General features: G+C 52.7%; 3 protein-coding genes and 1 long non-coding RNA gene across 21 annotated transcripts in view; all 4 read left to right on the forward strand.

Annotated features, from left to right (window-relative positions):
* The first annotated feature begins 1977 nt into the window (after window positions 1-1977).
* CACNG3 (calcium voltage-gated channel auxiliary subunit gamma 3) lies at window positions 1978-28119 on the forward strand. Of its 3 annotated transcripts, none has more exons than XM_068207334.1 (5): window positions 1978-2270; window positions 3380-3573; window positions 23754-23837; window positions 25431-25571; window positions 26687-28119. In XM_068207334.1, exons 2-5 carry the CDS (start codon window positions 3390-3392, stop codon window positions 27196-27198), a joined length of 921 nt encoding a protein of 306 aa, XP_068063435.1. In that variant the 5' UTR covers window positions 1978-2270; window positions 3380-3389; the 3' UTR covers window positions 27199-28119. The 3 variants fall into 3 exon arrangements, with proteins under 3 accessions (XP_068063435.1, XP_068063436.1, XP_068063434.1); XM_068207335.1 differs by lacking the exon at window positions 1978-2270 and having other exon boundaries at window positions 3122-3573; window positions 26687-26933; window positions 27057-28119; XM_068207333.1 differs by lacking the exon at window positions 1978-2270 and having other exon boundaries at window positions 3130-3573.
* A 16544-nt stretch (window positions 28120-44663) lies between these two features.
* RBBP6 (RB binding protein 6, ubiquitin ligase) lies at window positions 44664-72970 on the forward strand. Of its 6 annotated transcripts, XM_068207350.1 has the most exons (18): window positions 44664-45065; window positions 50569-50668; window positions 52541-52579; window positions 53203-53239; window positions 57778-57822; window positions 60174-60262; window positions 60381-60477; window positions 61025-61164; window positions 62018-62190; window positions 63031-63134; window positions 63568-63920; window positions 64795-64888; window positions 64969-65047; window positions 65137-65182; window positions 66305-66667; window positions 67014-67115; window positions 68522-70267; window positions 70959-72970. In XM_068207350.1, the coding sequence occupies exons 1-18, from the start codon at window positions 44900-44902 to the stop codon at window positions 72547-72549; spliced, it is 5364 nt and encodes a 1787-aa protein (XP_068063451.1). In that variant the 5' UTR covers window positions 44664-44899; the 3' UTR covers window positions 72550-72970. The 6 variants fall into 6 exon arrangements, with proteins under 6 accessions (XP_068063451.1, XP_068063453.1, XP_068063454.1 ...); XM_068207352.1 differs by lacking the exon at window positions 67014-67115; XM_068207353.1 differs by lacking the exon at window positions 66305-66667 and having other exon boundaries at window positions 44665-45065.
* LOC137483900 (uncharacterized) lies at window positions 45077-45961 on the forward strand. The gene is made up of 2 exons (XR_011004669.1): window positions 45077-45594; window positions 45699-45961. It is a non-coding gene; the product is annotated as an uncharacterized lncRNA (long non-coding RNA).
* Window positions 72971-104198: 31228 nt separating the features above from the next.
* TNRC6A (trinucleotide repeat containing adaptor 6A) overlaps window positions 104199-137978 on the forward strand; it is a 42773-nt gene continuing 8993 nt past the window's right edge. For 2 of the 11 annotated variants that reach the window (XM_068207338.1, XM_068207339.1), the window contains exons 1-19: window positions 104199-104361; window positions 105097-105144; window positions 107363-107398; window positions 113068-113158; window positions 115094-115115; window positions 122068-122400; window positions 126878-126925; window positions 129350-131938; window positions 132756-132920; window positions 133066-133241; window positions 133401-133481; window positions 133917-133968; window positions 135460-135602; window positions 135924-136070; window positions 136242-136379; window positions 136600-136728; window positions 136811-136888; window positions 137124-137334; window positions 137870-137902. In XM_068207338.1, coding sequence (XP_068063439.1) covers window positions 104357-104361; window positions 105097-105144; window positions 107363-107398; window positions 113068-113158; window positions 115094-115115; window positions 122068-122400; window positions 126878-126925; window positions 129350-131938; window positions 132756-132920; window positions 133066-133241; window positions 133401-133481; window positions 133917-133968; window positions 135460-135602; window positions 135924-136070; window positions 136242-136379; window positions 136600-136728; window positions 136811-136888; window positions 137124-137334; window positions 137870-137902 — 4525 coding nt within the window. In that variant the 5' untranslated portion in view covers window positions 104199-104356. Of the gene's footprint in view, window positions 104362-105052; window positions 105145-107362; window positions 107399-113067; window positions 113159-115093; window positions 115116-122067; window positions 122401-126877; window positions 126926-129349; window positions 131939-132755; window positions 132921-133065; window positions 133242-133400; window positions 133482-133916; window positions 133969-135459; window positions 135603-135923; window positions 136071-136241; window positions 136380-136599; window positions 136729-136810; window positions 136889-137123; window positions 137335-137869; window positions 137903-137978 lie in introns of those variants that run through there. The other 9 variants (XM_068207342.1, XM_068207343.1, XM_068207341.1 and 6 more) reach the window with 9 other exon arrangements.

Below are 137978 nucleotides of genomic sequence, written 5' to 3' on the forward strand. Positions count from 1 at the left end.
AGGGAATTGCACCAGCTTGCACCGAGCCAGCCAGCTCGAGCCATGGGCCTTGCTGCTGTGGCACGTGTGGCATCGCTGGCACCCCCGGCAGCTCAGCACACAGGGACAGCCCAGCCTCACCACTGGAGTCCTGCTGGAGCCAGGGGATTGCAGCCAGCGCTTCCAAAGTGGTGCAGATATAAATAATCCCCTCGTAGGAGTGGGGAAGGATGAACACATGTGCCAAAGGCTCTGGAGTCCTTATCCCCTCGCAGCCCCCGGGAGCAGGAAAATGAAGCGAAGGCTAGGCAGGGCTGGAGCATCTTCCTGCATCGCTAATGACCCAAACTCGCCTTGTAGCAGCCTCTCTTCCTTCAAGGAAAAACCTAATCCAGCTAGGGATTATTTCTGACTACTTACTTCCTGTCACTTTGCCAATTTAAATGCAGCAGAGCTTTCATCACTGGATTTGGGAGGACAAAGCCTAACAGATCTTGGGTTAGGACATTTTTGCCTGCAAGAACAGCTTTTTTCTTGCAGGAGTTGTACAATCTTTGCAGCGTGGGCTGGATTTTTTTATTTGTTTCTACTTTGCCCAGTGCAGTAGGGCCCAGGTCCAGGAGCAGGAAGATGAGGATGGACAGGGCAGGGAACAGGAAGAGGTGATGGAGCTGGAGCTGGAGCTGGAGCTGGAGCTGGAGCTGGAGCTGGAGGAGCCCAGGCCGTCCTGGTCAGGGTGCCAGGCTGTGACCCTGCAGTTTGAGTTGCAGAGCAGAATACCAAGGTCACCAAATTCTCATTGGTCCCAAATCTTAGTGAACCCCTGGGGAGGCCAGAGCTCCGAGCTCGCTCCTGGAGCTGACACCCCATTCATGGAGCAGTGAGAGGGGTGCAGGGGTGTCCCCACCTCCAGCCCCACAGGGGCCAACACGATCTGACATGGACTTTGCTTCTGTTTGAGCTCGCTTTGTTCAAAGCCTAGGAAACGGTACATGTGCACTCTGCTCACACCTACACACGCTGTGTTAAAATAACACAATTAAGGCTGCAAAATCCCCCACTCACAACGCAATTTGCAGCCCCTCAGCTGTGGGTGGGAGATATCTTTGCTGCCTCTGCGCAGGCCGGGGGCCGGGCAGGGTGCTGGCGTCAGGCGCTGCCCCACGCGCGGTGACAGGCGAGGGGACGGGCAGGGCTGGCAGGGCTGGCAGCATCAGGGGCGTCGTGAGGCAGATGTCCCACAGAAACTTGGCCTTTCCCCGCGCCGTGCTCCGAGCCACCTTCATGGTGCCCACGGGATTGCTCAGCACCAGCGGCTTAGGAAAACCACGAAGAGCAACTTCTTACACAGGCAGGTAGTGGCAGGACAAGAGGGAACGGTGGTAAATTAAAAGAGGGCAGATTCATATTGGATATCAGGAGGAAGTTCTTCCCTGTGAGGGTGGCACAGGGTGCCCAGAGCAGCTGGAAGTGTCCATGGCCAGGCTGGATGGGGCTTGGAGCAGCCTGGGGCAGTGGAAAATGTCCCTGGCCATGGTGGGGTGGGACTGGATGGGCTTTAGGATTCCTTCCAGCCCAAACCATTCCGGGTTGTGTGATTCTATGACCAGTGTCCCAGTGCAGCCATGCCCCGGGCTCATCCCAGTGTCCAGTCTGTGACACCAAGGTGTGACCTGGGAACCAACGTGTTCCTCTGCCAATGCCACTCCCCAAAACTGAGAAGCGATAACCCCTCCTCAAAAAATGCCCAGGAAGACCCCTGTGATGCAGGGTGGGTGGGTGAGTGCTGCTGACCCCAACCCCTGCGTCCCCATCCTCGCACTCCTCAGAGGGCTGTGTCCCCTCCCAGCTCACCGAGCTCTGCCACTCTCCAGATGGAAGCGCTGGGAAGCAGGAGCTGGTGCTGTGCGCCCAGAGAGCCTGGGCAGAGCTGCACCGCCTCCAGCCTGAGCTGGGAACCAGGCACGGGGCCCGTGGGGAAGCAGGGAATGAACCAGGGTGATCCACAGCCAGGAGCCAGCGGGAGGCTGGGGAGGGAGCGCGGCAGGGCAGCAATCAGCGCGCCCTGCCTGGGGAGCAGCACAAACGGTGATTGCAGGTTGAGGAGCTACTTAATTTTCGCATTCTTAATTTCTCAGTACCTTCATAATTCTCTGTTTGCCTTTTTGGAGTAAATAACTAGTATTTCCGTGTGAGTGCATGCAGATGAGGGCTGGGGAAGCACACGGCACCGTGTAAATCATTCGCTTTCCCGTCTCACCGTGGCCCTTACAGGACCGTGAATTCCAGAGGTAAGTGTATTCTAGGGCTTGTTGGAAAGGTCGCATGAGTCATGGGCTCATCCAGACGGCTGAGGGATGTTTCAGGGAGATGAGGAGACTACGGAGAGGGAGAGGGCAGGGGGGTTAACTGCTGGGAATGGTGCAGGAGTGGCTTGTGGGTACGAGGGGTGTTCAGGCTGAGCCAGCTCCTGCGCAGGGGATAAACACCGGGTTGCCGGGGCAGCTCCATGTCAGCGTGAGCAGGCGCTGTGCCCTCCCTGGGGTCCGCTGTGTGGGTGTGTGGCCCCCAGCCCCTTGTCCCAGCGCCACCGGTGCCCGGTAGCGGTGCAGCAGCTCAGGCACCGAACAGACTGAGCTGGGGGGACTCAGGGAACCGAGCGGCCCCATGCCGGGGCTGGTGCGGGTGGGTGACTGTCCCTGGGCGCTACCGGCACTTGGAGGGGACTTCCACCCGCTCCATGTCCCAGGACAGCCCCGGTCCGGTCCCAGAATCCCGATGATCCCCGGGGCGGTCTCGGTCCCCCGGTCCCCGCTCAGTCCCGGCACCCAGCGGAGGGATCCCCCCGCCCAGTCCGAGTTTTCTTGTAGGGTCTCTCTCCCCTTCTCCCGGGGCAGTCCCGATCCCAGCATCCCGGGGTGGGGTTCCCGGGGCAGTCACGGTCCCGGTCCCCGCCCAGTCCCGGCACCCCGGGGTGGGTTTCCCGTCCCGGTCCCCGTCCCCCCGGTGCCGGTCGCTGTCCCCGCCGCCGGCCGGTGGGAGCGGGCGGGGGGCGGTGTCCCGGCGGCGCAGCCCCCCGCGGGTCCCGCCCCCCGCTGCCCCCCGCCCCCGCCGCCCCCCGCCGCTGCCTTGGCCGGGCGGCGCGGGGGAGGCGCCGGGAGAGGCGGCGGGAGCGCACGGCGGAGCCGCTCCGCCGGGCTGGGCTGCTGCGCTCCGCGGGCTGCGCTCGGGCCATGCCTGCCGGGCTCCCCGGGGCCGGGCCGCCCCGCTCCGCGCCGCCGCGGGGGCCCGGCTCTCCGCCGGCCGCGGGGGCATGAGGCGGCGGGCGGCGGGCGGCGGCGCCGGCCCTTCCCCTGCGAGCCGCCGCCGGAGGATGAAGCAGCATGAGGATGTGTGACAGAGGCGTCCAGATGCTCGTCACCACGGTGGGAGCCTTCGCAGCCTTCAGCCTGATGACCATCGCCGTGGGCACTGACTACTGGCTCTACTCGCGCGGCGTGTGCAGGACTAAGTCCATGAGCGACAACGACACGAGCCGCAAGAACGAGGAGGTGATGACCCATTCGGGGCTCTGGAGGACGTGCTGCCTGGAAGGTACCGACCCCCGCGGCCCCAAAACTTCGGGGGAAGGGTTGCATCGCGGGACCCCCCACCCCAGATCCGGGCCCCCGGCGAGCGGCGAATCCCCCGGCCATCCGAGCATCCCCCGGCCCGGCGGCCCCGCCGCTCCCCGCTGCCGCCTTCCGCACCCCTCCCCGGGCACTCGCGGCGGCACCGAGGTGGAACCTCGGGGGGGCCGCTCCTGGCGGGGCGCGGGGGCCGCGGGGAGCGGGTCTGCGGCTCCCCCCGTGCTGGGGACCGGCGCTAGCGGCGGCAGACGCGCTGTGTCCTCCCGGGGAGCTCCGGGCTGAGGGGCCACAGGTCCCTCTCCTGATCAGGGATGCGGGAGTGAGAGGCCCGCGGCTGCTGCCGCTCTCCGAGGCTCCCGCGTCCCTGTCACCGGGGGGCACCCACCGCACCTGGCGGTTTCATCACCGAGCCCCGGCTCCAGCGCCAGCCCTTTCCCTGCGAGCAGCACAGCGGGGCAGGGTGGGCTGCCGCTGCCCCGGCGCAGCTCGTCCCCACGGCTGGGCAGTCCCACAGCGGGGCTGCCCCACCACGGCTGCCCCACGGCCGAGCTCCTGCCTGCCCGGCCTCGCCGCTTCGCCCCGCTGCTTCCCTCCCGCAGCAGCGCCTGCCTGGCGAGGCCCCAGCAGCTGCCGCCCTCCTGCAGCACAGGCCACAATTTGGGGCAGGTTTGCCCCAGAGCTGCTGGTCGAGGTGTCTCTGAGCACCCACAGGCTGTGGTTAAAGATGAGCTTTAACAGAGCCAGGTGCTGGTACCTGCGCAGCTAAAAATGGCCGATGGCATCACCCTGGGCCCTAACTTTGGCAGTGAGTGGCAGCAGCGGGTGTCCTGTGTGCTCAGGAGAACCTGCCCCACTTCCCTGTGGGGCCCTGGCGGTGTCAGACCGCCCCAGCCCCGGAGCGACCCCTCCAGTGGTGGGGGCAGGCGAGCCACGGCGCTGAGCTGCTCCTCCACGTTGGAAAGTTCTCGGTGAGTCACGGCCACGGATGCAGAAATACCCTGTCTGCTCCTGGTGCTCGGTCCTAAACCCCGTGAAGTCAGTCAGAGCTTTCTTATTGATTCAAGGAGGGTTTGGATCATGCTCTAATTCCATAATAAATAATTTGAGATAATCTGTCTCCCCTCTTGGGCTGAGGAAGCCAAGGAGCCAGGGATGTGAAAGATGGGATCACTGGAGGCATGAGTAATATCCAAAATTCTTTGGTTTGCTACCTGTATTTTTTTTTCCAGCCAATGTTTTATGTTTCCCTCACTGTGATCAATCACTGCTTTGGAAGGAGCCAGAGAGGCCCCGCTGCCCTGGGCACAGCTCACTCGGGAAAGGGCCTGGCAGTGCCATGGCAGAGCTCAGAGCTGGATCCCAGCCCTCCGCCCTGAGCCTGGGCACGGGGCTGGGAGCAGCAGGGCACGGGCTCGCCGTGGGCTCAGCACTCCCTGTTCCACGTCCTACCCCGCGGTGGTGCTCTGAGAGCCGTGGCAGTGGGGGTGGGGGTGGGAGTGGAGCCGTGCGGGGCTCGGTCCCTCGTGTGGGGCACGGGCTCCGTCATCCCTGCGGGGCTGCGGGGGGCAGCGGGGCTGCGGGGGGCAGCGGGGCTGCGGCGCCCCGCCGGGGACAGGGAGGGTCCCAGTCAGTGCCCGGGGGGAGCATATGGGGCTGTGATGGTGCTGAGGGACGTGCTGGGGCTGCTTATCACCTTCCTGAATTCTGCAGGAGAAGGCGCCTGGCAGGCTGTTAACCAGTGCGGTGCTGGCAAGGGAAAACTTCCCCCAGCCGAGCTGCGCAGGGCTCAGGAGCCGGTGCGGGGGAAGGACCGTGCTGGGGCGGGGGCTGAGCAGCCCCGCAGCCGGGGCAGCGCTGGGGGCAGAGCCCCGGACCTGTTCCGTGGCAGGTGCAGCGTGATTCCTGCTGCAGGGCCTTGCTGCCCGCTGGTTTCCGTGCGCTCGCTGTGTCGGGCTTGAAGCGGGGACAGAGGCTTCATCCCCGCGCCGGGACCGAGCACGGTCTGTCGCAGGGGCCGCTTCGCCTGCCGTGCACAAATGCTCTCAGCACCCAGCAGAGCTCCCTGCCCCTCGGGAGCCGCCCCAGCCGTGCACTTTCCGCCGCCAGCGGGGGCTGGACGCGTGTGACGAGGGAGGAATCGCGCGTGGAGCCCCCGTGGCTCCGGCCGGGGCGCGGGGCTCGGCGCGGAGCCGCCCGACGTGAGCGCCGGCTCCGAGCATCCCCGGCGCAGCGCCTGCGTGGGAGCCACGCGCCACGTGAGCGTCACAAGCCCTTCGGCGAGAGCGGATAAATGCTGAATGGAGCCGCCGCAGACCCGTGGAGAGCCACCCACACTGGGAAACACAAATTAGCGGTTGACTCAATAGCTGGAGCCCAGGCAGGTGTTTCCAGCCTGCTGGGCCGCGAGAGTCTGCTTGGAATCGCAGCCTTTGGATCCTGGTTACCGCCTTCACAACATGTGAACGCTCGGCAGGTGTCCCCTGTGTGTCCAGCTCAGGTGTGACCGGCGCTGGTCGGTGTGTGTCCCCTGTGGCCGTTCCAATGTCGCTCGTTGTCCCGTGTGCCTGCTGTGTCGGTTCAGAAGGGAGGGAAGCACGCGGCACTTTGGGGAGAGAGCTGAAGTTGAGAAATAGCTGCCTAGGCTAGTGGTGTTTTCAAGAAAGTAACAGAACTTTGGTTTTCATCAAACTTAATTAAATTCAGCATCATTAAATGCAGCATCATTAAATGCAGGGAGGCTCCGTGTCCTCCCTGCTGCGTGGCGTAGATTGGGACTGGCTCCATGGCATCATGCGGATCTGAAACAGGCAGAAGGAGCAGGAGGATCTGGCCAAGGCTGCTCAAAATACCATCTTTTAAGGCGATGTGGTACTTTTCCTTTCCTCCTTCATTTTCCTCATCAGAATAAAGTGCTCTGTCATTTCTGGAGGAGGCCAAGCGTTGCTCTGCCTGCCTCCCTCACAGAGGACGCTCAGCATCCTGCATTCCTCTGGGGTGGCGTGTGGGGCGTTTTGCAGGGGACACAGACATCTTATGTCCCAGAACTCTCCTTCTTCAGCTGAGCTGTCCCCCTTGGGCCCATCCTGGCCCCTCCAGTGTCCCCCACAGCAGCTCCAGCACAGCCTTTGCCAGCCAGCAGTTCCTCCCTGCGGAGCCTGGGGAGCTTTCAGGGCTGCTCTTTTGGGATGATCCCGTCTGGATTTACCCACAACATTGCACATACCACCAGCTGGCCCCACAGCCGTCAGGACCCTGCCCAGTCCTTTCTGCACCTGACCTGCAGCTCCTGCAGCTCAGTGGTGGGTGGATGGTCACTCCTGGAGGCTGCACCCATCACGAGGGTGATCAGATCAGCCGTGTCCCTGGGCCGGGGGTTCCACTGGAGAGCTCATGAGCTCTCCCAGCTCCCCTTGAACACAAGAAATAATCTCTGCTACCTGGGTCTCCTGTAGCCACGTGGGCTGTCTGTCCATGATCCACCTGCTGTGAGTCCGGCTGCACACTGAGGTTGCTGAGCCCCTCACAGGGCGTCCCCAGGGTGGTGGGACCCCCAGCCCATCCGGTGGGACTGAGCAGCATCTCCTACCTGCAGCTGGAACTTGTTCTCCTGGTTCCTCACTCCTAATCCTTGGAGCTGGCTCTATGGAGATGGCCATGGCCGAATGAGCCCAAGGTACCGAGCTGCCCAAATCTGCCTGACCCACCTCCCTCATTCCTCAATATTCCCATCACTCCTTTCTCTGCCATTTCCCTGGTTTACTCCCAATTATTTCATGTTTTATTCAGTACTCTCAATAAAGCTGTTGCTGTAGCTCAGCGCTGTCCTCGTAGCAGGCGATCCCATGCAGGAGCATCCCTTGGATGAAGGGACTGTCCCCGTGAGCCCCCAGCCCCGTTCATAAAGCGCTCTTGGTTCTGCATAATACGGGTCTTTAGCTTCTTCAGGAGAGCTAAATCAAATACCCTGTGGAACTCCTAAATGTATTATGTTACTGACTTCCTGTATCAACTGAATTTGTAACTATATCAGGAAAAATGTATGGAGTTTGGTACATCTGTTTTCCACGAGGCTGTTTGACATTTGCCTCCTCCTCCATTCCCACCTCTGCTAACCCATGGGCAGTGCTGGGGACACAGCTCCTGCCACTGCCCGTTGCATCGTTCCTGGCATTAAAGCAGCTTCTCCCTTCTAGAAATTCAACAGAATGCCAAGGTTTATTGAAATCCATTTTAGATCTTCAGAAGCCTTCTCAGCCCATTCTCAGAATGCTCCAGGGAGGAAGTTCTCTAGTCCTCCCCACTCCATGTTTACACTTTGCAGTCGCTGTTCAGCATCCCCCCAGCTCCTGCCAGAATCCAGGAGCCTGTTTGTCTCCAAGTACAGAACAGAAGTATCTGATGAATAAATAAGCGTGTGTCACTTCTGCTCCGTGACTGACAGCTACACTGTCATGATCCAGTCATGGTTTACACCGTCAGGGAAGCTCCTTCCAACACAATGACAGAAATCCTCCTTGTTTTGCCTTGACCTTTCAGTTGCAGATTTATTTTAACTGATCCCATCAGCTTCTCCCATCAGCCACTTGTGTGGCCTGCCACTTCCCATATCAAAGTCCCCAGTTTTTAGTTTTTTAATTCAGTTTCCCATTCCCCCTTTCCAGTGGGCCCAGCAGGGGTGTGAGGTGCAGAAAAGCACCTGCCCTTGCTCCTGACTTTCCATTTTCCCTGTTGGTCTTGTCCGTGGCTGGTTTTGGCTCTGCTGAGCTGAGCTGGGTCACAGTGAAGGCATTAAATTGGGCTGGAAGGCGCTGCCCTGGCTGGGCACCCGCTCTTCCCCCGCCTCCAGCTCCTCTCAGCCCTCTGAGTGAGGCCAAGCAGAGAATTTCCCCAAGGTGACAGCAAGATTGTTTCTGTTAGAAAGTTATTATCTTTAATTTTTAAAAGCGCCAAGCAAATGTCCCTGAGATTGCAATCACCCATGATGGAGCACTTTTTCTCGCTACTCATTACAGGCAGGTATTTAAGGAGCTGCTCATCCTGTTCCTCTGTCTGGTCAGTGTCTGTGATAGATTCTCCTCACCACCCCAACGTGCCACTTCTCAGCAGTGCCCGGTCCAGCTCGGTGCCAGTGCTGGTGATGGTGTGGTGGGGCTGCCAGGCTGCCCCACGACCACGCTGACCACGCTGACCACGCTGACCACCCTGCCCAGCAGCCCAGCACCCCTGGCATGGCTCCCCACAATGACACCAGCCATGGCTCTGCCCGGGGGTGCCACAAGGAGACCCCAGGGATGGCAGCTGTGGGGCAGGGGTGCACAGATGGGGACTGTCAGCGTAGGCTGGGGGGATGGAGAGGGGCAGGGCTGCTCTGTGCAGCCAGGCAGGTTTGGGGGTGGTGGGAAGGCGTGTTTGCTCTTTGGTTCCTGGGGGCTGGGACGTGCTGAGTTTTCCTGTGCGATGGAGATAAAGGATGTGATGGAGGCACCTAAGGAGAGATGAGGGATGAAGGTGGACAGGGACAGTTACCTGTTTGAGACTACCTGATGGGATTACCAGCGAGACTTTCCATCAGGACAGCCTGGAGCAGGGACAGCCCAGCCCTGGCACTGCTGTCACACAGCCCTGGGCACGGGGCTCTGCGAGGGGTCACGTCCAACACCCAGGCACAGCCTTTTGGGTTCAGGGAATCCCTGAGCCTCGCCTTGGTGGAGGATGTATTGGATAAAAGTGAATTACTGTCCTCTAATGGAGATGGAAATGAGGCTGGCTGGACCCTCAGGCTGCTCCAGACCCATGTTCTTGTGGCACATGGCCAAATGCCACGAGTCATAAGAATCCTTCTGGGCACAGAGGGTCTCGTGCCCCTGCCAGCTGGCACCGTGGCTCCGAGGAGCCGTGCCTGGAGCTCCACGGCTGGCTGGAGAGTGTCCCGGGAGGAGCTGTGCCTCAGCTCGCTGCCGCCAGCTCTGCTTCGAGCAGAGGGTGCAAAATTCGCCCTCCTGGGATGCTGCGGTGTTTTCTGGGCAAAAATCCTGACTTGTGGGGCGGGTTAAAGAGCCGGTTCCCTCACTGCCTGCGAGCAGCACGTGATGAGTAAAACGCTGTGAACAGCTCAGAAACAGGCATTTTACTGCTGCATAGGCGTGGTGCAGAGCCTGTCATCTCCGGAGCTGTTCCCGTGTAATAGAGGTGGAAGGCTGAATTTGAATGAGCTCAAGTGGTTTTTTTCCCATGCAAGGTCACTGGCTCCACGCCGGCTGTAAATAATTAGGGATGGCTGCCGAAGGCTGCGAGCCCCGGCGCTGGGGGCAGCTGTGGTGTGGGGAGGGTGCCCCACGGACGGCTGCGGGATCCTCGCCTTCCCAGCGAGGTGGGGACTGGCCGGGAGGCGCCTGCGATGACGTTTGCTGGAGCAGCCAGGGAGCGATGCCCGGCTCCACTGCCAAGAGCTGCGTGGCCTTTGGTAAATCCCCTCTCTCAGCACGAGTTTTGCCTTTTGAAAGGTGAAGCCAGGTGGATTCAGCAGTGCCCGCCTCCCACGGCTTCGGGGAAGTCCCCCCGCAGCGTGCACGCTGGCCCGCAGGGTGATGCCCGCCCGTGCCCCCTGGCACAGCCCCCAGGCACTGCTCAGGGGACAGGCCAGGTGTGGGGACAGACCCTCTGCTGTCTGGCATGAGCTGAGGTGAGGCAGGCGAGCATTAATCTTGCTCAGTGCTCCTCTCCTCTCCCTGGTTCCTGTTCACATGGGTTTCACCATGGATTTTTAATGAACACAGTGTGCACTTCAGAAATAGACAGTAACCTCGTTTTTCGGGAAAATCAAAAATGCTCCGAAGCGTATATAAATGCACTAATCCGTAGGTGTGGGGCGTTGCTGGGTGGCTGCCGAGGGGTGCCGCTCGGCAGGGGCTCTCCGTGCCTCACCTGCTGACAGGAGCGGCTGGCAGCTGCCAGGCATCCGCTGCCATCAACAGCGGCGCCGGCTGCGGCTGCGGCTGCGGCTGGGGCAGCTCAAGGGGAAAGGTGCCCCCCGTGCCTGAGCGCCTGCAAAGTGCCCGCAGGGAGGGGGGGAGGACGTGAGGAGGGGTCCTGCCCACTGCCCACTCCCTTTCCAGAAGGGCTGCCCAGCTTTCCGGCTGGGCTCCAGCACCTCCAGCCCGCTGCAGTCTTTGGAGTGGCCCTCGGAAGGAGATCCCCTGGAGCTGCTGGACGCATTTTGGGTCAGTGCTCGGTGTGGAGAGGTGGAAGGTTTCACGCCTCTCCTGAGGGTTCCCGGCTGGGTTTGCTGCGGCCGATGGGCTCCGCTCCGGGAGTTTTGGGAAGCTCTCCTCCGGATGAGGAGCCGGGAGCCGCTCGCTCTGCGGAGTCCCACGCGGGCCGTGAGGAGCCGCGGCTCGCTGGGGGAGTGCAGCAGCTCCAGATAAGGGCTCTGATTAAGAAGACATCGGCTGTGACAAGGATTGACAGTGCCGGGGTGACAACGGGTGGCTGTCCCTCGGCGTGTGCGTGCTGACAGCTCTGCGGCGGGGAGGAGGCTCCGCGGGCTGTGCGGGGAGGGGCAGGGGCTGCGTCCCGCACCGGGACCTGTTACACAAGCCCTGGGGAGCACCGCCTGGCCCGGCTCTGGGCCAGCCCGGGGCTGCTGCGGAACGCTCTCATTCCACACTGCTGGGATTTCCCAGCCTTCCACCTGCAAACAGGTATCGAAGTGTCTTCGGGATGAATCGTCCAGGCCAGGGTATGCTGCGTGCTTTGAGCTGTCCTGTGTCTTTGGGTCCCTTCCGAGCAACTCAGGGGTCCTAGGATCCTGTGATCCCTTGCCCAGAGGAGGAGAAGTGGAGGGTCCTCTTGCAGAAGGCTCTTGGTCCCTTTTGGATGTGTCAGGACTCCTGGGCTCGCTGAACCCCTGAGCATTGCAGGGATCCCTCACTCACTGGTGAGTGGCTGAGCACATCAGGGTTTTTCAGCCATGGCAGGAGGAGGCATCGTGCCTGTTGAGCAGGCGATAGGGTGTGATGATTTCCTCAGATAGCGCCTGTTTCTTATCTCCTGACACCACAGTGTAAAGACAAATCTCGAGCTGCTGGGCAGCAGAGGGAGGCTGAGCTGTTCCTGTGCCAGGTCCCTGGGAATGGTGCTGTTTAATCATACGGCCCTGTGGGAATGCCAGGGCGGCAGGAAGGGCAGCGGGCAGGTTTGGGAGCAGGTCAGTCCCTGGTGCCATCCTGTCACCCTCCCTGGGGCTCTGTGTGTTTGCTGCTTGCCAAGTGCTTTGTATTGAAGGAGGAGAATTGAGGTGGCCAGGAGCCAGGGTGTGGTGACAGGGACAAGGGGGGACATGTGACCTCCCAGCCTTTCTGGGGGATGCTGGGCACTCATGGGGATGTTGGCGCTGGTGATACATCCTTAAGGACTTGGGCAGTAGTGAGCAGTGATAAAGGTGGTGTCTGAGGTTGACATTTGTGTTCGTGCCTGTCGAATGGTCACATTTCCAGTTTCACTGGTGTTTTGGTAATTGTCCCCTAATTATACCTTTAATCTCAGTTTGTGCCTGGAATAACAAGGGAAGGGGAGAGCACCCCAGAGAGACTACCGACAAGCAATGGCCCTTTTGAGGTGTGCCTGATTTAATTTACTAAAATCAGCCTTGGCTTGTGCTGCTGGCATTGTCATCAAGAAGCTCGTGTCCTGAACTTGCCTGGTCCCAGAGATGGCACCTTCATCCCTCTGGAGAGGCTGGGCTCCTTCCTTACATGGAACAGGAACACCTCAGGCCAGGCCAGGCCAGGCTGGGTGTTGAACACCAGCTTCTTGCAGCTGAGTGTGACACCTCAGCATCCCCGAGCGCATCACACAGCGCCATCGCAGAGCATTGCGAGGGGCTGCGCCTTCCCTGGGCTGCTGCCTGCCTGGGAAAGGTCACTGTCACCAGCCGAGGCACACTGTGACCTCCCGGCAGCTGTCCCCGCTGCCAGCCCGGCTGTGTGTCCCGGCCAGCTGGGACAGTCGTTCCTGCCGGGATGCTCGGCATCCGTGCCAAATCCTCCATTTGCCGGAGCAGCCTGGCTCAGCCCCGCAGCCTTATCGCGGCGCAGCAGCTGTGCCCCCCGGCCGGGCCGCTCCAGATGGGCACGGGCTGATCCCCCTGCCCGCCCCGCCTGCTCCGGGGGCTGCGAGCCTCTGGCGGCCCAGGGGCTCCTTCTCCCGTGCTGGGAGAATCTCTTGTCTCTCCTCAGCACGCTCCAGCCAAGGATGAACGTGCTCCCTGCGCATCAGTCTCCGGCCTTCTGTCCAACGCGAGAGGCTGAAGGATCGGAGCGATCGCGCTCGCATAGGAAGCAGGAGAGCTGCAGGGGGGTGAGAGGCCTCAGCCGCGGAGGAGCGGGAGCCGGGGCTGCTGCTTCTGTCCCCCGTCAGCGGGACAGGGATCCTGCGAGGGCAGCGGGGCTGGGGGAGGTGGTGTGCGCATGGAAACAACTGCGTATGATAACATTAAATATACTGTCTCTTCCCCCAGCCTGCCCCAGTTCCCACTGCTGCCGCCCCCCATGAGCCTGCAGCAGCTCCCGGGAGCTCAGCCCGTCCCCGCGGGGCCGGTGCCGCCGGCTGAGCTCCGGTGCATCCCCGCGGCCGGGGCCGTGCGGCTGCGCTGCCAGCCCCGGCTCATCGCGGCTGAGGTGCGAGACAGCCGCGCCTCCGCCTCCCCCCGGAGCCCCGTCTGCCGGCACCGCGCTCGGCGGGGCCCCGGGGGACAGCGGGCTGGGGGACTGCGGTGACGGAACGGCCCCGGCGCCCGCTGCAGCGTGCGGGGCCGCGGTCGTGGTGCCGTCGGGTCTGCGGGAGCCGCTGTCCCTCGTGACACCGTCCGTGCCGCCCGCTGAGGGCCTCAGGGACAGCTCTGTGCCTTAGGCAGGGGCTGCTCAGGGCACACGAGCTCAGTCACTCTTTAGAGATCACTTGCGACGTCAGTTCGAGCAGATCTCCCCTTCGGGATGAAGGGAAGTCTTCCACGGAGCAGGAGGAGCAGAACGTCCCAGCAGCAGGCAGGAGCGGCTCTGGGCGGGGGCTCAGCCCCGCTGTGACAGCAGCGTCACCTCCCGCGCAGAGCCTGTTCCAGGGCTGTGAAATCCCCGGCTCCAGCTGAGCACCCAAAGCGAGCAGATGCTCGTGATCTGCATCTCTCCAGTGCTCCCCTACCCGTCTGTAAGTTGGGGAGAGCAGAATCATGGAACTGTGGAATGGTTTGGGTTGGAAGGGACCTTCAAGATAGTCAGTGCCACCCCCTACCATGGCAGGGACACCTTCCACCATCCCAGGCTGCTCCAAGCCCTGTCCAGCCTGGCCTTGTACACTCCAGGGATCCAGGGGCAGCCACAGCTGCTCTGGGCACCCTGTGCCAAGGCCCACCCTCCCAGGGAAGGATTTTTTCCATAAATCTAATCTAAGCCTCCCCTCTGTCAGTGTGAAACCATTCCCCCTGCCCTGTCATTCCTTGCCCTTGTCCACAGTCCCTCTCCAGCTCTCTTCAGGGCTGCTCTCCATCCATCCATCCATCCATCCATCCATCCATGGAATTCTCCAGCTGCTGGAGCATCATCCCGAGAGCAGGTGGGTGCCCTCAGTGATAACCAGGTGGAGCTGCTGGGCTGCAGCTGGGGCAGAGCCATCAAGGGCTGCTGCAGGCACAGCCCTCCCTGCAGGGGTGTGTGCTGTGGGCTGAGGGCAATACCGCGGACCCTGGGCATGATCCAGAGCTGGAAATAGGGGAGCAAAGCCACAGGGGCAGCCCCAGGTAAGTGCCAGGACCGGTGGAACTCCTGCTGTCCTTGGAACTGATGGCAGAGCAGCATCTGGCTGCAGAGCAGTGGGATGGGCTCTCGCTGTGATTTAATGCAGAAGAGGAGGATGGAAAGCCTTGGGTGAGTGCCCCCATCTCGGGGGCTTTCACATCTTCCTCCTCTTCCCCTCAGAGCTCTCGTTGGCTCCTGAAGGGCAGAGCCATGGGGAGCTGGGGCTGTTTGGTGTTTGGAACGGCAGGGCCAGATGGATGTGGGCTTGTTTAAAAGCTCAAATTTTTTTCTAGCAAAGGATTTTGTGCTTTGAGGTTTGGGAAGCTGGGGAAGGTGAGGCTCTTTAATGGCCAAGGTGATGGTGTCAGTGGCTCAGGGACCACAAAGCAGCTTTGCCCAGCTCTGACCCGAGTGGAGCAGCTTTGCAGCCAGGAGCGAGGTCCTGCTGCCTGGGCCGGAGGGTGCAGCGTGGGCAGGGACATCACAGCCTCAGACAGAGGAGTCCCATGGGCTGCCTGAGGCAGGGCGGTGTTTCAGGGGCCTGGAGCAGCTGGCTGCTGTGTGCTGGGGGCTTTTGGTGCTCTGAAATCCCAAGGTGGTGTGTGAGGGATGAGGTGCACCCTCCCCTGTCACTGCCCAGCAGGGAGCCTGCTGCCAGTGCAGGAGTGCCAAGGTGTTCCCAAACAGGGCAGAGAGAATATGGAACGCCATGGGAGCGGCTCTGGATCTCTGGGCAGCTCAAAAGGGCAGCTTTTATTTCTTGGATGGGGAAGATGAGGTTGGTGTCGCTCACTGGTTCACCAGCAAAGTTCTGTCCTGATGCTCCGTCTGCAGGAGAGTTCCTTCTTGTTCTCCAAAAAAAGCCAAGAGTGAAACTATGGTGCTACTCCTGAATATCGCTTTCCCCATCTGGGGCGTTGGAGCCGCTCCCCGGGGCTGCTTCCCTCCCGCAGATGGTGAGGAGGCGGCGCTGCCTCCGGCAGGCAGGAGCTAAATCCGGCCGGGCTGGCTGCGTTCGGAGCCGGCGAGGCCGGACCGGACCCGCAGCCCCGGCCAGGGGAGCCTGGAGAGCGGGCGGAGGGCGGGGAGCTGTGGGATGCCAGCACCTCCCTCCCACACGGGCAGCACAATGCCCGCTGCATTCCCTGCAATAAATAGGCTGTGATGGATCGAGGCCCTTTTAACACATCCGCTGAAAACTTCAAATATTTATACCAGGAAGATGTGACAGAAGTATAGATATATTTTAAAAAAGGCAGGTGCTAGAGTGGCAGTCGAGTATTTGAACTTCAAATACTTGCCTTCAAATCTATGCTATAAAAGAGGAAGAACGTAATAAATTTAATATCACTTTTTCAGGGAAAACAACCTGCCGAGCCTCCTCCCAGGCTAAATGTGCTTTAAAGATTGACTGTGCAGCTGTAATAACTATTGATGAACTGTAAACATGAAAAGATCTCCCTGCTCCCGGCCTGTCAGGAGCATTAGGGTGGAAATGCTCTGTGCTCCACTCTGGCATGACTCACCGAGGCCTCGGCAAATGTGTTTATTTGTAAAGATCCTTATTTCAGAAATAGTGACCTTTTTAATGCCTCGTGCAGCGAGCTCAGAAATTCCAAATTGCCTTCTGGCGACTGGCTCATCTCGCTGCAGCTCTGACAGTGCTTTTCATGGCCATTTACATATTTTTAGCCTGGATATTCTGCACTGTGGGGCTCCTTTGCAGAAGGATTTTCTCTTTGCAGGCCTGGGTCTGCAGTGCTGGGCTGAGGTCAGGCTGTGCTGAGGGCATGGAGGGGCTCACTGCCCACCGGGGTCCTCCAGCACCTCCCAAGCCTCTGCTCAGAGCCCTCTCTCTATGGGATGGAGTTGGTAACATCTCCTTCAAACATGGACTGTGGTGTTGATCGTAAATTTAAGCAGCTGCTTCGCCTTGAAATAGGGAATATTAAGGGTGGGCAGGCCCTGGCACAGCGTGCCCAGAGCAGCTGTGGCTGCCCCTGGATCCCTGGCAGTGCCAAGGCCAGGCTGGACAGAGCTTGGAGCAGCCTGGGACGGTGGAAGTTGTCCCTGCCATGGCAGGGGTGGCACTGGAGGGGCTTTGAGGTCCCTTCTAGCCCAGGCCACTCTGGAATCCTGTGATGATTCCATGAATACGGCAGTTTTTCCAGGCTGCTGTACACCAGGATGTCCCTGCTGGCCCTCGCTCTGGCCGTCACCTGCCGGGCTCTGTGCCGCCACTGGCACTGCCCCAGCCTGGCCGCACCAAAGCCAGTGTGACCAGTGACCGTGTCGCCCTGTGCCAGTGGCCTGTCCCCTTGTTCCGAGTCCCTGCTTGTGCCACCAGTGCCAGCCCAAGGGGCTGCAGGGTGGGCAGAGCGGCGCCTCAGCCCCTCCGCCCTTCCCAGAGCAGCATTCCATTCCACACGGCTGGGACCGCTCAGCCCGCCCCGTGCCCGGGATGAGAGTGTGCTGCGTGCGAAACGCCGTGCTGTGATCAGTTATTTAACATTTCTGGGGCCTGTGACTAACGCTGCCGCGTTGTTTGGCGGCGGGCGGTGGCACTGCTCCTTTCTGCTGCTGCTGCTCATCCCAGTGCGCTGGGGAAGGACGTTCTGAGGCTTTTCCGCTGCTTCTTCGAGCCTTTATCGGCGCCCTACAGTTCCAACTTGCTGATTTATATTCAGAGTTATGAATATCCCATTTCTTCTCTTTGTTGGGCCTGTTTTTCTTTTTATAGCTGTTTGCTTATTAGCCAGGCAGTTCCTAAACCAATGCAAACTCCCGTCATGGTGATGAGTTTTCGGGCAAAACACTCTTAAATCATTCTCTGTACACAGTTGTGCTTTTGTGCTTAAATCCATTCTCCTAAGTGATTTGGCTTATAATTGTTTTCTGCTCTGTGAACTGACCTCTCAAAGCACCAGGAGTCCGTGCTGTTGCCTCGGACTTGCCTCTGTGTGCCCATAAGAAGCATAATCAAGCCATGATTGCTTGGACTTGAGCAGCAACTAGTTTTTAATTCTGTGATCCATTCCCCTTCAGCTGTCAACACGGAGTCGAAAATAGCACTCCCCTGTGCTGGATGCCACGCTTCACAGCTATGAAATTGTCATTTATAGGTTTTTAGAAATTCAGAGGACATTTTAATACCGGTGAAGTGAAACCTCCAGCTCCCCATCATACTGCAGCTTCTCTCCTCCTTGGTATAAATAGGTGCTTAAGCAGCCTGGGGATGATCGGGCCTCTGCCGAGCTCGAGCTCAGGGTGCGAGCAGACACCCGAGCCCCCACACCCACAGATTCTCTTTGTCTGGATTTCTGGCAGCTTGTTTCACCAGAGGATCCCAGGTTTTACACTCCTGACTCTTGGTTTTCCCCCTGGTCCTGGCTGGGCAGATTTTGTCCCCAGTGTTCTGGACGTGAAACTTGTGCGGCGAACTCACTCCCACAAATGAGTGTCTGGATCTGTCTGTTGATTATCCAGCTGGATAATGGGATCATGGGATCATGGAATGGTTTGGGTTGGAAGACACCCTAAAGACCAGGCACTCATACCCGGGTTGGGCTGGGAGCTTTTTCCAGCTCGAGCCAGCCCTTGGAGGATGGAAAGGGGAGGAGAGGGATGAGCCCAAGCCCCCTTTGCCAAATGGGCACAGAGCTCCCACCCTGCAGGACAGACCCCCTTCCCCACACCCTGCTAGAGAAGGATGTGGGATCAGGAATCTCCCAGAGCTGAGCTGGCCATGCCTGTTACCTTCAGCCAGAGGGGAGGTTGGAAGGCAAACCCTTCCCAGAATTCATCCATTAACCCAAGTAAATCTAAAATGTTCATTAAACAGGGAGAGCGGGATCTGGCTCTGGCTGCACGGGGGGAGGTCCTGGTGCCCCGGGCTCTGGGAGGCTCAGCTGGGCCAGGCCTCCTGCCCTGCCCCATCTCTTACCATCAATGTCTCCAAGCAGGCAAACAAACCAAAGATTTTTTTTTTTTAATAATTGCCAGAATTGTATTAATTTAAACAGATAAACTCAATCAGTGAAGCTCATTAATTTCTAGCACACGGCTTATTTACGCCAATTCCGGCTGCTCCAGCGCTCATTGCGCTCTCATAGGAATGTCAATTACCTTTTAAAATAAAAATCAATGTTTATCCACTGTTAAAGATAAAACATTAAATGATTTCCTTAGACATGCTGATGAGTGCTCTCCTCCCCAGCATGATCCCAGCGCTCCTGGCATTGGCAGCTGCTGCCCATTGCCACGTGCCACGGGGGGGGCAGCAGAGAAGGGGCCACCAGAAGCCCTGCACTCACCTCAGCCCCTGCTCCTGCCTACCCCACCCCAGCATCTTCCCAGGAGCGTGGTGTTTTCCTGCCATGAGCTCCAGCAATGTGGAAGGACAGAGGGAGGAAGGTTGGGAGGATGCAGGGAGGAAGGAAGCTCAGGAGAGCGTGGGGGGAGCCCCTGGAAGCAGCTCCAGAGTGTTACCTGATTACTTTTCTAATGAGGAAAAATGAGAAAACCCTCAGAGCAAAGGGCTGGAAATTACCCATCAGCTGCAAACTTTTTTTCCCTCCTCTATTATTCAGAATTGTTTTGCTTTTCTGAACTGCCTTGTGTAGGTTGCACCAACCCCACAGATTCCAGAATGGGAGATGATGAGTCACTGTCAAAATGTAGATTTTTTTTTTTTCCCCTTTTTTTTCCCGTTTAGCACTGCTGAGGGAGTGAAGTCCCTGTGCCACGCGCCGATCGCTGGCACCTCGCGGGCTGGCGCTGGCAGGAGCTCCCAGCCCACCCGTGGTGTGAGTGCCAAGCTGCGCTCGCCGTGTCCCCCGTGGGGATGCCCATCCCGGGCATCTCCTGCTCCCCACACCCCACCAGCCCCGGGGGTGCTCAGGCTCTGTCCCCCTGCCAGGTGTGTGCTCGCGCTGGCCTCCGCTCGCTCGGCCGCCGCAGCCACCTCTGCTGCCTCCTCGCTCCCGCATTCCTTTCATCTGACGTGGGTTTTTTCCACTGGTGGGGGTTTTTTTAATACATAAAACCAGGAAAAATGTCCTTCGGAACAGGCGTATCTGTGTAGGTGCCTCTGCTCAGGCAGAAGCCACCACCGCAGAGAGGGGGAGAGGGTGTGAAATGCAGACGGAGCCAGATCCCACCCGAACCGCCGGGGGAGCTGGTGTGGGGCTGCTGGGCCGACGGGATGTGCTGCGGGACAGCTCAGTCCTGCCGAGGAGGAGGAGGATTCCTCCCACTGCCAGGTGTTGAGGAGCCCAGCACCCACCCCAGCAGCAGCGGGGCTGGGGGCTCGCGGGTCCTGCCTTCCTTCGGCCGCTCTCCGCGGGCTCGGGGCAGCACGTGTACGTGAGGTGGCGGTGGCACTAACGGTCTGAGGGGTCACAGAGCTGCTGGGATGGCAAGGACAGGTCCCCTGGCTCCCCAGGGCTTCCCTGGCCTGGTGGAGAACAGCCCCGGTCCTCGGCTCCAGCAGCAGCTCCAGGGGGGCTGCTCAGTACTGCGGATCAGGGGCTGTAGCCACCCCACCAGCCTTCTCTGATGCTCTTCTAAGCTGCTGTGTGTCTTTGAACTCAGTGTTGAAAATTTGGTGATGCAGGAGGCAAACAATGTGCTGGGGGGTGGCTGAGACCCCCCCACAGCCTTCCCCAGGGCCACAGGAGCTGCTCGGTGCCACCCACTGAGCCCTGTGCAGTGGCCACTGAGTGCTGGCCATGGCTAACACAGACCCAAAACCCCGGAGCTCTGCAGTCTCACACCAGGGACCTTGTGCAAAGAGCCTCAGGATGCCTTGCAGAGCCTGGAGCTGGGGAAGGGAAGGAATATGGATGAATTTCTCTCCATCTCTCCAAGCATCTGGGAGGTGGGTGGGAGGTAAAAAAAGATGAGCCCTGAAGTTTTAATTCCTCGGAGATATTTAGGTATCTTGCTCTTGTTACTCAGGGAGTGCAGAGCCTGAGCATCTCTGGGATTGTGCAGCAGGCTCCTTCCTACCCCAGCACTCCCCAGCTCAGCACCGACCTCGGGTTCTCCAAAATATTAATTTTCAGAGAACTTAGACCATAATGACCCGTCGCTGCCCTCAGATGGATTCAGTGTAACACAGTGTCTTTAGGAAGGCCATTACTGGAAACCACAACCTGGGAGATAACTCACTTGGATTTATCAGGGGGAGCAGAGAGCTGAGGGCTGGAATGTGACCTTGGCTCCTGGCTGAGCCACTACGAGGGGAGCAAGGAATTTTGGTCTAATTTAAAAGTGGTCTCAGTTCATCCTCCTCAGCCTGAGCTTTCCTTTGCACACACCAGTAGCACCCAGAATGGTCCCTGGAAAACCATTCCACCGGATGAAAAGTAATGAGATTTTAACACCCTAACTGGAGCTCTTTAGACTTCTGGCTCGTCGGGCTGGGATCGATATTCTTGGCTGCATTTTCACCACCGCAACCGTATTTCCCTCACAGCCCCCTCCCCGTCCCCTCAGCCCTCCCTGGGGAGAGGGGCTCTGAGAGCAAAACAGCCTGAGGTCAAATCAATTAATTGCCTCTGCGTGTGCCGATAAAGGCGGTGCGGGAGCTCAGAGCCCTGCCCGGGGCTGGGGGCTGCTCTGCGGGGCAGGGAGAGCAGAGCCCTGCCCGGGGCTGGGGGCTGCTCTGCGGGGCAGGGAGAGCAGAGCCCTGCCCGGGCTGGGGGCTGCTCTGCGGGGCAGGGAGAGCAGAGCCCTGCCCGGGGCTGGGGGCTGCTCTGCGGGGCTCTCCCAGCAGCCGGCGCGGGGCAGGGAGAGCAGAGCCCTGCCCGGGGCTGGGGGCTGCTCTGCGGGGCAGGGAGAGCAGAGCCCTGCCCGGGGCTGGGGGCTGCTCTGCGGGGCAGGGAGAGCAGAGCCCTGCCCGGGGCTGGGGGCTGCTCTGCGGGGCTCTCCCAGCAGCCGGCGCGGGGCAGGGAGAGCAGAGCCCTGCCCGGGCTGGGGGCTGCTCTGCGGGGCAGGGAGAGCAGAGCCCTGCCCGGGCTGGGGGCTGCTCTGCGGGGCAGGGAGAGCAGAGCCCTGCCCGGGCTGGGGGCTGCTCTGCGGGGCAGGGAGAGCAGAGCCCTGCCCGGGGCTGGGGGCTGCTCTGCGGGGCAGGGAGAGCAGAGCCCTGCCCGGGCTGGGGGCTGCTCTGCGGGGCTCTCCCAGCAGCCGGCGCGGGGCTGAGCGGATCGAGGGAGCGCGGGGTGCGAGCGGCCCTGCGGGAGGGGAGGGAGGGCAGGGCAGGGGTGCCCGCACGGACCTGCGGCCGCTGAGTGTGGAGTACGAGCTCATCGCTGCCAAATGAAGTCCCGTGTCACCCAGCCAAAGGCAGGGCTCGCTGCGCAGCCTGGGGCCGCGGGGCAGGGACAGGGACAGCGCCGGGCAGGGACAGCCTGCAGGGGACCCTGCCCCATTGCTGCGAGCCACAGAAAGCCCTGGAAGGTTTCCCAGCTGGAGGGGATTCCCTGGATTGAGTGAGACCATCACATGCAGAGTTTGAGCTGCAGTTGGGTGAGGCTGGGGCAGAGCGTGGCTGGACCTGCTCTGCTCCTGCCGGGGTGTGCGGCAGGGCGGAGGGTGACCAGGGAGTGACCAGGGAGTGACCAGGGAGGTGGCACCTGCCTGATGGCACCCACTGGTGGCAGAGCTGGGGCTGCTGACGCTGACCCCTCCTGCTGAAGGAGGGGACAGGCAGGTCTGGTTCCTCCCTGCTGCCCTGGGGGGCTCAGGGTCGGCTCTTGGGGCTCCCAGCACAGCCCCGCTGCCCAGAGCCAGCTGCTGCCAGGCTGGGCTCCGGCAGGGAGCTGTGGCCATGAGCCAAGCTGGCTAACTGGGATTCACACTAATAGGGAGAGGAAATTACTGAGATCCACCACCGAGACAGCCAGCGGGGAGCGGGTACCGCGGCAGCGCCGCCTGCGCTGGGGCTCAGCGGCCGCAGATGAGCCGAGCCTGGGGCTGTGACTCAGGCTCCCAGCACGCAGCCAGGCGCGGGCACGGCCAGCGGCTGGGAGAGGGCTCGGGAGGAGGCTGCGATGCGCTGGAAGCAGCAGCCTGGCCTTCTCCGGGCCGGGGAGGAGCCCGAGTGCGGCAGCAGCCCCCAGCCCAGCCTGTCCGCAGAGCACGGGCCTCGCCGGGCCGTGCCCGGGGCTGTGCCAGCTCTCGGTGCCCAGCCGGGTGCTGGGGAGGCGTTAGCAGGGACTGCGAGTGCCCAGAGCCAGGGCACAGCGCCGAGACACATCCCGCTGTCCCTTACCCAGGCCCGGCGGTAACGCGGAGCTGCACCGTCCCCGGGGGGACGGGGACCTGGTGGCTGAGGATGTGACACGTGGCTGTGTCCCAGCCAGGACTCTGAGCAGCTGCCTCATCCGTCCCTGGAGCCATTTCCAGCCGCAGCTCCCGGGGGCAGGGCTCCCTCCCTGGGGAGCTCCTTGGAGGTCAGAGGGGCCTTTTTGGCATTGCAGCCCTGTTGTGGTGTGTGCTTGGAGGCTGAAGTTGTGTGTCAGGTGGCTCAGCATTGCCATGACGACGAGCATCAGCTGGTGAACAGAGGGAGTAAAGGAGACAAAATAAATGTCAGAGAGTGAGTAGGTGCTGTGGGGCCGGGCTGCCCCGGGCAGCGGGCGTGTTGCTCTGCCCGTGCCTGCTCAGCCCGGGGCTCCATCGCTGCAGCCCCGCTCTGGCAGTGCCTGCTGGCTGCAGAGCAAAGGGACACGCAGGGGGCAGCTCTGGGGAGCGTGGGGCAGAGCCTGCTGGCTCTGGGCACTGGGAGCAGGTGGGTGGAAGCCCAGAGCTGGGAGGAGGAGGAGGAGGAGGAGGCTGGGGCTGTGCTGTGGAGCTGGTGTCCTCACCGTGCCCAGTGCATCCCCTTCTCCCACAGTTCCCAAAGCAACGGGAGCAGGCGATTGTCCCTCGGATGCTGTGTCTCCCTCTCGATGACAGCTTGCCTCCTCCAGAGCTTCATCTTCAGGCTTTAGCTGATGCCTGTCGTGCTGCTCAGCTCCCCAGAGCGCAGCCTGGGAGCGTGCAGGACACCCTGAGGGTTGGCTTGTGTTGTCTGGAGCCCTGGTCCCTGGTGACATGTCCTCCAGGTCCCATGGCAGAGGGGACACAGCCAGCGTGACCTGAGCACGTGCTCTAGAGCCAGGATGCTGAGGGGGCTGCCCTTCTTCTGGGGAGATGCTGCAGTTCCTGCCACCCCTCCCTGCCCCTTGCTGCTCCAGAGCAGTCCCACACTGTGCCTCAGTGTCCCCATTTAGAGCACAAAGGCCCCTGGGCTGCTGCACACCCTGGCCAGCACAGGCTTCTGAGCATTTCCTGGCTTGTGTCTCCCCAGGAACCTTCCGAGGAGTGTGCAAGAAAATCGACCACTTCCCTGAGGATGCAGACTACGAGCAAGACACGGCCGAGTATCTCCTCCGTGAGTCTGCTCCCCTGTGGCACGCATCCCCTGGGCCCCTCACCCAGCAGGGCAGCCCCTCCCTGTCCCCTGGCATCACCCAGCAGGAGGCTGAGGGCTCACGGCCCCCCAGGCTCCCCGTGCAGCCTCAGGGACCTCTGGGTTACCCGAGCACGGCCATGCCACGCCGCAGTGCTCGTGGCACGCTGGCCTGGCTCTCGCTGTTCCCGTGGCCGGTCCCAGCAGCTGCTGCCCAGCCTGAGTGTCCTGGTGCCCCCGTGGGGGACTGGGAGCCCACAGGTCCCAGGTGCAGCCCCACAGGGACACGTCTCCATGTCCGTGCTGGTGTCCCTCTCCCCAAGCCTCCAGCCAGGCCGGGCTTGCTGGGAGAGCACACGGAGCGGGTGCCAGGTGCTCTGCCCTGGTAGCCAAGCACAGGGACACAGAGGGAGCTGAACTGGCAGATTTCCTGGGAAGACTGTGTCCTCCTGTCTCAGGGGCCAGCAGCGCTCCGGGGCAGAACTACAGGCTTTCACACAGCATCCCAGAATGGCCCAGGTTGGAAGGGACCTTAAAGCCCAGCCCAATTCACTTTCCTACATGGATCAGCTTCCAAAATGACAGTAGAGAGTAATGAATGCAGCAGATCACTACCTGCTGCACCAAAAATACACTGTGCCTTGGCTTGGGCTCTCATCCCTCAAATAGGGCCGTTATTAAAGCAGAGGAATACAGAGAAGCTCCATTAAAATTCCACTCCTGGGGGCTTTAAAATAGACTTTTTACTTTAAATGTGAGAGGGGGTGGGAGAACTTCAGCACTAATCTACTAAAACTGCAAAGCCATTTCATTAACTCGCTCTCCTCTCCACTGGGTGAGCAGAGATGTGGAAACGTGAGAGTGCAGAGCAACAGCTGGAGGAGCAGCAGCTGGGTCAGTCGAGGGGCTGGGGCTGAGCACCAGGCCATGGGCCCAGGGCCCTTCTCCCAGGATTCCTTCCAGCCCCAGCAGCTCAGGGAACGCCCAGGGCTGCTGCGTGCCCCTGCTGCCTCTGCTGCTGTTTGGAAATGCAGAGCTTGGGGTGAGCCCTCAGCAGGCTGGCACACACGTGTGGCTCTGCATGTCGGGGGTGTCATTTGTGTCCGGCCTCTGTCACGGTGCCTGGCACATGCTCACGCTGAGGGGACAGTGTCCCTTGTCTGCAGGGCCACCCTCACCCAGCCTTGGGACTGCCCATGCTTTCCTTGAAAGAGGGGAGATTTAGGTGAGGTATACAGAAGGAATCCTTCCCTGGGACAGGTTCCTAGAGAAGCTGTGGCTGCCCCTGGATCCCTGGAAATGTCCGAGGCCAGGCTGGATGGGTCTTGGATCAAGCTGGGATAGCGGGAGGTGTCCCTGACCATGGCAGGAGGTGGGACTGACTGGATGGTTTGAAGGTCCTTTCCAACCCAAACCATTCCAGAGTTCCATGACAAGCAGAGGATGCCTGGTGGGGACCAGTGCTGGGTCTCGCCATCCATCCTGGCAGCACAAGGGTGCCCTTGCACGGATCCTTCCCAGGTGCTGGTGCAGGGGGTGCCGGGGGCTGATGCTGCCCCTCTCCCGGTCCCACAGGTGCGGTGAGAGCGTCCAGCATCTTCCCCATCCTCAGCGTGGGGCTGCTGTTCTTCGGGGGCCTGTGCGTGGCCGCCAGCGAGTTCTACAAGAGCAAACACAACGTCATCCTCAGTGCCGGCATCTTCTTCGTCTCTGCAGGTAGGAGCTGCCTGGGGGGTTCCTCCAGCCTGGGGGCACACGGGGGAGCAGGGCTGGGGTGTGGGTCCTCCCAGGCTGCCAGCACAGAGAGATTCTGAGGTTTGAGAGCTGTTCCAGCCCTGTGGGAAAACCCCCACAGAAGGGAAAAACCATCCGGGGTTTCTGGCCATGGTCCCTGTGCCAGACAGGGCTTCAAGTGCCCTCCTGCCCTGCCTCGAGCAGAGCCCATGTGGGGGCACAGCCCAGGATGGCTCCCCAAGTGCAGCCATTCCCCTGGGGGTTACCAGACCCTGGGACAGAGACTGGGGGCTCTGCCCTCCATCCTGGACAGTCAGTGGGCACTGTGCCAGCAGCAGCAGGACCAGGCAGAGGGGCTGCCACATGGAAATCACTCTCTGGAGAGTCTGTTCCTGCTGGATTACTCATTTCTCTGTGCTGTTCCCCAACGCTTCCCCCGATTATCGCGTGACAATGTCTTTGTCTCAAGGAACCGCTCTATTTTGTGTTTTTCTTCTCCCCACAAAAAGACAAATGACTCTTCCTCCTTGGCTGGCAGGAGCTGCTGATGCAGATGAGAAAACAGCAGAGAGAACATAATCTATTCATTAAGTAAATCTGGGAATGCACCAGCCTCTCCCCAGCCTGCAGCACAGCCCCACTGGCTGCTGGCAGGGCACAGGCTGCCCCTGTCCCAAACAAAGCCTCAGAACTCCACCAGAAATGGAAAGAGACAGAGCCATTCCAGCTTTTCTGTGCTCCCAGGGCCATTGCAACCTGACTTCATGCTGGGGGGATCCCCCTGTACCCCTCGGGCTGGCTCTGCTGCTGCATGACACCAGCCAGGCTCCTGCATTCACTGCTCAGCAAAGCACAGCACAACCAGCTCCCGAAATGTCCCTCTTCTAGAGAAAACAGTGGTTATTCCTCCTTCCTGGGAATATACAGGAATAAGGGAATGTGTGAGGGAATATAAAGGTGTCCTGGGAGATCAGCAGAGGTCTGCAAGGGGATTTGGTCCAGGTGTGCTGGCAGAGGGTTGGTGCCCCGTGGGGACACGTCCCCCCATCCACTCCTGCCACTCAGGTGAGCGCCTGTCCCGCTTGTCCCCCCTGCAGGTCTCAGCAACATCATCGGGATCATAGTCTACATCTCAGCCAACGCGGGGGACCCGGGGCAGAGCGACTCCAAGAAGAGCTACTCCTACGGCTGGTCCTTCTACTTCGGGGCACTGTCCTTCATCATCGCCGAGATGGTGGGGGTGATCGCCGTGCACATGTACATCGAGAAGCACCGCCAGATCCGCGCCAGGTCCCACTCGGAGCTGCTGAAGAGGTCGGCCTTCACCCGCCTGCCCCCCTACAGGTACCGCTTCCGCCGGCGGTCCAGCTCCCGCTCCACCGAGCCCCGCTCCCGGGACATGTCGCCCATCAGCAAAGGGTTCAGCACCATCCCCTCCACCGACATCTCCATGTTCACCCTCTCCAGGGATCCCTCCAAGGTTACCATGGGGACGCTGCTCAACTCGGAGCGGGACCACGGTTTTTTACAGGTCCATAACTCCATCCCCAAAGAGTTCAAGGAGTCTTTGCACAACAACCCGGCCAACAGACGAACCACGCCGGTCTGAGGCGGGCTGGACCGTGGGCAGGCTGCATGGCATCACCCTCGTGACGGTGTAACCTGTGAAACCCCGTTTTTAAGGACAAACCCGGAGGCTCCCCATGCCCCTGCCCGTGGGGCTGGTTTTTCACTCCTGAAATGCCACTGGCCGGGCCAGGCCGCTGTGCCTGCGGTGGGAGCGGGACCCCCGGCGGGGAGGGGACAGGGCCGTGCTGGGACCCTGGCCCCGGCGCCCTGCGGACTGAGCGGGCTCCAACCCCCCGGGACAGCGGCTTCCCGAGGTCTCCATCGTTCGTGTGATCATAACCGCAGTGTTCCCATAGCTGTGTGTCCATGGAAATGCTGGCGATAGCCCTGTCCGTGAGAACCCTTAACCCGGTAGTTACATTTCGGTGGAATCGCCTGGAAGTCCGGAGCTGGAAGCACTGAGCTAGTGCCGGAGCGATGCTTGTGTTCCGAACCCCTTTCCCTGTCGTGCTGGATGGAGTGCTCGGGCTGGGTTCCTCTATGGCGTTTCGTGCATGCATTAAATAGCTTGGAATTCAATTTTGTCATGTCGGGTTGGAAGAAACATCCTTTTGCAATTTTCTGTGGTCTCGAAAGGGCTTATTTCCTTCCCCCCTTCCCCCCTTCCCCCCTTCCCTCCCTCCCTCCCTCCTTCCTTCGAAAGGACTCAGGAGCAGAATTACTCCAGTGACTGGTAGCAAGTATCCAGCATTCAATTCACCTCTAACGTTGCAAGACAATGAATTACTTCCCTGCAGTTGGTACACACGCAGTCAGAGATGACTGTCTGGGCACAGCCAAGGGGCAACGCGCGACCGTGGTGCTGCGGGAGCGGCTGCAGCCGCATGCGGATGGGGTGTGATTCCCTAATGGCTGGGAGATCCATGAGAAAAACAATAAAATTGTCCAGTTTGGCAAGTTCCTTGGCTGAGTAGGTCACACTGACCCTGCAGTGGGCACTGGAGAGCGGCGCAGCGTGGCCGGCAGGGAGGAGGGAGGTCAGGCTGGGAGCAGGCGAGGGCTCGGCTCTGGACTCTCCCACTGGAGCAGAGCTCCTCTAAGTGGAGGCAGTTTTGAAGCAGTTGGTCCGCGGTGATGTGTCACTTAATTGAAATCTTATTTAACCTTCTGACGGAAGTGGCAGATTCCCACAGGGTCCCCGGGGCTGCTCTGGGGCCGGCGGGGCTCTCATTCACTCGGCTCTTGCGGAAGGGGAACATCTGGTGTGCTGAGTGTGAGCCTGAACAGCCTCGCCCTGGGTCTGCTGCACAAAGTCAGCACATCCTAATCCTTCCTGGGAATAATGGACAGGCCGCTGGGAAACCTGGCACAGGAGCTCTGCTGGAGTGAAATCCTCCCCACAAACAGCCTCAGCTAGGGCTGCACTTTCTTCACAGAATCACAGAATGCTTTGGGGTGGAAGGGACCTTAAAGCTCATATCATTCCATGGGCAGAGGCACCTTCCACCATCCCAGGCTGCTCCAAGCCCCGTCCAGCCTGCCCTTGGGCACTGCCAGGGATCCAGGGGCAGCCACAGCTGCTCTGGGCACCCTGTGCCAGGGCCTGCCCACCCTGCCAGGGAGAATTTCAACTCCCTCGCCCTTATTTGCTACTGTTGCAAAGGGGGTTTGTTCGAGAAAGCTGATTCAGATGCTAATTAAGCCTCTTAATTGCCTTAGTTGCTGATTGCATGTGTTAAAAACAGTCAAAGGAGAGTTGCACCCCCATCTTAGGGCAATATTTAAAAGCAAAGCAGTGAAAGGGCTGGCAGTGCTAAACACGGAGTAGACTGGAGTGGAATAGCTCCCTTGGAAGGGACCTACAATGGCCATCTCCAACTGCCCGAGCAATGGGTTTTGATGGTGGCTGACCAAAAGCTAAACCAGGGCCCAAATCCCCTTTCAGCCCTGTCGGGCGTGGGGCACCGAGCCCAGCCCGGGGGCTCTGGGGGCGCAGGAACGCTGCGGTGCCGCGCCCGAGCCGCAGTGCCGGGCCGCTTGTTTGCGTTGACGGAGGCAGGGCGGGCAGTGATTGAAGGTGTTTACTGCCACGTGTAATATCTTCCCTTTGTGCCGATGTCTTTCCCCTGGAAGAGAAAATCAATACCCAGGCTAAATGTGGAGGCTTCAATACTTCTCAGAGAAGTGCAAATCAATATGGATTTCTTAACAAGTTTAATTTCAATACCTGAAAGTGCACATTCTACCCATTTCCTGACCTTTCCAATCCCCGGGGGAGGAGGATTAAAAAGATTTGTTCAAATTCAACGAATTGAATCAGCAAATGCCCCATTAGCTTGTTTTCTTTCCGCCAGACCTTGATAAACAGTTTGATAGCCCATCGTCTACGCGTGGCTGCCAGCGCCGCTCCGACGCCGACCCGCCGGGCATGGCAGTGCCCGTGGTCACCTCCACCGCGGGCAGAGCAGCCCAGGGTGGTGACAAAGGGGCCGGGTGTCCCGTGGAGAGGCACCCACTCCCCCTTCTCCGAGTGCCAGCGGACCCACATCCCACCGAGAGCCCGATCCCGCCGTGCTGCCGAGCCGGCTGATTTATGGTGCTGCAGTGCTCTATATTTATCCTACAATGGCTTTGTGCAGCGTTAGATCATCGTGGGAGCCCTGTAAACATTGCCAAACGAGGCGAGCGGGCGGGCTCGGCCGGCCGGAGCGGGAGACTCGCCGTGACTCGGTCTTTGCCCTTGGAATGATCCCACGGGCCGGAGAGGCAGCAGCACGCATCCCCAGGGACAGCTCGGGCAGCCTGTGGTGTCGGTGCCTGTCATCGGGGTCACTCGCAGCCCCCCGCAGGTGGAACAGGGCCGGGCACGCTGGGCGCTCGGGGCCGGTGCAGCCCTGCAGACACGGAGGGCTCCGGCTGCGGGGTCCGGGGATGGCTCCGAGTCCCGGCCGAGCGCTGCTGTGCCGGTCCCGGCGCTGACGTTCCCGTTTGCCTCCCAAGGGAGGGTTTAATTGCTCTGTTGGTGCTGTGATGACAAAGCCGGCGGCGAGGCGCTGTCAGCCTGCGGGAGCTGCTGCTGGCACGGAGCCCGCGCAGGGGAAATGGCAGCTGGGTCCTGGCTGCAGCACAGAGCTTTGCGTTTCACCCTCTTTTCCCAAATTCCACATCCACATCAGGACAAATGCACTGCCCTCTCTGCTGTTTGCTGCAAGGGAAGCTCCCTAGTCCCTATTCCTGCAGGCTGTTCCTTCCTCAAAAGCATCCTTTGTCCTTCCTGGGTTTGAGTTTTTTTGGGATTTTTACTGTTTGCCATAGCTCATGAGAGTCTGGGTAAGGCCAAACCGTTTATATCGTGTGTTGATTATTTACTTGATGGACAGTAATGGTTTCTGTGGTGCCATTACCACCTGTCATCTAAATCCAAACGCTGAGGTGCTGTAAAGGGCAGCCTTTCACTGCGGGCTGGAATAGCTTCTCCAGCATCGTTATCCTGCACATCAGTAAATCTCCGGCCGGCCACAGCCGCTAAACACAGCTCTCAAAAGTTCCCCAGAAAATTTTCAACAAATAAGACTTTCACCTGCTCTTTAGTAATAAACTCCTGTCCCTCTGCCATTATCCTCCCTCCAGCCACTAGAGGAGAAACTCCTCCTCCAGCACCTGAGCTGGTGTTGGAGAAGGTCAGCAGGAGCTGGGGGTGTTTGGGGACGGGAGCTCTGTGCCTGCAGCTCTGGGGCTGCTCCACATTGGGGAACACTGACAGGTGCCCTGGGAACACCAAGGGAAACATGATACAGGTAAATGCAATTAGGAGTTAATTACCTCAGCTTCTCATTGCCTGCTCCTGGTGTTCCAGTACCCAAAGGGAGCCTACAGGAAAGATGGAGGGAGACTATTTAGCAGAGCAGGTAGTGACAGGACAGGGAGGAATGGCTTCACACTGTCAGAGAGTAGGTTGAGACTAGATATTGGGAAAAAGCTCTTCCTCGGGGTGCTGAGGCCCTGGCATAGGCTGCCCAGAGAAGCTGTGGCTGCCACATCCCTGGCAGTGTCCTAGGCCAGTCTTGGAGCAGCCTGAGATAGTGGAAGGTGTCCCTGCCTGTGGCAGGGAGTTGGATGAGGTGTTGCTCTCACTTTGCTGAATTAAAGTTTCAGCTTCTTTAATAACCTGCAGGTCCACTGGAAAATTGTGACGAGTGGCATCAAGAAGCAACTTGGTAAGTTTATTTTGATGAAATACAATAATTATCATGCTTAGCAGCTGTTGCTATTTAAAATAAGAAAAAACGGGGCTTGCATTGAAAATGTTTTGTAAACCATGTGCACCAACAATCTGTTCCAATGAAACCAGCCATTATGGAAACGGTATAATAGCAGGAGCTCATTATGGAAAGTTAAATTGCAAATCATATTTTGTTTCAAATGAGCTGGATGAATGCATAATTTGCCTCAAAGAAATAGTTTTGTAGTTCTGATCCTCCTGCCAAGAGCTGAAGCTCTTGGGCTGCAGCTGCTGGGGCAGCCTGATTGTCCATTTCAAACTGCAGGAAGTTTGGGTTTCAAAGGAAGATTTGAAAAGAGAAAAGGGGAAAAAAAAGTGAAGGAATAAAAGGCAGAGCAATGGGAGCTCTCAGTTGGTTCCCTGTGTGAGATTCTGGTGGTGCAGGGTGGGTTTCAAATACACCAAGGGCCTGTGTGGGGCTGATCACAGTCCCTGTGCTGGAGCCAGACCCCACACCCTGGGCAGAGCCGGTTCCCCAGAGCCACGGTGACAGCCACGGTGACAGCCACGGTGACAGCCGTGCCTGGGCAGGGCAGCACGTGCGGTGCCACTCAGGCTGGGGGCTGGCAGCTGAACACACGTGCCAGAGCATGGTCCTGGGGCCACGCCGAGCCCCGCCATGGCACAGCACTGAGATGTGCAGATGTTCCCTGAGCTCTGCCAGCTCTGCCTTCAGCCAGGCTGTCACTGGAGAAGCCACAGAGCCACCGCCCAGGTGACAAGCCCCCGGCCCCGCAGGACCTGCTGCCGTGGCCGCAGCTCTGGTGGCTTCAGTGCTGCAGGGCTAACACGTGGTGCCCCGTGCCCAGAGACCTGACCCACAAGTGGTGGCACGTGAGGTGCCACATGCACAGCTAATGGCATTTCCTCGTCGCAGGGTGGCTCTGGGGACGGGCAGCGGTGGCACAGGGGACACAGAGCCTGTGCTCGTGGCTGACGGGAAGCGATGGGCACGTGGCCACGGCAGGGCCCTCTGCCATGGGGGCCAAGCCCAGAAACTGCCCGGAGCCGCCCTGCAGCCGCTGGGTGGGGTTCGCTCACCACAGGTGGCTCTGTCCCTTTTGGCAGGGCACAAGTCACAGCTGCTGAGCTCCGAGCACGAGGCCCTTGTGCCAGGGTCACCCCCAGCGGTGGTGGCTTTGCCCCTCTCCTGCACCCCAGCCGGTCTCACTCCAGGCACTCTTGGGGTGCTCCAGTGTCCCCCAGCCCCGCTGCTGCATCCAGCCCAGCCCAGAGGCAGTTTCATTAAATATTAAATCCAGCAGCTGCTGGCAGTGTTGGGGGGTGGGTAAAGACAGCAGAAGCAATTTGCAATTAAAATGTGTTTATCTTAGGAAAGAAGTCCCGGAAACTTGTAATTGAAATGTTTATACCAAGGGCAGGATTTCACAGCCTGAACCTTCAGAAATCGTAGTGAAGCAGCAGTGGCACAGGTGAGGCTGGCACAGGGCAAATGGGAGCTGAGATCCAGGCAGTGCTGGGCACCGGGGATGGTGGGAACCATGTCCAGCATGCCTGGAGCAGCCCCACGAGCTTTGTAGAACAAAAGAAAGCCCCCACCCAGACTGTGCCCAGAGGATGCAGGGGGGCAGCAGTGGATGCAGGAGGGCAGCAGCAGTGGATGGAGGAGGGCAGCAGCAGCAGCAGTGGATGCAGGAGAGCAGCAGCAGTGGATGCAGGAGGGCGGCAGCAGCACCAGTGGATGCAGGAGGGCACCAGTGGATGCAGGAGAGCAGCAGTGGATGCAGGAGGGCAGCAGCAGCAGCAGTGGATGCAGGAGGGCAGCAGTGGATGCAGGAGAGCAGCAGCAGCAGCAGTGGATGCAGGAGGGCAGCAGCAGCAGCAGCAGTGGATGCAGGAGGGCAGCAGTGGATGCAGGAGGGCAGCAGCAGCAGCAGCAGTGGATGCAGGAGGGCAGCAGCAGCAGCAGCAGTGGATGCAGGAGGGCAGCAGCAGCAGCAGTGGATGCAGGAGAGCAGCAGCAACAGTGGATGCAGGAGGGCAGCAGCAGCAGCAGCAGTGGATGCAGGAGAGCAGCAGCAGCAGCAGCAGTGGATGCAGGAGGGCAGCAGTGGATGCAGGAGAGCAGCAGCAGCAGCAGTGGATGCAGGAGGGCAGCAGCAGCAGCAGCAGTGGATGCAGGAGGGCAGCAGTGGATGCAGGAGGGCAGCAGCAGCAGCAGCAGTGGATGCAGGAGGGCAGCAGCAGCAGCAGTGGATGCAGGAGGGCAGCAGTGGATGCAGGAGGGCAGCAGCAGCAGCAGTGGATGCAGGAGGGCAGCAGTGGATGCAGGAGGGCAGCAGCAGCAGCAGCAGTGGATGCAGGAGGGCAGCAGTAGATGCAGGAGGGCAGCAGCAGCAGCAGTGGATGCAGGAGGGCAGCAGCAGCAGCAGTGGATGCAGGAGGGATGCAGGAGAGCAGCAGCAGCAGCAGCAGTGGATGCAGGAGGGCGGCAGCAGCAGCAGCAGTGGATGCAGGAGGGCGGCAGCAGCAGCAGTGGATGCAGCTCCTCTCCTGGTGATGCTTGGCCACATCACTGCCAGGCACAACCAGGGTGGCTCCTGGCAAGTACCTGTTGGTCTCCTGCCTTCCCCAGCACCCCCCAGTCCTCTAGGGGTGTTTTTGTGCATTTCCAAGCTTGTTTTTCCTCCAGTTACGGCAGGTAGAAACTTCCCATGTAGAGCAGGCGTTATAAAAACATCTGCTGATTTGGCAGTTGTACAATCACAACCCCAAGCTCCCCCTTTGCTGGTCCTGCAGCAGCAAAGTCTGGGTTGTGAGTCTGAATTTAGATCCTCTTCATAACTATTTCACAGTGATAAGAAAAATAAATAGAAGTAGAAGAAGGGCATTGAGCTGGCTCTGTGTGAGTGGAGAAGCCATAAATCACTCTCAGAGTGAGTCCCAGAGGCTCTCACCTTGGTTAATAGGTGCCTTTTAACCTGCCAGATCATGGAAACCCTGCAGACAGTGCTGTTGGGCTCCAAAGGAAGCCTTTGGGGCAGTTTATCTCAGCTGAGCTGCCCCTCTCCCAGCCAGCCCCTTCAGCAGCCTCAGCTGCAGCCTCTCCTGGCTCTTCTCCCATTGCTCCCTCCTGATCCAGCTGGCAGGGAACTCTCTGGAGTGCTGGAGCTGCCCCTGCCCTGGGTTAACTGAGACTGCCAGAATGCCAGGCCATAAAACCCAGAACAGAGAAAATGATATCAAACAACTGTGAAAGAAATCATTTCTTTCCATATTGTCTGTGTTTTGGACTGAAGGAAAGAGCCCATGACTTTTCCTGCCAAACCACGAAGTGGCAGGTGGTTGGTTAGCTTGGATCATCACTGCTCAGAATGTAATCATCTTTAAAATGAACAAAAATGTAAACCCCACTGATCAGAGGCTGCCGAGGGCTCTACACGTTCAGCATTCCCCTCCGGTGATCCCTGGTGTGCCCAGCCGGGGGCATTATGGGGTAAGGCCTCCTGCCTGGGTGCTGGGGACACCACCGTCCCCGAGCAGACCTGTCCTGGTGTCCCGACCCTTCCCCTGTCCTGGTGTCCCGACCCTTCCCCTGCCTTCTCCTGCTCTACAGAGCAGCAGCTGGAAGCTGGAGCCTTTCCTTGTAGCACAGCATTGCACTGGGAGCTGAAGGAGCAGTCACTGCCCGGTTTTCGCAGGGTCTTCAGAGAAAGAATCAGAGAATCCCAAACCTATTTGTGTTGCAGGGGACCTCAAAGACCATCTCATTCCACCCCCTGCCATGGCAGGGACATCTTCCACTGTCCTGAGTGGCTCCAAGCCCTGTCCAACCTGGCCTGGGGCACTTCCAGGGATCCAGGGGCAGCCACAGCTGCTCTGGGCACCCTGTGCCAGTGAAGTGTTGGTCAAGAGCATCGGTGAGTGCCAAAGGCACAGGGTGAGCCAGGTGCTGGACCCTCCTGGTCTCAGCAGTGGTGTGACCCCATGATGGGGCCCACAGGGAGCCCACAGGCTGGGCTGAGCATGCCAGGAGAGGCTGTGGCCATGGGATGGAAAGGTCTGGATGGAGGGGAGAGCACAGCACAGCACCCACAAAGCTGCAAGTCTAGCACTGCCCTGCACCCACTCCGAGCTCCTTAGTGCATCCCATGAGATCCGGTGCTGAAGCACGGAGGGAAAGGAGTGTGAATTCAAGGAGTGTGCAATCTGCCTGCAGGGCTGGCCAGAGCTGCTGGGCACGGCCACTGGGACAGGCCTCGGAGGGGGCTCTGGCAGGAGCTGCCAGGCTCTGCCAGGCTTTCGTTGAATATTCATCTGTAGGAAATGGTTATTCATGAGCACAAGGACGATGATCGTTCTGAATTCCGAACTACTCGGCCCAGCTCCCGTTTGATGTGGTGAGGCTCTCGCAGTGCATTTGCATTAGAGAAAGCATTACTACTTTTGATGAGGAGAAGGATTACAGGAGAAATCTGCATACATTTATTGGTAAATGTCATTTAGCATGTGTCCAAGTGTAATTCATCACAGGGCTGTAGTGCAGCCCGGTGACTCATACAGGGCTGGGGTTTTTCAATAGACAGATAAATGACCCTTGGGACAAAATTACCTCATTGATATTAAATCACTGTAGTTGAAGGTGAGCAGAGCCTGCTTGGGACAAGCTCCTCGGGGAATGCCAGTCCCAGGGGGATGAGTGATGGGAAATGCCAGTCCTGGGGGTGCTCGCTGCTCTTCCTGTGCCTGCTGAGCCTCACCCAGTTCTGCTTGTGTGCCACCAGCCTGCCCAGCCCCACAGCCCTCTTCATCTGCCTCCCGCCTCCCTGCTCCTCCCGGCACAGGAACGTGCTGAGGACTTTCCCAGCTGCTGCTCCAGCTGCCAGGGACATCCCTGCGCTCCTGGCTTCCCTCCTGGCAGCCCCCACAAGCCCAGCCACTGCCAGGGGCACTGAGGGACCTGCAGCAACCTCCCCGGGAAGGGCTTCCTTGCAAATCACCAGCTGGGTGCCCACTCCAGGCTGTGTCGGGGTTCACTCCACAGCTGCAGGGGTTGTTGTGTCCTTGATGAGCTCTCCCAAGGGAAGTGCTTATCCACAGCGTGTGTCCAGCTGCCTCGCTTTGATCTCCTGGGATTTCCCGAGTGATGTAAGGGCGTTGTACAAGCTGCCTCTGCCAGGGTGAGGACTTCTGACAGCCAGCACCTGCCACGGCGTCTGTGACGAGCTCAGAGCGGGTCTGCCAAACCAGAATGTCAGTCCCAGAGCTCAGCTGGAGCTGGATGTCCTTGCCCATCCCCACAGACACCAGTGCCCATCCCCACAGTTCCAGTGTGGTTTTAGTCATGATTCCAGCCTGGCAGAGGGTAAGGTCACTACGGCAACTTCATGGAATGGGATAAACATGATGGCATTGTGTCTCCTACCCCATGTCCTTCTTGCCACCTGCTGCTCTCCAGAGGAGGAACATCCCAGGGGTTTTGGGAGAGCAGCTCTGGGCAGGGATCAGGGAGCTGTCTCTTAAGAACCAACCAGTCACTGGCTTTTTTTAAATTGAATTTTCCATAAATGCAACAAGGCACACCCAAACTCCCTGAGCTGGGGAGGAGGGAGCAGGCACATCTGCATCACACCTGCCCTGTGGCTCAGGTGCCCTTGGCAGCGGTCCTTCCTGAGGAAGCCAGCCTGAGCACTGGCAGTTCCAGCCTGCTCTGAGCTCCAGCCCTGGCAAGGCTGGAGCCTGAATCCAAACCTCAGTGCCCCCAGCCCAGGAGCCTCTCCCTGCTGTGGGACACCCATGTCTGCAGCGATTTCTGCTTCCACACATCTCTCCAAGCAAGCAAACTCCTGCTGCTTCCTCACTGCCTGATACGCCTTATCGTCGTGTTAGCAATTAATATTAGCATGGTAGAAATTGCTAATTTGCGATATACAATAATTAGAATTCAATTTAATTGCTCTCAAACTCTGCATACAAATGTGGCTTCCACTCCTTGGGTTAGGGAGAACAGCAGAGGAGAACATCATCCCTGGTGACACGGGTGAGGCCAGCGCAGCAGGGTGTCCCACCCTGTGGGTGGGTGGAAAAGCTGGGAAGAGCAGAGCAGCGTTGCTGGGTGCTGAGCTCACTGCCAGGGTGGGTTCTGTGGGAGTGTAGGTGGGCTGGATCAGGGCAGGCAGCACCCAACGCTCACCTGTGCCTCATTGCAGGAGAGGATGGGGCCTTTCCTCCTGCTCCTGGGGCTTAGGTGAGGCTGGGAACAGGGATGCTGCTTCTGGAAACAGCAGAGGCTTCATGAATCACTGCAGGTACCAAAAGGAAATAAAAAAGTGAGACTCAAAGAGGGTTTCCCAGGGGTTGATGCCCCTCAGAGCCATGCTGGGCCCTGCCTTGTGGGCTGACATGTCAGTGGGTGCAGCAGAGGGTGAGGGCATGGCCAGGAAAGAGCAGGGGCAAAGGAGAGCACATCCCAGAGATGGGGAACACTGGACAGGCTCGAGGGACGGGGTAGGTACCAGCACACACGAGCCCAGCGGGATGATGTGGCTCATGCTGCTCTGGGGTATCCACAGGGAAATGCAAAAGCAAGTGTCAGAGAGGAAGTTTTCCCTGCACAGCACCAGTCAGACCAGTAACGTCCTGGGGGCAGTGCCGGGATCTCTGCTCCCAGCAGGGCTGAGAAGCTGCAGAGTCCTGGCAGGAGCTGTGAGAGCTGCTTGAGGGCTGGAAATCTGCCATGGGTTGAAAGATTAAAGAAGTGAGTCAAGGGGGTTAAAGATCACTCAATTGTGGTCTCCACTTGCCATGTGGGAAGTTTCTGTGATGGATGGCACAAGCAGTTGTGTAACTGAGAGAGGTTTAAGCTGGGATAAAACATTTTAACAAAGGGAGAAATTAAAGTAGCAACCATTTACCGACAGGCACAAAGAAGGTGTTAGAATGAAGGACACAAATGATGCTGGATTTCAGCTCACCCTTGCTGAGGGAGGTGTACCAGGCACAGGAGGGTCCTGCTGGTCCTGCTGCTGGGGGTGCAGAGCGGTGCTGGGGAACGGAGGGGGCCTTGGAGGAGAGGAGGAACAGGCGGTGTTTACCCACGGGGTGAATGGTTCTGGGAAGGCAGGAGCCCCCAGGGCTGCTGAGCAGGAGCGGCTGAGAGCCCTGGCTCTGGGGAGGCTGGCTCCCAAGGTGGCACGGAGCTGGCATGACAAGCCACCCCACAAGTGTGTCCTGGAGTGCTCCCACCGCAACCTCGGCTCACACGGATTTATTGCTGTTTTGAAGAGCAGGCAGAGGCAGCAGTACCTGCGTGGAGAGAGCTGGATGAGGCCGTTATCTCCAAGGGATTAGCGGCGGCTGTGACTCACGGCGAAGATGACTCAAAGACAGTCAGGATGCAGGGATAAAGTCAACCATGGTCCCATCACCAGCCAATTCCACAAACTCAGCACCGTCTGCTGAGCGATGAGCGCAGCCACGCAGGGAGCTGCAGAGGAGCTGTGCCCGGGTTTGGCCCTCCCTCTCCTGATCCTCGGCATCTGCAGCCGGTGATAGCGGCTGTGTGCAGCCAGCCGGGCATGGCCGGGCTGGGAAGGGAAGGGAGGGCTCCAGGGGACAGCGAGAAGGGCCCTTTGATCCCTCTAATTAATTCTGCTTTAAAACCAGAGGAGCAGAGTTCAAAATTGAGGAGTTAAGAATGAGGAGGGAAGCTGGGGCTGCTTTGATGCGTGTGAGTGGATGGATGCAGACAAGAGGCTGCACAGAGGGCAGAGATTCGGGAAGCAGGAAAGGCTGGAGGCAAGGAGCTCGGGCAGAAGGGGTGAGAGTGCTGACAGGGATGGACACACTGGTGCTGCCACAGGAGCTGGTGGCACTGGGAGCAGCGCAGGAGCTGCCAAGCGCCCTGTCAGTGGTGCCCTGTGGTGCCCAGAAGTGTTTGCTCTCTGCAGAGGGCTCGGACACCACGGCACGGCCCCGGCTGCTCCGTGCCCGTGGGAGCCAGGACACTGGGACCAGCCACGTGTGTGGGGCTGTGCTGGGCATGAACCACTGCTGATCTTGCTCCTGGACATGACTGAGTTGTATGTCCATGACTGGACATTTCCTGCCCTTCTGAACAGAAATAACCACGCAAAACAGGCACCAGATTTTCTTTTAGCTGTAATGTTGTTCAGCCTGGGGAAGTCCCTCTTGCCCAAAGGGACTCCAAGAGAGCTGAAAAGGACTTTTTACATGACAAGGGGGAATGGCTCCAAACTTAGATTAGATATTAAGAAAAAATTCCTCTTTGTGAGGGTGGGGAAGCCTGGCACAGGGTGCTCAGAGCAGCTGTGGCTGCCCCTGGATCCCTGGCAGTGCCCAAGGCCAGGCTGGACGGGGCTTGGAGCAGCCCGGGACAGTGGAAGGTGTCCCTGGCCAGGGCAGGAGCCGCCGCCGCCGGTCCCTATCCCGGTGCTCAAATGACCTCTAGTGGCAGGCGGGGACGGGGGCGGCGGCTTCGCTTGCCTTGGGAAAAAAAACCCTAAGCTAAAATAAAAAGCAAATTGCGTCGGGCTCCTTCTCTCCCGAGATAGCAATGGTCACTTAATTTTCTCTTTTCTTTCGCCGAGCAGCTTAATTAGTGATTCGAAATTAATCAAGCAACAAGGTCACCCTGGTGCTCTCCCAGCGGGGGCGATCAGGTCGGGAGGTGATGCCCGGCAGTGTCGGTGACGGCGAGATAACGAGCCGGCTCTTCCCAGAGCCTCTGGATTCCCGGGAGGAAGGCGAGATGTGCCCAGCAGCAGCGTAATCCCCCGGTGTGCCCACAACTCGGGCACAGGAAGCGGCAGGAGAGGGATGCTGTGGGCTCTGCTCCCAGTGCCAGCCCTCCCTGCCCGGGCACAGGGCTCCGTGGGCAGTGCCAGACCAGAGCTGAGCTCATCTCCTGGCATCCTGCGGGGGTGGCAGCAAAGGAAAGCCCTCTGCAGAGGAGATCTTGCTCTACTGTGGGGTCACCACCCAGGGAGGGCACTGGCCCCAAGAGGATGGCTTCACTGTGGGGTGCTGGAGCCGGGATCCTCAGGTGGGAGCAGCCCTGCTCTGGCACGGGCTCCTTGGGGACGCTGCTGGAGCTCTCTGGGTGGCTTTTAGGGCTTCCCGACTAAATTAGCTCTGATTATCACGGAAGAAGTTCCTTTTCTCTGATAGTAACTCCTGTGCTGTTCACACAGGGAGGAGTTTATACCTCTCCTGGTTCATTCTGTGATGAGGACCGAGCTCTCATCATCTTTCTGACTCATTGACATGGTAAATCTTCTCCTTAGTCCAGAGGGTATTAAAGGCAGGCTGCAGTGGGGCTGTCCAGGGTTGGGACCCTCTGAAAACGGGGTCAGCACCTTCCAGCAGCCCACACGGGTGAGCAGGGCAGTGGTGTGCTGGAGCGTGTAAGCAAAGCCAAGGAGGGAGCAGCTCCTTGCACTCTGGGTAATTACAGACTGGGTTTGCTTGTTTGCTTCCTTGTTTGTTCCTTACCTGTGACCTAAAAGCAGGCTTCAGGATTTGTTTCAGCACAACTCTTTCAGTTTCCCTCAATTCCGAGTCCCTTGAGCCTCAGGGAGCTGGCAAACATTCATGGATTGCAAACTGGTAGGAAGTCTGGGAAGCCATCCGTCACTCTTAACTAAAGCTTAGCTTTAGCCAGTGCCTGCCCCAGGAGCCGGGGTGGAGTGATGACACGGCTGGGGCTGAGGGAGCAGTGTGGGTGTTCCAGCAGAACTGGCCCCGTGGGCTCAGCCTCGGCAGGTCCTGAGCTGGGCTGGGATCTTGGGTCACCCAAGCCCCGAGTGCCCCGAGCAAGGTGAGTTCCTCTCCTCTCGCAGAGCTCACAGCTGAAGTCACAAAATGAAAACAAGCATTGCTGCGGACAGAACAAACTGGAGAAGGAAACACAATTCCACACCCTGCCACCTCGTCAGCCTGCTCGTCCAGGAGAGCTGCCCCTGTGGCTGGGAAGGTGCCAGACCCGATTTGTCCTGCTCGGCTTTGAAGTTCTGTTTGTTCCTCTTTGTACTGTTCAGTTGTACAACAGGGACAGTTCTGTGTCAGCCCCAGTCCAAGGCTTGAGAACGAATGTCACAGCCTTAGATGGCCAGAGGGCAGGGATGGATGGGATTTTGGGCAGGAATTGTTCCCTGGGACGGTGGGCAGGCCCTGGCACAGGGTGCCCAGTGCAGCTGTGGCTGCCCCTGGATCCCTGGAATTGTCCAAGGTCAACCAGAATGGGGCTTGCAGCACCCTGGGGTAGTGGAAGGTGTCCCTGCCCATAGCAGGGGGTGAGAAAGGGTGAGTTTTAAGGTCCTTTCCCAACCAAACATCCTATTCTCCTGTGATTCTACAATTCAAGCACTTGTGTATTTGACAATTAAACCAGCAAAGACCAAATCTCAGCTGAAGGTGCTCTGAAGAGCAGAACTCTGCTCAGATAAAACTGCTTATAAATCAGCAAAGTACTAAATGAGATGAAGTTCCCACACAGCTCCCAATAATCCATCATGGTAAACACTGAAACTCCATGTTACAGCAAATAGTTTCTGTTTATTGCTCTTTTTTTTAACTAATGTGTGAGCATGACCTAAAAAGTGCCAACACATTTTATGTTGTTTTGCAGAACTTAGAGAACAGTTTACTGCTGAATGTATTTGAAGTGAAAGAGTTCAAAGTTTCAGAACTAATTTAAAGCTACAAGAACAGCCCTGGTGCCCACAGGTGTGCAGAGACCACCAAGCTTCAACACTGCTCTGGTGTTTAATGGCTTTCAGAGTAAGCCAGCCCCTCCGGAAGCCACGGGGTATTTCCTTGCCTCATCGGGAAGTTCACATTTTGTTTGTTAACGTTGTGAATGTGGGTGCCTGAGAACACTTGATGTGACACGAGCATTTCTGTCGCGTGCAGGAAACAGCCTGGAACAGGCACATCAGGCCTTTCCTCCGGCTCTGACAGGTTTGTCCAGGGCATGGCAGCATTCCCTGAACCAGGAGCTGGTGACACATCCTGGAGTCATGGAATGCTTTGGGTGGGAAGGGACCTTAAAGGACATCCATCCCCTGCCACGGCAGGGACACCTTCCACCGTCCCAGGCTGCTCCAAGCCCCGTCCAGCCTGGCCTTGGGCACTGCCAGGGATCCAGGGGCAGCCACAGCCGCTCTGGGCACCTGTGCCAGGGCCTGCCCACCCTCCCAGGGAAGGATTTCTCCCCAGTATCCCATCCAGCCCTGCCCTCTGGCAGTGGGAACTCCCCACCCTCCTGGCCAAGGCTCCTACTCTGATCTCGCAGCTCAGCTGCTCATGGGAGCACCCCTCGTCCGGCTGTGTCCCAAGGCCCTGTCTGTCCATGTCCTAAGCTCCTGTCTGTCCATGTCTAAAGTCTCTGTCCAGCCGTGTCCCCAGCCGCTGTCTGTCCATGTCCCAGCCCCTGTCTGTCCCTGTCCCTGTCCCAGGCCCTGTCTGTCCCTGTCCCAGCCCCTGTCTGTCCCTGTCCCTGTCCCTGTCTGTCCCTGTCCCTGTCCTGGCCCCTGTCTGTCCCTGTCCCAGCCCCTGTCTGTCCCTGTCCCGGCCCCTGTCTGTCCCTGTCCCTGCCCCTGTCCCTGTCCCAGCCACTGTCTGTCCCTGTCCCTATCCCAGCCCCTGTCTGTCCCTGTCCTGGCCCCTGTCTGTCCCTGTCCCAGTCCCTGTCTGTCCCTGTCCCTGTCCCCTGTCCCTGTCCCAGTCCCTGTCTGTCCCTGTCCCAGCCCCTGTCTGTCCTGGCCCCTGTCTGTCCCTGTCCCAGCCCCTGTCTGTCCCTGTCCCTGTCCCAGCCCCTGTCTGTCCCTGTCCCTGTCCTGGCCCCTGTCTGTCCCTGTCCCAGCCCCTGTCTGTCCCTGTCCCTGTCCCAGCCCCTGTCTGTCCCTGTCCCGGCCCCTGTCTGTCCCTGTCCCTGTCCCGGCCCCTGTCTGTCCCTGTCCCGGCCCCTGTCTGTCCCTGTCCGGGCCCCTGTCTGTCCCTGTCCCGGCCCCTGTCTGTCCCTGTCCCGGCCCCTGTCTGTCCCTGTCCCGGCCCCTGTCTGTCCCTGTCCCTGTCCCAGCCCCTGTCTGTCCCTGTCCCCAGCCGCGGCCGGGCCCCACAGCCCAGGCCGAGATCAGCCCATTGGGGCGCTGTGGGCTGAAGTGTCCCGGGAGCAGCCGGGCAGGTTCGGCTGGGCCCCGCGGCCGGGCCACCACAGGGATCCGCGATCGCAGGCTTACACTAAAGCTGTACATGAGAAGAGTTTATTCCAGGGCCTCACTATTTTCATTGGAAAAACTAACTTACTTTGGATTGATTTCCTTGAGACAGCCACGCGGCCGCTGGTGGGCAAAAGGCCTCCTGTGTAAAGATTCGTGAATTAGAAAACATACACTGGTAAAGTGGAAGACTGCTGTCAGCAATTTCACTAGGCGGGCTGAACGCGACAGCAGCGCCTCAGCTGCCAGAGGCAGGGGCTGGAGCACGGCACGGCGGCGAAGGGAAGCCCGGGGGCCGGCCGGCGGCCCCGCAGGGCCGTGAGGCGGACCGCCCCGCGGGGCCGTGAGGAGAACGGCCCCGCTGGGCCGTGAGGAGAACCGCCCCGCTGGGCCGTGAGGCGAACGGCCCCGCGGGGCCGTGAGGCGAACGGCCCCGCTGGGCCGTGAGGCGGACCGCCCCGCGGGGCCGTGAGGAGGACCGCCCCGCGGGGCCGTGAGGCGGACCGCCCCGCTGCTCTGCTCTGCTCTGCTCTGCTCCGCTCCGCTCCTCCCGCGCTCCCTGAGGGCGCGGCCGCGCGCTCCGCCGGGGGGCGCCCGCCGCAGGGGCGGGGCCGCCGCGCCCACGTGACGGCGTGTCACGCGCGGCGCCGGGTCACGTGCGGCGTGGCGGACGCGCTTCCTCTGCGCATGCTCGCGCGGCCCGTGCGGTGTCGGCCGGGAAACCCCTCGGCGCAGCGCTGAGGGCAGGGGCGGCCGCGGGAGCCGCCATCGGGGCCGAGCCGGGCCGGGCCGGGCCGAGCGCGGCCGATCCCGAAGCGAGCGGGGCCGATCCCGAAGCGAGCGGGGCCGCTCCGGGCCGAGCGGGCCCCAGCCCGAACCCGAACCCGAACCGAGCAGGACCGGGCGGAGCCGAGCGGGGCCGAGTCCTAGTCGAGCCCGAACCGAGCGAGGCCGAAGCCGAGCCCGAACCGAGCGCGGCCCAGCCCGGGTCGAGCGGGGCCGAGAGCAGGAGCCGGGCGGGCGCGCCGCGGTCGTTGCGGGGCGGGGGCCGCGGGCTCGCCACGATGGAGACCTGAGGCCTCCCCAGCCCCGAGCGCTGAGGCCGCGGCCCGGCCATGGCGCAGCGCCGCGGGCTCTGAGCGCCGCTCGCCGCCCCAGCGCCGCCGCCCCGGCCCCCGCGGGCCCTGCCCGGCCCCCGCGGGCCCTGCCCGACCCCCGCGGCCCCGCCGCGCCAGAGCGGGCGCCGCCCGCGCCCCGCCATGTCGTGCGTGCATTACAAGTTCTCCTCCAAGCTCAACTATGACACGGTCACCTTCGACGGGCTGCACATCTCCCTGAGTGACCTCAAGCGCCAGATCATGGGCCGGGAGAAGCTGAAGGCGGCCGACTGCGACCTGCAGATCACCAACGCGCAGACCAAAGAAGGTGCGTGGGGTTCGGGGGCAGCGGTGATGGAGCCGTGGCTGCTGTGGGCTCAGAGCTGTTCCTTTGTGGCTGCTGCTCTCACGGCACGGCCCGAGCAGCTCTGCGTGCGGAGCACGGGTTCGTGTGCGGCGGTGCTACAAAAGTTTGGGTTTTTCCTGGATTTGTAGGTAAAATGGGGGAGGTGGGGGGCAGGATGTCTGACCGTAACAAACCTGCCAGCTTTCTTTGAAGTCTGGCAGAGAAATGTGAAGGTGATGGGAATATAGCACATGGCTAATTTGCGGGGGAAAAAAAGTGTGTTTGATGACTGAACTTTGTCGTCAATTTATTTTGGCCCCTGTTCATTGGAAGGTGCTTTGCTGCTTTTTTACCCGCCTTTCATTGAAAGCAAGTGCCCCTTGCAGTAACTGCTTAAAAGCAACAATTTGTATTGAGTGTATCACTGAGTTTAAATTTCTGCAGACCCTCAAAGCCTCTTGCACAATCAGCGTTCTGTGTAGCAAAATTACTCTTGGGAATTCCTGTTAATGTAAGTTTTCCAAACAAAAGACACAGTAGTTTGGGTACTGCTGAGCATCATTTCATCATTCTTGTCTAATTTTTTTTTTCTTTTTTTTCTTTCCTGGCACTTAGTGTTTGCTGTATCAGGGCAGTCCTGAAGTTTTATGGCAGAATATTTACAGTGAATATATGTAAAAAATGTTCTTCGGGGAGTCATAAATTCGCTTAAATCTAATAAATAGTGTTTGATTCTGTGGTGTGAAAATGGGTTTGTGTCACTATGATGCTTCAATTTGGTAATCTGCCATTCCTATAAGTTTGAATGTGATTAAAGACTTCGGAGTGTGACTTTTCAGAAATAAAAAGAATTGTATTTTCATTCCTGCAACGTTAAACCTATTTCTTTTTCCCCCCTGTGGTTCTGTGTCTCAGTAGTTCTTTTCTTTAAAATGTGCACTGGTGGGTTTTTTTTTTTTTCAGTGTTATGTTGAAGTTTGAACAGAATGCTCTGTAACTTCAGCCCGGGCCTTCAGAGGGGTTGGATTTAAAGCATCTGTTTATCTACAGATATTTAAATTATTTCCAGGAGAGTGTGAAGTGACTTCCCAGCACAGCATTAGGGGTGCAGGGGATGCTGTTGTGTTGCATGACAAACACGGGTGGAGACGCAGCTCAGAAGTCTTGGGTTTTCTAACAGTATTGAACAAAGCTGTGGAAAGCGTTTGAACGCTGGGTTGTGGTTGCCGGAGGGCTGTGCTGAGGAGGTCCCTGCGCTGTGTCCGGAGTTCCGGGCCCCTTTGGGCTCCCCGAAGCAGGGGCCGGTGTCGCTCGGGCTGGGCTGGGCTGGAGCCCACCGCAACAGCTGCTTTGAAACACACCAAACACACGGAGTTTGTTGTAGCAAAGCTGTAAGAGGAAAAAGGTGCTCCTAAATGTCACCTCATAAAGGATTACTGCAGCATCCGTGGTGCCAGATTTACCAGGGTGTTACTTTGTTTTCATATGTAACCAGGGAAGGAAAGGGGTTTGCCTCGCTAGAAGCTGGTGCTGCCTCAAGGTGAAATTAAAAAGGGATTGTCCTGGTTCTCTAGGCAGGTTGTGTTGCGCTTTAACCTCTGTAAAATGACTCAAATAATAAATATATAACTATGTAAAATACATAATTTTAAATTCTATATTAGTGACAACAGTGCTTATTGAAGCTTTCCTGAGGGCGTTTTCCATTTGAAAAGGCAAAAATCCTCCCGTGGTTTGCAGAGCATAGCTAGAAAATGTATTTCCAAAATCTATGTCTGTCAAATCTTTGGTTCATGTGCATAAATGTGAATTTCAGTTTTTATTAATCAGACGTAGATGCTTAAATTAACCTGCAGAAATTAAAATGACTAGACTGGGATATTCTACCTAAGTGGGATGTTAGGTAGGAATTCTTATGTGTGCACATACATATTGGGTTTTTATAACTTTGTCTGTTCAGGAGTCCTGAGTAAATGTTCAAATGATCTTTGGAAAGAACAAAGTGAGCCGTGAGTGGAGATGCACTGCGTATTCACATTGGTCCAAGATCCTGGAAGCTTTTACAGTTCTGGAGCTGTTACTTTTCCTAATGGAAAGCTAGTAATAGGAGAACTGCTATTGTAGGCCAAAAGTACACAGGATTTTAAATATTGGGTGGGAAAAAGGATCTGATGTACTATGTAGGATTCTGGGAATGCAAAGTGAGTGAGTGGGACCTGTTGTATGTAGGGGGCTCTTCTTCCATACTTGCTATCAAGGCACCTTCTCTAAAGTCTGTGCTCAAGAGCGGTGCTTTTAAACTTGCCTCCATGTCATTGGATCTGGATTTTTTTACCTGTCTTCTATAACAGGTATTCATAGAATATTGTGGAAGAGTTGCAAGTTGCACAGCTGAGGTTTCTTGAGTGGTCTTTCCTGTGCTGTGACATTCTGAAACAGAACACTTGGAAAATGTGCCATACTTACAGGGCAAAATACCAAGAAAATAAATCCAAAGCTTTGCTCTGAACTGGTGTGGGGTGGCTGAATGGTTTTAAGGCAGAATAGGACTCTGGCACTTCAGCCCCACGCTGACACCACACCAGAGCCAAGAGGACCTTAAAGCAGGGGCCGGGTGGTGTAATGCGATTAGTGATTGGGAGTTGGGTGGATGCGATTGACTCATCCCTTCAGAGCAGGGCAGGGGCTCTTGTGGGGCACAGTGCCGTGTGGAAGCAGTGCCGTGGAGATTCCCTGGGCTGGTTGACCTCCTGAGCCGGCTTGTTCCAGATCAGGGATTCCTGTTCTGGGGGAAGCAGGAAATCCAACAGGACTGGCCCAGTCTGTTACTTGGAAGTTTCAAGGCTGCTTTCATAGCCAGCTGCAGCAATGGCTTGTCCCAGAGTGAGCAAGTGGTGGTGATGAGAACACAGTTAAACCCTGTCTAGGGAGCAAATGTGGTCCAGGGCATTCCCTGTGTTCTGACATGTGGGCAGGCGTTGCAGCTCTGATCTGCACATCCTTCCCCCAGCAGCTGCTTAGCAAGGCTTTTCCCTGCCCTGGCACACCTTGGCTTGCTTTCCAAGGACTCCTGGTGAGTTCTGTACTTCACTGAGTGAAAAACCTCTCAGAGTGCTGAGTTGCTTGGGCAATGCTGGCAGATGAAACTGTGGATGAAAGCAGGCCAGAAAATAACATGACAACTTTTGTCAGTAACTTGTTTATAGCATACATAAACACAAATTATTAAAACTAGCAGAAATGCTTGTAATAGGTAAATTAAAAAGTGAATGTTTTAAATTGCTCATTCAATGTGAAGCAGCCTAAACTTGCCAGCAAATCTTAGCTGTAAGAAGGTTGTGGACACTAATGCAGTAGTTGATGTCAGATTTCGGTGTCAGTGTGAGGCAGCAGTCAGCTGACTAACTAGTTTGCCTTCATTCATGCCTTGAAATACTTCTTTCTCTGGACTCTTTCAAGCTACTATTTTCTTGTAGGATAAACAACAAGTTTTAGACTGCTGTGTCTCTTCTTCTCTAACCTTTAATATCCAGATCTTTCTTTGTTTTTACAGGCATTTTGGGTTAGTTGGGTACTTTTAATCACAGCTCAAGATTGAGAAAATCCAGTAGCCGCTTCCCGGCCATCACTGCTGGTAAAACAAGTTTGTGCTATATGGGAGTGGGAATGAACAATGTTGCTACCTCTAGCTTTGAGCGTTTCTGTTGGAGCTCTGCTTGGACGAGTGTGAGCAGTAGGTGTGTGGAGTTGGCCTCACTACTCACCTTGAGGTGTGGAGTCAGGGAGAGACAGTGACAGGCCCAAGTAGAAACAGCTGCTCTGGGCTTCTAGAACTGCAGCTGGCACCATCTCCCAGGTGTTTGTCTGGGCCTGAGCACTGCTTGAGCTCCTTCTCCATCAGAAAGTCCCGGTGTGGCCTCTTTGACAGGTGGCTGTGTGAGGAGCAGAGATGCAGGGCTTGTGTCAGGATGTGACTTCTGTAAGAGCTGCTGTTTCTGTCATTGCTAGTCCTTTCACCCACAGCTTTAAGCTGCTCTGCAGTCCAGAGGAGTCTGGCTGTTTGCTTCCCTGGGGGGACGATCAGGAATTAGTTTCAGCTAAATGATTTCTCAGTTTTCTGAAGAAATGTTCTGTTAGTTGGAAATAGAAGTAAAATTTTAATTTCATGGTTGAAGTGATGTCTTCTGCTAGGTATGTTTTGGTCTAAGGGAGGTTCCTGCCTGTAGGAATAATATACTGAAAAATGGAGCATAAATTGTGAGATATTTGTATTTTGTGTGTGATCACTGAGCAAACTCATCCTGACAAAGCTTGACTAGATGCATAACAGCTCTGGGTTTCAGACCAGTGCTCTGATTCAGTCTGCAAAAGTAAGGGATTGGAATAACTAACACTGCAGGCACATCACAGGGAAGGACTTCTCATGGTGCTTTACAATATTTAGTCATATCCAGCTTGTGTCAGTTCCATATAAAAACCATTCTTATGGAGAGGACTTCGCATTTTAAGTTTATTCAAAGCGTGTCTGAGAATTGGATTTTTGTTTGGGCCTTATGTAAAAGGTCAGGAGGCTTTTCTTCTTTTCAGACAACCAGCACAGTACAGGCCAAGGCAGAGCAGGGATGGCTCCAGGCACAAGCTATTTTCCAAAGGCTTTTCAAGGCTGCCTTCAGAAGTCATTTCATTTGAGTCTCTCTTCTCTACAGAAACTGAGTGGAAAGAACTTGTATCCCTTTGGTTAATTCAGACTGGACTGTGAGCTTAAGGGGGGAGGTACCTCTTTAGTTTGAGCCACTTCTGTTCTACTTGTGAAAGCAGGCTCAGAAACCCCCTCCCCCGATTTTGTGCTCCAAACTCCAGTGCTGTCAGTTTCAGTTGCATTTCTCTGTCAGGCCCTGAGCAGCTGCCCAGCCTGCTTGGGGATGGTGCAGCTCCAAGCACAGAGCTGGTGGCTCTGCTGTTCTGCCAGGCCTGAGCAGGGCAGCAGAGGGGAGTCAGGTGTACTTAACACGCTGAAAGCACTGCTGCAGAGGTTCCCTGCTTTAGCTGGTGCCTGGTTTGTTCAGGACAAGCAGTCACAGACTTTAGAATCTGTTTTATGCAGGTGAGGCTTGGCTTTGGTTTGGTTTTCTCCAGAGAGCTCTTGGTTTCATAGCCAGACAGAAGCAAAACAAGCTTAAAACAGATCAGGGGGGAACCTCATGCATTAACAGACTCTGCTTTAGTGTAATTTGAAACCATTTTGCTCCTGGCATTCAAACTAACTTTAAAAACTGAAAATGATTGTGCTGCTTGTGCTTGATAATCAAACCTGAAGATTCCTTGACAGGTGCTGCTGGTGTGTTGAGAGGATGAAAGCCTGATGTTATGTACAAAATTTTGCTTTTAGATCTGTGAAGGGATTCTCAAAAGTGCTCTGTAATTACATATTAAATACATTCTTCCAATTTGACTAATGTTTTTTCTGTATTGATGTTGTTTCCAGAATACACCGATGATAGTGCTCTGATTCCCAAGAACTCATCGGTGATTGTGAGGAGAATCCCCATTGGAGGAGTTAAAGCTACCAGCAAAACATACGTTATGTAAGTACTGCAAGCATTCTCTTTTTGGGAGGGTCATGTGCCCACCTTGTTACTGACAGCACTTGCAGAGGCACTCGGGTTGTAACTTGCTTGTTAAAACTGCTGCTGGTGTTTGTTGTCATGGGGTAGATTTCAGCGTGTCTCTCCCAAAGGAGACTTAGCTTTTGGTGTTCAGATACCAACAGTGGTAACTTTCAAGATGATTCTTTTGAGTTTGGTTTGGAGTTGATTTTTCTGAGATTCAAATTTTCTGAGATTCCCGTTTCCTCTACATGGGGAGATTCCTTACAATATGTGTCTGCCTTTTTAACAAAGACAGGTACACATTGTAGTGTGAACTTAGCATTTGTTCATGTCTCAGAAGGGCTTCATTCTGGGTGTTGGACTTTGCCTGCTTTTGGGGGAGGTGGGGCAGGATATGACAGGTAATCTGCCTCAGAGCTGGGGGGGTTGTATAGTAGTTGTAGAGGAAAGACCAAGGGTTGCCAGCTGGTCAGCTATGCAAACAAGGAGTTTCATTCCTAAGCGATTCCTGTGCGTTTCCTAAACACACAGTATCTGTTTAAAGCAAGAGAAAAAGAACCATACCCTAAAGGGTACTGGCTTTTGTGCAAGTACCATGAAGAAACAGTTCATCCTGTCCAAACTCAAATCTCAGAAGCAATTTAGCACATTACCAAACGTACTGGTTACCTTTCTGAATCTGTCTATACCCAAGCTGGGATCTGTGCTCCATGTTTTAATTCTGTATTTCTACAGTTGACACCATCTCTGTCCTCAGTGTTGATTAAAATCACAGATACTCAAATGCAGTCCTGACTACAAGATTATGGCTGCATTGATGTTTTCATACAGTGCAGATCTATAATAGTTACATCAGCTCCGTTGGAATGGGCATGTTTTTCAACCTCCTTAAAGCCATGCCTCTTCACCAGCAGGAGATATTATTAGCTTGTGGTTTTGCCATGTCTTTCTAATGTTGGTTCTCACTAAAGTACCCTGAGGAGTTACGGTGTGTCTTGAACAAACAATACTGCAACATCCTGGTACCCATGAACCATTTGCAAGCAAAAACCCCCAATGGATGTGGCTCTGCATATAACCTTGGGGCATGCTACTGCAGGAGTTGGTGCAGTGCTTCCTGGCTCTTGCTCGGGATGCTCGGGATTCCGCACCCACAGCTTTGTGCCTGTAAACACAGCCTTGCTCTGGGGCTCATTTCAGCTGAGTGCTGTCCTGCCAGTGCACCTCACCCGGTGCTGTAAAGCCCTCCAGAGAATCAAAGCTGGCATCAAAAATTCTGTCAGTACTGGTGTGGGGGGATCAGGAAAGAACAGCACTGCTGTGGTAGAGCTGAAAATTAACCAGGCAGACGAGCCTTCTGTTCCCCAGCTGCAAACACTCCAGAAAACACTGGTAGGGTGGTTCATGTTTGGGGATGGGGAATGTCTGCTGGAATGGTGAGAGGCCTTCAGAAAGGCATTACTCACCTTGCAGTAAATGGCTGAAGCAACTATTGTGTGGTAATCCAAAGTATTTCCATGCACTTCCTCATCTTCAGGAGGTATAATTGGGAGCCTGGGGGTGTTTAGCAGTGGCAGGAAGCTGAGCCTCTCCATTGGCATGCAAATTGCCCAGCAGCCTTTGCATTGCTTCTGCTCTTGGGACTCTTTGGATGATGCTGGATTGTTTGTTAGCTCTCTCAGTGGCTGCATGGATGGTCCATGATGAGGAGCATGCAGGTCCAGACCACCAAGTATGTGGAATCTCAGCAAGTTTTCAAATGTAATACATATTTCCTAAAATATTGTAACGTATTCAAGATTATCTTATAGCAAATTCTGGCAATTAAGACCTTTTTTTTTGTCACAGGACTCCTAAATCGCACAAAATCCTAGAAACTACTTTCAGGTGACATTTCTACTACTACTTTTAGTCAATATAGCATATGTAACATGTTTAATATTTTGGCACTTTGATGGCTAAATATAGTAGATCTCTGAACACAGTGCTTGGGCTTCCACAAAGAAACACTGTTCTAGCACTGTTCAGTGCTGCTGACACTGTTATGTTGCCCCTTTGTCACGTGACTGTGTTTTTCACTTGTAGATTATCACTGTTCTTTCACAGAAACTGAAGCCCTGTGCCTGGTACCTGTGTGCCATACCAGGGATGTACATGTTGGCCAAAGCTGCCCCATGCTTTGGTGATTGATTATTTGAGAACGCAGAACTCTAGTATAGACTTCATGGATTTGATACTTAGAGAGCAGAGACAAAATGTCTCATGACTTCCTCTTGCACTGTTGTGTTCTAGATCTGTAAGTCTTGACTAATTTGTGACAATGTAGAAATGTGATTTTGGGGAGTTTTTTATTTGCACTGAATGTACCAAGAGAGAGCAGTTTATGTTACAAATAAATGTCTATGTTCAGTAGAGTATTGGAGCATAATGTGATGTTCAGGTTCTGGAATCTTTGTGTCGGGTACAAGTGATTTGTTTTAAATTCTGATCACCTTTATTTCTTCTTCTAGAAGTCGAAGTGAGCCAGTGAGTGGAACATCAAAAGCAGTATGTAAAAACACAATCTCACACTTTTTTCCTACACACTGCACTTAGTTCTAAACAATGCAGCCTTTTATTAATTTGCCAAACGTTAACTTAATATATTTTCCAGTAAAACCTAGTGTATGTTGTAAATACATTGTATTTGATTCAGCATAGTAAAAACTGGGTAATGCCATAATTTGCAGAGTTCTAATGTGAATATTGGTATTTGTGCCTAGTAATGCATTGTATTTCATATTGAATATGCCAGAATCTCTCCTGTATGACTCTGTGTTGTACAGATAATGTATGATCGTTTCCAGATCCTGTAGGCTCGAGGTTTGCACACTGAACATGGTGCCATGTTCTACATCTGTCTGTCTATAGCTAGTGATATGTATGTTTGTATAGGTTGTTGTGTGCTTTTTGTTTCTTGCAATAAAAACTGTTTGGAGTGTATTTTTTGCCATTTTCACATTGTATCACTTAGCTTTTGTTTTTAAATACCCTTTTTTTTTTGCCTAATGGTTTTTGAAAATGTTATCAAAAACCACTGAGAAATCATTATTGTGAAACTTGGTGCTGTTCCTTACTTTTGACTTGGGGGTTTAAACAAATACCAAACCCAGCATATCCCAGGTGTTTTCAGGACAGTTCTGTGCAGCTAAATGATTCCTTCTTGTGTCCTTAAATATTTGGGTATTTGTTCCTGAAACTGTGTAATTGAAGTGATATTGTTTGGGCCCCCCTGAGTACAGAAATGTCTTTAACAGCCTGACATGAATTTCAGTATCGCTGCTACACAGAGTGGTATTCTAAAGTTCTGCATTTGATCTCTCCCCTTTATGTGGTAAAGCAGTTTAGTTCAACAGTTTGTCTGCAAATGACAATATGTAACATAAATTTTGGCACCAAGTGAGAGCCTGGGGCATTTGGGAGTGAAATCCCTGTCACTTTTCTTCTGCCTGCAGCGCATTTTTGGGTCTGGGTGACTCCAGGGTTGGCTACTGCTGTAATTCCCAAAGCTTAAGCCTTTCTTTAGTATACCACCACTTGGAATTCACATTTGGAAAAGGAGCAGCATTTTCTTTCAGGTTTGCAAACACTTATACTGCTGCTAACATATAACCCCACATGGAAACCCGTGCCTGGTGATGGGCTAGATCTTGGTGTGCCACTTGGGTCAGTACTGTGTGCAACTGTGCTTTTCCAATAGTCCTTAGAATATCAAAATACTATTTGGTGGGTTTGTTTTTTATCTTTACTTTAAGTATAACTGCTTCTCCTTCACTAGACTGGTGTGAGGCATTACACTAACCCTGGATCATTGGTTTTGATCACTTGATCAACTATTAGGATAACTTAATCTAGAAATTCCTGAACTCTGGGGCTGTGTTCTGGGAAGAATACAGCCTCTGGTTCCCATGGAAACAGTCAACTTCAAATTGCAAATTTACTGTGTGTAGGTCTAAAACCACTAAATGTAACATCCATAATTCTGTTGCTGATTGATTGCAATTCCTTTTGGAGATGAATGCCTCTCATTGTGAGTTGGAGTTAGTTGCACTGGCCCAGTGACCCTAGCAGTTAATGTAATGCATTTATGTAAACCACGTTTATAGTATTTGATCTAATTCAGATGGGTTTTTATTTCTTGAAAACAGTTCTTTTTTCTTTTTGTTTACTAGCATGTGTATAAACACAAACCACATGTTCATAAATAAAGTTAACATTCTTTTAGCCTCGTGTGTTCCCTGGCATGTCTGTATTACATTGCTCAGTAGCATCTTACCATAAGCTAATGTAGATGTGTCAAAAAGAAGAAATCCCAGAGTGGGAGGGAAAACAGTGTGAGTGAGAGCTAACAGCAGGAGAGGAAAAGCAAAGCCATGCCCTGGTATGGGAGGGTGGAAGTCTTGCATCGCTCTGTACAGGCCCTCTCTCACTAGAAAAGCCCTGCAGCCTCAGCAGTTTCTGGGGCTAGAGACACAAATAGTTTATTCTTAAAGCTAACTCAGGTCTTGGTGTGGGGGGATTGTTTGCCCCTTTTTTTTTTTTTTAACACAAATATTTCTGTATGTATTTCAGAGCAGAAGCTGGGTCTTGTGAGGTTGGAGTAAATCACTAGGAATCTTGTCAGTTATTGATGGAGAGTAAAGCTGCAAAATTAAGATCGGTTTTCTTTTTTAAAAGGATGCACAAAAGCTTATTCTTTGTAGTATTTTTTTTTCATTGTCATACTGTTGTGCCAGCTGCCATCCCAGCCTTGGCCCAGCCAAAGCCGGGCCGTGGGGCCTTTCTGCTTTAGAGTCGGTGTCGGTGCCCTGGGGCTCCTTGGAGGCTGTGGAAGGGCCGTGGGCACAGCTGGAGCCTCCCTGGCTGACCCTTCTGTGTAGCCAAGCTCCAGGTTTGGGGAAAGCCCTGTCATTTTAGTGTAGCACTCCAGCAGTGAGATCAGCCTTTTCCTCCTTTTTTCTGTCCTCTTGCCCACTTGGCTTCCTGTCAGTTTCTGTTCAGTCTGCTGCACGACATGGGAGTTAAAACATTGGCTGTTGAGTTTAGGGTTTGGGGTTTACTTTTTCTGGGTTGTGTTTTGGATAATTTTACAATACTTCTGCAGTGTTATCTTAGGGTTGCCTGCAAATTCATGGAGATGTTGTTTCTACTTGACTGTTTTGAGGGACTGCGAGGAAATACTTCAGTAGAAATCTGAAAGGAAAAATATTGGCAAAAATGTAGAATGGTTGAAGGATGGCCATGGGCAAATGTACTGAAGAGTGCATTAATTATCTGTTTGCTGCTTTTGGTAGCTGTTGAGTATCACCTCCTTTAAGAAATTAGACTGTTGCCTGCAGGCTGTATAATAGCAGCTTCCTGAAAAAAATAGAGGGAAGAATTAATAGTTTATTAACTGTCTGTGTTTCAGTTCCTGGTCACTGGTAGACCATTTAACATTAGAGCTTTCCTAATTTCTTATTTGTTTCTGAAAAAACACAAAATTATAGCTGTGCTTGCCCTGAGAGAACACTGGTCTGCTTTTTCATGTGTAAAAGAGTGGCATATGGAGCATGAAGCTTCAAAATGCTTGTGCAGACCTCCTTTTGAACAGAGATAGGTACAAAGCATTCTGGAAGGAAGGAGAGGTGAACCTTGTGGTATGACTTGCAGTGGAATGAAGGTCTTTTTGTCTAGATCTCTGTGTTCCTCTTCAAAGACACTTTAGTCTCAAAGCCTCAAGAGCTCTTTAGTCAGCAGTGCAGGAATGCTGTGTGTACTTTCCTGAAAACACAGAAGAGGAACAACTTAGTGGTGTGAGGAATCATCTTGTGCATGGGAATATTTTTTCCCAGTCTGCTAAAACTGTTCCATCGAATTCTCCACTACATTAGGGAGTAAAGGACCAGACCTTTCTTAAGGAAAGGTTTTAATCTCTTTGCTGACCTGTTTAGTGACTTCTTGGAGAGCTGTTCAGTTCATATTGTGAAATTTTATTCTACATTTTTGAGCAAATTAGATGTAATAAGCAGTGATTCAGGTATCTTCCTGGTACTGTTGTGCTAGCTCAAGTGCTGCTCATGGCATGATAAAATTCAATATACTGCAGAAGGAACTAGATTGAGTTAACCTTTATACTTGCGGCAAAACTGCTCTTCAGCACTAGTTCTCTGGCTTCTAGCCTAAGGACGTCATTCCTGAGAGCTGTTCCATAGGCAGCTGGGAGGAGAAAAATGGAGACAAAAATTCCAGGCTTGTGCTCTGAATCCATGTTTTTATCATCAAGAGTATGCTTTGCACTTTCCTTTGTTCATTTAGCACTGGGCTGCTATGAAAGATCAGGTTTGGTCTGATTGCAAGGAATAATCTAAATTCTCCCTGATTTGGGTGGTAGGACCTGTGGTCTAGTAATGTACAAGAAATCAGTTTTTCAATTTTTTTTATAGTCTACTCTGTCATTACAAACACTTTTATATAAATTATTTAAGCAGTTGGGTTTTCTCCAGACCAAGTGGCAGGTTGTGGCGGCTGTTGTAGGTTGGCCTTTATTTGGGTTTATTTGGGTACTGACAGGAGGGGCAGAGTGTGTGTTTCGGGGCTGCTGGGGATGGCCTTTATTCTGTCAGGCAGATGTGGGTTCACAAAATCATCACTGTGTGCATATAGAAATGATGAGACATTCACTGATTCATTTGCAAACTACACTATGTTACCTGGAGTGATACTTCTTCCTCAATTAAACTTAAATATTTTTAATCCTTTCTAGCTGAAAATTGACAGCTTCCCATTACCCTTTTGAAAGATTGTCCCTCTCTGAGATATTCTGAGCAATAAGTAGATCTCCATTGGGGTTGGTTATTTTAATTTCTTCTCATAAGCACGTAGATACTCTTAAGCCATCATAGATTTGGACTTTGTTTTGAATAAACACAAATTACACTGGGTTGGGATTTCCTTTGGGTGACACTCAGGGGGATGTAGTGCAGGCATTCAGACTATAGTAGAGGTTAACTGTTGTTGTGTTTTGACTGTAGAACTTGAATATGTGTTTAATTTTTTGTGAACAGATTGATGACTCTTCTGCATCTATTTCTCTGGCCCAGCTTACTAAGGTATATATATATATATATATTCTTGTCAAATACTTGAAAAGTGTTTGCTTCCTATTTTTAAATTGACACCGTGATCTATAGGTGAATAACTATTGTAATTGGAAAGCCCCCTTTAATTTTTATTAACTTAAAGTATTTATTTTAACTTTAAAATGTGTGTATATTTTGATACTATCCTGTAAAGAGTAGTTCCCAGTTTGGGAAGATAGAAGGGGAGTACCTTATCAGCCTCAGCATAATGTTGCAGTATTACTCATCCTCAAGACACAAAGAAGAAGCTCTTCAGAAGCTGCTTTACCGTTTTTCATACGTTTCATTAATTTTGCGTTGGAAACTAACCCAGTTTGTGCAGAAGAATTTAATTGGCTGTAAGTTACGGACATTCCGGGGGGGTGTGACCAGCCACAAGAGAAGCGGTTCTGTACCATGGACAATTGCATGGCTGTTTTTGAATCCCTAGTCATAGTTACAGACCCATTCTCTGAATACTGCACAATTCCATAAATTGTGGGATCTATACAGTGGACAACCCGATCTAATTTGTTTGAACGCAGACTGTGTAAGTTGTGTAAATGTACCTCATTGTTTATAGGAATATACCAATGTGTATGTGTGGCATCTGAGCAGCTGTGACCTTTTGAAACTGTTGTAATGCCATGTTTTGCTCGGGAACTGCTTGCATTTTTGCTCACCAATGTGTAATTTGTCTGGGAAAGCACTAGTGACTGCACTGTGTGGACAGCCGAGTGCTCAACCACCAGTCCCTAAAGCTACAGGCAGTAGAGTAGGCAGGGCCTGAGGCAGAGCAGCTAGTTCTTTGTCATCAAGATTAAGGCTGGAGTTCATTTCTGATAAAAAGAAATCTCTTCCCACTGATAACTTTTCCCCTCTTCACTACAGAAATTAAATTGTATACATTTGGCCAAAAAAACCCCCGTTATATTTATAAATATCTGTAGTTTTGAAGGTAGCCACCCAAAGAATTGGTCCCCATTAGTGCTGTCCCTAAATGTGTCCTCGGGTCTGTAACCTCATGTGAAGTTTTACTCTAAAGTGTGCAAAGCTGTCCAAGGGGTGGGAGTACACATTTAAGCTTTTGAGGATATTTAAGTAGCTCAGAAAAATGCAGGAAGATGACACCAAGTGGCTCAGCACTGTTACTCCCTCTAATGGCTGTAGTGCAGCCCGGCGGCAATGTGTTAACAGTTCTCTGGTGATTATTACTATGTATGAAATGCCATATTTGAATTTTGGTCTATTCCTACTAATGTTTTGTGGATTTTGGATGTGTTTTGTAAACCGTTTGGGTTCAAACAAATTAGTCAAGTACTATCTGTAAAACTTTCTGTAACTGTTAATGGAAATGATTTCATAGCTGGCGATCCGGATTCTGTTACTGTGGAGAAACTGTGTATATGAAACAACCATTTAATAAAATGTTGAAACTAGTTGGTTGCTTTTGTGAATGAATGCATACAAAACCAAACCATGAGTGCTTGAGCTGAGTGATAGGTGCTTGAAGGCCCAAGTCATTTACAGTCACTCCCTTAGACCCTGCTTGTATCTGGACTAGTGTGTAATAAAAACATTTGAACAAATACGACTTAAAAATCAGCTGACTTCAGTAATTTGAAGGTCTAGTTGTGCAGAAGGTTTATATTACAATTTGTGTGTTAAAAGGACATAGTCAACTGAAAAAAAACCTGATATAGTCTTTGTAGTTAACTCACTTCACAGGAAGGAGTTGGGAGGGGGAACATGCAGTTTGCACTGCCTGCAGCTCGTGCTGGGCAAATCTCTGCTGAAAAGAATTTTGCCTTGCTGAGGTCCTTTTAATTTTTTTGTGTCTGAAGCTGAGTTTCAGCAAACAAACCTAACTGCCCCACCTCTGCAGTTCTGTGTCCTTTTAATACTGCAAAATGTAAATAATGCTGCTTGTATCCATCTTAATTCCTTGTCCAGTGGAGAGCTTCTCCTGCATGTAGTCTGGAGCTTAAAAATCAGCGTAAAAATACTGGATATTGTTGTTTATCTACACATAGCTTCAGTCCTCTGAAGGAAATTGGATTGGTTACACAAGTCTTGCTGCAAGGTACAAACAGAGCCTAAGGTTTGAGTGCCCAAGAGTGCTCTTTTCTAGTAGGTTCTCAGGCACATAAACATCATGTCATGGCATAAGGACTCCCCAGACCATCTTCAGCACAAATCTGTTTGGTATAAGCAGCTGCTCTCATGCAAGCTCAGCTAGTGTAGTGCTGCTCTTTACAGGATTGGATGAGTGGTGTTGTCTTGGGCTGCGTGGGCTTAAATGTGTTTCTAATGTGTGTGTCAAATAATTACCTGTTGCACAGACTGCCAATCTGGCTGAAGCCAATGCTTCCGAGGAGGATAAAATAAAAGCTATGATGACACAGTCTGGCCATGAATATGATCCAGTCAAGTAAGTGTTGCTAACGTGAAACTTGTTCTTTGAAGTTGATGTAAAAATTGTAGAGACGGTTTGTTTTAAACGAGAGACACATGAATCTCTTTTCCTTTTTCTCCCCAAAAACTTGTAGTTACATGAAGAAACCCGTGGGGCCACCTCCACCCTCCTACACCTGTTTTCGCTGTGGCAAACCTGGGCACTACATAAAGAACTGTCCAACGAATGGGGTAAGACCTGGGGGACTTGGGAGGGCCTCAGTTTTTAATTTTTATCTGGAGAGTTACATAACAAACGTGAATACTCACAGTAAGAATTGTGTCTTTTGGTGTGAAATACAGAGGTTGCACGGCAGTGTTGTAAAACCCTTTGGATTCAAGAAAAACCTGAAATTGTAAAATTGTCTTTTTGCTAGGTCAGAGGCACTAAATATTCCCATAGATCTTTCTCTGTGGACCCCTGTGCTTGATATATCTCAAAATAAGTTTCTCCAAGCCCTGAGTCCAGCTGTCTCTAAACTGCCCTTTGGAGTAGGAAGTGGTTTGGTGTATTTCACCCTTAAGGAATCTGTAGTTAAGCCAAAGAATGTCAGTGAGTTCAAAACATTGCTCCAGCCTCTGGAACACCCTGCCTGCATTCGTTTAGGGAAAAGAGTGTTTTAGTCCCACAGTCCTTACACTAGGTAAGAGGAGAGAGTTAAAGATTATTGTGCTTAAAATAGTCACCAAAATCTCATTTTCAGTATGGGTCTTGAGATACATCTGCATTTCTTAACAGGACAAAAATTTCGAGTCTGTTCCCAGAATTAAAAAAAGCACAGGAATTCCAAGAAGTTTTATGATGGAGGTGAAGGACCCCAACACAAAGGGTGCCATGCTGACCAACACTGGGAAATATGCAATTCCAACCATAGATGCGTAAGTGTGGGGTTGGTTGGACTGATCCCAAAAGGGAATGAGAGAAACCAGGCAGAAAGGCGCGTGTGGCGGTGCGGCCACATTGGCCAGCATCTGGGATTGTGGGGAGGAAGCATTGGCACTGGATCTCAACTTTAAAATCCATGCTGCTGCCTAACATTAAAGTAGGGGTCCTGCTGCTCACGTTTCCTGGGAGCCGGTTAAACGTGGTGTGTGCTGAGACTATTTCTGCAGAACATTTCAGCAGCATTTGTAATTGGGATTGTTCTCTCTGGGAGCTCCTTTTGCTTCTAGTTTGTCTTTCAAAGGTTTCATGAAAAATGTAATAAAGCAGCTGTTGGATTGTGACTCCCTCCCTCAGATGTGAAGCAGGCTTAAGTTTTCCTGTTGCTATAAACTAGGAAAACACTTGTGTGTGCTGAGCACAGTGGCTCTTGGTAGCCTTTCTGATTTTGTCTCCTGGATGTCCTTTTTTGGAAGCTGTAACACAGACTTCTTTCAGTTGGAAAACATCATTACTGGGAGACCAGCTTTATCCTGAGCCTCCAATTTACATTTAGGCTCTGGCAAAGGAGAGCTGGGATTCCTGTCACCTGATATGAGCTGTCAAATGTTTTTCTAGTCTAAACTGATTTCGTAGCTGATCCAATGAACTGGATAGTTCTGCAGGAGAATTCCTCCCTCCCTCTTCTTCTGTTAGGGCTATGGAAGAGTAGTTCAAACTAAACAGCTGTGTTTAGGAAGGCCAGTGGAGAGGGAGAATTACACATATTATCTTTCTTTAATAAAATTCAAAGCTTGGAAGAGTTTTCCCTTTAGCATCTTTCTTTTGCTTTCCCCACTCTACTTCCAGAGAAGCTTATGCTATAGGAAAGAAGGAGAAGCCTCCCTTCCTACCTGAGGAGCCATCCTCATCCTCAGAAGAAGATGATCCTATTCCAGATGAGCTGTTGTGTCTCATTTGTAAGGATATAATGACAGATGCGGTTGTTATTCCCTGCTGTGGAAACAGTTACTGTGATGAATGTAAGTGTTACTGCCAAATTTGTTAATTCCAGACATCAAATTTGATCTTCTGAGAGCAGAAATAGGAGATAAGGAGATTGCTGCGTTAGTTCTGTTGAATACTTCAGCATGTCGTGAACAGGGAAAGACTCTTTTTGTGTAGATGGTGAAAATAAGGCAGAAAGCTTTTTTCCCTCCTTAAGTTTCTAGTTAAATCATCTTTACCTGCAGAAGGAAGAGGATGAGGGGAGTGCATATTAGTGCAGATGGTTACAATATTAGATAGAGAATGCATTTATTTTGTCCACAGCCCTTTCCTTCACACAGAATTATGTCTCCAACTTTGGGCACTTAGTGTACCCTACAAAGAACTGATATTGAGGCTTTCATCCACGTGCTTCCCTAGAACTGATTAAAAGCTTCAGAAATCAAACCTCACATTTTTTTGAAATGTGTTTTATTCATTAACATGGAACGATTTTGCTGTACTAGAGTGGAAAAAAGACCAGTTGAGCTGTCACATGCCAGTCTGCTCTGCATCTTTGCATATTACCACAGTGAAATATTGACCCTCTGCTGTATGCTAGAAATTGTTGTAGAATTTTTGAGCGGTTTGGGTTGGCCTTCCGCTAGCCCAGGTTGCTCCAAGCCCCATCCAAACTGGTCTTGAACACTTCCAGGGATGCCACAGCTTCTCTAGGCAACCTTTTCCTCTGCCAGTTTTTTCCACTATAGAGCATTAACAGTTTCATGCTTTCCATTCAAGACCATATTTCCCTGTTAATCATATGCTTGTTTTTGTAATTAATGAGAGCTTAAAATGTTTTCTTAGTTTGGCTATAATATTCTAATTATTCCCAGGTATTAGGACAGCACTGCTGGAGTCCGAGGAGCACACATGCCCTACCTGCCATCAGACTGATGTTTCTCCTGATGCTTTAATCGCCAACAAGTTTCTGCGCCAGGTAATGTGGAGACTTTAGCCTGAACTCTTTGTTAGAAAAATATATTTGTAAAGAGCTGAAAGGGGTGAAAATATTAATTTAGATCTCCTTAAGCAAGGCTGAACTCAACAAAGCTAAGTTTACTTTTCAAATACATTATGTTTTTACAGAAACTCATTAGAGACAATCTGGCAAATTCAGGACACACTTGTGTTTAATGGGATGTCCTTACTTTCAAATTGGGTATTAACAGCAAAGTACTTTTAATCCAGACACTCTGAGGTACCAGTCATTGATACCGGAGTTCCATGGGATGTGTTCATAGCTGTGTGTTGGTTGGTTTAGGATTAACAGCACTTACAGGAACACACAGTGATTTTCCTGTAGAAATGCTTTTTTCATATGTCTGCTGAAGTTTATTATCACCTTTTCAAACATGTGTCCCTACCTCTAGGCTGTCAACAACTTCAAAAATGAAACCGGTTACACAAAAAGGCTCCGTAAGATTCAGCAGCAGCAGCAACAGCAGCAGCTGCCGCCGCCGCCGCCACCGCCGCCGCCGCCCCTGATGCGGCAGACGATAACACGCACCCTGCAGCCGCTGATGCGGCCGGCCATGGCCCGGCAGCAGGACCCGCTCATGATCCCGCTGGCCTCCCTGGCCTCCCGCTCCGCCCTCTCGTCCTTGGGCCCCGGGCCGTCCATGGCAGCTGGGCTGCCAGTCAATCCGTCTTCTGTGGTTGTGTCTGATCTCCCTCCAGCAGTGTCCCTCTCTCTCCGTGGGGAAAAGCCAGATGGACCTTTTCGGTAAGGAGATCTGCAGATCAACAGCAATACAAAAGAAATCAAAATGCTTAGGTTAGATTTTTCTTGAGCTTTGCAGCGAGCACCCTATGTATCCTTAGTGATAGCTGCAGGTTGTTGTGGAAGTTGTGGTTCTGTTTTTACCTGGAATGAGGACACTTCAGTAAGTAGAACATGTACCCCATGCAAGAATTTTCTTGGCACTATTTCTGTTTGGTTCCCCGGGTTTGCCCTGAAGGAGGGACTGGTTTTGATTTGAAGTGGCCAGCCATTCTTAGAGTAGCCATTTATTTCCATCAGACCTTAGTGTCTCATTCATTTCTCTTTATTACTGAGGAAATAATATTTTCATACAAAAATCTCTTACCAGTGTTTAGGGTTACATCCTTTAACCCTGCTGCCTTAGATGCACAGAACAGTGTGTCCAGAGGGCTGCTAGGCTCAGCTGTGCCTTCGGTACAAGGATCACGATTCAAAGGAGCACAGAAACATTTTCTAGTGGAATTTCAGTTCTTGCATCTTCCAAAGCTGAGGTTCAGTGCACAGTTTATATGGATTCTCCTCCTTTCTTGCATCTTCCAAAGCTGAGGTTCAGTGCACAGTTTATATGGATTCTCCTCCTTTCAAGTGCTGCTTAATCAAATATTTTTCCGGAGAGCTTCCTCTCTAAATGCCAGCATCCAGACAGACTCTTCAGCAGTGCTTCCTCTGGAGCCTGCCAACTTCACAGGTGTAAATCTGGTGAAGACTATTTTAAAATATTTTTTTTCATTTAGTGAAATCAGCCTTTTCTCACTTTGGACTTTATATTTAAAAATATGTATTATATTTCACTTCAGAGCAGTGTTTCGATAATAAAAATGTGTTGTTTTTGTAGTGATGCCGATGCTGTTTTGCCTCCTGCTCTGATGACTGCTGCTGAGCTTTCCAAATCTTCCCCTTTGTCAATCAGCAGTTTGTTGGAAGAGAAGGTAAATTTTATTTCAGCACACACAATGATTCTTGTCTTCTAGTAGAGCTTATTTTGTGACTGTTTGCACTTATTCCCAAGGGCTATCAGGTTCCTGTACTGAGACAACCAGCAATACCAAGTCTTCTGGGCCCTCAAGGACAATCAATTCCTACAACTGGTAAGAAACTAAAACTTCAGAATTTCGTCAAAAAATTGTCTTCAGATAAACTTACTGGGATTTTTTTTTTCCTGTTCCTGCTGCAAAAGGTCATCCAATGAGAGCTGGTGCACTTCGCAGGCCAGGCTGGGAGCTGTAAGTATTCAACAGAAATTTTATGTATTACTAGTTGTAACTGGTTGTAAATTAATCTGTAACATCACTTAGACAACAGCTGATTTATAATGAAATAATAGTTGTGGAGAATTCAAGTGGTAATTAATTTTCAAGTGGCTTCATTTAAATTAACTTTTAACAAAGGGGACCTGTGCTTACAGTAAGATTATTGAAAAATAAAACTCCAGTACATAATTAAAAAGAAGATTCTGAATAATGAACACTTTTTAGGAAGCCTAAATTACATATAAAAATTAAATGTAATTAAAAGATCAAATGGAAAACCACCCTTTTGATTGCTGACTGAATAGGGCTGAAGAAATTGATTTCCCAGTAGAAATCACCCTGCAACATTCTTTCTTTAACTTAGTTGATACTGATTGAGCAAATTATTGAAAAATTAGAGGCTGTTATTTTTATGACCATTTTGTATTTCTGCAGTTTAGTCATCTCAAAGTGCCAAGCTGCTTTTTCTCATTAGAGAGAGGAGCCTGTTTATCTGTTATCATAGTGTCAAATTAGTCCTTCGTTTGTTAGAGATTTGTTACAGCCAGACTGTAAGAGTCATTGTTTTTATAAAGTCTGAAAGATAAATCAAAACAAAATCCAGCATCCATCCCCCAGATTATCTAAAATCTCAAATCCAATAAACAAGCCAAAAAACAATTCGGGGACAAGAACAGGCCAAATACATCATGAGGCAGGAGCTCAGGAAACAAATGTGGGAGAGGTTAGGAGAGTTCTGAGAGGTGAGTTAATTCCTGCGCAGTGCTTGGAAGCTCGGGAGCGCGGAGCTCAAGGTGTGTCCAGGCAGGGCAGAGGAGCAGTGGGTGCTTGGCTCGTGGGAGATGGGGGTCTCATGGCAGCCTCGCCCGCAGCCCCAGAGCTGAGTGTAAGGAGAGAAGGCTGAGGGAGCTGCTGGGCTGAGGATGTGCAAGGCCAAGTATGAGGCTCCAGGACTGAGTGTAATCTCAAGTGAACAGAAAGCCGGAGACCAGTGAGAACCAGGAGTGCTCCCGCCGTGCTGCCGCTTCGCTTTCCTCTGTACGCTCAGGACAGGCTGTGACAAACAGTGACACGTGTTTTTGGGTTTCTTTAAAGTTCAAATCGAGGACGCCCGCACAGTGACCGTGCCCAAAGGACTCAGGCCCCATCACTGCCAGCATCAGCACCAGTCTTTGTGCCTGTGCCTCCACCTCCCTTGTATCCTCCACCACCCCATGCTCTTCCTCTTCCTCCGGGGGTACCACCACCACAGTTTCCTCCTCAGTTTCCACCTGGGCAGCCTCCATCCGCTGGGTACACTGTCCCCCCTCCCGGATATCCCCCAGCTCCTGCAAACATGTCATCAGCTTGGGTCCCAACAGCAGTGCCAGCGGCTCATTCAAACACCATCCCAACGACACAAGCACCTCCTCTCTCTAGGGAGGAGTTTTACAGAGAGCAACGGAGGCTTAAAGAGGAGTAAGTATTTGGCTCACTAACCTTGCCTTGTTTTCATGTCTGTATCGGGGGAGCGTATTGGACTGCAGTTACACTAAAGTGCATCTGACCTAGCAAAAGTGACATAGTGTTTCTTCCAATATACTTTTTCATCACAGATGGTAAATATGCAAAGCTAAACCAAGACAAATGTAATTCTAGAACTTTTCCTAAAACTTGTAGGAATTGTTTTTGCTTAAATAGGATGTTCACCTTTTGCATTGCATGCAGTAAACATTTTCTCATATTGGCCATGTTTTGTTTCTTGATGTCTTTTGTAATAAAGGTCAAACTATAATTGTAATAAAGGTCAAACTTATTTTAACAGGGAAAAGAAAAAGTCCAAACTTGATGAGTTTACAAATGATTTTGCTAAGGAATTGATGGAATATAAAAAGATTCAAAAGGAGCGTAGGCGTTCGTTTTCCAGGTAACTGCTTTACATGTCCGTAATGGAGAAGCAGATTGTCTAGAGGAATCAGGAGGAGTTCCACTCCACCTCCCTGTCGTTAGATGGATTGGATGATTGAGGGATGAGCAGTGACAGGAGTGTCATATGCAAGTTATTGGCTCCAGTGTAGCAGAGATTGCAGGTGACTGAATTAGCATTGGGCAGCAGGCACTAAGGAGCACTAAGGGTCTGTCGTGCTAAGGTGTCTCTGCAGTGGTGTCCTTCTCTGCCTGACAGCCCTGAGGAGGCCAGGAACAGAATAGCTGTAAGGGCTGGATTTTCAGCATCTCGCTATTCTGGTTGTAACTGAGCAGTCCAAGCAGTTTGGAGGATATAGGTGAGAGAAATCGTCCTCATTTCTGCTTTTGTCCATCTCATGTGGATACACGAGATGTTTGAACCTGGACTGCAGACTTGGGGGTTTTCACTTGTTGGGTGACATTGTTAAATTTTTCTTGGGAAGTAAAAGCTCAGACTTATTTGTAAGGAAATCTGAAATCGGTGAGGGACTTGGAGAGGAGAAATGATGCTAATAAACATATGAATCATGAGAAATGATTAATTAAAAAATAGTAGAAGAAAAACCTGAGGGTAGCTGCTGTTTTCTGTCCCCAAAAATCCCTTGGGCAGGAGTAGTTGCTAGCAGTGCTGTCAGGAGCTTTCCCAGAGTCATGACACTGGGCCATGTGACTAGAGACTGAGGTTAGAAGCTTTTTTAGATGGGATTTTTCTTGCAATGCCATCACTTGCCTTGGTTAGAGCTGGAGGGATGTGCAGGACGTTTTTGGGACACCTGCCTGGCAGCGTGGATTCCACAGGCCTGTCCATATGTCTTTTGCAGTATTAAGGTTGTGTATCCTGTCCAAATTCCCAAAAAAGGGTGCAGTTAACTAGACCGAGCTGGCGTTTTAACATTGGGCTTTGCTGTCTTCAGGTTACCTGGTGTTTTCTCGGTGTGATTCTGCACTGTAGCCACTCAGATTTGCTCTTTTTGCATCTTACTGCAACAAAAATGATTTGCACTGCATGTGGTTGCTGAGTAGTGACAAATGTGTGTGTTCCCATACCAGTAGAGGCCAGTGTAACTACCTGAAATCTGTCCGTAGCTCTGGTAGCTCATGTGATAGAGTGAGTGCAAGTAGACTGACCCTTCTGTGTGTTCTGACACTAACAAAGCAGCAGCTGTTCTGTCTTGTGAGCAGAAACTTTTACGTGTTATCAAGTTCTTCAATTTGCAGTAGCTTTATGTCAGCTGCTGAAAGAAGCTTTGACATAAGCATGTGGAGAGGAAAGAAAAAATAAATGTGGGAGGAAAAGATTTGAGGAGAAAGACTGTTTGGAATTAACTTCATCTATTTTTTTTTTTTGTGTTGTGTTTTTTTAAGGTCCAAGTCTCCCTATAGTGCTTCATCTTACTCTAGAAGCTCATACACCTACTCCAAGTCACGCTCAGGTTCGTCGCGCTCCCGCTCCTACTCGCGCTCCTTCAGCCGCTCCCATTCCCGCTCCTACTCGCGGTCGCCGCCCTATCAGAGACGAGGCAAAGGGAAGAGTCGGAACTACCGCTCCCGCTCCCGCTCCCACGGCTATCACCGCTCCCGCTCCCGCTCGCCCCCATACAGGCGCTACCACTCCCGCTCCAGGTCTCCGGTGTTCCGGGGCCAGTCCCCCACCAAACGGACGGTCCCGCAGGGCGAGGCCGAGCGCGAGTACTTCAACCGCTACAGAGAGGTGCCCCCGTACGACATGAAGGCTTACTATGGCCGCTCGGTGGACTTCAGAGACCCCTTTGAGAAGGAGAGATACAGAGAGTGGGAGAGGAACTACAGAGAGTGGTACGAGAAGTTTTACAAGGGCTATGCCGTGGGCGCTCAGCCACGGCCCCCAGTGAACAGAGAGAACTTCTCTCCAGAACGGTTTGGCCCACCTGGGACCAGACGAGAGAATTCACCGTATGCTCGGGGACGGAGGGAGGAGTATCCTGCTGGGCAGAGCCACAGGAATCGTAATGTAGCTGGAAACTACCCTGAAAAGCCTGGGAGAGAGAGCCATGGCATCAAAGATCCTACAAAATCAAAAGAGAAGGAGGTGGAAAATCCACTGGGAGATGGCAAAGGCAATAAACATAAAAAACACCGGAAGAGAAGAAAAGGGGATGAGAATGAAGCCTTTCCCAACGTTGAGCTGTTAGAAGGGGCAAGAAAACCAAGAGAGCCAGTTCCAACAGAAGATGCTAAAACAGACTCTCTGTTCATGCTGCCAAGCAGGGATGATGCCACCCCTGTAAGGGATGAGCCCATGGAAGCGGATTCCATTGCTTTCAAGCCAGTGTCTGAAAAGGAGAAAAAAGAGAAGGATAAGCCAAAAGCAAAGGTTGAGAAAACAAAGCGGAAAGTAGAAGTGGCAGCTGCTCCAAAGAAAGACAGCGTAGCAAAACCAGCTAAAGCTTCCCAGGAAAAGGTGGACCCCGATCGCGAAAAATCTCCTCGAACGGAACCTCCTGTGAAAAAAGTCAAGGAAGAGCTGCCAAAGACAGACAGTGTTAAAACCTCTTCCTCTCAGAAGGATGAGAAGGCTCTTGGTACACCACGGAAGGCTCATCCCAAAGTGACAAAGGATCACCCAGATACCAGACCAGCCAAGGAGGAGAAGGCAAAGAAAGAACATCCTAAAGAAGCCAAGGCAGAGAAGACCTCCAGCAAGGAGGAGAAGTCAAAGAAACCTGCTGAGAAAGGCAAACTTTCCGATGCCAAACTTGAGAAAAGGAAAAGAAAAGCAGAGGAAAAGGCTGATAAAGAACATGAGGCTGCTTCTGCGAAGGCCTATAAACTCGAAACTGCAGAATTGAAAACATCACCCAAGGGGAAGGCTGAGCCCGAGGGGGAGAAAGGAGAGCGGACCCCGGAAAAGGATAAAGCTGCTTTTCTTAACAACCCGTCCAAAAAGATTAAACTTAACCGAGAAACTGGAAAAAAGATTGTGAGCGGAGAAAACGTGCCACCTGGAAAAGAAGCTGTGGAGAAACCTGAGCCCAGCAGCAGCAAAGTTAAAGCAGAAAAGACAAAGGGAAAAGCCAGAAGGAAAGTGACAGCAGCCGACAGCGCTAGCTCGACTCTCGTGGATTACACCAGGTACCTCAGGCAGTTCTTTTCCTTTTCTTTCTTTCCTCCTCCCCCCCTCCAATTCTTTATGGTGCTTAAGGAAAGGAACAGCTAAACTGGTGATAAACAGGGGAATAATCCATGATCTTCCTTATGAAACAATACTTGGGTCAAACTCAGATGTTATGTTGTTAAGGAAAACAAGCAGTTTGTACTGCACAGGAAGCTGGTAGGGTCCATTCATTGGTGATGCAAACTCAAAACATTGAAGACATTTGTTGAAGACTTAAGATAGTGTCTTGGTAATCTAAAAAGCTTTTTAAAGGTCAGTTTTTCTAAGGAAGAACTGAGGCATAAGGATAAAACTTTGCCTGTCTGTACCTCTCCATAATTGCTTGCTTTCATGTTAAAAGAAGAATGGATATCTAATTTATCTGCCATTGGGAGAAATAGGACATGAAGGAATTACCAGATCAGACAGTCCCCAATCTGCTAATCTTGTGTCTTTGTTAATGAAATGTATAGTAGCAAGATACTAAATTAATTGATTGCTCATAATCTCAGCCAGTGGACTCAGCCTTTCTCTTGTCTGTTCCCTTAATTGAACATCTTTGAGGAATATGCTGAGAATTTAGAATTGAAACACAAGCCAGTTTATAAAATGTTCCCAAAGTTGGCTGTGTGTGCATCCCATTACTAATGTCCATGTTTTTCCTCCCAGCACAAGTTCCACTGGGGGAAGCCCTGTCAGGAAGCCTGAGGAGAAGCCAGACACCAAACGAACTGTCATTAAGACCCTGGAGGAGTATAACAACGACATAACAGCCCCTGCTGAGGATGTCATTATCATGATCCAGGTCCCTCAGTCCAAGTGGGATAAAGATGACTTTGAGTCTGAAGAGGAAGACATCAAATCCACCACCCAGGTGCCCCCAACTGTAGGAAAACCCGCCAGTGTTATCAAACCTGTGAGTGCAAAGGCTCCAAACCTCCTCAAACACACTGAAAAGGAGACAGAGCCTCTGGAGAAAATACAGAAAGCTGCAAAAGAGGCAAGTTATGAAAGCACCCAACATGATACCAAGAGTTCAAAAAGTTCTGTGTCGAGTGAAAAAGGTAAAACCAAAGACCGGGATCATTCTTTTTCAGAGAAGGACAGTTCTGAGAAGAGGAAGAGCAGTGTTCAGCCAGAAAAAGAGCACTCAGAACGTGCAGGTGAACAAGGAAATGGAAAAACTGTATCTCAGTCTTCTAAAGATGGCAGATCTTCAGAGAAACATGACAGTGGCCGTGGCTCCGCTGCGAAGGACTTCACTCCCAACCGAGACAAGAAGTCTGACCATGATGGCAGCAGGGAGCATTCGAGTTCCAAGCGCAGAGATGAGAAGAGTGAATCAGCACGGAGGAAAGACTCCCCATCCCGGATCAGAGACTCCACAGCAGTGCAGAAGAGCAAACCAAGAGAGGAGCGTGTGGAGCCACCCAAAAAGGGCCCTGTGGAGGCCAAGCGGAGCGGCTACAGCCCCCCGCGGGAGCGCAAGCCCGCCGAGCACAAAGCTGTGCACGACCCCAAGCGCCCCGCCGAGGAGCACAAGCCCCCGGATAAAAACCCAGGCAAAGAGAAGGAGAAAGAGAAGGAAAAGGAGAAGCATGTACCAGAAGTCAAGAGCAATAAGGAGAAAGAGCCAGGTGGGAATAAACCCCCAGTGAAACAGGACTCGCCAGAAGTTAAAGTGGAGAAGGAGAACGTGGCGGGTCAGAGCGATAAAGGCGCGGCAAAGCCGAAGCCGCCGGTGACCAGCGCCGCGCGCCTCTCGTCCGACCTCACCCGCGAGACCGACGAGGCCGCCTTCGTGCCAGACTACAACGAGAGCGACAGCGAGAGCAACGTGTCTGCAAAGGACGAGGAGGCTGCAGGGAAAACGCCCAAAGAGGCGAAGGAAAAGGCTGTGGAAAAGGTGAAAGAGGAGGCGGCGGCCCCGGCTCCCGCCGAGCAGCCAGAGGTGGGCAGGAGCCAGAGCCAGAGCAGCCCCAGCGTCAGCCGCAGCCGCAGCCACAGCCCCTCGGAGAGCCAGACACGGAGCCACAGCAGCAGTGCCAGCTCAGGGGAGAGTCAGGACAGCAAGAAAAAGAAAAAGAAGAAAGAGAAGAAAAAGCACAAGAAGCACAAGAAACATAAGAAGCATAAGAAACATGTGGGAAATGAAACAGAATTGGAAAAGAGCCAAAAACACAAACACAAGAAGAAAAAATCGAAGAAGAGCAAAGATAAAGAGAAAGATGACCAAAAAGTGAAATCTGTCACGACATAAACCGACAGATAATGAAAAAATGACTTAATTACTAAGTCATCTGTATGATCTTTGTTAAAATGTAAACGACTTCAAGCGTTGTATATAATGACATGAAAGACCCTGTGCTGCACTTAAAATATTGCTGCTTGATTATTTGATTTTTACATCAGAGCTTTATAAAAGTGAACATTTTGTACAGAATTGTGAGTTGTGACCATGTAACATGAAAGGTTTTGCTGGGGCATCTTCTTTTTAACCACCGTTAATTATTTTGGGTGGAGTTTACTGTACTGTGAAGATTTTCACATTTGGGTTTTTTTTAATTGCCTGGCAGAAGCAGCTGGTACCAGTTACCAAATACCAGCAGATAAAATGCAGAATACATTACAGCCCTGTTATGTCACTTTTTGATTACAATAAAAAAGTTTTCAGTAAATGACCCAATGTGAGATTTCCAGTGGGAGTTGCACGTGAGCAGGGAGCATCCCAACCCTTCCTGTTCCTGGAAGTGTCCAAGACCAGGTTGGTCAGGGCTTGGAGCAGCCTGGTGTAGTGGAAGGTGTCCCTGCCTGTGGCAGAGAGGTGGGACTGGGTGGGCTTTATGGTCCTTCAACCCAAACCATTCCAGGATTCTAACAGTAGTGCCAGAGAATAAGCTTGCTGGGAACTGTTGTGTGGGAAGAATAACTTACAAAGGGGTTTAATTTTGGGGAAACTGGCAGGACCTGCCCTGGTGGAGGGTGCTGGGGGTGGTGTGTGCTGCTCCGTGTGCCAAGGAGCTAGGGGTTTGTAGGGTAGAACGTGCGGTGTGGCCCCAAAGCTGCAGCCCCTCTCGGGGCTGGCACTGGCTGCTCAGGTAACGTTACACACGAAGCTGCCACGTGGCTGCTTTGTTCTGGGTTTGGAAAGCTGTTGTCCATTGGGGTGGGAGCTCTGTGGCCATTAAGGTCCCTTCCAGCCAAAACCAGTCTGGAATCTGGCAGCACGCGTTTGCACACGGGGTTGAACTCCCTGTAATTTGCATTTTGTCTCCCAGTGCTGCTCACCAGGTGCTGGTGTTTTAAACAGAACTGTTGGGTCGGTGTTGGACATGGCAGTGACACCGGACAGCCCTGACTCCTCTGTGCTGTGTGGGGCTCAGAAGGGACAGGACAGGGAAGCCTGGAAAGGCAGGGTCCTGCTCTGAGCAGTGGCAGGAGATAGAAAATGGAAATCATTAGCTGGACAATGTTAAGATGTAATTTTAACAAGGAGGTGGCAGTGGAGGTGTCGCTCAGCCATCAAAGCCAGCACAGGGGGAATGGGTGTCACTAAGGGCACGATACCCCCGTGACCATGGGATCAAGCAGCAACAGCCCTTGACCGTGGGATTTGCCCCGAGTTTGGGGTGGGAATGCTGTGTGGGGAAGCAGCATTTCCTGCTGGCAGAAAGTGTCACCGTGCAGAGGGGCTGTCCTGAGGGCTGAGCAGCACAGAAATGGTAACATAGGGCCATTCATCCTGGTTCTCCTGGGGGTGAGCCAGCACCTTGGACATCCTGGGTCAGAGACTGAGCATCCTGCAAGGTAAAACAAGAGCACACCAGGATCACTGCTGGATTTCACCCCAGGACTTCATGCCTTTTAATGTCAGGCCTTCCTAGCAAATTCCAGGTGTTTTCTGCCCAAAAAAAGCAGGTTTCCAGTTCATCTGCTCCAGTTTTTGCTTTCCAGCATGAGAAAGCACAGGTGGGTGATGGTGTTACAGGTGCTTGGCAGAGGTTTGCTGTGTGTGGGGCAGCGTGGGAGCGCAGGAAAAGCACCCTTGGAGTCTCCCTTGGCACAGTCTGTGCTTGTGAGGATGAGGCTGGAAAACAGGATTCATTTTTGACTTCTCTGAGTGCTTTGGCCTAATGATATTGAAAATTCAGGAACAGGGGAAATGGGATTCTTGAGCTGGTATGTGTTAAGTGCTTTATTACTGAGATTCAAGTTAATGAGTAAACCTGCACTGAAATCAAATTCTCTTTTTTTTTTTTACTGGAATAGCTCCATAAACCCAATGCTACTGTGTACTTTTATATAACCTTGTGCTGGAGAGCTGTGGTTAAAGTCTGTCCTAATGCCCAGTTCCACCTGTTGAGGTGTTGAAGAGGTTGTGCTGCCGCCCGGAGCCCTGTGCTGGTGTTTGCCTCAGGCCGGCAGGTAGAGTTTTCTTGGGTGTCAGTGTCTTTCATTTGGCCTCCGTGTTGTGTAATCTCGGAGTCAAATTCAATTAAAAGTTAAATGTTTTGATTATTCCCAGCCTTATTTTAATTCCCTTCTGTGCAGAATGTGCTGTAAATTGATAAAGCTAGGAATCCAGCACTACAAATGTAGTGCAGGCACTTGGCGCTGCCATGTCCGGGGGGGCACCAGGTTAGGATAACAGGATGGCTTTGTCCAAGATCTGCCTTTGGGGCTGCTTTTGCCAAAGATTTGGTGACTCTCCCGACGTTTACTTGCAGCCCATCCCGGGGTTACACGGGCCCCAGTGCCCGGCCTGCCGGCAGCGCGGGTGCCGAGTGAACGGCGGTGCCCCCGGGGACAGCCGCGGCCCCAGGCGAGCGGTGGCACCTTGGCAGACCCGCCACGGCGGTGTCGGTGCGCACGGCAACGGAGCAACGCCCGCCGGGCCGTGCCGGGCTCCTCTGGGCAGCGGCGGGAGGGCTCTGGAGGAGGAGGAGGATGGTGGTGGAGAGGAAGGCGCCGTGCGGAGCCCGGGCAGCGCTGGCCCGGGGCTGCCCCGCTCGCCGGGCTGACGTCAGCGCCGGGCACGAGGGGACAGCGTCGCTGCCGAGCCCGTGACCCGCTTTCCCTTCCCACGGAGCGAGGGCTCCGCTCGCGAATTCCAAGCTCTAATCCAGCGCCGCTCCGCGCCAGGCTGCTGCCAGAGCCCGCCCCGGCGGGTGCCCCCAAACGGGCTCTCCTCCTCCTCGTCCTCCGTGGAAATGCCCCCGCGAGCTTTGCCAACGCCCGTGCCTTTGAGAGGTAAATGAGAGTTGAGTAATCAGCGGTGGTGCATTGAGGGGCGAAATTCCTCGGGTTTCTTTTCCGTCAGCTCCGCTATGGCTGTCGTGCGTCCCGGGCTGGGGATGTGGCTGGGGCAGCTCGGGCCGGGCGCCCTCCGTCCCAGCGCCCTCCGAGGGGCCGGGACAGGACGAGGCTTCGCGGGCGTTTGTCCGTCCACTCTGTGTGTGTGTGTGCGTGTGCACACGCCGGGGCTGCTGTCACCCTTTTGTGAGCGAAATGGCTGTTTGGTAGCAGCGAGCGAGGGCTCCTTGCCAAGCTGCCTAATTAAGACTAAGCATATGCAGATTCGCCTTGTTTTCAGCTAATGACAGCTGCAAACAGTTATTTGTGGGGCTCGCTGGCGCTGGGTTGGTGATACGAGGCCAGCGACGGCTGAGTGATCTGGCCGTGCACAGCAGCACCACGGGCGAGGGTGTGGGAGGCACCGGCCTCCTGGGAGCTGCTGGGACCCGGCCCGTGCCCGGCCCGTGCCCTCGGTGTCCCCCAAGGGACCACGCAGGCCAGCCCCACCTCGGCATCCTTGGCATCGCCCCCAGGACTTGAGCGGGGAGCTGCCGGAGAGGGGATGTTTTGCTTTGTTTTGCTTTGCTTTGTTTGGTTTTGAGCGTTGCCAGCAGCACAGACATATCATGGTGTTTCACAGGAAAACATAAATATGTGTGCAAACGTGGGTGACATTTGTGGTTCCCCAGCCAGCGGCCTTCAGCAATGCTCTGCCAGCTGAGAGCCGAAGCAGAGACTGAGGCGGGAACTCCCTCCCGGCAGCCCTGCCCCGAGGGCAGCTGGCAACTCTCCAGAACCCCGGGCTTCCTGAGGATGCTCTCAAGAAGAGCGTGTTCTCACTGGTGTTGTCATTGTGGTGATGGTGCTGATGGAAGGAGAGAGCCTTGCCCAGCACGGGAGGGCTGAGCTAGAGGAACGCTCTGCTCTGCAGACAGAGACGCTCCACGCTGTTCTAAGGATGCAGGGAAATGAGGGCATGGGGGAGAAGTCACCGTGGAGATATAATTAAGTCCTGTTTGACACACATCCCGCTGGTGAGCTGTGCCTCGGGGCTGGGATGCTCTCTGTGTCCCCTGTCACCACAGCTCACCAGGAGTGGATGTGCTCGGCTCTGGAATCAGAGGATTTGGGGATCCCTCTCTGGCTGTTTGGCAAAGTCCTGTGCATCAATTCCAGCTGTTTCTAACCCAGGGCACGGGGCAGGAGTGAGGGACAAGGACGGCTCTACTCTGCCCCATGGGCATGGGGTAGCCCAAAAGCTGGGAGCCATGCCTGGCCCTGTTTGTGTGTCATTACGTGCCCTTGACCCTGAGGACCAGGAGCAGACTGCACTGGGAAAATGAGCTGGGCTGACACCAGCAGCCCCAGGTGGGGAGGATGCAGAGGCGTCCCCATCCCACCCCACACCACCCCACCCCACCACTGCCTGGTGGTTACTGGCCGAATTCCCAGCCCACCAAGCCCTCCAGCCCTGAAATGAGTCCATGTTCCTCCCACGAGGAGCCAAGTGCTCAGAAGCTTCTGAGAATATTTTGTAGCATTCCTGATTTTAATTTGGTTTATTTAATTATTATTTACTTTGACTGAATAAACTGTTGTGCTTCAATAGCACTGGTTTTGCCAAAATGCTGCCAGGGAGAAGCTGCTTTCCCTTCAGGAGCCCTCAGATGTGGGCTGCCTTCCAAGCCCCTCACAGGGCAGCGTGTGGAGCATCCTCCTGCCCCGGCCAGGAGCACACTCCGTGCTGAGGGGTGGCCCTCTGGCCACAGGGAGGGACACAGGGGCTCTGGGGTGTTTCCAATCACGCCTCCAGCATCACTTGTGGGATCTGGCAGGGCTGAAGGGCTTGGCTGTGACTGTCCTGCAGCCAGGCAGAGCCCAGCTCCTTGAGAAGTGTGTGAGGCAGAGGGAGAACAGATCCAAAGACCATCTGAATCATGGGCAGGATGAACGGCGGAGCTGGGAAAACTGGGGAGGAAAGGGAGCTGAACTCCAGGGCTGGAAGCAGTTGGTGAATACTGACAGCACCAACCAACAGTGCTGAAGCCTCAGTCCAAATCCACCTGTGGGATTGGTTCTTGTTCATTTATTTCCTTCTTTTTTTATTTTTTAGATCACAGTTAAATCCCATTGAGACAGTTTGGGAGAGCTGGGGGTGTTCATCCTGTGGCACTGCGTTAGGTGAAGGAACAGCCTTTCCTTGGAAGCAAGGGGCCCAGGATGGGCTCAGGGCTCTCCCCCTGCCCAGCAGGGTTTGAGGGTCCCACCAGGACAGAGACACCCTTGGGACACGCTGCCCTACCAGCATGGGGGGTGGTCTCTGCACCAGCAGCAACTTTTCCATCACTTGGTTTCCTTATTTGGTGTTTCTTTAATAATTAGTGGCAGATTTTGTATTATGTTTGCAATTATCTGGACGCCTCTGGGACATGTTCTGCTGGATAATTGAATCTCCTGGTCTGTGACTGCAGGGATGGCTGGGGAGAGAAGGCTGGAGCCCAGGAATGCTGTGCTGCCTGTTAGTGTCATGTTAAGATAAATTGAGCTTTTTAATTTTAAAAAATTACTGGAAACAAAGCATTTTGCTTTGCTGTCCTCAGCACAAGCTTTGCCAGAGCCTGGACTACAGAGAAAAATGCATGATTATCAGTAATTAACTGGATAAATGCTTTAATTAGATGCAGAGGCTCCTCCATGTGCCCAGCTCCAGTGACTGACGCTGGGGAGATGTGGGGCAGTGGGGATGGTGTCACCACAGGCCCCCAGCCGGGTAATAATTAGCATTGACTCCATGATTCTCACAAGGCTGATCGATCACTTTATTTTAGTGTAGTTACTGAGGAACCCATTGCCCTTACACACAGTCATGACACAGGTGGACCCAATTGGTCCTTGATTCCAAACACTATTATTAGTGGCTAATTAGGAAACCACCCTTTGGTAAACAAGTCTCCACAACACATTCCGCAGGTTCACAACAGCAGCTGCAGCAAGGGAAGAGAAGAATTATTTCTCATTCTTTTCTCTGATCTTCTCACAGCCTTCCCCAGGACAACGCCTGGGAAAGTCTGTGCCTCTCTCTGTGGCCAGAGAGCTGCTGGCACAGATGGAGGTTCTGGACAGACGGATGGAGGGATGGATGCTGCGTGCAGCCTTTGCTGGGCAAGCAGGAGAGGGGCCATGCCCGGCACCCTCTGCTGGTGCCAGGGCCCAGCTCTGTGTAGGGCGTGCCCCTGTCCCCCGGAGGGATCTCAACCTGTCACTTGTGTCGCAGCATGTGACATTGGCACGTGAAGTGCCAAGAGAGGGAAAAGGAACCTCTGTGTCAGAGCTGCTCTCGAGGGTAAGTGCAAAACTGCTTGGCTTCTAAACCTTTCTAATTTAGGGAGTCAGTGAGATCCAATCCATTAGCATTGCTAATTCTTGTAGGGCCTGGCAGGGGATCAGAGAATCACAAACTGGTTTGGGTTGGAAGAACCCTTACAGACCACCCAGTTTCACTCCCCTGCCAGGGGCAGGGACACCTTCTACTAGAACAGGGTGCTCCAAGCCTCATCCAACCTGGCCTTGGACACCAGGAGCAGGGGGTCCACGTGTCCGAGCCCAGGGGCAGCCACTGGGGCTGGCAGCTCTGCTCCCTCGTGAGCCCCTTCAGCTGGGCAGGCTGCAGAGCAAGGAGAGACCCACCACGTGCACCTGTGCTGCTTTTCCACGTAGGTAATGGAAGAATTGGCAAATCATGCCCAGGAAAATGTAACTGGGGATATTGGGAGCAGAGAGGAACAGGTAAGAGGTGCTTGAAGTGTGATTTTAAAGGTGGTCTTGGTCCCACACGAAGGGAGCCAGGCTGGGTGTCTGGCACAAGAAATGGAACAGTTTCGGGTCTGTCAGGAGTTCAGGGGCTGAGATCACTCCCATGAGCACCCCCATGCTGGTTTGGAGTACCGAGGTGACCTGGGGTGCAGGGCAGCAGCTGTGACCCCCCACCCCATCCTTGGGGCTGGGCACTCGGTTGGGCTGGCACCGCGGCACCGGCCCATGGGCACCCAGAGCTGCAAGCTGCCTGATCCCGGTACTTTTCCTCCCCTTTTGGCTCTCCAGAGCAGGATGTTGCTGGCATTGACCCTTCCTCCCCCGGGCTGTGCCGCTGCCTCTGGCCCCAGAGCCCTGGTGATGCTGCGGGAGCCGCGAGCGGGGCGCTTCGGCAGCGGCGCCTCCCGAAGTGTCGGGGCTGAGGCTCCAGCGCGGACACCCCGAGCACAGCGAGGCACTGGCACGGCCACCACTGCTCTAGCAAACCCTGTGCCAGGGCTGCCGGAGCCAGGAGCTGCCCAGCACCCTGGGCGGGACCCCCGCTCCGCGCCGTGCACGGGCTGATGGAACGGCAGATGAGAATTGGGTTGGTCGCTCTCTCTCGCCCTTCTCCCCGGCCTGTGGCCGGTGGGGTGTTCCCCCGCCGCAGCCCCCGGGAGCTGGAGCTGCAGCCAGCCCTCTCCCGCGGCTCCGTGTGCCGGGAATGCCAATGAAGGCCCGGCTCAGCACGGGCACTGCAGCGCGCACCCGCCCGGAATGCAGAGCAGCGGCGGCGGAGCAATGCGGGGAGCTGCGCTGCAGCTGTTGTCCAATTAGTTAAACTAATTGTGAGCGATGAGGGCTGGCAGGTACCTACGGCCGGACCCCCACCCTCTCCACAGAGCCGGGGGCTCTGATTGTGCTGCACTGCTGGATTTCCAGAGGGAAGATGTTCCTCTTTATTTCCCTGAGCTGTACAGCAGTGTGCAGGCAGAGCTGGCCTGGAATCACAGCCGCTTGATGCCCAGTGGGGCCCTGGCAGGTTTGTAACCCTGTCCTCGTACCGAGTCTCACATCCCTGTGCCCTGCCCGCCTGCACCCGCGATGTTGGGACAATCCTGCTGCTGCCAACAGCGTGAGCAGCCCCTGTGGTCCCACCCAAGGAGGTCGGTCAGGTGAGGAGGGGGGAGATACTTGTTTGTGGAATTGCAGAAATGTACGTGCCTTGCTATTTTCTGCTTGAAATTAAGAAATAATGCAAAATTCTGCTCTTGATATGGCAGGAACGAGCCTTTGGAAGTATCCTCAGCTGTTTCTGGCTGGAAAAACAAGACATACATAGGCATTTTTAAATATAAGTGTGTGCATGTAGGTGTACCAGGGCTCTGTAGGGGCAGCAGGGTGGGGCCCAGCCCGGTGCCTTGTCCAGCCGCGGAGATGCGCGGGTGCTCACTGAGCTCCACGTCCCTCCCGACCTGCTGTGACAGATTCCAGCTTGACTGAGGCACAAACACCACCCACAACAGCAGTGTGGATTTGGTTATTAACAAAGGACGGATTCAGACGGTGCTGGCGCCGCTCCAAGCGCGGGAGCTGCTGAGGAGCATGGAGGGTGTATTAAATATTCATCAAAACCTTGGCACTTCATTCCCACCTCTTGCTCTCCTGCCCCCTCCCCTCGAAATTATTTGGTCCTAAACGTTAGAAGCCTGATTCGAAAATTAATTATTTCATTAACCCCTTTATAAATTAGGTTTTTACAACTAAGTTTTGTAGGGCCGATGCAAAGTGGGTCGTGGTGGCACCTCATCAGGTTTGCTCATCAGGTGAGCCCTGACCCCAGCACGTGATGGTGCCACCGATGCTCGCGGCAGCATGTGACCCTAAATGCTACGTGAGCACACACACCAAAAAAAAAAAGAAATACAAAAATATCAGCGGGTTTGTGTCCTGCCTTCACCTGCCTGGCGTGGCGGAGCCGTGCCTGCTCCGTGCGGCGCTGCCAAGCCCTGCCCTGCGCGCCGGCACCACGGCTCCCCATTCGGTGAGTGAACAGATCCTTCCAGCAATTAACTGGCGCTGCCGCGTGCTTCATTACCGTGCGGGGCACGCGTGGGCTCCGCCGCCTGCGGCCTCGCGCCACCGGAGCGGCCCCGGCCCCGCGGGGCTCGGCCGGGGTCAGGCGTGAGGGCGGGGTGGCTTCTCCGGGTGGCGAATGTCCGAGTGTCCGTCCCCACGATGTCCTGGTGCTCCACAAAGGGCACCTCGGGGCGGGGGTCAGGGCGTTCCGCGGCCGCCGCCTTTGCTGCCCCGTGCCAGGGTTTAAAGCGTGGCGTGACCTGCGTGGGTGGGTTCGGGAGCTGCTTCCCCTTCCTCTGCCTCCCAGGGCGCTCGGTGCCGGGCTGCCAGCGGTGATGCCGGGCTGCCAGTCTTGGAGCGGCAGCTCTCGGACGATGCAGGTTTTGTTTCAGGGCTCACCCGATGTCTTGTGGCTCCCCAGTGATGTCCCCAGCGATGCCCTGCTGATGGCCCCGCTGCCGTGGGGCCGCCCCCTGTCCCCCGGTGGCTGCTGTGCGGGAGCTGGGGCTGAATCCGTAATGCGGGAGCCGGGAAGGGGCCGGAGGGAGCCGCTGCGGGCGCTGCCCATCATTAGGATGCAGGTCCATCGCCATCTCCCTGGAGACCATGGGAACAGAGGCCGGCTGAATCGTGTCCGGGGCGGCTGGGAGAGGGCAGCTGCGTGCCGGGCTGGGGATGAATGACTGCCCTGTGCCGGCTCGGCCTTTGTTCCCCCGCTGTCGGCGCAGGGCCGGGGGAGCGGGGCAGAGCGCCCGGGGCACGGCGGGCAGTGCCCGGCCCCGCGCACCGCTCGCACCCGCCGCAGGCTGAACCGCCGGTAGCAATTTCGTATTTTCTGTCCTTGAACTAATTATTCACAAAAGCTCTTCGGGGCTGACACCGATAGAAGCTGCCGTTCCAGTGCGGTGCTGTCGCGGCTGTGATCCCGTATTTAACACTCGGAGCATTCCTGGGCCACTGCGAGCCCTTTGTGCCACTGAAGGGAGCCATATGTTGCAGAGGCATCTCTGAGGATCTCGCTGGAGCAGCAGAGAAAGGGATTTCTGGGTGCTGCCGAATGCGGCTGCCGACCTGGAGCGCGCGGCGGCGGCTTCGGCAAACGCGGGCTCGTGTTTGGAGTCGGGATTTGCCATCTGGGGGAGTGAGCTCCACGGGCTTTTAATTGGCACCAGCGTGCGCCCTGCCCTGCTCTCGCATTTGCTGCCGCTCCCAAATCCGGCTCCCGTTTAATTCCGTCGGAGGGACCGCGGTGGCGCTGCTGGAGGATGATTTTCCCTGCTGCTCGCACAGATTGTCTCTGCCTGGCGGGCGGCTGTCCCTGAGCTCAGCAACCAGCCCCAGCCCCTGCTCGCTCTCCCGCTCTCCAGCAGCACTTTGCTCACGTTCTGGATTTTTATTGGGTTTAATTGGCTCTGTAATAGTTCCATGGCAGGAATTCTGCTCCCGTCAAAAACCTGCTCCGTTGAATGTTCCCCTGTGGTAGGAGTGAGATCAGTATGAGGGAGGGGATGTGGTGGAAACCCCGGTGCCAGCTCGGCGTCCCCGCCGGCTGCGCAGCCTCGTGTGGCTCCTCCAGCCCGTGGGGTCTCCCCTGCAGCAGCGGGCACAGCTCCTGGCAGGCGCCAGCTGTGCTGGCTGAGGGACAGCCAAACCCCCTGCAGCAGCTCCTCAAGCCACAAAGCCAGAGCCACCCCATGCAGGGAGATTTCCTCCCCTCTCCTCCTCCTCACTCCCGCTACTCCCTCCCAGCTCTGGGCCCAGCTCTGCCACCCTGTCTCTGCTCCCATTGCTCCCTGCAGATCATGAGCTTCGAGGCTGCCCTCAGGTGCTTCTCCTCCAGGCCCTATTGCTGCTTCCAGTGCAGTTCATGTGCTGATCTCTCCTAAGGGACTGGGAGCTGCAGAGCTGGGAAGATACCTGATGCAAAGAGAGGGGGCAGCCACCCTCCAGCAGCCAGCTGGGTGCCACCACCAGGGACCTTCCTCCAGGACCTTCCTCCAGGACCAGGGACCTTCCACCAGGACCGTCCTCCAGGACCAGGAACCAGATCTTTCCTGAAAATCTTCCCATGGGAGCTTCCTGAGTGTCCCACTGCAGCTCTCCCCGGTGCTCCACCCCCACAGACCTTGTGCTGCGTGGTTCTCACAGCCGTTTCTGCTTCTGAGTTTGCTCCAGAGCTGCACGTGCTGCCAACACTAAACTTTCAAACATGAGAGCTGAACTCTGCAGGACACCAGGACTCTGCTGACAGACCTGCCCAGGACCCTGAATTTCCCAGCCCTTGCTAAACCCAGAGTTAAGGAAGCAGAGGAGAGCCTCATGGACAGCTCAGAGAATTAAGAACAAGTTCATCAGAGGCTGTGAACGAATGATCGGTAATTAAGACCCCCAGCAAATACCAAGTTTGCTGCATGCAGCCCAGGGAGGCCGGAGGGGACAGGGCTGGGGTGAGCAGGCTGTCGCTGCCGTGTGCATTCCTCCGTGGCTGACACTGTGCAGGGCACCTTCGGGCTGCTGCCAGCAGGGGAAGGAGCCCACGGGAGGCGGCCTCACCCTGACTCCTGCCTCAGGAAGATGGACCACGAGGGACTTCCAGGTTTGGCACAGCCCAACCTGCTAAAGCTGTGTCCTCACGGGGACCCACACCAGCTGCTTCCTGACCTGTCCACAGTGGGCACGGAGAGCAGCTTCCTCCTTCCCCCTTGGCAGCAGCTCTCTGCCCATCGCAGAGGGGACAGCAGCTGGGTCTGGGACAGTTCATGCAGCCTTTGACCTGGTGTGGGACAGGGATGGATGGGCCCCAGCTGGAGGGACTGTGCAAGACGAGTGGGGTGAGCTGCCGGGGTGTGCCCAGCTCTCCTTGCGCTGTGGTTTTCTGTCTGCCCAGCACTCCTTGCACTGTGGTTTTATTCCTTCTCCTGCTCCTCTCACCCAAATGGGCAGGGCTGGGGCACCCGCTCCCCCCTCACTAGCCAGGGGACAGCTGGGTCCAGACACCCCTCTCCAGGCACCCCCAGCCACTCCACCGAGTCTCTGGGATCCTCAGCACACAAAGCAGAGCTCTCCCTTCTGATTTAATAAGTATCTGGAAATGTCATAAAAGACGTGATAATAAAATATCAGATGCAGGAAAATGAGTAGCCAAAGGCATTGAAAAAAGGGACGAGCGTAAACGCAGTAGATTAAGACACTAATTCCCGTTCCTTGTATGCTCTCCATCTTTCCTGTGTCTTGACAGACAGAAATAAATGCCCCCACCTCCCGGGAAGCACTATCTGCCTCTCCCTGCTGGATTGTCACCACGGGGTGCCCACAGCCACAACGGCCCATTTGTCCTCCAGATCCGATGCTTTATCACTTTCAGAGGAGAGGCTGGCTTATCCCCACTCCCACCCCAGCACTCGCTCAAAGGGCGGGTCAGATTCCAATGGTAATGGCTACATTTGATTTTTACTGCTCTAAGGTATTCCTGCAAACTGAAGCAACAGTTGTCTCAGGGATTTTGGAGAAGCCAGCATGCATGTCCTGCTGTAACTCTGACACAGTGAGAGCTGGGCCTGGGGATTTTCTTCCAAATGCAGCTTTGGAGCAAATCAGCTGCCAGTAAATTCCCAAGCCCAGCACAGAGCTGTGAAGGCAGGAGCAGGATCAGCAGCAAGGTGATGGATGTGTTAATGTTTTAACAGGCCAACCACCTCATAAATAATTTGCTGGGTTCTGGAGAAACTGACCTGGTCACAATGGCAATAAAGGGCTGTCCCCTGGGCTCTGCTCCAGGGGTCCACAATCCTCCCGTGGAAAGGCTTAAGTGGCTTTTAACAATATCTATTTTATATTGTCAGAGCCCAGTGCCGCACGAGTGCCGCTGTCTGTGCAAACACCATCGCTTCAGCTCCAGGGATATTGCAGTTAAAAGCCCCAGAAATGATCCCTGGGTGTGACAGTCACGCCTGAGCTCTGTGTTTGCTCTGTGGGGAGCAGGGCCCGCGTGTGGAGCGTCCTGCTGGAGCTCAGCTGGGTGGGGGGGCAGGGAACCTCAGCAGTGCCCAGCCCGGGGGAGCAGTGGAGGGTGACCAGCCTGGGGGGCTTCACAGGAACCCACCAGGGATGGCTCCACAGCCACCAGCAGCTCTTCTGGGCAGCAGGAGCAGATGGAGCCCAGCCTGCAGCCAGGAGACGGGGCTGTCCTGGTGGATTCATCTGTGTACTGGTTATTCTGCTTCTGCACTGAGCGTTCCTCTTGTGTTCTGGCTATCCTGCTCAGGTTTTGGGTGCTCCTGGGGGATGCTGGGTGTTCCTGTCATTTACCAGGTATTCCTCTGCTATGCTGGGTATTCCTCTCCTGTCCCAGACATCCTCATCCTGCGCTGTGTCCCACTCTCCAGTGCTGGCACTGGGAGCAGGGCAGGGCTGCTGCTGTGCTCTTTGGGCTCCTGAGCCTTGCCCTTGTGTCAGGCTGGTCGTGGCCTCTGCAGCTCTACCCACAGCCACAGTGGGATGCTTTTAGGGTTCTCTGTGCTGCTCGTTGGTCAGTTCCCAGGTTTTTCCCGGGCTGCAGCAGTGTTCAGCTCTGGACACGTGGAGCTGGGGCATTTGTCCCACCAGCTGCTTTGCAGTGGGATGGGCCAGCGTGGCTGTTTCTGTAGCTGCAAGTAAGGGACATTCCGAACACTGGAGTCATTTGTCAAGCAAAATAGGTGGCAAATGTCTCCAGCATGGCACCTCCAGCCCAAGGATGGAACTAAATGGGAGACAATGAGGAAACCGTTTTGGAGAACAGATCAGCATGGGCAGCCCCACTCTCCGCTCCAGCAGCACAGGGACAGCCCGGAGTGCCCATCCTCATCCCTGGCTCCCAGCTGTTCCTGCACTCCCACGGGACGATGTAGCTGAGGAGGAGGAGGGTGGCAGTGCCCACCTTGGCAAAGGCACTGGTGCTCACAAGGGGCCAAGGTGGGGACAGGTGTTGGCGGTGGGTTTTTGTGTTCAGTTCGCTTTGTCTGGGCTCTCGTGCTGGTGGTGGTGGCAGAGCAGTTCCTTCCCTGGCAGCAGGGGCTGAAATCCCACCTGGGCAGTGACTGGCACCAGGTCTTGCCCTCTGCCTCTCTGTGGGCACTGCTGAGCCTTACCCGTCACTGCTGGGGCTCCCTGCCATGGCCCACCCTCACCAGAGCGCATTCCCCTCGGAGCACCCCCTCTCCCCGCCGGCCTCTGCACACACAGCTCCGTCCCAGCCACCAGAGGCAAGCGTGGCTGCAGTGAAAAGTAAATTTTATATCCTTGCCCCTATTTTTGCAAATGAGTGTAACTGTCAACTGCAGAATAAATGACACCTAATTACTGTTGGGGGGAGTTGAGGCAGGAGGGCTTGGCTGGGAGGGGATCACGGGGAAGCTCCAGCACTGATAGAAAATGAACAAGATGCCGGCTGTAAGGAACCATAATTACAGAGGACTGACACACTGTGAGCTGTTTATGTTAATGAAGTGGTGCATCAAATCAAATTAACCTTAGTTATTTAGCACAGAATGCACCGAGGACTTGGCTCAGTAGATGCTAAATCCAAATCCGGAGCCGTGCCCAAGCCGAGGAAGCGGCTCCAGCGCTGCACGGGCGTCGCTTTGATTTAGGATTCGTTCAGAGAGCGGCCGCAGCGCCGGGACGGCGATGGCGAGGGCGAGCGCGGGCGGAGCGGCGGCACGGGCGCTGCCGGCAGCTCGGGGAGCCGCGGGGCTGCCGGGGGGCCCCGCCGCCGCCGAGCCCCCCGGCATGCGGCCCGCGGCCCGCGCCGCGCCTCCCGCTGGAGCGGAGCCCAGGCCAGGTCAGTGTCCGGCCCCGGGACGAGGGCAGAGGCCGGGGGTCCCTCCGTGCGGCGGGTCCGGGCCCGGGGTGTCCCCGCGGCCGCTGTGCCGGGCTCGCCGCCGGCCGCTGCCCAGCCCCGGGCAGAGGCTGCGGGCGCGCTGCGCTCCCGCAGCGCTTTCACTGCTGCTCTCTCCTGCCCACCAAGGCTGCGCCGCGCGCAGGAGGAGCGCTCCCGCCGGGATCCCTTCGCGCTGACGGGTGAGTAACCTTTCAGACGAAGCCGAACGCTCCGTTAAAGATTGATGAGCTCTCGGAACAAGGGTCCCCGTGAGCGCTGGCTGCCGCAGCGCTGCGCGTTGCCGTGCGCTGCAGGGAGGGATTGCCGCTGCAGCCGGGGGTGCCGTGCGGGCGACGCCGCCGCAGCTCGGCCGGGGCCGGCGAGTGCCGAGGGCGCCGTGGCGAGGGGCAGAAGGGCCGAGGCACTTCCCGGCAGCGGTTCCGTAAACAGCGCTAAAGGGCTGTTGTGTCAGCCGTGTTTCCTTGGATAGCGGGGCAGGCGGGAGGGATGCGGCGGGCTCAGGTCAGGGATGCCGGGCTCTGGGGTCGCTCTGGGGTCGCTCAGGCGCCGGCAGAGCCGGGCTGGCTTTGCGAGGCAGGAATGAGTGGTGCTGGCAGCGGGCAGAGCTGGCGTGCCCGGCACGGAGCGCCGTGGGAGCTGCCAGCTGCTGGCACTGCCCGAAAGGTGGTTTTGGATTGGTTTGGATTAGGAAATGTTTATTCAGTGCCCTGCGTGCCGGCGGGGGCCTCTGGGGAGCCGAATCGCTCCTCGGGGAGAGGATTCCTCTGCAGGACTTCCCACTTGTTGGAACAAGACCAATTGCATCTCCAGCCAAAGCTTTCCTTTGTGTATTTCACGGAGTTTGATGATTTTGGAGTGCCTGTGGTCAGGTCTATCCTAAATTAATTTTTTTCCAGGAACCTGGTGGTTCCCCTCCCAGGGTGCCAGGTCTTACCCAACAGCATTTAGAGCGCTGAACTGCCCTGTGGCTCCTCCCAGCCTCTCATCCTCAGCCCTGAGTACAGATGAGCACCCCAGGTGTCATCCCAGCAATTCCTCCCCCAGCACAGGCTCTGAGTCCTGTTCCATGGTGGAGGCATTGGATTTTGTGGTTTTAAGTTCATTTTGTTTCTTTCCATCAATATGAAAATGCTGTGTGAATCCAGAGAGTTAATCACTGTTGTAGGGGAATAAAGAGCAGAGATTTCCTCTAACCCCCATTAAATGGCCTCCAAATGAGGACTCAACAAAGATGACTAATGACAGAGATGATTAAACTAATTTAGTAGGTGAAGCCTCAGTGGAAGCCCCGAAGGCCAGGTGCAGCCTTAGGGCCCAGCTCCTGGAGCTCACTCACAGCCTCTTTGCCCTCACAGCTGAGTAAAACAAACTCGTTAGTTTTGTTTTGTTTTGACCAGAGGATTCCCTTTCTCTATTGAAAATATTTTTGTCTCTTTCAGCTAACCTTTTGCTTGCTGCAGCCAAATGCCATCTCCCTAATGGGATGCTAAATCCAGTTTCAGTTAATAGCCAGCTGCATCCTCATCCCTCACCTGATACTGCCCCTTGAAGTGTTCCCACTGAACACACACCAGTCTCTCACCAGCTGACAACAGTAATGAAAGAGAAGGCCAATGGAATTTCTCTGGGGATCTCTGGAATGTCTGGGGACCTTCGTGAAGGAGTCTGGGGACCTCTCTGAAGAAGGTCCCCTTCCAGGCCCATAACATACCAAAACCCATGCAGAGACAAGGGCAAAATTGAGGGTCCCATCCCCACAACATCGGGAGTGATTAATGGGGCACCAGTGCTGTCCATCTTGCTTTTGTTTAATTATCTTTTTTGTATCTCTCGTGTCTCCCCAGACCCGAGCGGGCCGGGATGGTTTGATGGATTATTTATGATACCCAGGTCAACACGTCCAAGTGTTGCTGCCTCGTGATTTGCTGCGCCACAGAGGCCAATAGAGATGCCTTGTGTTATTAATTATGCCAATACATTTTCCTGGGCATTGTGATTAATTAGGCTGTGCACGGCAGGGCCGTGGGCTGTGCTGTGGCTGTTTGTTCTCAGGTGGAGGTGGCTGGAATGGGGAGCAGGCAGCAAAATCTGCAATTGGTCTCAGACCTGCCTCTGGCTGGGCAGCAGGTCCAGGGGAATGGGCAATGCCAGAGGGACCACAAGTTGCCACCCAGCACCTCGTGTTTTGCAGTGCAGGTGTGGATTACACTTAAATTGCAGAGACTCGTCTGTTCTCACTGAAGTTCTGAAAAGCGGACACACAAAGTTGTTCCTGTAACTCATCTCCTTTTGCAAGGCCACAGTGCAGAGTCTGTGCTGTGCTGAGCGTGGTCCTGCAGCCAGGGAACAGCACCCACAGGGACACAGGAGGGCTGGACCCCATCCCAGGTGATATCCCAATACCTGCTACCAGGCTGCAGGGTGGAGACAGAACACAGCGTTTGCAGCTTAGCCACAGTGTGAAAATATTCACAGAAAACCGTTCTTTTGGCAGAAGCCTCCTCAGCTTGGCAGGCACGTTTACTCAGCGTCAGGGCCTCAGCCTCCCCGCAGGGCAGCCCTGACCTGTGTGCTCACCGTGCCACAGCCAGCAGCAGGGCCTGGGCAGCGTGTGCTCCCCAGCCCAGCATCCCCAGAGCCTGGCAGACGTGGTGCTGTCTGCAGAGCTCAGCTCCGCCGGGTTTCCTGTGGGGAGATGGTCCTGTCCAGAGTGCTGCTCCCGTCCTGCGGGGGAGCTGAACCCTCTCTGTCTTTTGTCTCCATAAAGGTCAGAGAAGAGCCGTCACTCTTTAAGTGCCAAGACGAGGTCTCCCACCCTCCAGTGCCAGAAGACTGGGAACAGTAAGGCAGCTGCTCGCTCTTCCAAATGGTTGCTCTGTGGTTGCATGTCCACTGGGTTTACTCTGGCTGTTCTTCCCCTCCTTGTCATGAGTGTGATTTTGATGGTTTGTGTCTTCCATGCCACTTAGGCCTGGCAGTCACACAAACCACTGTGCTGGTGCTGGGAACTGCTCTGTCCTCCCACTGATGTCACAGACCTTGAGCTGCAATTTCCCCATCACCAAGTTATCCACGTGGCAGGAAGAGCAGAACATGGGGTGAGGGGTAGTCCTGGCTTCCCCAGGCATCAGAGCCCCTCTGAGTGCATCCAGCAGTCCTTCGGGCTGTTAGAAGCTCCAGTCACAGTCAAAAACCCCTCAGATAAGGAGCTGCTACCGCAGAGACTCGGAGCTGTGTGGGGTTTAGGTGCTCCGGGCAGCAGGAGCGCCCCATGCCGTACCTGGGGAAGCACTGTGCACACCGTGACCACTGCCAGTTTCACACCGCTGTGAGCTCGCCCTCGCTGCGCTCGGGAGATGAAAAATGTCTTTATTAAGGCAAGTCCCAGGCCCCTGGCTGGGAGCTAAATGTTGCTTTAATGTGTGCAGAGAGGGAGCCACGGTGGTCCCTGGGCTCCGCTGTGAGTCTGGCAAGGCAGGGCACCTCCCAGGGGATCGCTCCTTGGTTTTCCTGCTGCTGTGGCCCTCTGGAGAAGGCTGCTGGCACTCACCTTGGCCAGTGAGGTGGTGTGTCAACCTCGCCGTTGCCCCGCATTTCCGCGGGTGTGGGGGGAGGTGACCCTGCTCCACAGCCCCTGCTGGGCCCAAAGCTGAGCTGTAAAACACTGGCATTTCGGGAAGGGCCTGGGGCGCGCGTGTCCCAGGGCTCAGGTGCGTACCCCATCCCCCACGTGGTGCTGCAGGTGTTCCTCTCCCCTTCTGGGGGGCTCCGTCCCCCACCCGTGAGTCCGTGCCAGTCCCAGCACAGCACCGTTCTGCAGCTCTGCAGCGATGCCCCCCGGGCCAAGATCACCCTTGGCTGCAGGGCCAGCAGAGAACCTCCCGGAGCGCTCCTTTTCCTCCTTATCCCCCGGGCACGAGCCTTGGTGGTGGCCGCGGGCTCACCCCAGCCTCCTGACGCTGTGGCTCCCGGTGGAGCCTCACGAGTGGCCGCCGGTACCCGGACACTCGTGTGCCCACCCACCCGAGTGCGGTGCGTGAGCGGCTGCGGGGCCGTGCGGTGTTCCCTCCCGAATGGCCTTTCACTCTCGCGTTGTGTCTTTGCTCCAGGAACAGGCACTAACCCTGGAGCTGAGTCAAGCGCAGACCCTCCTCCCGGCTCATCCAGCCCCACAGTTTGCCCAGGGCTCTGTTATTATCCCGCATCCCTGTAATTAGCTGCTTAGGCTGTGATTGCCCCATTGTCCGCTGGATGGGTTTAATCATTCTTTTCTCCTACAGTGGCAATTTTGTTCCAATTAATTATTTCAGTTTGAACAGCAATAGCTGGTTGAGTTTAGAGAGAAATTAAAAGGGTAGGGAAGGATAATGAGGAATGAGCTAACTAGGGAGAGGTTGCAGACAGGGCTGCGCGGGTCCCTGTTTCTCTTCCAGCCTCTTGCTTGCTCCCCAGAGAGCTTTATAGGGCTGGGAAACGCTCGTGGGAGGGAGCTCAGAGATGTCCTACCCTGCCGGGCTGGCCCAAACACTGCCATAAAACACTGACACATCACCACATGTCCCTCACTAGCACGATGGGATCACCCAGCAGTGTAGGTGACTTTCTCAAGGGGATTTTGGACAAGATTGACCTGGATTTCTAAAAATTTAAAAACAAATAAATTTAGGGTTAATCAAGGTTTTGAAGGAAGTGAAAGAAACATTTAATGCCTTTCAAGATTTACGAAAATGCTGCCTGTGAACTTCATGTATAATTCAATGAATTCCAGAGTAGTTTGAATATTTAAATTATGTATAGTCAAAGCAATAGAAAAAATCTGCATTTCCTCACTCAGAGCACCCCAGACACAGCTCTCCCCGGTGCCGCCTTCCCAAGAGGCAGCTCCTGCCTCTGCACTCCCAGAGCTATTGAGCCTCATCGCTCTAAGAAACTGAGTTCGACTGGAAAAACGCCGCCAAGCGCGGCTGCTGCTCCCTCCCAGCCCGGGCGCGGGCAGCGCGTTGCCAGGGCGATGGGCACGGCTGCCACCAGCCCTGGGGAGGGGTGGTGGGCACGGCGGGGGCACCGAGCCCCACGCTGCCCGCGCCCCCACCCGAGCCCGGGGAAGCCGAGCCGTGCAGGGAGGATGGAGCAGCCGAGCTGGCACAGCGGGTGGAGGGCTCTCATCCCCTGCTGTCGCCCCTCCCGGGGTCTCAGGGGCTGCGGGAGGGCTGCTCTGGCCTCACTGCGCCTTCCCCAAGGTGGGTCTTGGGTCCCATCCTTCGAACCCCCTGGATGTGCCTGTTTCCTCAGCTCCAGGGCTGGGCCGTGGCAGCTCCCACTTCTGGCTGCAGCCAGGAAAAAAAGGGAAAATACCGACAAACTGCTCCCCCTGCCCCTCCCTCCACCCTCTCTCCGGATGCTGTAAATTTTCATTAGTATCCTGTAATTTAATGATCTGTTCCCAAGAGAAAATTAGTCTTCAATTTACCAAAACTTCCCTGTTAATTTAAGCATTATAGTGGGGAGCGCTGCTCGAGCCGGAGCCCCGCTGCCCCTCCCACCCGGGGAAGGACGAGTGAGAGGGACAGTTCTAATGGTGCATTCAAATCCCTCGGAAATCTTCCATCCAGGACTGCAAACGTGTTCCTGGGAGCAAGGAAAGCAATTTCCTCCTGAAACAAGAGCTTGTTTTGAACGCGGCAAACTCCAGTTCAGCTGGAGGTTGGTGCTGGAAGACTGGGAGAGGCAGAATGTGCTGGGCTGGCTGGGAGTGTGCCGGGCGTGCCAGACGAGCCGTGGGTGCTCACCCAGGGGCAGCTGCCACCAAACCCTCGGCGGTTTAAATGCCCCGGAGCATCCTTGGCAGAGCTCCGCCATCCTGGGCTAACCCCTGCCCCGGGTTAGGAAGGACCACGGCGGCTCCGTCTGAGGCTGCTGCCGCTGCCTGGGGGCAGGGCCGGGGCTCCGGGCTCTCTGCCTGCCCGCCCCGGCTGGCACCCTGCCCAGGCGGGCTCGGAGGGCATCGCTGCCCCAGCTCCTCAGCCTCACCCGCCTGGATGGGGTGGCTCTGCTCATTGGAAACTGTGGCAAAGAGAGAAGGTGCTGGGAGTCTCCGTGCAGGGAAAGTGCTGCAAGAGGAGCTCATTAACTTGAAAAATTGGGTCCAGAGGGCTCATTTGTCTGAGATCAGTTCACTGTTTCTTCTAGTAATGTGGAAAATGAGGGAGGGGGATCTGGGCCTCTCCTCAGTGACTGGCTCTGTGATGTGCCCCTTTCTCATTCACGTTCTCTCCCTCAAATTGCCTTTAGTACTATTTCTTTTCCATGGGCCTCAAGCCCACCCATGTGGAACGTCTGTAACCCTTCACTCCCGTGGTCCTGCAGCTGTGGGACAGAGCAGACACTGGGACAAGCTGGTCCAGCCTGGCACTGCAGGGGTGTTTCTAATGCCCGCTGCTCAGGCCCAGGTGGTCTGCACGCACTGCCAGGTGCTGCCATTCTCAGACCCTGGTCTCCTGCAGCAGCAGGTCCGTGTCCCCTGTTGTCCCCTCGCTCTGTGGGGCCGTAGTGGGTGGCTGCTGGGCAGAGCCTGCTCCCAGGTGTCAGGAGGGGCTGATCCTGGTCTGGCACAGCCACTAAGGCAAGCAGGTGCCAGGTGCTGCTGTGCGGAGAGGCTGCAGTGTCAGCTGGAGCTTTACTCGATGATTTCCCTTGGTTTTCTGAGCAGGTTTAGGGCAGAGGTGGCTGAGGGACACCTGTGCACAGGACGCTCCTGCCCCGGCGGGGCTGCAGCCCCACCCTGCCGGCAGCCCCCCAGTCCCAGCCAGGGCTGACTGCAGTCTCGCCCTTTGCCTCGCTCTGTTAATGAAGGCAGAGCTGTCAAATCACAGCAAGAATTGGAGGGGAAGCCTGGAGCCATCCCCTGCCAGCGCGCTCCCCTGGCCCCGGCCCGTGGCAGGGAACGAGGCTGAGTTTTCTCCACAGACCTGGGAGGACGATGAGGAGAGGAGGACCTGGGAGGAGGCCACACTTTGAGCTCCCTGGAGCTGATGGAGGTGAGGGTTTGGCCATGGGCTGCCGAGCCCCTGCCAGCACTGCTGCACCCACCAAGGGAGACCTCAGCACCCCTCCAGCCCCTCCTGATCCCCACAGCCAGCCCTGCCCCAGATATGGTTAAATTAGAGGGGAAATCTATTTCCTGTTTAAAAAAAACACCAAAAACAGAGGAGCAAAGTCAGTGTTAAATATAGATATAAGATATGTAAATGAATCTGACAACTGAGTGAATAAAAAATGAAGGTTTAAATTATTGAAGGGTGGGAGGAGATGGCGCATGCAAATAGCATTAATGTGGAAAGAGGCAGTGCTCAGAACAGGGAAAGGAGGTTTTGAAACGTAATTATTTCTTTTAAGAAAAGGGCTACACATAAAAGCCAACAGAGCTGGTGCATATTTGTCTCAAAGCCTTTTCTCTCCTGCCTGTCCCTTTAGCCTTCTGCTTTTTTTTTTTTTTTCCCTGCAAAGCAAAGAGAGAAATCAAAGGCTACTGCAATTTTTTTTTTTTTGGCTTTAATTAAAATAAGATAAATTAAGTTTTAGTTGCTCAGAAGAACAAGTCGGAGCCAGGGATGGCTGATCACAAGCTGCTGCTGAGAGGGCAGGAGCAGGTGTTTGGTAATTGATTTGGTGGGGACAGGGCGCAGTGGCTGTCAGAGCCAGAGCAGTCACAGCCACCCCTGGAATGGGTGGGGACCTCCAGCACTTTGCAGAGGAAGCGGGGCTTAACTTTCACAGAAAAACCCCCACCTGCCGGGAGGATTTCAGTGAGCTCCGCTGTGCACACACTCTGCTGGGTTTTGTTCCTGTTCCTCCCCGTGCTGCAGAGCACACGGGCCAGGGTCAGACAGAGCGTGGGGCTGGCTGTGGGAGCATTAGCAGTTCAGTATTGAAAACAGGAAACTCACTGGTGATTTTTATCAGTGGTAAAGCTGGCAAGGAGTTCTGTCAGTCAATCTGCAAGTGCAGAAATGTCCCCATCACCTTCCTTACAGCTGTATTTCTGCCTCCCTGACCCTCTTCAGAGCTGATGGGGCAGGTTATGGGTTCCCTGTCCCTAATTCAGAATGTGATGGCTTGGGACGAGTTGTTAAAGCTATAGATCTAAATGTCATTTATTAGAAATGTGCCTCCCTGGGGATCCTTACCCTGTGCTCATTATTTGTCGTGTGCTGACAGTGAGCTCTGCTGTGTCTAATCTGTCTTTCTGGCTGTTTACACAGCCCTCACTGTGGCAGCACTTGAGTGTCTCCCTTGGCTTAAAAAATGATGGTTTGCTTCCCGCTCCCTCTCATGCTCGGCAGAGCCACCAAGGCTTCGGGCTTTATGGGAGCATATGGGACAGACTCTCCTGTTCCTTCCCAGACACCAGAGGTGGAGGGCCCTCCCCAGGGGTCTGCACAGGGTGTGGAGATGTGCAGGGCTCACCCCCTGCCTGGGACGCTGCTGCCACGGGTGCTCTGGTGGTGGCTGCTGCCATGGAGCTGTCTGTGAGCCCAGGCTGGCCCTGGCATGCCCCACATCACGTCAGACTGCCCTGGCATGAGCTCCTGCCTGATGTGGGCCATGGGCAGGCAGAAGGTGAGGGCAGGGTGGTCTCCCAGCCCACACTGGGAACCCCAGGTGTTCCCTGGCTGGCCGGTGCCTCAGCCTGCATCCTGGCAGGACATGAGAGCCGTTTGGACAGGACCCAGGAGCAGTTCCTGCTCTCTAGGTGGTGAATGACCCTGCACCACAATCAGGCACACAAATCGTGTTCACCACCACCAGCCTTTCATGCCATAACTCTGCACAGAGACTGGTACATCCTTCTGCAGGTGATCTGAGATCTCGGGGATGTGTGGGATGGTTTGCTCTGTCTGTGTCATTGCCCAGGCCAGCCCAGGGGTTTGTGCCCCCTGCATGAACTCATTAAAGCAACATTTCCCCCCTAGACAGCTTTTGCATCGATGAGATAAGGAGGAAAGAGAATTCCTCCACGGATGGAGGAATTTGCACTGTCTGCTTGACAGATGCCATTCATGCCACTTGTCAGGCCAGGTCCCGGGCCTGGGGTGACACAGAGCCAGCTGCTGGTGCAGCCCCTCTGCAGGGCTCAGGGCACTCGCCCCTGCAGCGTCCCTCAGCTCCACGGCTCCCATGGCTCCTGTGGCTCCCAGTCCATCCCAGCGCGGGTGCCTTCCTCCCCGCTTTGGCCGCCGTGTCTCCATGGCGACGCGCTCTCCCTGCCGCAGAGCATCCTTGGCTCGCCACTTCCAGCGCTGCGTTTGTGCTCCCAGCCTTTGTCTCCCGCCTGGCGCTGGCAGCCGGCCAGGCCAGGCATCCATTTCAAAGCAGCCTTTGTTTTATCGGTGCAGTAGCTGCTCAGAAATCCATGGGATTCAGTCGGGGTGAGAACACTGTGTTTCCTCGCTCTCCTCCTCCCCCAGCCGAGCCGCCTCGGCGGAGCTGGTGTGACCACAGCGCCTGGCAGAGGGCGGCAGGACGGGCAGGAGCAAGTGGGGGCAGGCGTTCGCCTCCTCTCCCCCTGCCCGGGACAGCTGACATCTCCTTGCACAGTCAGATGTGCCATTTTCAGCACAGCCCTGTCCCCGAGGCTCAGGGGCGGCCAGACCTGAGACAGTAGTTAAGATTCCAGCCCCCGGCAGAGGAAAAAAGTGCTTGGAGTGAACTCAAGCCCAAAGCTGGGATCCTGCCCAGCTTGCTGCCCGCTGCCCTCTGTGACTGCCAGCTCTGCCGGAGGCAGGGCAGAGCCAGCTTGCTGGACGGTGCAATCCATTAATTGTAACATCCATCCTTGCTTCCAGGGATTCCAAAGGCTGCAAAGAAGGGATGACGTTACACATCTGCTCAGGTGTGCAGAGATGGATGCAAAAGCATGTGCATGCATCCACGGGTGTATTGTAGGGTTTGTGGGGACTCTGGTTTGCAGGCACTCCAGTCCCTGTGGATCTTCCCCAGGGCGCAGGGAGGCAGCCAGGAGGCGACACAAAAGGGGGCTGTGAAGTGTCATTGCTGAGGTCCCGGTGCTCCCCAGGGCTCCCTACAACCCTCGGAACAGGGAGCGAGGCAGGAGGGAAATGAGAGGATAGCAGGAGGACAGGGAATACTTTGTTGAGGGCAGAAGCAGCAGCTGTGTGTCAGCCGTGCCCAGAGCAAAAAAGGCTCCAGGAGAAGCTGTCCTCTGAAACGGGCGTCTGGGAGGGCAGCAGGAGCCGGGCAGCCAGTCCTGGGGCAGCAGCTGAGGGCAGTTTATCCAGCAGTTTGTCCTGCCCTGCTGCTGTGGACCTACCCTTCAGCCTTGGGCCACATCACTCAGAGCCTGAGCGTGCCAAGCAGGGCTGCAGCTGGAGCGGGCACGAGGAGCTGGTCTCCAGGGTCTCTCTGGAATGACCTTTCATGGTGCTGAACCTCAGACACTCTCCTCAGCGATTCACTGCATCGTTGTGGTGAGATGTAAGCACCTCAGCACTACAGTGCCTGCAACTGGGGCCACTGGGAGAATTGGGAGCACAGGGAGTGCTGGGGCCACGGGGAGAATCAGGAGCTCAGGAGTTCAGGGTCCCACAGAGAGACCATGGCAGGTGCCAGCTGTGGCTCAGGCACGACAGTGGCTGGAAGAGCCGCCCTGGTAGGAATGACATGACTTTGCATGAGGACACTTCCCCACCTGGAGACAGTCCCAGGAGGTAAAAAGTGCCAGGGCTCTTGCTGTGGTCTGTGGTGCTGCTCAATAAAGTGTGTCCTGGCCCCATTTTATTCTCCATAATTAGGAAACTCAGCAGACTAATCGCTCTCTGAAGCCTAAACTGGAGCATATTGCTGGCACCAAAAGAGCTGGTCTGCGACAGAGCAGGGATTGTTTGTGCCATTTCAGTGAGAAGTGCAAAGGAAACAGGTGAAATCTGTTAATGTGGCGCTGTGCTGAGAAAGGGCAGGTGTGCGTGAGCTGATTGATGAGCATCGATTAGGAAGGGCTCAGCGCTGTCGGGCGCGGTGCAGGACAGGGCACACGAGCGGGGTGCGCAGCCCCGGGGCAGGTGTGCGTGAGCTGATTGATGAGCATTGATTAGGAAGGGCTCAGCGCTGTCAGGCGCGGTGCAGGACAGGGCACACGAGCAGGGTGCGCAGCCCCGGGGCAGGTGAGCGCTGCCCGGCTGCAGTCCCTGCCCAGCCCTGCAGAACCGGCCCCTCCCGGGCTCCAGGCGCTCCCGCTCCTCTCCCGGGGCTCTGGCATTTTCTCTGGAGAAGCCGCTCGCGTCCCTCTCACCAATTCACCAGTCGAGATTAGTCCCGGCGGACGGGTGAGCTCTGCCGGGGATGTAGCTGGGCTGGAGGCAGGGGAAGCTGTTTCCTCTGTGAGCAGCAGTGTTTGCATGAGGCCATGGCAAACAGCTGAGACTGGGGGGCAGAAACAGGAGGGGAAGCACTTCTCCCTGCACGCATCATCTGTATCTTCTTGCTGGTGGCTTGTAGCTCTGTGGGCTCTCCAAAAATGCCCCACTATTTTTTTGAAATTGTATTTTTGATTAGCAAAAACCTAGAAACAAGTTAGAAAGAGCCATGGCTGTGGAAGGGAGTCCAGCACAAGCAGAGCCAGCAGACTTCATGTGGGCAAATCGGCTGAGCCACCCACAGGGCAAGTGATGGCCAGGGAGGCTGGACCCACTGCTGTGGCAGCATCTCGAGGGGAACCTTTGGGGCTGGGGGACACCCCCACCAGCCCCACAGGGGTTTGGACTGGGCCATGCTCACTGGCACCTGAGCAGTGCAGAGCATGGGACCTGGGGAGGGCTGCAGGAAGCCCAGCACTGTGATTCCCTTGGGAAGTGCAATGCAGCCCTGGTAAATAAATAAAGATTGGATGTTGTCAGTCTCTTGTACTGCACCACTTCCAAGCGCGGGGACGCGAGGCTGCCGTAATTGGCTGGATGCAGAGTGAAATCCAGGCTCAGCGATTCCATTTTGCAGTTGGCAGCCTTCCCAAAGGCAGATCAGGGAATGCAAGTTGGACTGGCTTTAAAACACAGGGAAATCCTTCATCTTTGATAATTTTTTTTCTGATTTAAAGGGCAGGATTAAATCCTCATTTAATAACCCCAAGTGCCTGCTCTGCCCTGCTCTGATCGCTCTGAGTGCTGCCAAGGCGCCGGGGCTCGAAGGAAAGGCAGGGAATGTTCTCCCAGGCACAGATCTCGGGGCTGTTTGCTGCTGCTGCAGCCCATGAAATGAAACCGACTGTGTAAGCCCCAGCCTCAGCACGGGGTGCTGTTCCTTGCTTTCCAGGTCTGTTTCCAGCTGCTTTCAGGGCTGATTGGAAGGCAAGCCCAACACTTTCTGCTACCAACTTCCAGTTATGTCATTTGTGGGTTTTTCTCCTAATTAAGGATCCTCGGAGTCCCAGATGTTCCTCTCTAACACACAGCCCAGCTGACTGCACTGACAGGCTCTGGGGCAGGGATTGTTTTATCAGTAAGTGCTGCCTGTTCAGTACTTTTATATTGCCACCTCTTGCCGTCGCCTGGGCTATTTTTAAATCCTTAAATAAAGCGTCTACAATGAAAAAGAGAGGAGCCTCCTTGCAGAGGAACACAGAGCCACCACATTGATGAGGAGACTGTTTTCCCTTGTCTGTCAAATCAGCTCGTTCAGATTATTTAAGTCCAGAGCAATTTTGAAAACAATCTGTTTTGCCGGTGACAGCGGCTCCGCTCTGTGTGCTGATGCTGAACGGAGCAAGCGGCTGCGAGTTATTGACGGCAAATTCTCCATGTCCCCAGGCCCCAGCTTCTCCTGAGACAGCCCCAGCTCTCTTTTCCCCAGACATGAAGCAGAAAGTATTTCCTAACATGTCGGCTTCCTTTGCCTTGAGAGCAAACTGCAGCTGAAGGGGAAGGGCGGAGGGGATGGGAACGCTGAAATGGCGCCAGCTCCTCTTTAACTGTTTTCAGGCAGTGCATTTCTCTGCCTCCTGCAGCTCATTCTCTTGCTCTGATGATATGAAAATCCTAATTAAAAAGTGAATGGGGATGTGATGATGGGAGGATGTGTGTGTGTGCCAGGCTGGCAGGGTGCAGGTGGTGGCTGCTGTTGCTGGGAGAGGATATTTGGGGATCAGAGCCCAGGAGGGCATGTTTGCCGAGTGGTGAAAGTGTAACCACACGGGCCCAGCCCTGGCAGCGGCCTGAGTGTGAGCTGGTTGTCTGCCCCTGAAGAGTTGCTTCCATGATTTCTGATTTCTAATGCCATGTGTGACCAGAGTGCTGCGGAGCCGTGCAAACCCATGTCAGGGAAGGACAGCAGTGCCAGGGTGAGGAGGGAGCATGGTGGGGGGCACGAGCTGGTTCCTCCCTGCACACGCTGCCCAGAGTGCTCCTTCCCATCCAGGAGCACAGGGGGTCCTGGGGCAGGGATCCCACGAGGAAGAGAAGCACTGACTTTACACAGATGGGGGCTAAGGATTTATCTACCCTTCAGGCTGAAAGCAGCTCCAAAGCCAGGTGGTTACGAACATCATTTTAAGCACAGAGGTGTTTTGCTGTCCCTTTGCTGGCAGACACTGAATCTGGGTCCTTGGCAAAGAAGTCCAGAGGTCCAAGATTCAGAGAGCAGCAAGGGACAAAGAACGAACCAAAGAACGGTAGTAAGCAGGAGAGAAGGTCCTCCAGAACCCCAGTTCCCAAATAACTCTGCACTCAGCACATATTAAGGCTAAGACCAGGAGTAGTTAACACCTGAGTGCTGCTTCCAGCCAGCACCCAGTACCACTGCTTTGGATGATGGGCTTTTGCATGGGTGAAGCTCAATGTGCTGCTTCTTCTAGAATAAAACATTCTTCCTCTTTGAGGATTCCTGAATTTCCCTAGTCTATCCAGGAATTCACCAGCGTCATACGTGTCAGAACTCAGCTGAGCAAAGTGCTGCTTGTGAGGGTGAGAGGTAAGATCATGAGGCTGATGCAAGGAGGAGATGCCGGGGTTGGTTCCTGCAGAGGCTTTGCTGATGTGTAGACCCAGCTGCAGCACTTACATGCAGAAAGAAAGCCACTGCTGCAGCGGTCTAGTTGCTAGGAGCACGTGCATAAATAACATTAGAGAACAATCTAAAATAATAAAGAAAGCTGCAGAACTTGACTATGAATTTTATTGACAGTGGCACAATACAGTTAACAAACTGACATAACAGGAGTACATAATGAATTCATCAGCCTTCCCAACTGAGGACAGACTTAACAGCAGCCCTCCTACACCACGTGTAGTGCCTCCAAAGAGACCCGAAACAGGGCTGCTGTGAATGGAACAGGGAGAGAGAGCTGAGTCACACTTCAGGAAATAATGGCTTTCAGTTACTCACAATTACATGACAGTACAAACTTTTTCATATGAAGAAAAATAAACAAGACCAAATTATTACAAGTTAAGACACCGAGAAGCTGATTTCAAACTGCCACTTCACGGCTGCGCTTGTGCAGCTCACAGTGATGCACTCTGCATTACTGAGCCTCTAAGGACAAAAATACACTCACTGGCCACTCTGCATTGTCATAAACCTTGCCTCGAATACTATAAGATCTTCAGCTGAAAAACGCTGTACTTCGTTCAAGCTGGCAGAAGGACAGTGGATGCTGCAGCAGATTTCCAGGGACAATGGCTCATGTGCCCAGGGCATCCATTTGTCCAACAGAGGAATCAAACAGCATTCCTTTTCTCACCAGCATTGGTAAGAAAGGCAAAGGCCAAAAACTGGGCTTGAAAATGCTGGTGCCAATGTGCAGCTGGAGTCTAGGAGAGGGCAAGAACTTCCCCATGGCAACAAAACCTTGGTTGGGAGTGCTTGTCAGATGCAGAACCATTTACTGGGAATTCTCATCCACTCTCAGTCTTGTGTGTTCCTGACATTACCACTCTCAGTTCCAATCCATTATCAGTTCCTTGACTGGTTTGATTTTTCTGATCTCAGAAGCCTAGTCCATTAACAGAGCGTGGCTCACGCACTCCTCACTCTTCATTTGCTGTAACTGAAGTTTCTCTGTGTTTTGGATTAAGCTTCATGTTCACATACATCGATCTCTCACCAAGTTTGCCAGTGCTGGGGACATTTCTATTCCCTCCTTCAACCCAACAGAGTCAGTGGAAGGTTTAGAGAAATGTTAGTGTGCTAATTTAGACATTAACTCCTCTTATCTGCCAGTTACTGATGCCCCAGGCTCGGCACAGAGCTGGCACAGCAGCAGTACCCTGGGGGAACTGCCCCACACAGGGAGAACACGCGTGGAAATGGATGTTAATGTCCACCTGTGCCTTGTCCTGCATCGCTTGGGGAACGATTGTGTTCTGCTGAGGGTGCTTGGTGAGACAGTGCCTGGAATTCCTGTGTGTGACTGGGATAAATAAAGACTACATTGGTGTGTGGGACCTCATTGCTCCCCACAAGTCCCCAACCAGGAGGGTGTAGTGAGGTGGGGCTCATCTCCTCTACCATGCTGCAGAGGGAGGACAAAAGGACATGGCCTTAAGCTGAGACACAGGAGGTTCAGATTAGGTATTAGAATTATTTTCCACTTTTCAGGTGGTCACGCTTTGGAAGGGGCTGCCCAGGGAGGGGGTGGAGTTCCGATCCCTGAGAGTGTTTGAGAGGCGTCTGATCTGGCACTGGGTGATGTAGTTTTGGGGTATAGGGGTTACGGTGGCAGTGCTGCTGGAAGCTGGACTGGATGATTGTAAAGGTCACTTCCAGCCTTGATCACAGAAGAGCAGAATCTCCTGAGCTGGAAGGGACCAACAGGGATCATCCAGCCCAGCTCCTGGCTGTGCAGAGCCCACCCCAACACCCCCACCCTGAGCATCCCTGGAGCGCTGTCCAAACGCTCCTGGAGCTCTGGCAGCCTTGGGGCCGGGACCATTCCCTGGGGAGCCCGGGCAGTGCCAGCACCCTCTGAGGAAGAAGCCTTCCTGATCTCCCACCCAAAGCCCCCTGCACAGCCGCAGGCGAAGAGATGATTCCGTGACTCTGTGACCCGGACGGACCCGGCCCGAGGCTCCCGTGCTCCCAGCCCCGAGGAGCGGCCCGGGCTGGGCTCGGGGTCCCGCTCCCTGCATGCTGGGGAGCCCCGTTCCCGTCCCGCTCCCCCCGTTCCCGGCCCCGCTCCCCCGTTCCTGTCCCGCTCCCCCCGTTCCTCTCCCGCTCCCTCGTTCCCGGCCCCGCTCCCCCGTTCCTATCCCGTTCCCCCGTTCCTGTCCCGTTCCCCCGTTCCTGTCCCGCTCCCCCGTTCCTGTCCCGTTCCCCCGTTCCTGTCCCGCTCCCCCGTTCCTGTCCCGTTCCCCCGTTCCTGTCCCGTTCCCCCCGTTCCTGTCCCGTTCCCCCGTTCCTGTCCCGTTCCCCCCGTTCCTGTCCCGTTCCCCCGTTCCTGTCCCGTTCCCCCCGTTCCTGTCCCGTTCCCCCGTTCCTGTCCCGTTCCCCCCGTTCCTGTCCCGTTCCCCCGTTCCTGTCCCGCTCCCCCCGTTCCTGTCCCGCTCCCCCCGTTCCTGTCCCGTTCCTGTCCCGCTCCCCCTTCCTGTCCCGTTCCTGTCCCGCTCCCCCCGTTCCTGTCCCGCTCCCCCCGTTCCTGTCCCGCTCCCCCCGTTCCTGTCCCGTTCCCCCGTTCCCTCTCTCGCTCCCCCGCTCCCGGCCCTGCTCCCCCCGTTCCTGTCCCGCTCCCCCGCTCCCGGCCCTGCTCCCCCCGTTCCTGTCCCGCTCCCGGCCCTGCTGCCCCCCTCTCCCGGCCCCGCTCCCTCCGTGCCGGCGCCCCGGAAGCGCGGCCGGGGCGGGTTCGCTTCCTGCGCGCGGGGCGGGCGGGCGGCGGCGGCAGGAAATGGCGGCGGAGCTGCGGCTGCAGCTGCCGGGCCCTCCCGCTCCGCAGCGCCGGGCTCAGCCCGCCTAGAGCCGCCGGCCGCGCCGGGCCCGCGCCGCAGCCTCCGGGACGGACTCCGAGCACTTTACATACATGAGGTACCGGGGCGGGCGGGCGGCGCCGCGCCGGGCCGGGCGGGGGAAGGGCCGGGCGGCGGGGCAGCCCCGCGGGGCCGCGGCGGGCGGGATCGGGCTTCCCGCGGCGGCGCCGCCGGCGCAGGGGCCGCCCGGAGGGGTCGCGGCGCCCGCCCGGAGCGGTGTGTCCCGTTCCCCCCGCCCCGGGCCGAGCCGTGCCCTCCCCAGCTCGGAGTTCGCTCTGCGGGGCCGGCAGCGCCCGGGGCCGCCGGTGCGGCACGGAGCGTCCCGGTGCGGCACGGAGCGTCCCGGTGCCGCACGGAGCGTCCCGGTGCCGCGCTCGAACCGCGCTGCCGGCTGAAGTGATGCAGCAGAATCGTTTTCCTCAAAGTCCTTGAGCCGGGGAAGTGCAGGGAGGGCAGCCGGGGGTGGGTGTGGGGCGCGGGGATGGGGACGGGGATGGGATGAGGATGGGGACGGGGATGGGGACCGGGATGCGGATGAGGATGAGGATGCGGATGCGGATGGGCGCGCAGGGCGGCAGGTGTGGGGACGGGGATGCTGCCGGGGCGCACGGCGGGGGCAGACGCAGGTCTTGCCCGCTGCCGTCGCCCGCCGCCGGTCCCTGGCGATCCGTGCTCTCCCTCGTCCCTCCTGACCAACCCCACCTGGAGCTCCCTGTGCATCCTGACCCGCACCAGTTTTATTTTCCTGCTGCATTGCTGTTGACATGGAAACCAATACCACTTTCTGTTGCAGAGAATTGGAAGCTAAAGCTACCAAAGAAGTCGAAAGAAAACTAAGCAGGTAAGAGACTCATTTAAATTCCCTCCCACTATTTAGATGGAAAGGTGGCCTAGGGCTAGGAGTAATTGTGGGCTTTATCGGGAGCTTTAATCTCTTGTTAATTGTAAGGATAAAAAAAAAAAAAACCTCTGAATTTGAAAACGTTCTCTATTGCATGGGGAAATGTCTGCAAGTTTATTTAATTCTGTAGACTAAACACCTTTTTAGCTGTTTTTTTTTTTTTGTTTAACAACTTCAGATGTTCAATACAGTTTCTTTAATAGGGGAGGTTTTTGAAGAGAAAAATACCTTTTCTGCACTAAATTGTAGTACCTAACAATAATTGAAAAATAAATGAAGGGTTTGGGGTTCTTTTATACACTTCAGCCAAATATTGTTTGGAGGCAAGACAGTTGTGGCAAGACCTCGAATAAAATCCGTGTTGCCATATAGCTGCTGGCTCTGCCTCTTTTGCCGTGAAGAGTTGGCTGGTGAGTTTCCTGTTTATGTGTAGTTTTTAGAATGAGAGCTTGACAGAATGGGCTCGGGAGTTAACTCCTTAGCTCGGGAGTTCAGAGTCACGTTGAAGGAGGAGTTCTGTGCGTAAGGTGTATCGCTTTTGTGTTTAAGTAGTTGTTTCTTCGGCACCGTTTGCTTTTGGTCAGGTGACTTTCTCAAAGTGTCTGCTCTGTCGGTTACATTCTTTGTTTTCAACTTCTGTCCTGCTTCCTTTCTGGGTTCTTTTTCAGTTGGACCTTTAAAGGCCTTTTGCTAGTGATCTGTTAAAGGGAGATCCACTGGGGCCATTTGAGATGTGCCCGAGCCCTGAGTATAGCTGATAGAATCTCAGGTTTGGTGCCCTGCTTTTTTCCTTCTTTCCTGTGCCCGTGCAGTCTCCAGCTTCCAGGGTGAGCTGTGATTGTACTGTGAAAACTGCTTTGCTTCCCCCTGCTCTCAGGGCATTCTTCCTTTTCTGTTTTCTTGGTAATACTCTTAAGTGTGAATGATTTTTCCCACGTTGTTGTTGAAATACAGGGAATAATCGGGGTACCTGGGAACCTCTAGGATACCTTTGGCACGTTGCTGTTACCCCCTCAGCATTCAGGGGCTCGCTGCAGTCGCAGTGCCAGGAGTGATTCCAGAGCTGCGTTATTCAGAGTGACAGAGTGCTGAGTTCAGAGCAGTACTTGGTGCCAGTTGTAGTAAGTCAGGAGATCTTCACATTTTTATGACCTTAGCAGAGATCTTGTCATGCTGGCAGGCAGCGACGAGAGTGAGAGGAAGTGAAAGAAAACTACAGCGCTTCCAAAATTCGGTGTTTGGAGAGTAAATTCTGCTATGGAACGGGTCTCCGTGTCTCTCTGACGCAGAGGAGTATGTTTTATTCATTTGAAAGATTCAGAACTGGTTTGAAGTTCACATTAATGCCCTGGCTGGTTTATGTTTAGCCAGGGAGCTCTCGTTGTGTGAGCACACAGCTGATAAACCATGGCATGCCTGTGCTGGATAGACCTGATTAATTGTTTTACTGGGGTAGAGCTCAGCAGATAGCCCTCGTTCTCCCTCCAATGTCATTATTTACAGTCTTATTAAATTTACAGTGACCTAGTCAAACTGTAAAAGAGCAAATATCCTCTCCTGAGAAGGTACATAGACCTGTGCTAGAGTTTATGTTAATCTCAGATTTCACGGTGTGGATGTAGACTGTGAACTCCACGGCTTTGTTTTGTGTGTGTTCTGAAGTCACTTCTGGAGTTTATGCTTAGAAATTAATGGGTAGCAAATACACTTTTTTATCTTACTGGGAATATCGGCCTAGACTGTGGGTTTGTGATAGGAAAAGTATGACAGCTTTCAGTGCAGCTTGCTTATCCCGTTGGAGTGATTCCTGTTTTACACTCAGGATTAGCAGCTGGCTTGTCTGGCCTTTTGGAAAAGAGTCCTCATTTGGTGTGTGTTCTCTCTAAAATTCATACATGCCTGGTGCAGTGCAAATATTCCAGGTCTCAAAACTAAGCTTGGTGCATGGCTCGGGACAGTGATTCAAATAAATCCATTGCACACTCTGTTGTGGTATCCTGTTACAAAGCAAATGTCACCTGATCAGCCTCAGCAAGAGCAGTCTGCTGTTAACTGGGGAAATCTAAGAGTTAAATTTGGTTAAAATCAGGACTGCTAAAAATCACCATTTAGTTCTTCTGATTTAAGCAATAACTTTTCAATTCTGTTTGGTAAACAGGGCTTTCCTGCCTCATTTATGTGGAACTGAGAGAAGGTAAATATCTGAAATTCGTTGACAATCATGTTCCCAAACGCAGGGGTTTGAGTGTTGCTTCACAAGCATGCAAACCATAGGGAAGAGTCTCCATTGCTTCCATTCACCTTTGCTTCTGCCCACCTTGGTTGCAGACTGGCCATGTTTTGGGAGAGCAAGCTTCTCACCTCTAGCTTTCATCCATGTGCTCTGTAAAGTTATTGCTGTACAACTGATTTTTATGATTTCATGCAATAATAACCGCCGTATTTCTGTGATATTTTTATCTGCTGCAGGGAAAACATAGAGCTGGCCCAGTGATAGAGACATATAAACCAGGGATAAATGTAGTTGTTTCTCTTGGTGTGTAAGCATTTGGTTTTCTGTTGGGTTTCTGGAGGTGGGACTTTTTCCTGATAAACTTCTTATGGAGAGATATCTGCTGTGAAATGGGAAGAGTTCACTGCAGAGAAAACATTCTGTTCATGCTTTCAAGACCTTTACAGACACTGGGGTAAAATGACAGCCCCCTTTCTCCTCCACAGACACCTTTGGAGGCTGTGCAGGGTTGCCAGGTGGCCCCCATGGGGTCCCTTTGGTGTCTCAGGGTCACAGCAGCCCCTGTGCAGGCTGTGCTGCCTCTGCAGCAGCAGCACTGCAGCAGCCTGCACAGGGGCAGCCTTGGTGCTGGGCTTGAGCAGTTGATTATGGAGGAGCAGTTTAATCTGCCTTCCTTGTTCCTCAGTTGTTACAGGAAGATAGGGATTGTTCATGGCTGCTGCTGGAGTCCTGTGTACTTGGATGATAAACTTCTTGGGAAAGAGATCTGTCTTTTGTCTGCTTGCGTAGCAGCGAACATCTTGGGTGAAACTCGAGGGCAAAACTAGCACAAATATTCCAGAATTATGGGCCATTTGTATTTGGGAGCATCATCCTGATGAGCCAGCTTCTGTATTAGGGAAATCGGAGAGCTGAGTGGATCCCAGGTGATGGGCAGTGGCAGACGAGGTAGGTAGAATTCTGTCGTTTCTCTTTTAGGGTGGAAGTTTAACGACCTGAGGTATTTAAAAGCAAAAAAGTAGCTGATACACACTTTCTAATTAATTATTCATTGAAGTATTTTTTTACCGGTTTTGAGCTTGGCAGCACCTCTCGTCTCTGTTAATAGCTGGAAAGAACACACACACACACACACACACACGTCTGGAAATGAGTGGGTTTGTTTTGTTCTCACTGCCTGAGGCTCTCAGTGCTCCCAGGAACACGCTGGGTGGGTTCAGGTGCCAGAGCCTTTCCATCTGAGGCACTGGCAGGGGTTGTTGGGATTATTTTGTTAACTTCAAAGTACTGGTGTCTATTCCATAAACTCCAAGTGCTCCTTTGGTGTAGTGTGCTGTTTTGTGGATGGCATTGATAAAGGAATTGTAGGATCCCATTTTAATCAAAATACACATTTTATAATTGATTTTTGTAGAATGCTGGTGAGTAGGAAAGCTAGCTGTTGGTTTCTACAGAACTCTACAGCCACTTTCATTGGCAATTTTATGTAACTATGTCATTTCAAGAAATTGAGAGATGAAGGAACTCGTAGGTCAGAATACAGAAGATTTATCAGTCTCAGCAACGTTTGAAAGTCTGTGTAGAAGATCATCTGTAGGTTGAACACGTGGTGCTGTCTTTGCAGAATTGTTAAAGATCTTTCAATCCCTGTTACTTACCTGTAGCTACCTGGCAGTGTTCCACCTGTAGCACTGCGAGTTAATTTATAACTAGAAGAAGAGCAAATGGTAGAAAGGATTTATTTATTTATTAAAAATAAAATGTCCATCACTGGAAATTTTACCTTGGTTTCAGAAGCTGCTGTGTATAATCACTTCTAATTCTTACTTGTGTGTTTGCTCCATACCTCTGTTCATCCCTCCAGTGATGGGAGTTCACGATTCTTGCAACCATCATTTCCTCAGTGTGGTGATATAATTTTGATTTTATTGTGGCAAAACATGTTGCACTTTGATAAATTGTAGCAGCAAAGATAGCAAAGCTGCACAAACATTAATTACTGCATCCTCAGCCTTTCTGCCAGGGGAAATATGGGTGAACTTGATTTTGCTCCTCTGCAACATAAGAATAAAGGTTAACTATGTCTGTTTCAGCTCAGGTATTTTTACAATGCTAGCTGGAGCTCTAGAAATTAAAGATTAATAGCATTCTTTTTTTCAAGAAGTAGAGTAATAAGTGAAGCATGTTTTGATACAAATACTACCCGAAATGTTTGCAGTTAGAGCATGACAGCTTTTTCCACTTCAGAAGCCAAATAACAAATCAGGCCATACAAAAATAAAATGCCTTGTGCTGTCTTGATAACCTGTCTTAGAAGACTAAAAAGTTGGTTTTGTTTGTTTTGGGCTTTTTTAATAGCTTAATTGAGGAAAGCATTTTAGTAGTTTGTTGGGGTTTTTTTTCCTCTGTATACAAAGAAGAATTGTGCTGGAGTACACAATTGGAACAAAAATTTACTGTTAAATAAATAACAGTAAATATTTATCTGACCCTCGGTCTGCTTAAATTTATGCAGATAACAGCAGCTTCTCCTTGCCCATCCTCAGAGCCATTAAATGTGCAGTCTCTCCTGAGATCAAGATCCATTTTCATTTTGCCTCACTTGAAAATAAAGCACCTTTCAAGTTAAGCTGTTGAAACCGGAGGCCTTTGTTCTGCCTCCGATGTGGATTTCCTATTGCCGGGGTGTTTTATTTTCACTTGATCTAAATTGAAGAATATGGTTTGCATTTCTGCGAAGGCCATTTAACCTTGAGCAAGCTAATCCTGTTACACAGGAGGAGGAGGACATTGCCTGTGCATGTGTGACAGGGGAAATCACAGAGACCTGTTTAAGATTCACCTTGTCCAGCGGAGTGCTCGTCCTTTTCCTCGGCCAGCTGACGAGCAGCGTGCTGCTGCAGGCACTTTGGCCACTCAGGGTCGATGGATGGAGTCTCCCAGGTGTAGGGAAGCCCAGCAAAGGACCGTGTTCATTTTCTGGCTCTGTGTTGTTACCACGAGCCCGGACTCCTGCGGCGGTGCCCGTGGAGCTGCTGCTGGTGCTCCCCCAGGAGCAGGGAGCCGTGAGTCCAGGGTGATGAATGGGAAATGCCACGTTCCACCTCTGTTCCTCCAGGAGCAGCATCAGAAATGGAGCTTGTCGTGTGTTCTAACAGAGGCTGGAGCCAGAGGCATCCATCCCATCGCCTGCTGGCTGGTGAGAGGGCCGTGGATTCGTGTGCTGGGAAGAATAAAGGAGACTCATGCTTCCAGCTGTCAGAAATGGAAATTCAGGTGTTCTGCGTGAGACTCTGGTGACTTAGGAGGCAAATGTGAATTTTTGTCTCAGGTTTAAGTTTGTGTATGAGGATGGTGAATAGGCCTGTCTTACTTGAAGGGTTAAGTTTTTAGGGAAGGGCGGGGACAGGAAGGGCTTTGCTGTTGCTGCTTAGTTGTAACAGTTGGGTTAGTTTTGCTCTGAGATTTGGTGTTATAATGGTAATTAATACTCTTAAAAACTTATAACGAGCTATAGGTGGATGTTTTTTATCTAGGGAATACCTAGAGTTCTGATCCTAATCATAGGGAGATTTTATGTCTCCTAAGTTTGCTTTGTAATCTAAAATCTGTTTGCCTTGAAAAGACAGAAATTGAATGAACACAGTGTCAGAATTTAGGAGTTCTGTTGTTCCTGTGTGACAAAAACCCAGTGATGCTGTGGGAGACTATTCCAGAGATATTGGTATGTTAGTTGTTAGCATCTGTATTCCCGAAGTGAAATGTAATTCTGTTGATTTAACTGTAGCAGGATTGATGAGGGTTTTTTTTTTCTGTGAAAACACTACTTTGCATTCTGCTTGCTCTTGAATGTGCTACAGCTTTCTTCTAAAAGCAGAATGATTTTTCAGTTGATGCAGTTTTGGCATGTGACAGACTGAAATTTGTTATACAGAACGAGTGCTGGTGGCTGTCTTAACTCCTGGAACTCTGCTCAGGTTGTTGCAGATGCTGTAACTCAGCAGGCAGTCAGAGGTGAGGCCCAGCCCAGCACTGTGCCCCCGCGGAGCAAAGCAGTGGTTGTGCTCTGGCAGGAGCTGTGCCTGAGCTGGGTATTGGCAGGAAGGAGCTGGGATCTCTAGGAGCTCTTTCCTCTGCACTGGTTCCAGACCTGGTGCTGTTCTCCAGTTCAGATTGCCTGTTAAGATCTGGACTGTCCCAGATTAACCCAAACTGAGGGTCAGTATCACCAGCATCCCTGTGGTTCCAAATGCCCAGGGTGTGCCAGCGAGGGGCAGAACTGGCTGAAGTGTCACCTTTGTAATGCAGGGATGTCATTGCAGGTTAATCATTGCCTCAGATTTGCACAGGGGCAGGGATTGCTCTCAGTGGAACTGGCCAGCTGGAATTGTTTCTGTAGATGGCTGTGTGACCTCTTAGTTGTCCATGAAATCATTTTTGAGACTTAATTGTAAATGCAAGATTGCTTTTGCAGTGAGACCGTCCTGGGTGGATCTTGCAGGCAGCTGATGAAGCTGTGATAAAATGCAAAATAGCCACATTGTGTTTGGTGGGTTGTGGTTCCTCTGGCAGTGCGCAGGGGGTCTCAGAAATAACACTCTTCGCTGATTATTTTGCACACCTTAGAACATCAGAAGCCCTCCTTTCTTAAAAGAAGTAACTGATGCTTGCTTTCTGTTATTAGAAGATCTTGAAAAATCAGAATTTGGTCAGTGGAAGCAGATGCCTGCACTTGCTTTGAAAGGGACTTGAGCTGAGTTAAAAGTAGAATTAACTGGTTGTTTATATATCTAGAAAAGTAATGAAAGTTTTAGTACCTGTGGACTATCTTGTGGTTTAATACATTCAATTTGCATTGCATCTGACAGACTATCAAACTATCTTATTTAAAAGTGGAGGTTTATGGGTGGTTTGAGGTTAAAACAGAGCCAGCTCAGTGTTTCCAGGCAGATACAAACCACGTAGTCACTGCCCCATACTGACATTGTTGGTTCTTTTTCTCCAAAGAACTTTGGAAGTCTGTTTTTAAGCAGCACGAGCTGGCCAGTGCTGCTCCTGCTCAGCCTGGTTTGAGCAGAAACGCTGTGTGGCGAGTGTCGTGAGTTACCGTTCCCAGTTTTGCTTTCACTTGTGACAAGTTATGGTTTTGTTTCGCGGGTCGGGAGCTCTGAAATGGCCCAGCTGTGCCAGCTGTGGTCTGCCCCTGCCCACGCTGGGGTGCTTCCTGGCAGAGCTGCTTTGGCGTGAGGGAGCTGGGGCACACGGTGTGTGTGGCTTGGGCTGCGTGCAGGAGCACTCCGGGCTGGGATGTGCCCGAGCTCAGTCCCAGCAGTTCAGGGAGAGATTAAATAACACCTGAATTTGCTCTTGTGAACCGAACTCAGGTCTAGGTCTCCATTGAAAGCTTTGCAAAGGAAGAACTCCTAACGTGTAGCTTGACACCACATCTGCACTTGAAGTCCTGTTGCTGGGGGCTTGCCCTGACAGTGACAGTCCCTGTAGAAATAGGATCCAATTAGAAGCAGAATTCCCCAGTTCCTTTATGTCACTGTGAAATAATTGCTCTAAAATGAATCTAAGTGTGTACAGATTGTATTTTGGGAGAGTTAATTACAAACTGTGTGGTTCAGGGATTTAGTGCAAGAAGAGGAAGAACAGTTGATGGAAGAAAGGAAAAAGAGAAAAGAAGACAAGAAGAAGAAGGAAGCTGCTCAAAAAAAGGTATGTGGAGCACTGAGAATAAACCCCTGTGCTTAGAGGTAACTTGTTTCATCACTAGTAAAAAGAAGTGTTTTCTTATTAATTTAATGTTTTAAATTTAGCTGTACTGTCAGTTATTTAGAGGTAACTGACATATCGAACATTGTAATTCGCTCTGTGTAGTTTCTTATAAAACTAAATTTTCATCTGGGATGACCCTTCTTTTTCCTGATGGTCAGTTGAGGCAGTCTCAGGTTTGAAGCACCTCAGTGTTAGTGTACTTACTAGTACACTAGAAGTGCCATTTTAAGGCAGTGGCTTCCAGCTGCATCCTTATTTTAATGCATCTTCTTATTCTTCAGTATGGAAACATGCCATGAGAGAATTTGTAGTAGGGAATAAAAATTTAATAAAAAAGAAAATATTGACAGCAAAGATGTTTAGGAATGGAAACGTCACAGAAATGCTTGTTAATACTTCAGAATCCCTGTTTGCTGACAAGATCCTCATCATGGCCATTGATTCTAAATATTGACCCTGAGCTTGAGAGGAGCTCATAAATGCAGTTTTTAACCACCTCCATTTGGGTAGGAGCAGAGTGAAGCTGCTCAGCAGTTCTGATTCCATTGCCTGGTGCTGGGTATGGCTCCAGGAGCAGACTGGTTCGTTTTACAGCCACAGGCTTGCCAGCAAAACCTCCCAGACCCTGATGGAGTCTGCAAGAGCCCAGCCTAAACATGTTCATTGTGTTCTCTTGGGCACCTTGGCACAGAGGGCAGCCAGGAGCCCTGGCTGTGCCCCTTGCTCTCCAGGATCTCTTCAGGTGCTGCAGGTCATCACAAACAGCAGAAGTGGTTAGAAAAGCTCTGAGTTCTCATTCTCTGTCCATGGGCCAAGTGGCAGGCTGGTGAGCTGGGTCCAGCTGGGCAGGGGCAGAGTAAAGCTCTCCAGAGGAAGCTCTGAGTGCGCACAGGCACAGCAGGAGCCAGGGAGACACCACACACCCGCGCTGGGAAGGACAAACCAGTGCTTGGGGTTAGTGCCCCGAGTGTTTCCATGGCTGGGACCGAAGGGAGGCGTGCAGGGACAGCAGCAGTCCCAGAGGTGACACCTGGGCTGTGGAGGGGCTGTGCTGTGCCCCATGCTGGTGCTGAGCAGCGTTCTGGGGTATCCATTGGCCTTTTTGTGCAGATGACCACGAGAACCTGGCTCAGCCAGGTGCTGGAGCACAGAACCAGCCAAGGCTTCCAAGCAGATGTTCTAACCGTGTTTGGTGAGCAGAAAGCATCCTGAGGAGTTGTGGCCCCACGGGCAGTGCCTTTCTTTGGGAGCCTGGGGAAGAGGGGGAGCAGCCCTGGAGCTCAGAGGAGGAGCTGGTGCTTTTGGGAGCCCCTTCCTGAGCAGTCTCACTGTGGTGTACAGCTAAAACCACACCACGGAGGTGCACTTCCGTACAAGAAACGTTTCTCTCCCATTTTATCCTGTGATAAACTTTTATTCAAATAGCTCTCTCATCCTGGCCATATTACAGGTGTAACCCATTGAATCTTGCAAATGAAAGACTTGAAGCTTTGGCATTTGCTCTCTTGTTCTTTTCCAGGTCACTCCCCCTTCCCTGCCCTGTTCTGCAATAAAAGTGGCGGCAGCTCTTTGCTTCCAGGCACAGTTTTTAACTCACTTAAAACATCTTAATTTGCAAGTTTAATTTGGTCTGTTTCATGTAGTTATCTTTCAAATTAATTTTGTCTTCTATAACATTTAAACAGCTTTTTAAACATAAGGAATAATAGGTCTGGGTTGGTTAGAGAGAGGCTTCTGAAGTAGATAATTAAATAACTTGAAACCATTTAAAAAGAGGAAAGTCAAAAGCTAATGTTGCTTTATGAAGTGGTATGTGTACATGTGGTTTCTCTCTTATCTGCACAAATCACTGACACTTCTTTTTTCTTGTTCTAGGCCATTGAACAAAAAATCAAAGGTAAGTTACTTTACAGTTAGTTCTACTCTGTGTATTATTTCTGAAGATTTAAATATGTTGAATCAAAAGTTTCACCTGAAATCTCCTCCCAAAAGTGACAGACAGGACCCTTGAGACTTCAGCTGCACTTTTTCAAAGTGACCACAAAAGTCTAAAAGAGTAACAACAAAGGGTTTATCCAGGGATTGGAGTTGCTGATCTTCCTGTTTTTCATTCTTATTTACTTACAGAGCACCAGGCATAGACATAATACCTGAAGTTGGTTTCCTTGCTTGCTTTTCCCTTCCCCTTTTTTGCTTCATTTGAAAAGTGCACCAACACTTCAGAATAACTGTGTGTAGGATGGATCTGTTTGAAGCTTAATTTACAAATATTCTAAGTGCAGCTGGGACTGGGGACACGTGATGGACAAGTAATTAAGATGTCCAGTTTTAAGTCCTGCATGTGGAGGGCTCACCCTGCAAAATGATCAGGATGCCAGTACCCAAAAGCTCTAACTTCAGTATTCATGGCAGGTGGGAGGTGGGGTTTGTATGGATCTCCATCCCAAACAGCTTGTAAAAAGGGGAAAAAAGATTCTTTTCACTTTCTTTTGAGTTGTAGCTCCTCACCTGTTAGTTGGGAAGTGCACAGTAATTGCTGGAGGAACCATGTGGAGTGCTTGCCGAAGCCCTGTTTCCTGGGAATGCTGGTTTAATTTAATCTGGGGCAGTGACAGGCACTCCAGAAGCCTCAGAGCCCTGCTTAGCAGAGAGGGAATTCCTGCTGGAAAGATCAAAAAGCGCTTGAAGACCGAAGGGGCTGGCAGAGGACACGCTGTGCTGGGAAGAGGCAGGGACACAAGTGCCCGTTCCCAGGGTGGGTGGCAGAGGAGCGTCCCGGCCGGGGCGAGCTGGGAGGGCAGCAGGCAGCTTGTCCTCCTGGGCACTGCCCTGGTGCTCTGCAGCACCACTCCCAGCTCTCCGGAGCGACTCAGAGCGGATCTGGCACTTCCGAGTGCCGTGGTGGGTGTGCTCAAATGGCAAGAGCGCCTGGGTTGAGGAGGAGCGATGGATTTCTAGTGTGGGGGGAGCCGGGGCAGCCGTGCTGCCGGGAGTGCGAAGCTGTCCTGCCTGCTGCCTGGGGAGGCTGATGGGTTGGTTTTGAAAAAGGGATTGCTGGAGGCAGAGGGAGCTGCAGGAGGCTGTGCAGCATTCCTGAGCTGCTGGCAGCGATGGAAGCTGCTCAGAGTGTGTCCCACCATCCTCTGAGCTGCATCAGCAGGGATCCCACCCTGAAACCCGCTGGGAGTTTCTCTTTGGGCACAGGACAGCAATTTCAAATAAAACAAATTAAATAAAATTGCTTGAAGACTATTATAATTAATAAATAGTCTTCATTTAATTTTTAGCATGCCGTTTTTGAAGCAGTGCATGGAATTGTGTTTGAATACAGGCTCAGGGTTGGTTTTCTTCTGTACGCTCCTGCCATAAGGCTTCCAGGGTAATAGACCAGATTTAAAGAATTATGAAAATGTCTGGGTTTATTCTGAAGTGATAAGACATGTCTGAAAAAACAGTGAAGAAGGACAATGGTAGAATACTTTGCTGTATAATAATGAGCACTTGGAGTGCCCATTTGACCCGTGTGCTTGGGCTGCACTGGCATCACATCAGGGCTGAGGCTGCACAAGCAAATGGCTAAAAATAGCATGAACCAGGAGGGCAGGAATTCTGCTTGGGAGGCTACCGGGTGGGAATCTTCACATGCAATGAAAATGTCTTTCTTCTGAAGGACAGAGTAATTGAATTATTTTTTATTACTATTTTTTTCTGCTTTGATGGAAGTGTTAAGTTCCAACTTAATTATGTTATTATTTAAAGGGTATTTTATAAGTTCAGCAGGAATTTAGAGTTGTCAGAGAAACATAAACTGTGGAAGAAAAGACATCATGAGGTGCAGATACAGAACTTTCTGCTACAGTTTCTATAGGAACAAAATCCGAAGCTTGTGTTGCACATGGCTCTTGCCTTGTTTCACCACTCTTGCCTCCTTGTGTTCAGGATGCAAATTAATGTTTCATTAGTTTCCAAGTTTCCATCACGTTAATGTCTTAAATAATTTATTCTGTGCATGAGCTGAAGATAAAATACAAGAGTATAGGATCTCTAAATAATTCAGAATTATGTGCCTCTTTCAGAAAAGAAGCTGGTTAAGTGCTGGGGGTGGGAAGGGACAGTATTTCTTGGTTTTAAGTTTAGTTTGGACAGCTCCAAACTGTTGTTTTAGCCAAGGAAGAAATTGCTTGTTGGACCAGCTGAAGCAGCTCCCAGTGTTCATTCAAATGACAAGAACCTTCCAAGGAAGGTCGTGGAGCTGGGGGTTTTCCTGTTCAGGACTGGGAATTAAAGCAATGAAAAAGATGCTAACAACAATGTTTCTGGTACCAGCAGCATTTTAATACCACAGTATTGCAGTTTAAAATGCGCGGGTGGCATTCCTGTGGATTTCAGGGGTTCTGACCTGCCTGGTTTGATCCAGCTGGTGTTATTAGAGGAGGGAAGAGGAGGCTGGGAGAGTTAGAGGTGAGTCTGTTAGTTAGTTGCTAAGTGGAAAGTTTATCTGTTTGTGCAGCAGCTGGCACATCATGTGCCTTCCCAGTTCCCTTGTACCAGGTATTCTAGGGAAAAATAAGTGTAATTTGAGTTCCTATTTGCTGGATATAGAAGAGCTTGTAGAACTGTCCGTTGTGGTGTTCCTTCTAGCATGGCAGAATAGGTCCTTTTGCTGTGTTTGCAGTCAGTGCTGTTAGAGACAAGCCAGTCCGTTATCCTGAATTTCCCCGGAGCAGAGCTCTGCAGGCAGCGCAGTGCCTAGTGCTGTGAGACCCCCACTGAAGGAGAGGCTGTTCCAGGGGCAGCTTTGAGCCTGGTGCTGCAGGGTGGGAGCTCAGAGGGGCTGAAATGCCCTTGGCACACCCTTGGATGTATGGATGTGGAGTAAGCGATGAGGAGTGCCCGGAGCTGGGCTGGCTCGGGGCAGCAGCACCAGCCCGGCTGTCGCTGCAGCCCAGCAAGTGCCACTTTCATTGCAGAGCAGAGTCCACTGAACTGCCCGCTGAAACGGAAAGTGCTCTAAAAATAGCTGGGTGTGGAATTGAAATCTTTGACTCATATTTCCCACCTTGGAAACTTCTTACGCTTGTTCTTCTCCGCGAGGCGGAATGGCCCGACTGCACACCCCCTGCTGGGTTCTGCCGGGGCTTTCGCCTGCCTGACTGTGCTTTTCCCAGTTGGAAAAGCTCTCCTGGCAGCCTTTGAGTCTCGGGGGTGACCGGAGGAACGCAGGGGACGGGCTGTGGCCGCGCAGTCCCGCGGGCAGGGCGCGCTCACCCCCGCGCGGATCTGCAGGGGTTAAAGCCTTGGCAAACACGAGATATTTTCCAGAGCAGCTCCGAGCTCACAGCTGCGGCCATTTTTCCACCACGAAAATTCTAGCAGCACATCTTCCGTGTGTCAGCCCGAAAGCCAGACTTCCTCCGTTTGCCCTTCAGCGCCGCAGCCCTGCCAGGCCGGGCGTTTCTCGGGGGGCAGCCGCAGCAGGCGTGGGGAGCAGCGCGCCCCTGCCAGCCTGGCGCCGCTCTTTGTGCGGCTCAGCAGAGCGTTCCGTCTCCCTGCGCTGCTTTTGCGCGAGGCAGAAACTGTTCTCCGCCTGCCTTCAAGTTCCTCGAGCAGCAGCTGCCATTTCTTTTACTGGAGGGGGGAGCGTGAGTCCCTGGGCCCCTGCTCCAGGAGGAGTTGGCAGGCAGCTCCTGGAGCCGTAAAATGACACCATGCTTCTCCTCCATTTTCTAATGAAATCTGCAGAGTGGGAAAGCAACACAAGTTGGAAGCGTCTTTCTTTGGAATCTCTCTGTAAACTGTAACTCCACCATCCCCTGCCCTGAGCGTTTGCAGCAGGTTTGTTCTTTATGAAAATCTGTCGTTTTTAATACTAGTTTCTGTAAACTTGCTGTTGCTAGTCAATTAACTGTGATAAACTGTAAGTCTGTTAATATTATATTTCTGCCTTAATAGAATTCAAAATAAAGTGCTGGTGTGTAGAACAAACTTTTATTAACAAGCAACTAGTCTAGAGCAGATTAAAATATTAAGATAACGATTTAGGGGTGCTGGAATTCATAGTAGCCATATTGGAATATTAATGTGTTATTTAGCCTTCTGAGAAGTTGTGGAGCAGAAAACGTTGGACAGGGTGAATTTTGTAGCTTAAATCTTACTCTGTGGTTCTGAGGGAAGCAAAGGCAAGGGAATTCTGTCGCACTTTGGATAATTTCAGTTGAAAATTAGCATATAATTGTGGACTCTGCATATTCTATAGCCTAGCCCTGGGACCTGGCAAATGTGTTATACAATTTGCTGATATCGTAGTAGATGGAATTGCCATGTTTGCTAAGGAAACAAATGCTTAGAATATATGAGAAATATAATATTCATAAGCTGTTAGAGAAGAGCTGTTGGTGCTATGCCTCAGGGCTGGCTGGGCAGCGAGTACCTTGTTTATTTGTTGCACTCCATGATAATCAAAAGTGATTTGAGTTCCTGCAGGTCTGTTGGGGTCGGTTCTAAGACACTTGGTCTGAAAGTAGCTTTAATTAGGCCAGTGAAGTGTTAGGGGTGCCCTGGGCATGCTGTTGGCAGCTCTGGCTGGTGTCTGGGGGCTGTCAGATGGAAATGATTTCACTTTAGCCCCAGCAGCAGTGGTGCAGGAGTGGAAGTGGCAGGGAAGGAGAAGCGACCCAGTGTTACGGGGGGCTGGATGTTGTATTCAAATCTCTTCAAGCGAGTGTTGGTGTTTTCTGCTTAAGGTGGCAGTGGAAGGAAAAGGAGCTCGAGCAGTCTGTGCCAGAGGCTGGAGGAGGGTGTGTGTGGCCCCAGGACCGCTCTGCCGGCTGCAGAAGGGTTTCTGGGTGCCACTGTCAGCTCAGCTCAGCGTGCCCCAGGCTCTGAGGGGTCATCCTTGGAACCAGCTGGGGCAGGAGGCACAGGGAGGGCACCAAAAGCTGTGGTTTGGGCACTGGTTACGCAGCTTGTGGAGTGTGAACAAATGTGCTTTAATGTCAGAGCTTGTTGCAGTACCTGGACCACAGAAAAGTGCAAAGTCCTTCTGCATGCAATTGTCAACAAATTGTCAGCAATTTGCTTAAACAGCACCTCTCCCCCTGTTCAGGGCTTAGTCATTCTCAGTTACTTTATTTATAATGCAAGAAATTGTAGGAGCACCAAATGAAATAGATTTGTTTAATATTATTTCCTATTTGTGAAGTTCAGTTTTGAACCAGAAGTCAGAATCACAATTTGTTGTCTCATCGTGTGCATCAAAATATTTTGCAAGGAATCAGTTGCCTTCCCTTAATATAGGGAACAGATTAAACTGAGGAAGTCTGAAGTGGTGGTTGTGATCTTTATCAACTTCCCAGATTATCTGATAGCCTTTCAATACCTTCTGTGCTCTGTGCAATACATTGAGTTGTGTCCTGGCCCTTCCTCTCCTTAATTCTGTCCCTCTCCAGTCAGCTGTGCGCTGGGAGAGCTGGGGGCCCTGGGAGGGGCAGCTGAAGTTGGGTGTCCTCACCCTGAGACTTCTGCTTGCCTATTTGTCAAACAAGGAGGTCTCCAAAGTTTTTATTTTCTGCTTCCCTTAAGCATCCAAAATGCAATATTCCATTAAAACACAATTCAGATGCTGATTCTTCAGTGGCTGTTTATTCTAAAGGCTTCTATTTCATGTTTTTCAGAATACATAAAGTAGAAATAAACAGAGATTATGTCATAAGTAGCACTGACAACATGCAAATTGATTCCTTAAACAAAAGCTGAAGTTTGTTTTTATTTTTTGTTGTATTCCCATTACTCGGTTCCTGAAAGTGAATGATAAAATGGTCTTTAAACATATTTAAAAAGTTTTAAAAGCCCCTGAAAACGACATTCTCGGTCCTATAGTAACATTATTCCTGGTGCTGAGGGAGGTCATGGTCGAGTATTGAGGTATCTTGGGAAGTTGCAGAATAAATACTGACACTTAATGGATATCTCATCCAAGGAATTTGAAAAGTACATTACCATACCAATAGAGCGAGGAGGGCCGGAGCTGGCCTGCAGCAGCAGCAGAGTCCCACAGCAGGAGCTCAGAGTGCCTCCCTGCCCTGGCTGCCTGCCCGGGCTGGGCTGTGGGGCTCAGCGTGTCTGGGTTCCGTGTGTTCCCTCTGCCCGTGGGCTGACCTTCGCCTCGCCTTGCTGGGGCCGTGCTGTTGGCACTGAGATCACCCGGAGCTGCAGTTGCACGTTTGGCATTTTCCCAGTGCCAGCACTGTCGTGCCGGGCTGCGTGCAGCGTTCCCTGTGCTGGCAGCACTCACTCGAGGGCATGAGTAACTGTCCCTGTGCGTGTTGGGCTCCTTAAAGCAGGGAAGCCTTAGCAGCATGTCCTGCAGGTCCTTGTCCTAGGTTGGCTGTATGATACTTTTATCCCCAACCAGAACAGTCCTGTTTGTCCCTTGTTGGTTTTGGGCCAGGCCAGAGCAGTTTTCTATAGGTAATACTCAAATGGGAAACTTAATTTTTTAATACTTAAACATTTTCTAAAAAAAGGTTCAGTGCTGAAATAAACTGCGTAGTGCTGATTTGTTGGCAAAAGGCTGTAGAAAGCTGGTTAGTAGCATCTTTAACTGAGATAACTTGGTTAGGAGTGATAGCAAGGCATATTCCTGCTTCCAGGTCTGTGCCATGAAAGTGTGTCATTGAGGGTTAACAGAGCTTTTCCTCAGGGATGAGTTACAGCTTGAATCAGAAGAAATGCTGCCGTTACCTCATAAATAAACACCTCTAATAATATTGACTTAGTCTTCACTTTTAAAAGTTGCTGTTCACATGAATAACTCTGTCCCACTTTCTTTTTCCTGGGGGTGGGGGTAGTGCCAGAACAAACCAAGACCAGTGTAAGCCAGCCCCAGCCTGTCACCTCCAACGGCACTTCCACAGGAACCAGCACTACTAATAATGCCAAGCGGGCCCCAGCCAGCAGCCAGCAGCAGCCCTTGCCTCGATACCCTCCTCGGGAAGTACCACCGCGATTCCGACACCAGGAACAGAAACAGCTTCTGAAACGCGGGCAGCAGTTACCAGTGATAGCTGCAAACCTGGGATCCGCTCCCAAAGTGGCAAACGGCCAGTCAGGAGGCAGCACTGGCACCAATAACCAGCCCGTGACCAACGGAGAAGTGCCCAACAGCAGCAAAAAACAGCCAGGTGAGAGCAGGTACCTTGTTTTCCTTTAGCTAAAATCGAGGCGCTTAACTTCAGTTATCAGGGGAACACTTCAGCCAGCATGATTTGAACTTGCGCTGTAAGCTGGGGCGTGAGGAGGTCCTTTCCTGTGTCAGAGCTTGCTAGTGACTGCTGCAGGGTGGTTTTGCCTCTCTGGGCAGTTGCACACTGAGGCTGCAGCCCTTGTCCCAGCGGTGGCTGTTGGCAGCAGCGAGTGGCAGGCTTGGAGCAGGTGGTGATTCCAGTGTGACCTCTGCTGTGCTGCACATTCCCAGTCTTTGTCCTCAGCACTGATCCCAGCATGGTAAAGCACCTGTGTTGCATCCAGTTTTGGTAGACACATCCCAGAAAGAAGGGTCTTTAGGACCCATCCCAGAGATGGCTGACCCACAGCCTGGGCAGCAGAGGAGGGGGAATTCTGCCCCACTCAGGAAGAGCTGCCCCAGCCCTGGGGCCAGCACAGGGAGGACGTGCAGCTGCTGGAGCCAGTCCAGAGGGGACACCACGATGAGCAGAGGGGTGGAGCAGCTCTGCTGGGAGGAAAGGCTGGGGGAGTTGGGATTGTACAGCCTGAAGAAGAGACCAGGAGTCACCTAATTTTGACCTTCCAGTACCTGAAGGGAGCCTACAGGAAGGATGGAGAGAGACTATTCACAAGGAATGGAGTGACAGGACGCAGGGGAATCCCTTCCCACTGCCAGAGGGCAGGGATGGATGGGATATTGGGAAGGAATTGTTCCTGGGAGGTGGGCAGGCCCTGGCACAGGTGCCCAGAGAAGCTGTGTCTGCCCCGGGATCCCTGGCAGTGTCCCAGGCCGGGCTGGACAGGGCTTGGAGCAGCCTGGGACGGTGGAAGGTGTCCCTGCCATGGCAGTGGAGCTGAGTGGTCTTCAGAGCTTCTTCCAGCACATTTCTTTATGTGACTGAACAGCACCTTGAGACTTGGCTTTCATTTTTAACTTCATACCTGGAGATCTAGCCAGGGTACAGCTTGTTCAGGATATCAGAATTGTCTTTTATTGTCAGGTCAGAGTTTTTCTCAATTTTTTTCACCTGAAGTTTGGTTGTATTACAGAATGGATCCACTTTTCTGCTATTTAAATTCAATCATCTTTTGTTATTTTGGTTTGTTATGCATTTCTTCAAATAGCCTTTTAAGTCAGGTGAACTTGCCTGTTACGTGTGTAGGATGTGCTGTTCAGTGACTGCACTAACATGCAGCTCAGATAATTTTACAGGACAAAAATGTAACTTATTTTTGTCTGGAAAAAAGTAACTTTCTGTGAGGAATCTAGCTTTTCAAAGGGATTTGGTGTTAATGCATGCCAATGCTTAATACTTCCTTATTTTTATGCTTATATTTACATTTTGATGTGCACATGGCAGTGATGATGTAACTTTTCCCCACATATAATTTCTTCTGTGACTTTACTGAATTCCCAGTGTTTCTCAAAATTACTGTTTTATAGACTACAAAGGATGTGACTCTCAGCCCCTCTAGAAAGAAAAAAGGAAAAAAATAATAAAACCCTGAAAATAGCCTTGATATTTCAAGTTTGAGTTAAATTTTGAGCTGTTCTGATTACTGCAGCTTGAAGAAGCAGGATTTAAAATGAAAGAAAGCCAAACACTGGAAGCAGTTTATCCATGAGTCCTTGAGGAATGTTCCCCATATTATTTTTATACTTTCCAGTATAATTTCTGTAACGTACTGATAGAACTGTTTACCATTGCAACAGGTAATTTTTAAGTAGCTTATTTTCTTTGCTTCACCTGTATGATGTTGTTCCTGTCCATAGTGATGTTTGAAGTTACCTTTCATTAAGGTGAAGCTTTTCCTGCAGCATGTATACTCTGCTGGTCAAGGTGTGTAGCAAGGTGATTTACATAAGAGTGGTGATTTAAATAAAAATCCACACGTAAATTAATTTCAGAAGTATTACTGCTTATACAGCCCAGTAAGTCTCCCAGGTGTACCCAGAGGATTTGTGTACTGCTCTCCACTGTACTTTTCTGTGAACACCAGCCCAGCATTTAATTAGCTGGATTCCCATTTGTGTGCTGCATTTGTCCCAGGCTTGCTGAGTTTTCTGTGATTTTGTGCTGGTGTGGCCAGGCTGGGCAGTGCCAGCGTGTCCCGGTGCTGGGCTGCGGCTGCTCCCTGGCTGTGCTCTGGGCAATACCCTGCCTGATGCACGGTGTGTCTGCACCCCGGGCTGGAGCCAGCGAGGCTCAGATCCTGCAGGCACAGGGGGCTTGGCCAGATCACTTTGTCACCTGAGGAAGGTGTCTGTGTTGGCTGTAGCTCCTGCCAGAGCTCTGTCCCTGCCAGAGCTCTGTCCCTGCCGTTCCGTGGCTCCCGGGAGAGCTCGGAGCTGCCCTCTGAGGCTGGGCACTCAGCTCTGCTTTCTTGGTGCCGTGTGTGTGCCTGGAAGGTCTCCTTCCCGAGAATAACCAGGAATAATGGCTGGCTTGGATGTGCTCATGTTCTTTCCCAAACACAGACGAGATGATAATGGAAAGGCGAATGATGTTTCTGTGTTGGTTTCAAGCTCTGGTCTGACGCGTTGCTGGTGAGGTGGGGGAGGCCCCTTCCAGCAGGGCCTGATGTCTTCTGTCACCTTTGTATCTGAAAGGAAACGCTGCTGTCATTTGCCTGTCTCAGTTTCACTCACTCTCCCTACTTCCTCTTTCAGCCTCCACCAGCAGCTGCGGGTGTTCTCCGTGTTACCTCTGGAATGCAAAATCTCATGAAATTTGACAGATCTGTAGGTCACTTGCATAGACAGGATATCCATGGACACTGGGGTTACGCCAGTGGCTGCTGGGATGGGTCTGTATTTTAGGGCTAAAAGAAAAACTGTGGCTTCAAGTGTTGAAGTCAGAATTGCTGGAATTGGGAATGGCTGTGGGTTTGTGTGTAATTCCTGAAAGGTTCTCTCCCCAGTTCCAGCTGTGGTTGGGATGGTTTGGTAGGTGCTTTGTAAAAGCCAGGTAATGCAGGCAGATACTGCTGAATTTAGTCTTCAGTTGCCCTGAGCACACTGAGATTTTAAGTCGTTGTTGTTGGAGAATTTTTTAATTATATCAGTGGTCTAAACCCCATCTCTTTACTTGTGTTTTGTGTGAACAGTTGTCTCCTGTTTGGAAAATCAACATGCTTTGTCTAGAAGTAAAGCTGAAGAAGGGATAGGCCCTTGGGCTGGGTTTTCCTGCTGTTTTTAGGATATTTGGCATATTGTTTTAGTAGAGACACATAAATGAAGCGCATGTAGTGCTTCTGAAACATCCAGGCCAGTGCCAAGATGGTTATTTTAAGTCTCCCTCAGTAGCTCTTTATCAGGACACTTTCATACCCAGTTGAGTTGTCTTCACTGACACGGCCCACATGCAAACTTGACACGAAAGGCAGGGTTGATTGCTGCCCTGGTGTTTGCTCACCTCTGCTCCGGAACACCTTGGAATAAGCAGGTGGTTGTTCCACGATGGAATGATTTATTACCATGAGCTGAAGTGTTTCCAGCAGGAACTGCTTTCGGCTGTGGCCAGAGCAGAACAGGAGGGCACGACCGGGCTCCTGGCAGGGCTCCAGTTTGGATTGCTCCATCTGCCTTTGTCCTGGTGCATCTCACAGCAGAGCCACGCAGTTGTGTCCCAGCCAGAGCCCTTGGGAGCAAAAGGTGCCTCCTATAACCTGGGGGTGGTTCTCAGCTGCTGGAGGAGTCAGGGAGGAAGGGAGCAGCTGGGATCTGCAGTGAGTGGAGATGAAGGCTGGATTCATTTGGGGAACGTTGCCTTGGGTGTAACAGTTATGGTGTCCAGCTGTAAAATCTGTGGGTTTGAAAGGTGAAGTTTGATTCTGTCCAGTGCCTGTGTGGCACAGGGCAGGAGCAGGATGTGAAAGGGGGCAGATGATGGATTGTTGTGCACGTGCTTAGGCTCAGTCAGCGTTGGGCCGTACTCAGATGTTGCTGTTTGCTCAGTCAGGCAGCAACTCACTTGGAGGTGGAGCAAATGTGCTGTTCAGAGAGGGGAGAGGAACTTGCTGAAGTTTCAGGGCTGACTGCTCAACTTCTTAGTCAGTACAGTCCAAAATGATCTGGTTTTGGTTTCACTGACTGTAAATTCTTCCTCTTTTTTGTATAAATCAGTCTTTTAAGGACACGTTAAATTGGTTCATTAAATGCCAAATGTGTAACAAGTAGGTTGTAATTGAAATGTGTCATAAAAGCAGCAGAACTGCTGATTCTCACATCCCCAGGCTGAGTTTGTTGCCATGTCCCTGCTCCCTGTGTGGGGAACGTGATTCAGAGCAGACAGTGAGGCTGAGCTGGCTCTGAGAGAAACCTGTCCTGAAAGAGAGGTCTAAGGACTGGGTTTACAGCAGTGAGTGCTTTGAGGACTGTTCTCTCATTTGCTGAAGTAACACTTCTGTGATTTTCTTGCTTTTTTTTTGTAGGCATGCCTCCCATTCGGGACTTGGTGAGCCACTCCCCTAACCAGTCAGGTTAGCTACTTCCATCTCACCTGCTTTTGCACTACGTGTTTGTGGTAGTTACATGTTTCACGCAATTTTGTCTGATTTTTTAATTATTATTTTTATTCTTTGGCTTATGCTTTTCATTGGCATGGGTGTGTGAATGATTGCAGTATACTTTCTCTGTGCCACTGCATACTAATTTGGTTTAACATTTTTAATTTTCTAATTAAGTCAGTATTCATACTAAGAGGTTTTGTCACCTCAGCATTAAATTATTGGGGTTTTTTTACGTTTTATGCTTTCATGCTGACTTGCCTCTTTATGGTAATGAATAATCTGTGCAAGCTTGTGCTTCCTATCAGAGACGTGTCACACTGTGGAGGAAATCATGTCTTGATTGTTTGCTAAAAGCTCAGGACTGTATTTACTAAAATGCATTTGTTCATAAGGCCCAAAGGTGCAGTGATTGGCAAGGTATGGTATTGACACTCTGGGGTGCCAGGTGTGCTGGAGCAGGAAAAGGAGGCAGAGGGTGCAAGATCCAGGTATTTCTTAATTTACACTTCTCAATCCTGTTTATTTTAGCCCATGTGATGACAAACTGCTTTTTAAAATACATACAGTTTTTTGCAAATGTTTCCTGAAGGATAACTCATAGTTGGAAAGCATTAAATTAAAAAATTACTGAAAGCAGTCTTAGCAGATTACAGAATTTTAAGAAACTCGGGTTTGTGTAAATGTTTTTTTGTCAAGGATTTAAGCAGCAAAAGTTCAGTTGCAACTTTAAATAGTTTTGGGAAGAAAAGCAAGAGTAGGCTGTTCTGGCTCCTTGTGCTGTGCACCAAATGCAGGGTGTTGTCACATGTCATTTTTCAGTTTTGAGGGTGTTCTGTGGTCTCTGCCAGATACAGAAAGTCAGAGCTGGTATCTGCTTGTTCAGTGTTTGTGTCCTTCGTCGCTGAAGTTCATGGGTTAGGGAGGTTCAGGTAGGAATGTTCCAGAGCAGTGGCTCATACTAGACATCACTGACATGTTTACGTCCAGGAGAAAGACTGTTGGTCTGAGTAGTTTTGTGTGTAATGGGAGAAAATCAGCTGAGTGGAAGTTAATCACTGCGTGCTGTTGGTGGATTGGCTCTGCACAAACAGCGCCGCAGCTAAATTAGGGTATCAGAATTTTAACAAATACAAGCTTTCCTTACGCATTCTGCTGCTGTGCACATTAGAGCTTGTTTTCCCATTTCCCTCTGACTTGTAGTCCTAACCTGTGTCTCTCAGAGCTGCATTCAGGCTGTTTGCCATCTGTGTGCCTTTGTGTCGCTTTTAAAAGGGACGCTGTTACTGGGATGGTGTTTGTGTGATCTGGATCTTGTTCTCTGCCGTTGGTTCTCTCGCTCCCAAGAGTGCACACAGCTCTTTGATCAGTCCCTTAGTACAGGTTAAATGTCCCTTTTCAAAGTACCGGGGTGAGAGTTGAAACCTTGAGGTTTGTTGGGCAGTTGTTCAGGCACGGCAGTGCTCTTGTGGTGCCGCCCGAATCGGCAGCTCTGGGTTGTGCTCAGCCGAGCCCCGGCCCTCCCAAGGCTGGTGGTGGCTCTCCAGGACTGTGCAGCTGCCACACACCATCACAGCACTCTGCCTGCCTGCCGAGGCCTCTGCCGCTCCTGTTCCAAACTGCTGGAACCATCCTTGTTCTCTCCTTGATGCTCCAGGTGAAGCTCAGCTGAGTGCCAGGGGCTGAGGAGCAGTGGGTGATCCCTGCTCTGTGCTGCTCCAGCTCTGGGAGACAGGGTCCTGCACTCAGTTCTGTTTCACTGGAGGATGAGTAATATTGATATTGATTAGAAATTAATTTAAAATACACTTGTGCATTCTGAAAGCAGAACTTCAGATGGGTCTCGTGCTTTTTGTGCCAAGCGGTTGTTGTATAAAAGAAAGTACCTTGAATAACTTGTACTGAAGACTCTTACACAGCGTCTGTAACAGGGGTGGGAAGGTGTGTGTTCTCTGGCTGCTGTCACACAGCAGTTGGTACTGCTGAGCCAGGGCCATGTCCTCTTGGAATTTCTGCCTTTCAGTGTGTTTTCAGGTTTTGTTTAGTATTGTGGTTTTTAATACCTGTATGTGTTTTAGAAAATACTTTGTATGTGGTGATACAGAGTACCCTTTTAAAAAATGTTTCTCTGGAAGGAAAGACCTTTAGGAGTCTAAAGTTTTCTGAGGTTTTTGTGAGAGCAGCTCTGCATGCTGGGAGGTGTTCTGGGTTGTGCGTGGCAGCCTTTGGGCAGCTGTACTTAGAGCTTTCTCTGTCACTTTCCATGACTGTAGTTTTAACAGAAGCAAAATAATTCCTGGCTTCATATCTTCATACTTTTTTTTTTCCTCTTCTGCTTAATGAAGTAATAATACTAAACTCATAATAATGCTCTTGGGCTTTCCTTCTTCATTTTAGATCTGAACCACAGTGGTCTAGGATCCCATTATGAAAATTCTCACTGGGGACCAGTCTCTTCAAATAGTGACTCCAGCACAAACTGGGATAAAGTTATCGTAGACGGCTCTGACAAAGAAGCATGGCCATCAATCACTGGCAGTGACCCAGAGCTGACTTCAGAATGTATGGACACTGACTCTGCCTCCAGCTCTGGGTCGGAGCGGAACCTCGTTATCATGGCTTCAGGGAGCACAGGAGGAGAAGGCGATGGCATTCGCAATGGCATCGGACATGGGTCTCAGAATAAGTTTGTGGTTGGTAGCAACAGCAATAATGTGGGCAATGGAAGTATTAATGGGCCCTGGGGGTTATCCCACGGGTCCATAATAAGCACATGTCAAGTTTCTGTGGATGCTCCTGACAGCAAATCTGAAAGTAGCAACAATAGAATGAATGCTTGGGGCACCATAAGCTCTTCATCAAATGGAGGGTTAAATCCAAGCACTTTGAATTCAAATGGCAACCATGGTGCCTGGTCCGTGTTGGAGAACAGTGGACATGCCCTGAAAGGGTCCGTGGGGAGTGGGAGTCCTGGCACAAGCATTCAGTGCAGTACCATAGGTCAGATGGCCAACAGCCAGAGTATTAACTCGAAAGTGGGTGGCTCGGCCCACGGTTCCTGGGGAAGCCTTCAGGAAAGTTGTGATTCTGAAGTAAATGGTACAAGGAATGTTTCATTCAGTGGGCAACCTCAAAACCTTAACACTGAAATGAATGGACCAAATAACACTACTAACTTTATGACCTCTAGTTTACCAAACTCTGCTGGTTCGGTGCAGATGAACGAGCTGCCCAGCACTGCAGGGCCCGGGGCCTGGCGCGTGAGCACAATGAATCATTCTCAGATTCAGGCCTCTCCAGTGGCAAACGGCACTTCCATCTCTCACCTGAGCAACGGTGAGGCCAAAAGTGGCGGCTCTTATGGTACTACCTGGGGTGCCTATGGTTCTGGTTACTCTGGAGACAAATGTCCAGGCCCAAGCAGCCAAGCTAATGGTGACACTGTGAATGCAACTCTAATGCAGCCGGGCGGGAGCGGGCCTGGCAGCACTAACTTTCAAATCAACGGGAATAAAGGCGGAGGGGTGTGGGAGGCAGGGACACTCGGCTCCCAGAACGTGCCCTGGGGAAACGGGAGCGGTGCGAGTGCTGGCGGGAGCAGAAGAGGATGGGGCAACCCTGCACAAAGCACTGGCACCAACATTTCCAACGGGGAGTGGAGCAAACTGCCCAGCAATCAGCATTCCAATGAAGGTATGAATGGAAACAGCAGGAAGTTTACAAATGGATGGAAGTCTACTGAGGAGGACGATCTCAACAGCCAGAGTTCTGCTGCCTCCCAGATGGCTGAGCAGAGCAGCACGTGGGCCAAAACAGGTACGGGGGACAGCGAGGGGAGCTCGGAGAGCGCCGGGTGCCACGAGGACAGAGCAGCTACGGAAGGCCAGAACCGAGAGAGGAGGAAAGTTGACCAGCACACGTTACTCCAAAGCATAGTGAACAGAACTGACTTAGATCCGCGTGTCCTTTCCAACTCTGGTTGGGGACAGACTCCAATCAAACAGAACACTGCCTGGGATACCGAAACATCACCGAGGGGTGAAAGAAAAACTGACAATGGGACAGAGGCCTGGGGGGGCTCTGTGACACAGACTTCCAGCTCAGGGGGGTGTGTGGATAGACCTAGCCCTAACAATAACGATACCTCATCTGTATCGGGGTGGGGAGATCCAAAGTCTGCTACAAGGTGGGGTGACTCCAAAGGGTCAAACAGCCAAGGGGGGTGGGAAGAAGATTCTGCTGCTACAGTAATGGTCAAGAGCAATCAATCATGGGGAAGTGGCAAAGAAGAAAAGTCATCCTGGAATGACACACCGAAGATGAAGCAGGGATGGGGAGATGGCCAGAAGGCCAGCCAGGGTTGGGCAGTGTCTGCTGGTGATAGCTGGGGTGAAAACTCTAGAAGTAACCACTGGGGCGAGGCAAAGAAATCCAGCTCTGGAGGCAGCAACAGCGACAGGTCGGTGTCTGGTTGGAATGAGCCAGGTAAATCAAATTCTGTTACCTGGGGAGGCAACAATGCAACCCCAAACAACTCTTCAGGATGGGATGAGCCTGCGAAGTCTAATCAGAGCCAGGGCTGGGGAGACCCTCCAAAATCCAATCAGCCTCAAGTCTGGGGGGACTCATCAAAGCCAATCAACTCGCCTGAGTGGAACAAGCAAGATGTTGGTTCTTGGGGAGCCCCGTCTGCCACGAACAAACCCCCGGGGTCCGGCTGGCTGGGGGGGCCAATGCCAGCCCCGGCAAAGGAGGAAGAGCCCACGGGCTGGGAGGAGCCATCCCCTGAATCCATACGCAGGAAGATGGAGATTGATGATGGAACTTCTGCTTGGGGTGATCCGAGCAAATACAACTACAAAAATGTGAATATGTGGAATAAAAATGTCCCTAACAGTAGCAGCAGTTCAGACCAGCAAGCACAGGTACATCCGCAGCTACTGTCTTCAAGTGCCATGTCTAGCAAGGAGAGCAGTTCGGGTTCTGGTAAGCCTGGCTTTTACCCAAATTTGTGTTTTCTGTTGACTATAAAGCACTTTTTTAGTCTTGCTTCTTAGAACAGTATTTTAGTTTCAAAGTGGAAAGGGCAAAGTGGCAATGAAGTACAGTTTCTGTTTATTAAAGAAATGAACAGCATTGTCACATAGCATTGATGTGTTTGTACAGATTGGGAGATCTGCTCTAGTTTTAAATAACTGCAGTAATGAGGGCTAAACAGCTCTGCTTGAGTTCTGGGGAGTGGGGAACACAGAGAAAATACTTAAAATAGTGTCTGAGGATTGAAATATTTTCCTAAATTATTCTAAACCAGATAAAATTTAATTTTGCCAATGAGCCATCAAAAAAAAAAAAAAAAGCATGTTGAGCTTCTGCAGGACAGAATGAAGGGTGATGGGTTTATAAGGATTTGGTATCAGACTTTCTGGTCTTGTAGCTACGTGAGCAGTGAATAATGATTTTGGAGAGGAACTTAGTGAGATATAGGAAGTATTTTGTGCTGTGTCTCTTTTTCAAGTGCCAGATGGGGTCAGTTACATGTAACAAGCAGCTCTTAGCTTAATATCTTAGAAATTTGTATTATCAGAATGCAATTCTGTAAATACAAAATTTGTATTTTTGTGATTATTTTATTACTGGAAGAGCTTGCAGTTGTAACAATGACCCTCACACAAAATGAAGATATGTGCTCACGTGCTTTTTACTGTATGTTAAGCATATAGAAAAGGCAAAACACCTGAGTCTCTTTAGGTAGCTTTAAATTCCTGTTCAGAGCGATGCCAATAAGTCCCCCTGCTTTGCAAAGGTTGGGGAGAGCCTCCTGCTCCAGCCACTACTGTAGATAACGGGACTGCGGCGTGGGGCAAGCCCATGGACACTGGTACGAGCTGGGGAGAGCCTGTCAGCGACGCAGGAGGCACCTCGGGCTGGGGAAACGCTTCTCTTGGGCAGCAGCCTCCAAACAAGCCTGGTGAGTGCTCTCAGCCTGCTCGAGAAGGGTGAAATTCCTCTCTGGAAGCTTCGTGTTTCTCAGGGGTTTTTACCCTGCAGTCGGCATCGAGCTGTTCGGTGGAGCTGCTGCTGGAATGTTCACTGCCGGGTTTTTTCACCACCAGGGCCTAAATCTATGCAAGATAGTTGGTGTGGAGATGATATGCCATTGACTGGCAGTCGTCAGACCAGCTGGGAGGAAGAGGAGGATGTCGAGATTGGAATGTGGAACAGCAGTTCCTCACAAGAAGCTAACCCCTCGTTAAACTGGCCACCCTACATGAAGAAAATGCCCACAAAGGTGAGGAGCCACTCAGGGCAAGGCTTGCTGTCATTTCTGAAAGCTAAGTCAGAAGGGATTACTGCACTTGCACATTACACTTGAATTTTCATTCTTAACACTTGGTGATGTAATGAAAGTCGGATCTGAGTATCACAGGAATTCCTTTCTGTTTTTAAGGGAATAATGAAAGGTGGAAATAAGCAAGATGAAACATGGATCAATCCATTCATTAAGCAATTCACAAATCTCAGTTTTTCAGTAAGTATTTGTCTGTGTGGCTTTGCTGCCTTTCCACAGGGCTTGTTACAATGTGCAGACATTGAAATGCTCAACTGCCAAGTGTTCATTTTCATCGTGGTTTTCTTTTTACTTGTGTTTGTCTCTCCTGTCACCTATCCCCTTTCTGTGCATTCTCATTACAAAAAGACCTCTTTATTTATGAAAGGTGGTTTTGTAACTACTACCCAGGTATTCATTCTATAGTCTGATGCTTTACTGCATTTACTAGGAATTCTGGTGAGGGAACCTATTCTTGACTGGATAGCAGCTGAAGGGAGGAAATGCTTTAAATAGCATCTGATTGTCTTGATATTTCTTTCTTGCCGTTTTGAATTGTAATAGTGTGCAGGAACCTCTTTGTTTTATCTGTAAAATATTATTATTAAATAACTATGATTTATTTTATTACTTCAGAGAGAATCACCAGAAGAAACCATACAGAGCAATAAGATGGACATGTCCGGAGGTAAGAGCAGTAGAACCGAGCTGGGCTTTATTGCTTTTTCTTCCATACTCTCTTTTTCCTTACATCCTTCTGTAAATTACATTTTTGAAATGATATGTAGTGTATATATAGCTATATATAGTTAAGTATATATTTCCCTAAAGAAAAGGGATGTCCTTGTAGAGAAAAGTATTTGTGTGTGTGAGTAATGCTGCACACAGAATCACCTGGTTGCTATAGGAATATTGGCCACGTATCAATCTAAGCTTATTCATATTTATATATGTTAAACTGACATGAGAGAATGTTTTCAGGGCGTGGTGGGTTTGTTTCTTGTAATATAAATATCTTGATTGCCCTCTGGGCACCTGCACTGAGTATAAACAGAAACATACCAAACCCCACACTGGCTCATTGGGTTCATTCGCGGAAACACGTGTTCAGTTCTAAGAACTGAACTAATACTGAACGATTATTTTAGAAACATTTAAACCTGAGCATAAAATACTTGGGAGCAGTTACAGTTTATTTGATTCCATTCACTGTTAGGATTTCTTTAGCACATGAAAGATAATTCTTAATATATTAATAACAGTATACTATGATGATAGAATGTTTAACTAAAACTAATTGCAGCATTGTAGTTTTTGGTGTAGTTACTCTCTCCTTATTCCACTTCAAAATTGGGTATTTTCACATTAGGGCTCATAGTCTTTTGGTTAAAGGAATTGTTCTTTGACTTTTGGATTTCAGTATTAACAGCAAGCCTGATATTTAAATTATTGCAAGTTTAAACAATTACACATTCTTGGGTTTAAGAGCAACCTGACAGTAATATTTGTGTGAAGCCTTGCAAAGTCTGTTGGTGGTGATTCCACACCTCGGCTGTCTGCAGGCATTGGTACTCAGGGTTCCTTTCCCTTTCCTTTCCCTTCCCTTGACCAGGCATTGGTACTTGGGATTTCTTTTCCTTTTTTCCTTTTTTCCTTTTTTCCTTTTCCTTTTCCATTTCCTTTTTTTCCTTTTTTTCCTTTTTTTCCTTTTTTCCTTTTTTTCCTTTTTTCCTTTTTTCCTTTTTTTCCTTTTTTTCCTTTTTTTCCTTTTTTTCCTTTTTTTCCTTTTTTTCCTTTTTTTCCTCTTTTCCTTTTCCTTTTCCATTTCCTTTTTTCCTTTTCCTTTTTTCCTTTTCCTTTTTTCCTTTTCCTTTTTTCCTTTTCCTTTTTTCCTTTCTTCCTTTTTTCCTTTTTCCCTTTCCCTTTCCCTTTCCCTTTCCCTTCCCTTTCCCCTTCCCGCATTGGTACTCGGGATTTCCTTTCCCTTTCCCAGTGTCTGCAGGCATTGGTACTCGGGCTCCTTTCCCTTCTCAGTGAAGCCCAGCGAGTGCCCAGCTGAGGTGTGTTTGTTCCAGGGCTGTCCTGCCCAGGGCAGGCTGGGCTCAGCTCTCCCAGGCACGCTGGGTTGGTGTGGCTGGGGGCTGGAGAGCCCAGGGTGCAGCCACCTCTCTGTCCCCAGGCTTACTGCAGGACAAGCGGATGGAGATGGACAAGCACGGCCTGGGCGTGGGAGATTACAATCGTGTGGTTGGAAAAGGCCCTGGTTCTCGTCCCCAAATTCCCAAAGAGTCTTCCATGGATCGCGGTCCTTACTTCGATAAGGTCAGTCGGTGAGCTCCCTCCACTCTGCGGCCTGAGCAGGGAGCTGTGTGCTCCTGAGCCTTCTGCAGGTGGTGCAGGGGGGCTGAGGGCTGCCTGGTTATCCAGGAGACAGATCTGTTCTTGGTAACTCACTGATACGTAGCTCTAAGCACCTTCTGTAGCCCTTCGGTGCCGATGACTAACCTGATCTCTTTTGTTTTCTGCCTATTTCCTGCTGGTGCTGGACTGTCCTGTGACTCTTCCCTTCTGCTCCTGCCATGGTTTCTCCCTTCTGCTTGCTTGCTGGCTGGGTGTTGCGCCTCGGTTTGTCTGTCCCATCAGGATGGCATTGTAGCAGACGAGTCCCAAAACATGCAGTTTATGTCCAATCAAAACATGAAGCTTCCCCCTTCAAATAATGCACTACCTAACCAAGCCCTGGGCTCCCTAGCAGGGCTGGGTATGCAAAGCTTGAATTCTGTTAGACAGGTAAGGCTGTGTGCATATCCTTGGTGTGTTACTTACAGTATTTAATGCCTTTTGATATAACATTGTAGCTGCTTGTGTAATTGATACGTGTTTAACTTGTGGTTGAAATGTGTGGGCTGGGAGAAGCAGCAGAAGAGGTTTTCTGTCACTGACTGCCCATCCTTTCCCCAGAATGGCAATCCCAGTGTGTTTGGTGTTGGGAATATAGCAGCACAGCCCAGGAGCATGCAGCAGCCTCCAGCACAACCTCTTAATTCATCTCAGCCTAATCCACGTGCTCAAGTGCCTCCTCCATTACTCTCCCCTCAGGTAAGTGATACAGAAAACGCTCTGTGTATAAACTATCTAAATGCTGCCTCAGAAAATTGTTCCTTGTTTGTTGGTGTTGTTGATATTTATTCTGTAAATATTTGGGAGCATATTTGGCTTGATGAAAGCAGGCATCTGTTGGCCAGAGGTTGCAGTATTCTGCATATTCTGGGCTAAGCAAAGCAGTTACAGTCGCCTTTGGCCCTGGTGTGTGTTGCAGGTTCCAGTATCATTACTGAAGTATGCACCAAACAGCGGTGGCCTGAGCCCACTTTTTGGCCCACAACAGGTAGCCATGTTGAATCAACTGTCCCAGTTAAACCAGCTTTCTCAGATCTCCCAGTTACAGGTGAGCTGGCTGCTGGCTGTGGCGTGTCAGTGAGTAGAGCCTGGTGGCCCTGTCCTGCTCTAACCCTCTCCCTGTCTCGCAGCGGCTGCTGGCTCAGCAGCAGAAGGCGCAGCCCCAGCGGAGCGTGCCTTCTGGGGGTCGGCAGCAGCAGGAGCAGCAGGTAAAGAAACCTCTGCATTCTCACTTCTCACACCCTCCTGACAGCTGCTGTTCATCCTGAGCTGCGTTTCTTGCTGTGACTCGTACTCAAGTGTGCAGGGGGGACAGTTTGGCAGGCTTTGGAGGAGGGACTGGGTGCTGGGGTTTGGCTCTGCGGGATGCACAGGGTACAAAGGTGCATTTCATCCTCTTCCCTTTTGCTCATTGACGTTGTAACTGCTCTGTGTTTTTTTAAGGGTCGATCTCTTAGTATGCAGCAACAGATGATGCAACAGTCCCGTCAGCTTGATCCAAACCTGTTAATGAAGCAGCAAACTCCACCCTCTCAACAGCAGTCACTCCATCAGCCCTCCATGAAATCCTTCCTTGAGAATGTCATGCCCCACACTTCTCCTGAGCTGCAGAAAGGGCCCTCACCAATCAATGCATTCAGCAGCTTCCCTATAGGTGAGTGCCCTGCAGTCAGCCAGTGTTTGTGTGGCACACAGCCCTGCTTTTCCCCTTGCCTCCTCCTGGAAAATGACTGTAACCCTGTAGTACTTCCTATTTTAGTGGAAGTAGTAGTTCTGTGTGGAGTTACCCTTGTTCACCAAATAACTTTCCCCCAAGTACACTCGTTCCCAGGGAGTGTCCCTGTCTCAGTGAAGAATACAGTCCTGAGAAATGACAGGCTCCTTTTAGTGCTCTTTTTGTCCCCTGGATCCCCAGGGTGATACAAAGTCCTGGTTCCTAGAGCTAAAGGACTTTAAGTAGCATCCATGCAAAGAATTCATTGATGTAGACACGTTTCTTGGGATTTCAAAAATGCTTTCAATGGCTCTGGAATTGCAAAGGTAGAACAGTCACTTTGCCTGTTAGTGGTTTTGTCCAGGAAAGAAAGCTTTTGGCTTTGCATTTTTAAAGAATTGTTGTCTCATTAGGCAGAATGTCTGAACATCTATAAATACAAACATCTCCTGTTTCTTTTTCCCTACATTTTCAGGCTTCTGTCCAATTTCTACTTCAGAAATTCCAGGCTTGTATATTTTCTTCTTACTTTAGGTCCCTTTTAAATGCTATCTTCTACAACTGTTTACCATTTACCTCTGTTC

The sequence above is a fragment of the Anomalospiza imberbis genome, chromosome 16, assembly GCF_031753505.1.
Source record: "Anomalospiza imberbis isolate Cuckoo-Finch-1a 21T00152 chromosome 16, ASM3175350v1, whole genome shotgun sequence".
NCBI classification, from domain to species: domain Eukaryota; kingdom Metazoa; phylum Chordata; class Aves; order Passeriformes; family Viduidae; genus Anomalospiza; species Anomalospiza imberbis.

Coding starts and splice junctions, on each gene's coding strand:
- CACNG3 (XM_068207333.1), top strand. CDS start 3,363: ATGAGGATGTGTGACAGAGGCGTCCAGATGCTCGTCACCACGGTGGGA. Junction 23,838..25,430: donor CACGGCCGAGTATCTCCTCC/GTGAGTCTGCTC, acceptor CCGGTCCCACAG/GTGCGGTGAGAGCGTCCAGC. Junction 25,572..26,686: donor CATCTTCTTCGTCTCTGCAG/GTAGGAGCTGCC, acceptor TCCCCCCTGCAG/GTCTCAGCAACATCATCGGG.
- RBBP6 (XM_068207350.1), top strand. CDS start 44,900: ATGTCGTGCGTGCATTACAAGTTCTCCTCCAAGCTCAACTATGACACG. Junction 63,921..64,794: donor AAGCCAGATGGACCTTTTCG/GTAAGGAGATCT, acceptor TTGTTTTTGTAG/TGATGCCGATGCTGTTTTGC. Junction 70,268..70,958: donor ACTCTCGTGGATTACACCAG/GTACCTCAGGCA, acceptor TTTTCCTCCCAG/CACAAGTTCCACTGGGGGAA.